The sequence below is a fragment of the Monodelphis domestica genome, chromosome 4 (assembly GCF_027887165.1).
Source record: "Monodelphis domestica isolate mMonDom1 chromosome 4, mMonDom1.pri, whole genome shotgun sequence".
Classification (NCBI taxonomy): Eukaryota; Metazoa; Chordata; class Mammalia; order Didelphimorphia; family Didelphidae; genus Monodelphis; species Monodelphis domestica.
This window is the reverse complement of record NC_077230.1, coordinates 128935550-129079728: the sequence shown is the minus strand read 5'-3', so window position 1 is coordinate 129079728 and position 144179 is coordinate 128935550. Positions and strand designations below refer to the sequence as shown.

The 144179-nt window shown below is 35.8% G+C and overlaps 1 protein-coding gene across 2 annotated transcripts; it reads left to right on the top strand.

Annotated features, from left to right (window-relative positions):
* The first annotated feature begins 53363 nt into the window (after positions 1-53363).
* Positions 53364-106651, top strand: ACTR3 (actin related protein 3). Of its 2 annotated transcripts, none has more exons than XM_007494073.3 (12): positions 53364-53951; positions 82620-82675; positions 86074-86198; positions 87325-87435; positions 88519-88614; positions 89975-90082; positions 94617-94760; positions 97289-97462; positions 99871-99963; positions 100152-100277; positions 102400-102483; positions 104010-106651. In XM_007494073.3, the coding sequence occupies exons 1-12, from the start codon at positions 53455-53457 to the stop codon at positions 104103-104105; spliced, it is 1710 nt and encodes a 569-aa protein (XP_007494135.3). In that variant the 5' UTR covers positions 53364-53454; the 3' UTR covers positions 104106-106651. The 2 variants fall into 2 exon arrangements, with proteins under 2 accessions (XP_007494135.3, XP_056649739.1); XM_056793761.1 differs by lacking the exon at positions 53364-53951 and adding an exon at positions 54071-54238.
* Positions 106652-144179: the final 37528 nt, after the last annotated feature.

Genomic DNA, 144179 nt, shown 5'->3' with positions numbered 1-144179 from the left:
CTAGAGCCAACCATTGGATTTGTGAGACACAGGAAGTGAGGTAGGGAACAGCCTCTGAGATTCGCGGAACTTCCTGTGGGGAGGGCTAGAGAGAGGTTGGTGTTAGGAGCTTGGAGAGGGAGGACGCCCGCAGACAGCTTTCCTTCAGATCGGTCACGTGAGTTAAGGACTGATTCTTTCCACCTGGGCCTTTGGGCCTAAAACTCCCCCTGCCTTGGTCAGAGGTTGAGTAGCCTCTTTCCCTTTTCTCTTCTCTCCTTCTCTCCCTAACCTTTTCCCTACTCCCAGTGTGATTAAACCTTCATAAACCTCATTCTGACTTGAGTGTTTCATTTTAGGAATTTCATAAGTAAATTCCTTGGCGGCCATTGTTAAATATTATATAAATCTTGTAGCCACATTTGTAACCATTACTATATTATAACCTTCTCCCAGAAGCCTTAAATTTCCCCATTACAGTTTTGGCTAACCACTACGGGAAAAAGGAACCTTATCAGTCTTCTGATCTCCTTACTATCACCTGGGAGAAATCCCACCCCGGCTACCCCCCCCTGGCTCTTGGCCCTGCCTTAGTGCTTGGAAGGTTTCTTTAACCTCAATAAATTTCCTGAATTTTCTTGCCTTTTCAACCCACTTATTGCTCACTCCCTCAGTCCTGTTACCAAATACCTTGGCTTAAAGACACAGCTGCCAGAACAGGTGAGTATAAAACACCTTTTCTCTTTTCCCTTTACCCCTTAAGTTAAATTGGGGTCAACAGGATTTTTTTTTCCTTCTCCTCTTTGTCTCTCATTTCCGTCTCCTTTTACTTTAAGGAGGTGGCTCAGTAGAGAGAGGCAGGCCAGGCTTACCTAATCAACTAAGCAAGGAGGAACCTCAGGAGAAGGAGCTCTTAGGAGCTCCTAGCCCGCAAAAAACAGCTGAATACAGCTAGGGAGCTAACTTAAAACCCATTTTTTTTTCTGTTTCCTGGCCTTTCTAGTCTTAAAAATTTAAGTGGGCTTTGCTCAAGGAAGATAGCACATGGTCATAGGGGCTTTAGCCTGAGGGCCAAAGAAGATTGCTGGGACCCACCCACATACACTTTGTAAAGAAGGAGAATTTACAATACAATAGGCCCTTAGCCTGTATAGGGTTGTAGACTCAGAGCCACCTACTGTAAAAAGAAAAAGCCTGTGGAAAGTTTGTTGCTTTGCCCTGCTCCCCACTTGCTTTGTGAAATTACAAAATATACATATAAAAATGAGTACTATATCCTTTGACAATTATAAGGCAGCTGAAGAAGTAGGGGCATTGAGGAATGAAGGATACCTCCAAATTTTTATATTAATAGGTACTGTCATTTTTGTACTCCTCAATACTATATTTAGAGATGAAAAAATAAAAAAAATTGAGGATAAAATAAAACAAAATGAGGAGAAAATAAAACAAAATGAGGAGGAAATAAAGCAAAATGAGGATAAAATAGAAAATATTGAGGATAAAATAGAAAATGTTGAGGATAAAATAGAAAAAATTGAGGATACAATAGAAAAAATTGAGGATAAAATAGGAAATATTGAGAATAAAATAGAAAAAATTGAGGATAAAATAGGAAATATTGAGAATAAAATAGGAAATATTGAGGATAAAATGGGAAATATGGAAGATAAAATAGGAAAAATTGAGGATAAAATGCAAGCCCAATTAGAAGATCTAAAAAGTTTCTTACAGGATCAATTGACAAACAACCACTCTACCAGAAATAGACCTGTTTCTGAACCTTTGAATGAGGAAATTTCCTTCCCTGAAATAGAGATGGAAAGCACCTTTCCTATAGCCAAGTTAACAGACTGCTTCTCTCGTGTAGTGCAAATCTTGTCTGAATTTAATCCCCAAAACCCTTCCCCGGCAATCCCAGATTCTCATGTTCCTTCTCCTACAGAAAACCAAATTCCAATGCAAGAGAGATCTTGTCCCCCTAGAAAAACCTGTCCTTGTCAAACTGACCCACAGGTGCAAAATCCAACTAGAGGCCTGTTTCCTCTAAGAGAAGTACCTGAAATAGGACGAAATGGGGATGTGGTGACTTTAAGACATAGGATACCGTTTACTCCCCAAGAAATAAATGAATTTACACGAAATATTCCCACATATGAACAAGATCCTTTTCTAGGAACAAAAAAGATGGGAGACATATTTTTTCAGTATAATCCGTCTTACAAGGACGTTGAGAGCTTACTCCAGGCTTTTTTAAGTGAACGTGAAAAAAATAAAATAATTGCTCATGTCAACAAAACCAGGGGGCGTAATGCAGCACATTGGCCATCTCAGGATCCCGAATGGGACTATAACAATCCTGAGGATTATCTACAACTATACCGTTGTAGAGAGGCCATCCTCACGTCCATGAAGGAATGTGCGGACAGTACAGATAAGTGGATGGAACTGGAAAAAATTAAGCAAAAGGAAAATGAAACACCCTCCAGATTTATGGACAGAATTATCGAGTTTGGGGACAGATACTTAGATTGGGACTTAACTAAAGAGAGTAGTATAAGACAAGTTAGAAGAATCTTTGTAAACAATTCTTGCAAAGCAATTAAAAATTATTTCAAAACACAATGCCCAAGATGGTCAGATATGGACCTTGAAGAATTGCGAAAAACAGCTATATATGTTTTAAAGGGAAACGAAGAAAAGGAGAAAGAAAATGATGATGACATGGAGGAAATGAAGAAAAAAATGAGATATTTAATAGATAGGATAACTAAATTAGAAAGTGGGCAGGGTAATGAACCAACGACAATTGCCCCTCTCCAGAAATCCAATTATCAATCCATTACTTGCCACTTCTGTGAGAAGAAGGGCCACAAAATGATGGAATGTAGAACCTTTCTTAAGATGTTTGGAAGGAATACACAGTTTAATAATAGTTTTAGAAATAATAACTATAATGAATATAGAAATAAGAACTTTAGAAACCAGAATTATAGAAATAGGAATTGGGAAATTAATGACAATGCTCAAATTGAAGAAAATTTTAATGATAATACTCAACAATATATGAGAAATGGCGCTCGTCCAAAAATTACTCGAGGTACTAATGACTCTCAGAGAGGTGCCCTTCAGGGGGGTGCCCAAGGAATATCCCAAACACAATGATGGTGCCCAAGGGGGGCTAGGGCACAGGAATCAGAGGATACAACCTTTGATTTCCCGGACCCTGATGTCCTACTACCCGTTGTCCCTATCCACTGCCCTCCCCATACTAATGAACCCCATGTTACCTTAAAGGTGGGTAACACCTATTATGATTGTCTATTAGACACCGGAGCTTCCTGGTCTGTATTGAAGAGAAAACCTGATTTACAATGTTATTCTATTGGCTCAGAGAATGTAATGGGAGTATCAGGAATAACCCAAAGAGTTAAAAGACTTCCTCCTAGAATGGTGTCTGTAGGACCCCTAGAGGTACAACACTCTTTCCTTTTGATGCCTGACTCCCCTTTAAATTTGCTGGGGAGGGACCTTCTATGCAAACTCAGAGCCACAATAACCTGCTCCCCAGATGGCTCATTATCATTAGAAGTACCAGAGGAATCTTTAAAATTACTCCCTGTACTTCTCTCGGAAAACCAGGACGCAAAAGAGCCTTCCATTTTCGAAATACCTAAAGATATACCTGAGTCTCTTTGGGCCACATCTTCTTCTGATGTAGGATTACTTAAATCTGCTGTTCCTGTGCAGATAAAAACTAAATCTAGCCCACCTCCTTCTATCCCTCAGTATCCCCTCTCAAAGGAGGCAATTGAGGGTATTACACCAGTTATTAACTCATTAATAGAACAGGGAATAATAATCCCTTGCAAATCTGAATACAACACGCCCATCCTACCAATTAAAAAACCAAAAAAAGGGCCCGATGGCAAGCACATCTATAGATTTATACAGGATCTAAGGGCAGTAAATAATCACGTTATAAAGAGACACTCCGTAGTTTCTAACATCCATACTATTATTTCATCTATTCCTAGCACAGCTACATACTTTACAGTAGTAGACTTGTGTTCAGCCTTTTTTTCCATACCAATACATGAAAACTCCAGACATATTTTTGCTTTCACCTGGAAGGGCTCACAATATACCTGGTGTCGGCTGCCACAGGGTTATGTCGAAAGTCCGAGCTTATTTGAGCAAATTTTGAGCCAAGACACAGACAATATAACATTTAAAAATAGCAAATTAATCAAATATGTAGATGATCTACTCTTGGCTTCAACAGATGCAAAAACATGTCAAGAAGATAGCAAACACCCTCTTTTGGAATTGCACAAAAGAGGTCATAAGATCTCGAAGGACAAAGTTCAGTGGTGTCTCCCCAAAGTAGAATATTTGGGGTTCATTCTGACAGCTGGTGCCCGCTCTATTTCTCCCAAGCGAATTGAGAATATTCAAAAATTGAGTGCTCCTACTACTAAAAAACAGTTAAGAGCAATTCTGGGAGCAACAGGGTTTTGCAGACAATGGATTCCTTGTTATGGGGAAATTACTAAACCTCTTATAGCACTAACAAGGGATGTAGTCCCTGAACCCCTCAAATTAGAGCCTGAACACCTGTCAGCTCTATCAGAGCTAAAAAAGGCTATCTTATCTGCCCCTGCTCTAGGCATCCCAAATTACAACAAGCCATTTACTTTATATGTACATGAGCGAAGAGGAGTAGCCTCAGGCGTTTTAACTCAGACTTTGGGACCTTCTCAGCGCCCAATTGCCTATTATTCTGCCCAACTAGACCCAGTAGCAGCAGGAGCACCACCATGCCTTAGAGGAGTAGCTGCTACAGCCTTACTAGTAACAAAAACCGTTGATTTAGTATTGGGATGTCCATTAACAATAATGTGCCCACATGAGATTGAAGCATTATTGGTAAAACATAGAACACAGGCATTCTCGGATCAGAGAATTACAAGGTATGAAATAACCTTATTAAATAGTGAAAATATTACCTTGAAACGCTGTTCAACTCTTAACCCTGCCACCTTGCTTCCAGATTTACCTACTTCAGGAGAACCACTACATAACTGTGAAACATTAGTGTCCATGGCAGAAAAGCCTCGAGATAATCTCTTGGACACTCCCTTAGACAATGCAGATCTGATTTTATTTACCGATGGTTCCTCTTTTATGAGGGATGGCATACGTTACACTGGAGCTGCCGTAGTCTCAGAATTTGCCACTGAATGGTCAGCTTCACTACCTTCTAACATTAGCGCTCAAGGAGCAGAGCTCATAGCTCTGAAACATGCCTGTATAATTGCCAAGGATAAAAAGGCAACAATTTATACGGATTCTAGATATGCTTTTGGCATTTGTCACTCAGTCGGGATGCTATGGCTCCAGAGAGGATTTTTAACCTCAGCTGGAAAATCCATAGCTAATGCAGAAATTATTAATGAAGTTCTTTCTGCTCTCAAACTGCCTAAAGCCCTAGCTGTAGTTCATTGCTCTGCCCATACAGGAGGCTCAGACCCTGTCTCTAGAGGAAATGACCGAGCAGATGCCGCTGCAAAACTAGCAGCCATAGAAGGACCTGGATTAATTTTAACATTAACAACCACTGATAATTTAAATTTATCACTCTCCTATAATGAAAAGGAAGTGGAAAAATGGAAACAAAAATTTAAAGCAAAACAAATTAATGGAGTATGGGTGTCATCTGAAGGAAAACCCCTGCTCCCTAGAAGTTTCTATAACCAAATTTGCCAATCTATTCATAAAAATGGTCATTTTGGTACCCAGGGCATCGTGGACTCTGTTAAGAGAGTATGGATAGCCCCTGGTATAACTACCATAGCCTCTAAAGTGTGTTCATCCTGCCCTACCTGCCAGGCATATAACCAACATGCCTTTCGTGGTAAAGCCTTTGGTGGACGTCCTCTGGCTTACACACCTTTTGAGCACCTGCAGATAGATTTTATAACGATGCCAAAGGCTGGACAATATAAATTTTGTTTGGTCATAGTAGACCAACTGACCAGATGGCCAGAAGCATTTCCTACAGCCCGAGCCACAGCAGCTTTTGTTGCTAAGGTGCTTTTAAAAGAAATTATTCCTCGCTTTGGCCTACCAGCACGTATTGACTCCGATAGAGGGAGTCATTTTACCGATTCTGTCTTAAACCAGATATATTCTTGCTTGGGGATAACTCCCAAATTCCATGTTCCATATCATCCCCAGAGTTCAGGCCAAGTTGAGAGGATGAACAAAGAACTTAAAACTATGATTGGAAAATTATGCACTGAGACCCATTTAAAATGGCCTGAAATTCTCCCTTTGGCCCTATTTTATCTTAGAAGCAGGCCTAGAGGAGACTTACATATTTCACCATTTGAGATGCTTTTTGGACATCCGCCTATACAGGCTAAGCCTTTCTCCCCGGCTTATACATCGCTATTAGGGGGAGATACTACTATTGCTTCCTATATACAGGAATTACAGCACAAACTGCGTGAGCTACATGAATCCGGAGCTGCAGTACAAGCTGGACCACTAGACTTCTCACTTCACGACCTGAACCCAGGAGACAACGTGTATATTAAGAATTTCAAGCGTACTGGAGCAACTGAACCTTCATGGGAAGGACCATTCCAAATATTGTTAACTACTCCAACATCTATAAAGGTTGGAGAAAAGGACTCTTGGATTCACTGTTCTCATGTAAAGAGAGCATCTTCTGTTGAGACTGATTGACTCTATCCTATACATGCATTGGAGATAACTATACATTGACAAGTGGAACTGTTTTTATTCTGCTTTTGACACATTGAATTCCTAAATTTAATTTTTTTCCTTTTTTCCTTTTTTTCTCTTTTCCTTATTTTATTATTATTATTATTTTTACATTATTTTATTTTTTTTCCCTTTTTCTCATTTCTATGTACTTAAGGTACATATGATCAATATTAATTTTTATTCTACAATATTAGTTTAAATATATATATACTTGTTGTTATTATTAATACGCACCCAAACAGCTTTAGACTATGGGAACCTGCCATTTATTGATAATTGTTGTGGGACTATGATTAATGTTTATGTCTGATTCTAGATATGAGATCAAACAAGGAGCACAGATATAACCTGGATAATGCCAAAAGAGCTCACAGGTCTAAAAATCAAAAGACCAATCCAGGTAGGATTAAAGCATTTCTAAGCCAATACTAAGGACTTGAACCTAGTGTGAGACTCGGGGTTGCGACACTTGACAGACGTTAAGATGTAGGCCTTCCCTGTATCCACACTCTTCGTGAAAATACCTACAGACAAGTACCTAAGGTTGGCTACCATCCTGGCTCCATCCATCCCTGAGAACGAAGGTAAAATCAGATGAGGGAATGACACTTCCCTAGATATAAAATAAGAATCTGGTCCTTTTTTTTCTCTCCTATAGTATGGCAACTTCCTGTAGCCTTGGCTGCAAATGGGGAAGTAAAATATGCTGCATTCTGTCCTACAGACTTGTGGGATTAGAAATTACTTAACTGGACCCTAATACAGGGGCCTGTGAAAAAAAAAATTTTTTTATTGCTTTCTCAAAATTTGTATACATAGATTTTTTTTTGAATTTTGATACTAATTTTGAATTCTTCTTTAATATAGATATGCATATATAAAGGGTTTATATTTTTTCCCTTAATTTTTTCCCTTTTTTTCTTCTTCTGATTTTGAATTTTTATTTTATTTTCATTTTGTTTTGTTTTTCTTTTGAATTAACTCACACACCCCCACAACTAAAACTTGAATCCTCAGCTGGACTCAGTGTTTTTTCAACACTTTCTTCAGGGGGGATTGTATTTCATCAATTCCAAGATTTAAATTTTGTTCGAGAGAGAAATCTCCAGAGAAGAAGCTTGCTAACTAACTGAATCCAGAGAATGAACTGTTTGCAGAAAGATATCTAAACCTTTTCACTACAGGAAGATCCAGAATGAACCTTGGGGTGTGGTTGATTGAACATTCTTTGAATGTACACTCTTATGCCAAAGGGGACTGCCCCCTAATTGGCTTTTGTCAATGCGCCCAGCAAAACATTGGTTTGCTGTCTTTCTCTCTCCTCTATTTCCCCATATTTACAACTATTATAATTTTCCTCTTAGTGGGTAAAAAAATTTTTGTATACACATATAGTTAGAAATTTTTGGGGTGCAGTATGCTTATGTTTAGTGATCAATTGGGGAGACTAGTCTCCCAATCATCATCAGGGGGGATTGTGAATTTTAAAAGTCTCCATTTTGGTCTAGCACCCAAAAATTGTGCACACCCACACTACACGGGCATGCGCTAGTCAATGACAAATCAGAAATAACTAACTGCCCACCTGGGCTGTCCTAAGCCAAGCTAGAGCCAACCATTGGATTTGTGAGACACAGGAAGTGAGGTAGGGAACAGCCTCTGAGATTCGCGGAACTTCCTGTGGGGAGGGCTAGAGAGAGGTTGGTGTTAGGAGCTTGGAGAGGGAGGACGCCCGCAGACAGCTTTCCTTCAGATCGGTCACGTGAGTTAAGGACTGATTCTTTCCACCTGGGCCTTTGGGCCTAAAACTCCCCCTGCCTTGGTCAGAGGTTGAGTAGCCTCTTTCCCTTTTCTCTTCTCTCCTTCTCTCCCTAACCTTTTCCCTACTCCCAGTGTGATTAAACCTTCATAAACCTCATTCTGACTTGAGTGTTTCATTTTAGGAATTTCATAAGTAAATTCCTTGGCGGCCATTGTTAAATATTATATAAATCTTGTAGCCACATTTGTAACCATTACTATATTATAACCTTCTCCCAGAAGCCTTAAATTTCCCCATTACATAAGGAAGTATCAGAGGTCAAATTTGAACTCAGAATCTCCCAACTCCAGGCCTGGCTCTCTATCCATTGAGTCACCTAGCTGGCCCTCTCATTATTCTTAAGATAATGTTCCCTTCCTTGGCAATCTTTTCTTCCAACATTGCTTGTCTTTAATCCAGAAATACAGAGTATCTTCTATGGGCAAAAACTATTGTTATGTGTTGGGGATAGAACAACAACAAAAAACAATAATAACCAAGTCCATGCCTCAAAGAACTTATAAAAGGAAGGAAGGAAGGAAGGAAGGAGGAAAAGGAGGGAAGGAAAGATAGAGAGAGGGAGGAAGGAAGGGAGAGAGGAAAGAAGCCAATATGTTAAATGCTTCACAAATATAATTTCATTTGAGATAAGGGGTTAGGAGGTAGGACTGAGAGTGAGCAGGGGAGACATTTCTAGTAATATGATGTGATTAGGGCAATTAAAAGATCTAGAAGAAGTGCTATAAGAAATCTGAGGAGGTCAATAACATTTTCACTTGGGAGGATTTTGAAAAGCTTCATGGATGAGGTTGTACTTGAGCTAGGTCTTGAAGGAAAAAAAAAGGCAAAGATATGAAGGAAGTTTATCCCAAACATAGGAATTGGCCTATGCAAATGTATGGAGGTGGGAGAAGGCCAATTTGGTTGGATCTTAGAATGAAAAGGCTAGAAAATTAGATCAGAGTCAATCTCGGATTTCAGCACATGGAGCTTATGGAATGCTTACTGATTGATTGACTAAGGAATTTATATCTTATCCCATAGGCCAGTGGGAAGCTGCTGAATTATTTGATAAAAGACATGACATAGTTGGGTCTGTTGGTGATGAAGAGTTTTTTGGCAAGGTGAATAAAGGATGGGTTGGAGATTGGGAGATAAATTGGGAGCTTTTTTAAATAGTTCAAATAAGAGGTAAAAAAGATTTGAACTCATGAGTGTTACTATAGTGGTTATATAGGAATATATAATCAAGTGATGGTGTGGGAAAAGAATTGAGCACTTACTTTAAGTCTTGGTATATAGAGATAAAAATAAAATAACCTTTGCCCTCAAGTAGCTTAAATTCTCATAGATGGATTGGGAGGAGAGAAAAGGAAGGAAAATAGGATGTAGACACATATAAATGTACAGCTGCTTTAGGAATATTTGAAGAAAGAGGAATCTGCTGGGAGTATCAGGGAGGAAGCAGTGAATGAAGTTGTACTTTAAAAGAAAAGGAGAATTCTGAATCAGAGATGAAACAGGAGGGCATTCTGGGGATGGTGGAACATAATAGTAGGGAACATCGAACACTTCATTTCCACTGAAGGATTGAATTCCTGAAGGGGAATCATATAAAATAATTCAGGAAATTTAAGATGAATCAAATTATATTGGGCTATGTGTTTTCCTTAAGCCATTGAAGACTGACAACTAATTGGAATTTGGGTGACAAATTAGAGGGAATATTCAAAGATAGCTTCAAGGTTTTGAGGTTAGATAACTAGAATGATGGTGGCACCATCAATTGAAAGGACAGTTAGAAAGAGGAGAAGGCTTGGGGAAGATAATAAATTTAGTTTTGAATACAATGCCTTTCAAATGTTTTTGGAGCTATCCAAAAATCAATTGAATAGGTGGGCTGGAAGCTTCTTCACTCCTGTAGGAAACTAACTTTTTCCTACATAACTGTAAGAAAACATAACTGTAGGAAAGATGCATCTACTCTGCCCAATATCCCAATAATAAATCTGTAACTTTTCCTTACCAGTAAGTTTTCAGTACTTGTTTGGGGATCCTAAACTTCCTACCATAAATGTAGGATTGTATGATATTCTCCAAATTATGGGAGAAACTAAGACTTTTGGGCTTCCCATCATCTAGTTAAGTTTTACTTTTCCATGAAAGAAAAGTGGAGTGAAAAGCTAAGCTCTAAATTTTAAAAAATGAAGTCCAAGTCCAAATAGTCCAATTATACTGAAAAGAGATCACAGGAACAGATATAGGGAATGCCAGATTCCTGGTTACAGTTAGCTGAAACTTTCCAAGATTTTACATAACTAGGACTATGCTAGCTCCTCCACTAAGTTCAGAATTCTTATCTCTACCATTTTTATTATAGGACTCTTACCACTATTTGAATATTCCTCTACCTGGCACAGTCCATCTTTTAATACAACTTCTACCTTCCTGAAATCAAATCTCTTAGTAATGTTCTATGGACCCTTTTGACAATATGGACTATTTGTTTTCTTTGTGAATAAGGATAGCATCGGTACAAAAAAAAAATCATCTCTCACTTCTTTTTCTGTTTTTGTCGGACAATAAAAAGAAAAACAATGTCTCAATTCTCCATAAACATCAAGCATCCAGTTGCTAAGCTTCTTATATCTAGGATCCCAATTAGAAGTACAAGGTTTCTTGCTTCTGGGACTTTGTCTAGGAACAGGAACTCAGACATCAGTCCTAACAAGGAGCCAAACATAGATGCTATGTGCTGGACAGCTTCTAATTGCACATCATCTCTACCATCTTGTTATGGGGCAAAGGAACTGGTGCTGAACATGAGTTCCATTAGTATTCTGGAAACCTAATTATCATATATTTACTGATCCAGGTACCCCTCCCCTTGTTGGCTTAGTTCTCAAAAGAAAAAAAAAATCTGAAGCCATTGCCATCCTCCATCACTACAAGAGGAGGGAACTGATCCAATCAAATGATACTTCCTCTCCCTATTATTAGCAAACTCCCACTTCTCCTAGTTTCTATGATTCACAATTGCTGACTGTTTAAGCAAAAAAACCCTTCCTCTGCTATCCATATCAACCCTACTCTTCCCAAATTCCTTTTCTGTTCTGTCCCTTTCTACTTTTCCTTCCACTTTCTACTGTCTTCCCTTTCTACTTTACCTTCAGGAATAACCCATTCTATCATCAATGATCTATATTTCTTCCTCTCACTTTAATTCTGTCTTCTTGTAGTTTTTGAAAACCGGCTTCTCTCAGAAGACAATGCATCCCTAGCTGCCATCTCTAGTTCAGGATGGATCAGTTTTCATTCTTCCTAACATAGTGGATCAGGAAGAAAAGAAAGCATGCCTCCTACATCTCGTGGCCATTTCGAGACAACCTTCCCTCTACTCTGCAACTTTTCTCCCTTTAAGTGTATTTCATTCATTTATATCTCCCAATCTAGATCCTTATTGTAGTCATTTACCCATCCCCCCCCCACCAGTTACTGAAGGAATTAGCAGCCTTTCTCTCCTCCCAACTCCTGACTATATTTGGGAAGTTCAATATACATGATAACACCCCCTCAAACATTCTATATCCCAGTTTAAAGCTTCCTCATCTTCCATGATTTGCAACTTCACATCACTTCAGTCAGGGATTGCCATATTCTTGATCTCACCACCATCATCCATTACTTTTTTACCTCTATGATCCAGAATTGATTTTCCTCTATCAGACTATAATCTCCTAACTTCTTCCAAACTTCTCTGTTTTTATCAAGGGCATCATTACCTTTCAAGTCATCTATCTTTCCAACCTTAGATTCATCCTTGACTCTTCCCTTTCCCTTAGATTCCAATTTGTTACTGGGGCTTATCAAACTACTTCCATAACATAAATCACATCTGTCACTTTCTCTCCACTCACACAACCACTATCCTAGCTCTGACCCATAGCCATCACTCTTCTGAGCTATTGCAATAGTCTCATAATTGGTCTTCCTATCTCTAGTCTCCCTCCTCCACTATATTGTCACCACAGCTATCAAATTACAGAATGACAAACTTTTAGAGTTGGAAGGGACCTTAGAGTCCATCTAATCCAAATCATATCCAAACAAGAAAATGGTGTAACCAACAAGTAGTCCTCCAACTTCTACTTAAAGAACTACAGTGAGAAGGCCTGTATTTCTTCTACTTTTAGACTATACTAAATTGGAAAGAAGTTGGTCCTTACATTAAACTAAAGTCCCTAAACGATGTTCCTGGAGCTCATAGAGATTCATTGGCTACTTATTTCTTCTAGATAAAATATGAACTCCTCTGACATTTGAAGTCTTTCATAATCTTACTCCAGTTTACTTTTCTAGACATTTCATATCATTCTCCTTCTCTCCATGTTTCAATAAAACTGATCTAACTGCTGGTCCCCTCTCCTCTTTCTGTGACTTTGCCCAGATTTTATCTTATGCTTGGATGGCATTCTGTAAGAATTAAAATTAGGACCCTGGTCCTTAGGATTTTAATACAGTTTATTAAATTTACTTGAATAGGTAAAGATCAGAATTAAGTAAAAGGATAAAAGTAAAATGGCATAACCTAAACACATGGGTGGTCTCAGCCTGGCCACCGCACCAGATATTCTAGAATGCTCACCATTGATAGAGAGACCTACTTCCTTGTCTTGAACCTTTTAAGTCTTGAACCTTTTAACCTCCCTCACCCTTCCAGGTCAAATTCAACTATCTTTGAATCAAGAGAATAGGCCACAGTCCCATGACTCATGCTAGGTGACACAAACTTATACAGGCTCATGTAGACTCATGCAACTGCTCGCTAGCTGTGTTACCAAGAAGGGGGAAGAAAGGGAGAACTTTCCTCACAATTCCTTTTGCAGCTTCATCTTTTGAAATACCAAGGTTTAAATTGGGAATTATGCTCCAAAAAGAACCTAAATTGTGCATATCCATGGATATAGACCTGTACCCCAAAAACATCAAAGAAAGATGAAAAAAAACCCATATATTGACATTTTAGTAGATCTTTCTATAGTAGCAAAGAATTAGAAACTGAAAGGAAACCCATCAATTAGGGAAGGAGTGAACAAATTATGGCATATGCATCTAATGGAATATTATTATGCAATAAAAAATGATGAAGAGGACATTTTCAAAGTAACTTGGAAAGAGTTATATTAACTGATACATAGTGGTGAGCAGAACCAGGAAAATAATTCGTACAATAACAACAAAATTATCAAAACAAACCACTTTAAAATTCTGATCAATGTAATGACCAACTATAATTCCAATGGACTCAGGATGAATGAAAAAGGGGTGATAGATGAATTCAGTTTGACAGAATGTGTGTGTGTGTGTGTGTGTGTGTGTGTGTGTGTGTGTATGCATGTGTATATAAATCATGGCCAATGCAAGAATTTGCTTTGTTTAATAGTTCATATTTGGTAAAAGGTTTGTGTTTTTCTTTATTTAAAGTAATGTGTAAGGAGGTAAAAATTGATTTTTATTCAAGGAAACAATTGAATTAAAAAAAAAAAAGCCAAGGCTTAGTTCAAAAGCCAGAGCATATATGAAGCAAATTCTGGTTCTCATTGTTAATGCTCCCCCAAATTTCTTTTATTTTGTATATGTTTTGTATTTGCATATATATATATATACATATATGCATATGTATATATGTTGTCCTCCCTCTTCCTCCCTTCTTGGAGAATTTAAGCATACTTTTTTATTTATTTTCTCTTAACCAAGAGCACACAAAGAGTACCTTCAGCTGTCTTCTCAAAATTTCTTTGCAAACCTAATAACTTCAATAAAAGGAAAAGAAAGGGTAGAGCAAAGTTGACTCAAAACTTTTTTTATCCTACTCCCAATTTCTTTTGCAGTCTACCCTAGTTCTTAGGGGAAGGACTGCCTTTAGGGCAAATTATGAAGTGATCAAAATGTTTCATTTTGTTTTTTTTCTTTATGGCACTTCTTTTCTCTTTTTATCGTTAGATGTTTGGATCTGTTTTCATTTTTGCCATTTTATCTTAAGAATATAAGTGAGAAGCAGCATGTAGTAGAAAGGTAGCCTGAAACCCCAAAGATCTGAGTTCAGGTCCTGATTCTGACATGCACTGGCTCTATGTATGACCCTTGGCAGGTCAGAATCTCTCAGAGCTCTAGGCAATCCTTTAAGATTATGGATTGAAGAGATAGGAAACAAGATATAAAGACAAAAGGGTAATTCTAATAATCACAGTGAATTAGAAAGGGACCTTCCTATGATAGTGAGCTCACATCCCTTTGTAATGATACAGTACATATGTATATGTGCATATATAGGATGTATACATATGCATGCACTCAGGCTAGAAAGCTAAGTCTACAGCCTTTTTGAGCCTCATCTTCCTTATCTGTAAGGTAAATCAGGTTAAATTACATGATTTCTAAGATCTCTTCTAGCTCTATTAGTCTATAACACTGTTCTTTCTCCGGCAAAGGCATGGCCCTTTTAATACCTTATTGCATCATTAAACAGAGTCAGTTTTAGGTGAGGTAATGGACCTTGTAGTATTGACCTTGTTTTGTTATTCGAGAGTCAACCTTTAGTCAAAAAATAGCTGTTTGTCTGACAGAACAGCTGATGATCATTGCCTGGGTTCAAATTACAAGGTGCTGGAAATTACCCCAGAGAGATTTAAAAGGCTAGAGTTGTTTACTGAAGGATACACAAAATCAAGTGGAAAACAATGATTCATACTCTGAAATGGCTGCACAGATGCCCTTAACCTTAGCTCCCTCTACTAGTGAAGTTGGTGCTTTCAACTTCACTAGACAAAGGTGTGTGACAATAAGAGCATACCCATGGCTCTATTCTGAAAGGAATTATTTATACCCCAAAAGAGAGGCTAGGGGGAAATTTTTACTAGTATCTTTATGATTCATCACATGGAAGATCTTGTACAAGATATTTGATAGGGGAATGGGGAGAAGAAGCAGAGGACAAAAATTAAAACTGTTTTTCTTGTCTCCCTTATCTCTATCCCATGTAAACTCCTTGAGGACAGAACTATTTCCATTTTTGTTTTTATATCTGGGCACTTAATACTAAGAATTCCATGTTGCAAAATTAAAATGCTTTTTGCTTGGTTAGGATGAAGGACCTGAAAGAAAGAAATTCATAGGAAATAGAAATGTTAGGAGAAGAGCAAAACTTAAGATGTGAAGGGCATGATTATTTTTATTTTTATCTCTAGGGTATGCAGGTCCCCAGAATAAATGTTAAAGACTATGTAGGGTTTCCGTTCTAAGGAATCATGGCTTATTTTCTCTAGCCTGTAAGTTTAACCCATCACTTTCCAGCTTCCAGCCTCCCTCCATAGATGATTCAAACCCACCTGAGAATTATATGCAGAGCTGGATCTCTATAGATGACCATACTGGTATTTATGAAGGTACTGCTATTCCTATGTAGTATAATAGTACTCCATACTCCAATAAATGGCTTATCTTTTCCCTTAATTTTCATTTTCTGTATGCCTCTGGATTTTAAGCTTTTTGAAATTTCCAAATTTCTGGACAATAGCATTCATTTGTCATTATGTCCACTGAGAGCCCTGCTTAATGTTAAAAACTAATGACCTAATTTGAGCTAAAATATTAAGTGTTTGATGATAACACTTACATGTGAGCAACAAGCAGTCTTTAGAGTCTTAAACCAAAGAAATGGCTGAAATAGGCACTGATAGTTTGGTTTCATGAATACCTAGGAAAGACTTATTAACTCAAAATATTCCCTGCCTCCCAAACTTCATTCATGATTGGAGTTCCATGAATGGAAAATCAATCCTTTATCCTGTTATGATTAAAATTCTCTGGAGACTGTATATTAATTTATAATTATTTACTAATAAAAGTTAGGAAGTGGAAGAGAAAACCACATAATCTTCTTGACTCACCTAATTAATTTGAGTTTGCCATGCTGTCTCAATTCACCAGTCAAAAGTGGCCAGGCCAGCAAGAACCTCCAGCCCAAGCACTCCAAGAGTCAAATGCCCAAAAAAGAAACTCACTTCCTTGGTACCCTTTCTTTTGTTCCAGACTTTCAGGAATTCCAATAATTCTCAGATTGTCTCTCCTTGATCTATTTTCCAGGTCACTTGTCTTTTCAATAAGATATGCTTCCTCCTCTCTTTTCATTCTTTCGATTTTGCTTTGTTATTTCTGTCTGTCTTGTGAAATCATAAGCTTCTACTTGTCCAATTCAAGCCTTTAAAGACTGATTTTCAGCTATGATCTTTTGATTTTCTTTTTTGGTTTAATCTATACTGCTTTTCAGGCTTCCAGCAGGTCAATTCTAGTCTCCAGTTTGCTTATTACTTCATTTGATTTTTGTGCCTTTTTTCCCATTTGGGCAATTTTGTCTTTTAAACTGTTTTTTTTTAATTACTTTAGTTTCTTTTTTCCCACTTTTCCTCTCATTTTTCTTCTAGCTTTCTTACTTATTTCTTGAACTCCTTTTTGAGTTCCTCTAGAACTTTTCATTTTTGACCAATTTTCATTTTTGTAGGGAAGGGGGGGTTAGATGTATTTGCTTGTTTCACAATCTCTCCTGTTGCTTCCGTATTTTGCTCTTTTTCTCCATAGAAATTTTCCAGGGTCAAGAGCTTTTTTTGTTGTTGTTTATTCCTTTTGCTGCTGAAGGATTGGGATTCCTGCATATTGATGGTCATTGCTTTCTTAGCTTTTGTCTAACAGGGCATTGCCTTGGTACTATGTTCCCTTCCCTATCAGAGGCCTGAGTGAGGGTGGGTGGATCTATAATGTTTTTTATATAGCATGCTTCAAAGTAGTTTGCCCTGAGGCTATCTTCCTCTCCTTCTGCAGCTTGGATTTTTAAAGGTGGGTCTGTGGTATAGAACAATGTGTGTTTTGCCCTGAGACTATCTTCCCTGCCCTCACTGCATTCACTGTGGCCACCTTATTGCTGCCCCACTGCCAAGGGCAAGCTCCATGTTATTTAATTTCAAGTCTCATTGCCAAGTCCTGGCAAAGCCCTCTGGGGTAAGTTTGTGGTGCTTTCAGTCAGCCCCTCAGAATTTGAAGATTTCCCTGGCCCTGGCTTTAACTTTAGCAGAGTAGGTGGTTGGGGGGAGGGGTGGTCAGTTTGTGCTTTGATTCATGAAGTTTCACCCCCTTATAGAGTAGGAATCACCATTCCTGCCTACCTTTCACACTGTGTCCAGTGGGAGAACCCCTTTACTCAGTTTGTTTTGATTTTTGTCCTTCTGAGATGCTTTGTAATGATTGGTTGGAAGAGATTGGCTCCAAGATTCTACTACTATGCTGCCATATTAGCTCTGCCTCAGTATCCTTTCTTATAAAGCTTTTACATCACTCCTTCTGGGTCTCTCTGACTAGACAGATTTAACCTCAGTCTTGGTTAGATCCCCATCTTCCAGCTGCCAGGAGTTGAGAAAGACTAAAGCCAGCCTCTTTTGAGAAGCCAGGGAACCATTAAGTGTCCAGCCAAAGCGGGAGACTGATGATACCAATCAAAATAATTTTTCAAATGGCATAAGGAATCCAATTTATATTAAATTTACATAGTCCTCTATCAAAATGTCAAAATTGCTAGGAGAAATAAGATATTAAGCCAAAGGAGTTATTTACAAATTATAGTAGAAGAAAGGGTAGAAAGAATATGGGTAGACTCGGCAGAAGGAAGAAAGGACAAAAAACCCATATATTTGAGATAAAAATAATAGAAAAAAAACCTAATACTTAAAGATACCATAAATTTCGCCTATATCACGATTTTGTCTATGACTGATTTTTAATAGAGACCTATTTTTACATGTAGGGACTTTGCATGCACTCTCAATTCACTCTATATGTGTTAATGGCAATGATCACTCTGCAGAAGGCCAAAGTCCACTTTGCCTATTGCTTCTAACTGAGATTTGCTTCAGTGAAGCAAAGATATTTGCATCAAAACTACATATAGAATGCCTGACACCTGACACTCATCATAAAACTTTAGCCATTACCTAAAGCAAAGAAGACTATTTTGTACATCTCTCTCAGTGGTGCAAACTCTGCCTGGTCAATTTAGATAGTTTACAGCTCCTCTGAATCTCACTGTAAAATGAACCATTACAGTTCTTACATGGTGGGAAAGGCTCAAGGTGTCCAACAAGAGAGTGGGTCCTTCACAAAATGACCAGGGTCAGCAGGCAGAAGCAACCTGAAATGCATTAGCTTCCAATCTGATACTTATCCTGAACAAATGATTAGATCTTTCATGTTCATTGGTAAATCCAGTCAGAACTATTTTGGGCACAGTGAGCGTGGGTATAATTTTCTGTTCCCTCTGTTCTACTCCCCGTTGCTCTCTTACCAATGGGGGAGGTACACAGAATATAGATAAATTGTTAAATAAGGCCTAAAATTTTTTTAAAAATTAAAATGGTTATAAGTGTCTCTGTTGTGTACTTTAAAGTAACACATAGATTAGGCAATTTTACATCCCCCTAGCACATCAGAGGGCCTGTGGCACACAATTTCTCCACAATTTCCTATAGAGTTGGAACACTGAGCTTTTTTTTGCTCTTTGTTTGATAATTTGCATAGGGTTTGTCAACAGCTCAGTTTTATGGAACTGAAGAGGGAGGGGCAGGTCCCACTGGGATGACCAGAGCCTCAGGGCACAAGTGAGTGTCATTTGTATTGCTAAGGGAGTACACCCATAAGCCAATTAGCTCTATACCTATATATAATACACTTTCTCCCTCAGGGAGGGTGGCATACTCCCCCTAACTCCCACCCCACCAAGGAGACGAGTCCTCTGAGTATGTTCCCTGAGACCCACAATAAATCCTGTTTTATTAGCTATTAGGAAGGTCTGAGTCTAAGTTCTTTCAAGAATGACACTGAGGAACTTTGTCAGCATCAGAACCAGGCAGACCATAAAAAGTCAAAATGTGGAATCTAGTTAAACGAGAAGTTTGCTGGATATTTCTGGTCTGTGCAGCAAGGGAACCAGAAGATCAGTTAAGATACTGAGTAGTCATAGCAGATTTAAAACTAGAATCCTTAAAGAAGGGCAGACATAGATATAAGGGTCCTAGACAGAGGATTTAGAGTTGAAAGACACCTTTAAAATTTTTTTTGGTCCAAGCTTCTCATAAAGATGAGAAAACAGGCTTCAGATGGCTATATGACTTGCTCAAGGACACACAGGCACCAGAACTAGGATTCAAAACATGATCTTTTGATTCCAAAAGCTGCGAATATTCTTACCACTATCTTTTTTTTCCTTTTCTTTAATTTAGAATATTTTTCCATGGTTACATGATTCATAATCCCCACCCTTTCCTCTCCCCTCTCGAAGCTGACAAGCAATTCTACTGGGTTTTATATGTATCATTGTTCAAAACCTATTTCCATGTTATTCATATTTACAATAGAATGATCTTTTAACATTAAAACCCTAATCATATCCTCATTGAACTATGTGATTGATCATATGTTTTTCTTCTGCATTTTTCCTCCCACAATTCTTTCTCTGGATGTGGATAGCATCCTTTCTCATAGAAGCCAGTTTTGTTCAATTGCATCACAGTGTATCCATCTCTGTGTACAATGTTCTCCTGGTTCTGCTCCTTTCACTCTGCATCACTTCCTGGAGGTCTTTCCAATCACATGAAATTCCTCCAGTTCTTTATTCCTTTCAGCACAATAGTATTCCATCACCATCAGATACCATAGTTTGTTCAGCCATTCCCCAATTGATGGACACCCCCTCATTTTCAAATTTTTTGCTACCAAAAAGAATGTGGCTATGAATATTCTTGAACAGATCTTTTTCCTTATTATCTCTTTGGGGTACAAACCCAGCAGTGGTATGGCTGGGTCAAAGGGCAGACAGTCTTTTAAAGCCCTTTGTACATAGTTCCAAATTGCCATCAAGAATGGCTAAACCAATTCACAGCTTTACCAGCAGTGTATTAGTGTCCCAATTTTGTCACATCTCCCCTGCCCCCAACATTTATCACTTTCCTTTGCTGCTATATTGGTCAACCTGCTAGGTCCTACCACTATCTTAAAATTCTTCAACAACATAAATGTTGTCAGCAACCTGAAGGGTTGAACACTATCCACATTCAGAGAAGTGAAGAACACTATCCACATTCAGAGGAAAAACTGTGGGAGTAGAAACACGAAAGAAAAACAACTGCTTGGTTACATGGGTCAAGGAGATATGGTTGGGGATGTAGACTCTAAATGAAGATCCTAGTGCAAACATCAACAACATGGAAAGAGGTTCTGATCAAGGACACGTAATACCCAGTGGAATTGCACATCAGCTAAGGGAAGGGGAGGAGGGAGGGGAGGGAAGGAAAGAATATGATTCTTGTAACCAAGGAATAATGTTCTAAATTGACTAAATAAAATTAAAAAATAAAAATAAACATTGTTAGCTATAGGACTATGTGCCCTCTGCCTAGTTCATAAGCACCTTGTGTGCACAGATATATGCACATATGCACAGTTATATATTGAGAGAAATATAATAAAAACTCTGAATATCACTTAACCTCAAATCCTCAATTTCCTTAGCTCTCAAATGGGGATAAGACCTTGAAGACGCCCACTGGAATCTTATTTGATCTTCCCAAACAATCCTTTGAGGAAGTAACTATTATTATCCCTATTTTATGAAAATTATTATCCTCATATGTGAAAAAGGCCTTACAAACCTTAAAGCACCACATAAATATTTACCAACATTATTGTCATTGTGGTTATTTTTTTATAGAATTGAATGCAAAGGCCTGGACCTTCCTGGGAGTGTACCATTATTATACTACATTAAGTATGTTCAGAATGTTCTACAAGGCATTGGTGAAGTCCCTATTCCACCTTATTTTCTCTTGAACAGGTATGAAATTCCTGGACAAGGAAAAATCTTGAAAAGAGGTATACTCAATGTGTACTATATATTTGTTGCCCCATTGACAACATATTAATAGTTCATAGCTAGTGTGAATTTTAAAATCTCCATCTTGCTTGGTCTAACACCCAAAATTGTGCACACCCTCACTACTCGGGCATGTGCTAGTCAATGACAAATCAGAAATAACTAACTGCCCACCTGGGCTGTCCTAAGCTAAGCTTGAGCCACCATTGGCACTTGTGAGGCACAGGAAGTGAGGTAGAGAACAGCCTCTGGAGTTCACTCACTTCCTGTGGACAGAGCTGGGTGCCAGTTCCTGCTAGGAGCTTGAGCAGGGAGGAGGCCCACAGACAGCTTTCCTTCAGATCAGTCACGTGAGTCAAGGACTGATTATCTTCTCTACCTTGGCCTTATGGCCTAATCTCCCTCTGGCTCTGCCAGAAGGTTGAGTTAACCTTTTTCCCTTTCCTCCTCTCTCCTCTCCCTCTCCTTTTTCTTACTCCCATTGTGATTAAAACACCATAAACTCCATTCTGACTGGAGTGTTTCATTTTAGGAATTTCATAGGTAAATTCCTTGGTGACCATAAATTAATATAACAGCTTTAAAGTGATTTTCACTATAACATTAGTTACATCTGAGCAACACTCTCATATGTTCCAGAGTCTGGAAAGAGGTCGGTTGAAGAGAAGAGAGACTCTAACTTGGTTCCCTGGAAAGACAACTGAGCAACCTTTCATTGCCTCCAGATGGGCCTTGGATTGCAGTGGGAGGATGAAGTAGCAATGTGGTAATGAGTTTCTAGGGGTTAGGTATTTGTACAAATCTCTTTAATTACTAGATTAATAGAAGACAGCTGGATTCTCTGCTATTGCTACATTCAAACTATGTTGTTTTGGTTAACATATGGAAAAAATCTGGCCTTACACAGATATTTAGTTGAAAAAGTAAGGAATATTTTAATATGCAAATAATATCTTAATTATTTGACCCTGTGGATCTCCTAAAATGCTCTCAGGGACATCCATAGGTCTGTGAACCACATTTTGAAAACTGCTGCTCTAAATCAGAGGTATCAACCATGTGGCCTGCAACATGACCAGATTCTGCCTAAACCAGATTAAAATGTAATTGGGAAATATTTAACAACATAAATGAAAATACAATAAAACACAGATAATATTACATTTTAAAACTAGGTCAATATGTGATCCAAGGGGATCCTTATGAAGAGTTTAATAGTCCCAATTTTTATGTGAATTTATCACTACTGGTGTCTAATCTATAATAAACCAAGGGCCTTGTTTAGAACTCAGTCATAGCCCATTCAATTTCACTTACTACATCTTGAGAGACGCATGTACTTAGAAGCGGAAGCAGAGAGAGAGAGAGCAAGTAGGCAGTACAATCAGTTTAAATACAAATTGTGATCTCACACTCAGATGAGGTTATAGGGAATTTTGGGAATTGCCAAGGACTTCTGGGGATTAAAGTCTGGGGTTCACATCTCCATTTTTACACTGTCTGGGACTAGGGGCTACAGGGGGATCGCAGGGGGTTCTCCTTTCCCACCACCTGGCCCAGACCCATCCCCTACAAGAGCTCTACTTTTGCTCCTTCCCAGCAAGCCACCAGTCTGGGAGTGACTCTCCCCTCCATAGGCTAACCACACTCCCTCTGCCTCCTATTCTGACCCACATGTGGGTCACAACCCAATAAGCAGCCCTGGGGAGGCTGGATGCAGGGTCAGGTCCCCTTGGCTATAGGAGGTGACTTACCCCCACCAAAGGTGGGCTGGGAGCTGGACCTGCCTGCCCCACCACCAGGGGGTGGGGGGAAAGGGTGCAGCACTAAATCTTTGAGCAATACCCCCAAGGCTTCCCCCAATTCCCACCTTCTCAGAAGATCCAAGCAGGGCATCTACCCCCTCCTTTGGCCTGCTTCAGGAGAGGCTGAGTGCAAGGGTAAGACCCTGTGGCTGCAGGAGGCCGCTTCCCCCTGGGTGGATTTGAGCCAGCTGGGACCTGGCCTACCCCGAAACTCAGGAGAGAGAGCACTTGGTCTCTGAGCCTTCTTCTCCCAGGCTTCTTCAACAGCAGCACCCTCACTCTGGTCTCTGTAACCCCCCCCCCAACATAGGGAGTGGGGTACTGCATGCAATAGGAGGGAACAGGGCACAGCACACAGTGGGAGAGCAGGGCACAGCACAGGATCCCTAAAAGGTTCTAAAAGGTTTGCCATCACTGGATTAGACCTTGCTTTCCTGGTCACATTGATGCAAAGATCTGAGAGGGAAAGTCAATTGTCTAGGGATCCTAAGTTCTTTCTTCATTTGACAGGGCCTCAACCCCATGGTAGCATTAAAAGTCTGGAACATTATAAAGGAGGCCTTGAAGGCAGGTGAGGCTCAAATTAAGGATATGTTGCCTAGCAAATTTGAGCTCTTTTCTTTCGTGGTGATTGCAAGGGGCTGGTGGTTGGAGTGGGTAGTGTGAAGATTGGATTTGGCTCTCTCCTGATTGTAACAATGAAAGTACTTAGCTCTTCCTTGATTGTGAAGATTAAATTGTAATCCCCTGTCTATTTTTAGATTTTAATCCCCAAAATGTAAAGCACAGTACTTAAAGTTCTACTCATTTTGGATTTTAACCACAAAAAGTATGAACACCTATTTCATACATTGAGTGGGAGGTCTGTGACCCATGTGTGAAAGACTGGGCAGTCCTGGAGTAGAGTGTCAGCTGTGATTGGTAGACATAAAAATTTAGGGGAAGTGACACAAGAAAAAAAGGTCTTTAAAAGTGGAAACTGAGACACACACAGAGAACAGACAGTGGGACTTGGAGTGACGACAGACTTGAAGGGAATCACTTGGAGTGAAGAGAGACACTTGGAGTGAAGAGGGACACTTGAAAGAGACTTACTTGGACTGGAGCCTACCGGAGATAAGATTGGTAAAAGAATCTGCTGATTGAACTAACAACATGGTGAATGTAAAGGCTGACTTCCTTCCTTGCCCTTTCCCATCTTCTTCACACTCCTTTCCCCTGGCTGGGGCCTTAAAATTTCTACCTGGCTCAGAGGAAGCTGGAGCTCTCTTTCTCTCTCTTTCTCCTTTTGTCTCTTCCTTAATATCTTGCCTCTATTGTAAAAATAAACTGCCATAAATTCCATTTTACTTTAGTAATTCATTTTTTGGATTTAGAAATTAAATCCCTGGTGACCAATTAAATATTCAGTCCAACCGTATAATTAACAGTGGATAAGCAGGCCAGTACTGGTAAGTCTGGAGTGCTGTATACATCTATCACAATCCAGGAAAGAGAAGTGGCTTGATTCATTGTAAGGTTTAGATTAAGTCCTTTATTTCTTTTCTTTCAGGTTCAGTAATTTATTAGTTTGATTACTTTCAAGGGAGCTGAGGATATTTCTTTTTCTGTGGAATTTTGTCCATTTCCTTGTCCTTGGTGTCCCTGGTTAGCACCTTGGAAGGAGGCAAGAGATATTAGAAGAATTTTTGAGACATCCTCCCCCAACTTCACTTAGTTCATGTGAGTTCAGAGCTTTTGTAATGAATTAACCACTGGTCAGAATAGTTTTAAGCCCTGTAAATTCTTTGAGAGCAGAGATTGTCACATCTTTCTTTGTGCAATGGTTGGCACAAAAGGCCATTTGCCTTAGTCTGTTCCCATTGGTGGAGATTATTATTCAAGCACTCCCAATACTGATACATAATAACATTTTTTTAAAAAAAGAAAATGTTTGAAGTATTGCTAACATTTAAATAACCTCTTTTAACTAGTTAAAACTTACTTTAAAAAATATTTAGACTATCTGAACAACTGGCATGGAACAGTAGAATTATATGGCATTATGTAAGTATGAGTCAATTTATAGTGAAGTACAAGACAGTTACCAAAATACAGGTGATATACAAGACTGTCACCTGGGGACAGCTGGGTAGCTCAGTGGATTGAGAGCCAGGCCTAGAGACGGGAGGTCCTGGGTTCAAATTTGGCCTCAGACACGTCTCAGCTGTGTGACCCTGGGCAAGTCACTTGACCCCCATTGCCTAGCCCTTACCACTCTTCTGCCTTGGAGTCAATACAAGATGGAAGGTAAGGGTTTAAAAAAAAAAAAGGCTGTCACCTAGTACAGTACTGATCTCAAACATTGATAATAGTGTAAGAATTAAAATTAGGTTTGACTCAATCTGAGAGTTATAAAAGTGAGATTGTGGTCATCATTTATAAAATATTAGCCCTTAAGTCAAAAATTACTTAGCAGCTTTTATTTACAAGGTAGAGATATTGAAAGTGGGAAATGTAGGAAGGAAACACAGCCTTGTCTAGCTTACCATCCTAAGTGCTGCTTCAGTGAAGTCTAGCTCAGCCCCCAGCATGGACTCCCTCAAGTTCTGATCTCCATGTGGAAGTCCCAGTGGCGTATTCGTCCAGGAGCCCATCAATGCAAGCCTCTTCCTTCAGCTCTAGTCACTGGCCCAGCAAGTCTTTCTAGCACAGCAATCTCCAACCCCACAGAATCCTCCTCCAGGAGATTCTCTTTGTGGAAGAGCCAAGGAAGCAAAGAGTGTATCTTGTCCATCAGTCTCACCTTTCATACACCTTTTTCCACATCACTTCCTGTCTCTATCTCTCTTCAGAGGAACTAATCCAAGACTCTCAATTTGCCTAGTACTGCCCAGGGGGCAGTGTCTATGGAATCCATCTCTTGTCCTCTGAGACTGTGAACCCTTATCAAAAGGATTCACAAGTTCCTGACTGATTAAGTTAAAAGGATGGAGCACTGATAAAAAAAACTCCCTTTCACAACAGAAAAATGACTATGTAATTCCTCCAATATGACTCTCTTATAGGTACTAAATTAAAATCAATCAAAAATTCATGAATACCAAAAAATACTTTGACTACTTCAGAAACTACTTCTAATAAATATAAAAAGCAGTGTTTCCAGAAAAGGAAGAAAGATGAGAATAACAATACTGAAATTGGTTATGAAACCTGAACATATTAAGAAGAATGCATAGACATTCAAATTGTTTTCTTTTCCTTTCCTTGTCACCTATCCTGTCATCTTTGTAGGCCCTGTCTCATCCTTTCTATACTAGTATCCTGAGCATAGGACTTCCAGGATTAATTTCGCCGGTCCATAGAAAAATTAATCTATTCCCTTTTGGAATTCACACACCAGGGTTTAGCCATCTCAATTAGTGGATAAGCAAATACAGATTTACCTATCCTTCACATCCTGTTTCATTTAATCATCCACCTAGATCTCTTCTCTTCTCTCCTATCATCCCTTCCCTCAATATTCTCAACCTCTTGTTCCAGGTATAGCAATCAAATAAAAACTATCATTTCTTTGGGAAAGTTATATGAATTGACTAAGCTAGGAGAGAACTTACCATCGTTGTGTTTTCTCCTTCCAAAACTCCTTTTACCTGGCTACCATTCCCTTATTTGTGTCTTCGTTGTTTTTTTTTGTTTGTTTGTTTGTTATATTTTGTTATACTTGTTTTCTTTGTAAGAATGTAAACTCTTTGAAGGCAGACCCTGTCTTACTTTTAGAATTTGCATCCCCAGTGCTTAGCAGGGTGCCTGACATATATAAGCACTTAAATGCTTTATCATTCATTCCTTGACTCAATCATTCAAAACAATTCAAATAGATATCTCATCCAGCCATATCACTACTGGGTTTGTACCTCAAAGAGATAATAGGGAAAAATACATGCACAAAAATATTTATAGCTATGCTTTTTGTAGTGGTAAAAATCTGGAAAATGATGCAGTGTCCATCGACTGGGGAATGACTAAACAAATTGTGGTATCTGATAGTGATGGAATGCTATTGTGCTGAAAGGAATAATGAACTGGAGGAATTCCATGGGGACTGGAAAGACCTCCAAGAATTGATGCAGAGTGAGAGGAGCAGAACCAGGAGAACATTATACACAGAGACTGACACTGTAGCACAATTTAATGTAATAGACTTTTCTACTAGCAACAATTCAGAGGAACTTATAAGAAAGAACACTATCCACATCCAGAGAAAAAACTGTGGAAGCAGAAATGCAGAAGAAAAAATATGATTGAACACATGTTTCAATGGGTATATGATTGGGGATGTTGTCTTTAAATGATCACTCTATTCCAAATATTAATAATATGGAAATAGGTTTTGAGCAATGATACATGTAAAACCCAGTGGAACTGCTTGTTGGCTCTGGGAGGGGATAGGGAGCAGAGGAGGGAAAGAACATGAACCATACTGTAACCATGGAAAAATACTCTCAATTAATTCATTAATTAAACAAATTTAAATTGTCAAAAAAAGAGATTTCATTAGAAGTTTCACCCTTTGATTAATTATTGATAGGAAATAGCAAGATTTTTCCAAAATTGCAATTATCTGAAAATGAGTGAAGAATTCCTAAATAAGAATAATATATTGTATAACCCTGGACAAGTCACTTAAATCCCCTTGCCTAGCCCTTTTCATCCTTCTATCTTGGAATCAATACACCTCTTAAAACAAAGAGGACAAAGAATATGATAATATACTAAGCATATAGAAATAAAAGTTTAGGATTTCAAGAATACACATATTTTTCTCTTTAAAATATCAGTTTAAAATATCTTTAAAATATTGAAGATAATATCCCAGTCAAAAAAGTAAATTCCACAATCTCATGTCCTTGAGGATATGGACTGCTTTGTTCAGGTTTTAATGGCATATAATAAATATATCATAGTTCTTTGTTGTATAGTGTATGAATGAGTGTAATTCAATGTTCTGCATCCCAGGCTGTATATGCTGTGCACAGTATAAAGTGGAAATTACATTTGACAATAATCCAGTCCATTTAATTCATGTAGATAACTAAGTAATTCATTTAGCCTGAAATTTCATTTTGTTTTCTGTCTACAAAAGGGATATTGACTAGGCAATTATCACATTATCTCTTGAAACAATGTAGATACTTCCCTAATAACAGGAAATAGTCTAATGTTTCACTGTTTATTTCCACTTGTGTTTTTTAAAAATAGACAATTTGTCAGTATATTTCTTTCAACACTTCACATTCAAGGAGACAGTAATTCAATCCAATAAATATTTATTTAGAGCTGATCTGTTAGGCACTTTGAGCTAACCATACAATCAAAAGAGGCTTACATAGCTGAGTGACCCTAGGAAAATCTCTTAATGTCCATTTACCTCAGTTTCCCCAATTGTAAAATAGAAATAATAAAAGTTTACCTCCTGAGACTGTTGTCAGGCTCAAATGAAATAATATCTGCAAAGCACTTAGCATGGTGCCTGATACATAGTAGATGCTATATAAATGCCCATTTCCTCCTTTTCCCCTCTTTTCTCTTTCAATGACACTAAGAAGAAACAAAGTGAATACAGATAAAATGAAATAAGTAATAAAGGGACCGAGAAATGTTTGGGCAAATAACTAGGAATATTTGAGATAGCTGAAAGAACCCATACGCAGAGTAGGTGTATTAAGAATGAGAAAAGGGAAAGTTTCCCAAAGGAAGCAGCACCAGAGCTGAGCCTCAAAGGAGGATAAAAACTGACAAATGGAGAGGAAAGGGAATTGCATTCTAAGGATAGATAAATGTCTTGTTTCTGCAAAGTCCTGGGAAGGACATGATACACTGAGTTGAGGAAATAGCACATAGTTCAGTTTGGCTGGAACTGCTTAAAGGGGAGTGATATAAAATAAAACTGAAGTATTAGTTGGAGCTAGATTGTAGAGGTATCTTAAATGCAAACCTAATGAAGCTGTGTTCAATGCTTGCTTTGTTGTTCAGCCATGTATGATTCTTTATGACCCCGTTTGGGGTTTTCTTCCTTTTGTTTTAAACCTTTACCTTCCATCTTAGAATTAATACTATGTATTGGTTCCAAGGCAGAAGAGTGGTAAGGGCTAGGCAATGGGGGTCAAGTGACTTGCCCAGGGTCACACAGCTGGGAAGTGTCTGAGGCCAGATTTGAACCTAGGACCTCCCATCTCTAGGCCTGACTCTCAAAACACTGAGCCACCCAGCTGCCCTGGGTTGGAGGTTTTCTTGATACTGGAGTGGTTTGCCATTCTGTGCAGTAGGGATATGCTAAAGTTTTGTTTTGTTTTGTTTTAAACCCTTACCTTCTTAGAATCAATAATGTATATAGGTTTGTCAACTGGGTTTTTTAGAGATCCTGGGTTTGTCCCTGTCTGCTAGGAACTCACCTCAGGCAAGTCCTGGATTGACCCTTTTCAGCTTGAACAATAGACCTTAAAGTACTTAATGACCCCATTTTAGGTGGGACTAGTGGACCTAGTCAAATGTTAAGTACCCTTTTTTGCCTTAGTAGTTTCTCCCATTGTATTAAAGTCCTCTTCCAGGTAGACTAGCCCTTGGCTGGACCCTTTCCTTTTGTATTCATTGTGGTAGACTACACTCCCTGATACCCCAGCTTCTGGCAACAGCCTTTTCCCCAAGCCTGTTTGTAACCTGTCAGTTTTTGTTTGCTGTACTTAGCTCCTCAAAAGGTATATAAGATTCCCAAATTCTATTATTCTTTGGAGAATCATCTGGCTGTTGATCCTCCCAGAGATACTGTCCCCAGAGCCCTAGGGTCCTGACTCTGTGTAGTATTTTGGCTCTTGGCTCTGTATAGTGGCCAATTATTATGGACCTATCTCTTTCCTGATTAAAGACTTGGTTTTGCTGACTACTTTAGTAGTAGTAGTATTTTTCCAAGTTGACAGGTTCTTAGACAAAAGAGCAGTAAGAGCTAGGCAATGGGGGTTAAGTGATTTGCCCAAGGTCACACAGTGAGGAAGTGTCTAAGGCTAACTTTGAATCCAGGGTCTCCATTGCTAGGCCTGGCTATCAGTCCACTGAGCCAGCCTGCTACCCCCTTCTAAAGGTTTTTGAACAGGATATTGATATGGTCAATCCTTTACCTCAGAAAGATAATTTTAAGATATATGAAGTATAAATCAGAGAGAGAAAAAGACTTAGCAATAAGAAGAACTAGGAGTATATTTGTGATAGAATTAACACCCTGGGAACCAGCTCTTTATGGGGAAAAAAGGGAGAAGGAAGATTTAGGATAATTTAGGTTCTGAACCTTGAAGCCTGGGAAGATGGTAGTACCATAAAAAGAAATAGGGAAACTTAGAGGGGCAGGTTTAGGAGAGAAGATGGGTTCTGTTTTGTTTTTATAAAGGGATCACTGACTTCAAAGATATAACCAAAACAGAAGTACACTCTTCTCTCACATGTGCATATGCACATATCCACACATTGGTGGGGGGGGCAATTCTCATTCTCTATGGAGAATGGTTACAGACAATTTAATTTCTACATTGTTTCTACCATTCACATTCAAATTTAACATTGTTGCTGAAATAGTCTTTGTTTCAACTACTGGTTGGTTGGTCTATAAGATGGTTCCTTATTCTTTGGGGCACAGAAGTGTAAGGGGAAATTTTAGGGTTGTGACTTAATCTAAATTTAATTGGTTGCCAGGGAATATCCCAAATAAAATACCCAAATCAACTGGGAAATTTTATGGTGGTTTAATTACTATAGAGGGAAGGAATTAAGAAGAAGAGAGAGGGAAAGGGTATAGGATTTCTCCGACCTAGCCTGTGCCAGGGGGAGTTCAAAGACCTCCACCATGAGGTTTCCTCAAAAGATTAGGGGCTTCCTAAGAGGATAGTGTTTTGGAAGGTATAGGAGAAAAGAATCAGCCTAAACTCTTAAGAGAGCTCTGAGAAGATGCCTCACCTGAACTAGGTTACTGAGCTTCCCCGAGTAGTGTATCAAGGAGTTCACTGCCAAACCTAGACAATAGCTGCCACCACGCCAAGATGCCAAGGCACTCAGCATGCTACCACCAGCCACCTCTCCATGCAAAGAGAGCCAGAGAGAGGAAGTGATGTGAAATATATAGACCATTTTTTCCCATCACTTCCTGCGTCTCACATGTACCAATTGTAGCTTACGCTTGACTTAGGGCAGCCCAGGGATCTGTCAGTTGTTTCTAATTTGTTATTTGCTAGCACATGTCTGTCATAGGACATCCTTCTCAGTACTTAATCCTTAAGTAGGGGTGTAGACATTCCTATTTTGTTAGACTAAGCAGGGTGGAGTAGATCTAAAATTCACAGAAGCCTGACAAGACTACAAAATCCTGACTCAGATTCCATCCTGGAATCTGCTTATGGCTTCCCTCAAGACTTTTCAAAGCTCATAAAGTCATAATTATCTCTTTCTCCTTTTTGTAAAACAAAAGAATATTTACCAAAACAAACAAAAAAAGCAAAAGCAAAGCAAAAAACAAGTCTGTATTCATGGGCCATAGGTTAGATTCATATGGGGAGGGTTAGAGATCTCAATTTTCTTCTCAGTAGATCCTGTCAGTCAGGAAGAAGTCACACAAAGAGAAAAGGCTGAGGATCTGATGTATTCTGAATGTAGCCCCAGTTCTGACTACACAAGTATAATCAAAGAAGTTCTTCTTTATTAAAGGTTAGCAGATCAGAATTATTTACAAAACATCATATTATGCCCCAAATCTTTCCATTACATATCATCACAACTCTCTAAGAATTAGCGTCCCTAGACTGTACCAGAGAATAATTACATTAGCAGGTCTCTCATACTCATATGAACTCTGTTACACACAGATTAAATTCTCTTTAACTGTTCTTCATAGACCTTCTTTTCTTTTTTAATGTGAAAATGTTTGTATTCTACTTTTTCCAAGTTACATGTTCAAACAATCATTAACATTTGTTTTTTTAAAAATTTAAGTTCCAAATTCTCTCCCTCTGCTCCCCACTCCATGAGAAGGCAGGCAATTTGATAGAGATCAAATAAATATACAGTCATATAAAACATTTCCATATTGGCCACATTGCCAAAGAAAATCATCCCCCAGAAAAAAAGAAAAAAAATTTTAATTATGCTTTGATCTGCATTCAGTTTCTTTCAATTCTTTTGCTGGAGGTGGGCAGCATTGTTCATAAGTACTTTGGAATTATCTTTGATCATTGTATTTTTGAGGGTAGCTAAGTCATTCACACTTGATCATGGTACAGTGTTGTTTCTTTAAGCAGTGATATTCTGGTTCTATTTCTTTCACTTTGTATCAGTTCATATAAGTCTTTCCAGGTTTTTCTGAAAGCATCCTGCTCACAAAGACCCTATTTTCAAATTGTTTAATCATTCTAATTGCTTGTTCTTCTATTCTTAAAATGTACACAGAATTTAAATAAAGGGAAATTTATGTGGAAAATTACGAAACTGATAAAAGAAGTAAATATTAGGATGAAGGCCTTTGAGTAGATGACCTTTAATGTTCCCTCTAGTTCTATCATTCCATCACTGTAAGGATGTATCACAAAAGATGTATTAAATGCAGACAATGACAGAGATTTATAGTTTTGTTTTGTTTTGAAACCCTTACCTTCCATCTTGGAATCAATACTGTGTATTGGTTCCAAGGCAGAAGAGTGGTTAGGGCTAGGCAATGGGGGTCAAGTGACTTGCCCAGGGTCACACAGCTGGGAAGTGTCTGAGGCCAGATTTGAACCCAGGACCTCCTGTCTCTAGGCCTGGCTCTCAATCCACTGAGCTACCCAGCTGCCCCCTATAATTTTGAATAAATGTGAATTGCTTTCTTAAAAATCAACATGTGGAAATTTAAACTTACAAAATATATAATTATATAAGGGATGGATGTTGAGAGTTACTCAACTTTAAAAAAAATACTCATTAGATAATCTTTCTAGGTCTTGCATATTCAGTGAATTAAAGGCAAGTTTTGATTTATACAAATTCTATGCAAATCACACATTGCTTCTGTAGAATACATCCATTGTATCAAGTAAGACACACCTATATTTGACCAAAGATAAGTGCACTTTCCCTACACTATGGTGAAGATTCGGCTCTGTAATGAGACCATTGTAATTAATGGTCTGAATAATTTTTAGCTTTCAATATAATTTCTCTGATAAAAGTAGCTGAAGCTCATAAGCAGTGCAGATGAAATGGATATAGAAATAATCAAAAAGCTACTGTAATAATATACTAACTGCTTCTTGTCAAGAGAAGTGCCTTTTCCAGTTCAGGGTGGATTGAATCATTAAGTACTTACTTTAATGCACTGTGTGGAAAAGGTCCAAGGGCTTAGTTTGCCTTTGTGCTAGTATGAGTCTATGGACTGCTAAGAAGGAAAAAAAAAAGAGTTCATCAATCATTTGTTGTAAATCCAGCAAAATTTTCCAGTGCATTTCTTTATATGAGCATATTATATTCTATTGCTAATAACTTATAGAATGTAATATTCTATTGCTAATTATAATAATATGAAAATTCCTCTGTGCAAGGAAATTATACTTTTAGTTTTATTTGTTTACAAGCTGAAATAAATAAATGCAAACAACTTGGATCTTGATGTTATCAATTTGCTTTTTTCACAAGTATTGTGTATCTACTCAAGATTTAACCTTTTGTGATAGAAACAAAAAATGTAAATAAAAACAGCACAAATTTAATTTTAAAATTCTTAATATTTAAAAAAAAAGCACTGATAAGACATTAGATTTGGATACCATGTAAGGACTAAAGTACCATAACTAGAAGCTCCAGTTTAGGGAGGGAATAAAATCATTTCCTCTAAGCTTAAAAAAGAAAACCAGTATTTATTATATTAGCATCATTAACTTCCCCCATAATTTGGCAACTTGTTCTAGAAATGGAAGAACAACTGTCGCAGGCTGTCATTTTGCAAGAGGATGAAAATAGAAGATGTGTCAGAAAAACTGCAACCACAATCCACAAAGGCAATTTCCCCTTCCCCCACCATTCTAAACTAGAACTGACTTCAAGTTTTTCTACTGATACAAATGATTTTCACATTTTTCAGACATGTATCCTGAGATGCGTAGAGAGGTCCAGGAACAAACTAGACAAGGTGCAAAACAGAATTTATTTTTAGTGAAACTCACAGAATGTTGGAGTTGAAATGACCTTTTATGAAAACTATTGTAGTTCCCTTTGTTTATGGATAAGGAATCTGAACCCCAGAGAAGAAAAGTGGTTTACCTAAGGTCATGTAGGTAATAAATTGGTAGAGTGTGGTCTGAAACCAGGTCTTGAATCTTTTGGCCCAAGTTCAGTATCTTTTCCATGAACAACAGACGTCTCCATTTCTCAAACTTGTGAGCAATATTTTAAATGTGAACCTGGAAAAACACTGGTGTAGAAAACACTGCAATTTTAATTCTTGTGTTGGAAGAGGGCAAAGGACACTAGCTCTACCAGTTTCACCTTGCCTTTCTTCACCTAGCTCTGAAGTTGATTTGCTTGGTATCCTGAGTCATTGCCAGGGTTGGAAAAAGAACCTCTTCACTCTGGTCCCATCACCCAGCTCCCTTTTTGCTCAGTGGCATGTTTGGTATGATTTAAAAGGGATCCAGACTTCTGACCAGGGACACTATGCTTAAAAGGAATTTTGGACTATGACTCAGTAAGGATTTAAAATTAAGAGTTTTTTTTTCTTTTTTCTTTTTTTTTTTGCACTGCAGCTAGAGAAAAGGAATTGAAAGGATAAACTTAAGATGCCTGAACTCTTCTCTAACTAGTTGGCTGGAAGAACTGAGAGAACAGAGAAGCAGAGAGAACAGGGAAGCTAAGGCCCTCCATTTTGTAGAGAAAGCAGCTGGGTCTGATAATATTACCAAAAGACATAAGGGTGTCTGTTTCATTGGAGTCCTGCTGGGAAGGAACACATTGCCTACGCATGCCCCTTCATGAATGTTCTCTGGCCATATGTGTTCCCTGTGTTTCTTCTCCCCCATTGGGAGCGTGATAACTTGTGAGATAGTGGTGTACCCAGTGTTTTTGAGGAGAAAAAAATCTTTTTCTTACCACTTATTTTGTTCCATTGATATCTATACAATATTTACCACTCTCAGTAATCTTGAGGATAGTTCCCTGCATGTTTTTAAAAAAATTTTCCATGGTTACATGATTCTTGTTGTCTCCTTCTCCTTTTCCTTTCCCCCTCCCAGAGTTGACAAGCAATTTCACTGAGTCATACATATATTATCACTCAAAACATATTTCCATATTATTCATTTTTGTAATATTTTAAAATCAAAACCCCAAATCATATACCCATATGAACAAGTGATAAATCATATGTTTTCTTCTGGATTTCTACTCCCACAGTTCTTTATCTAGATGTGGAAAACATTCTTTCTCATAAATTCCTCAGAGTTGTCCGGATCATTGCATTGTTTTTAGTAGCAAACTATATTACATTTGATCACCCCTCAATGTTTCAGTTACTATGTATAATCTTCTCCTGGCTGTGCTTATTTTACTCTGCATCAGTTCATGTAAGTCCTTCCAGTTCTTATAGAAATCCTCCAGATCATCATTCCTTATAGTACAATAGTATTTTATCACCATCATATACCACAATTTGTTCAGCCATTTCCCAATTGAGGGATGTCCCTTTATTTTACAATTTTTTGCCACCACAAAAAGTGCAACTATAAATATTTTTGTACAAACAGAATCTTACCCATTTTAAAAAATTTATTTGGGACACAAACTCAGTAGTGGTAGTGCTGGATCAAAGGGCAGACAGTATTTTAAAGCCCTTTGGACATAATTCCAGATTGCCTTCCAGAATGGTTGGATCAATTCACAACTCCACTGGCAATGTATTAGTGTCCCAATTTTGCCACATCCCCTCCAACATTTATTATTTTCCTTTACTGTCATACTGGCTACTCTTCTAGGTGTAAGGTGGTACCTTAGAGTTATTCTGATTTGCTTTTCTCTAATCAGGAGGGATTTAGAACATTTTTACATGTGTTGATGGATAGTTTTGATTTCTTCATCTGAAAACTTGACCATTTGTCAATTGGGGAATGATTTGATTTCTTATAAATTTGACTTAGTTTTTTGTATATTTGAGAAATTAGACCTTTGTCAGAAAATTTTGTTATAGATTTTTTCCCCCCAGGTTGTTGCTTCCCTTCTAATTTTGGTTGCATTGGTTTTGCTTGTACAAAAGCTCTCTGCATGTTTAAAGGAATCCCTGTGGAGAATCTATGGCAAATTAAAACTGACAAAATTCTCCATTATTTTAAGTAAATCAGCCACAGAATACATTAATTCAAAAAAATGTAATTGCACAGTACAACAATTGAGGAACTTTTTTGCATTGTTAGTTCATAATCCCTCTCTTAGAAGGTAGATCATGTTTCATCGTGGGTCCTTTAAAGCTGTAATTTGTCATTGATTCTAGATTTTTAAAAGTCTTTATTTTGTTTTTCATTTTACTTTATTTTCAATGAAAAAGTATTTTCTCTCCTTCCTCTAGTTATTTTTAAACATTATTTATTTATTTTTAACATTCTTTTCTTTTTAAATTTTAAATTCCAAATTTTCTCTCTTCCTCTCCCTCTCACTGAGAAGGAAATCAATGTTATGTCAATTATATTAGTGAAACCAGGTAAAACTTATTTCCACATTAACCATACTATTAAAAAGAAAGAAAAAAGAAAATGAGAAAATTATACTTCAATTTGTTCTCAGAGTTCATCATTTCTTTCTCTGGAAGTGGATAGCATTTTTTCATCATGAATCCTTTGGAATTGTCTTGCATCATTGATTAGAGTAACCAAGTCTTTCACAGTTGACCATCATTAAAACATTCATTTTACTGTGCACAATGATTTCCCAGTTCTTCTTCCTTTGTTTTGCATAAGTTTATATAGATCTTGCCATGTTTTTCTGAACGTCATGCCCCCTGGCAATTTTCTTATTGCATGATAGTACTTCCTCACAACCATATGCCACAATTTGTTCAGCCATTTCCCAATTAATGAGCATCCCCTCAATTTCTAATTCTTTGCCACCTCAAAAAAGGCTACTATAAATATTTTTGTACTTGTAATTCTTTTTCCTTTTCTTTTATTTCTTTAATGTATAGATCTAGTTGTGGCATTACTCAAAGGTCATGCACAATTTTATTGCCCTTTGTACATATTCCAAATTGTTCTCCAGAATGACTGAACCAGTTCACATTAATGCATTAATGTACCTATTCCCCACTCCCCAGCATTAATCATTTTTGATAGGTGTGAAGAGTATTCTCAGAATTTCTTTAATTTAATTTAATCTAATCAATAGTTACTTAGAGCAATTTTATATGACTATAGATAGCTTTGCTTTCTTCTTCTGAAAACTGCCTGTTTATATTTTTTGTTCATTTATCAACTGGGAATGGCTCTTATATTTATAATTTTGATTGAGTTTTCTATATTTTTGAGAAATGAAGCCTTTATTAGAGAAACTTAATGAATTTTTTGATGTTACTTCATTATCTATGGTACCTTTTAGCGAACTGTAATTTCTCTGATTATCTTTTTTACTTAATTCTATTTTTGTTTCTGCTACCCTTGCCTTTTTTTTTTAGTTCAGCTGAAGCATATTAGATTCTGCTTTAGCCTTCTATTTTAATTTTGTGTGTCTTTCTGTTTCAAGTATATCTTTTGTAAACAACAAAAGTGTGTGTATTATGGAAGAAATATTACCTCTTTGAATTAATGTGGTTAGTTTCTGATAGTGAATAAATTTACCATAATGCAAAAAATATAGAAGTAAAAGCCTAGGTTTTATTATGTTTGGTACAGGGTCAGGAGGCAGAAAAAAACCCTCAACTTAGATCAGAGATTCTGACCAATTTATAGAGAAAATTGCATCTGAGGGACAGAGAAATAATTGTTTTAAACATATAACCATCTTTGTTACTACTTAAGTCATAACAGTCACATAAGCCAATTAAACAAATTCATTTTCTCATGCTTCCTTCGAGTTAAGTTTGAATAAACTAAACTAAAACAAATTAGTAAACAATCTAAGTGAAATTTAGTTTTCAAAATCTTGCATTTATAAAACTAAATGGCTATACTTTAAAGAAGTCACAATGTGTTAATTAAGAGGAAGGGACTTATATCTTGCAAAGATAGCCAAAGCTTCAAAATCAAGGAAATTATTCCACAAATATTTAACTCAGAGAGTCTTCCCACAAATAAAATTTGAGTTAAGGAAGAGAAACTTCTAAGCTTTCAGTGTATAAGTCTCTGGGAATAAAGGGTAATTTCCATAATGCATATAGACCAGAAAATTCAGGACAGTTGGAAAGAATGAGTAAGGAGTTAAAAACCAAGATAGCTAAACTCTGTGCCCAAACTCATCTTAAATGGACAGAGGTTCTTCCACTTGCGCTGTTCTGAGGATGAAACCCAGAGGAGACTTACATATTTCCTTATATGAGATGTTGAATGGACAGCCAGTATGGATGGGAATGACCGCTAAACCATCTTATCTTTCAATGCTGGGAAGGGAATGCCAGTTACACACCTATCTGACACAGAAACAAAATAGGCTGGAGGAACTGAGAAGTCTGGGACTACTAGTGCAAAGGGTCCCACTAGATTTCTCATTACATACCATAAGACCAGGGGACAAAGTATATGTAAAAAAATTTTGCCAAAGACAAACCCACAGAGCCCAGATGGATTGGTCCATATGATGTAGCTTTCACCACTCCTATATCAATCAAAGTACTAGGAAAAGTTTTTTGGTTTCACGCATCTCACATTAAACATCACTATGCCCATGATAACACACCAAAATACAACTTAATGGGAACCCAAGAATTCATTCAAACACAGACACCCCAAGAACAACCCTTGATAAATAAACATAGAACCCATGAATCCAACAAAATCGCACAAGAAGAAATAGAGACACTGAATAGAGACAGTGAAACTGAAATAGAATAATGCCTGGGACAGATAGCATAAATTTGGGTTAGTTAGATCAGGGAGGATTAGTGTAGCCTGTGAAACACAGGAGAAGTGGTTCCTTGCGGAACCTGGGAGTTTATTTGGGTGAATTTAGAATCCCTTAGAATTATTAAACCTATATACAAATTTCAATCTCAAGTCTAGACTAAAATATCATTAATCTCTACAATCAACCACATAGGAATAAAATAATCACCTTACTATCACAGTTAAGATACCTATATTAAGAAAGATACCTACATTCATTACATGAAAAAAAAAATCTCACTTGCACACATGAGGATGGCACAAACATCCTATAGAAAGTTTCACTCACATGCATCAAAATATTCACTCTTACATGCACGCATCTTACACACACACATGATCCTGTAGTTCTGGATACCTGAGACCATCTTTCAAGGTGAGACGACAGGCAAGTATGTATCCTGTAAAGGAGAAGGCATCCTGGATCTGTGACAAACTTCAAGCAACACCAAAGGATGGAAGATATATGGACAACTGGAAAGATCTTTGAATCAAAGACATTATGGGGAATGAACTTCAGGAAAATGGGTCATGTAAGATTAATCGCTGATCACATTAACTTCATATATAGGGAAGTACATCCACATATACATTGGAATAAATATGCATCCACTGCAACATAGTTAGAACATGAACAAATTTCGCATTGACATTAAGGACTGTGCTGTAAATAATGATATATATATATATATATATATATATATATATATATATATATATAGCACAATAATGATCTAATTCACTAATATAAATAGAAAGGAGAGTTAAAATACTGACTGTTAATAGACAGGGACAGAGTAGTTTAGGGTGGAAAAGGGAATATTGTAATTAGAGAGGTAACATAGGGACAGAATAAATTAGATTTCATTAGATACAAGTTGATATGTATACGTATATACCTATAAATGTTATGAATTGTTACATTGGAATTAGCGCTATATAAGTTATAGTATAGTTCAATTTTACTTAAGATTTGAATTTTATATTGATTGCAATAGGAATGAATTTTGTATTAAGAAATCGTTATATTGTAAAAATTTTGTTGGCATGTAATTCTAATCCTCTTCCCACAACTCAGTCTTAGCATAAGATAGGAACTTAGATTAGCAAATACACAGATTAGGACAAGATTTATTATTTTGGGAGGGGGAAGGTTAGATGGGAACAATGAGTAGCATAGAGAGATTAGAATAGACACAGAAGATAAGTAACTAGTATGGGCCAGGGTGGCACCATGCAAACAACAGGAAATGGAGGATTTGTGATAGAGGCTGGCACTAGAGAAAAAGTGCCAGACTGAAGAGTATATGAAATTGATCACCTCGATGGGGGAGGGGTCCCAGGAGGGAAATCCTGAGGAGAGAAGACTCTGGCTGGGAGAGGAGTGAGGGTCTCTTCACCTTGAGACGAAGAGAGATGGTGGATAAAGACTTTCTCATGAGGGTTACCCATTTTTTCCTGCTGGTGACTGGAAATCTTTCCCCCCAAAACTTCCCAATTGAAGGGATTTTTTAAAAAGAAACCTAAGCGGACTTTACTTCAGTTCCTGTTGCCCAGGGGTGAGTCAGCCTGACTTTCTCTCAGGGGGCTCAGGCTGCCAAGGCCTGAGTTCCCCCCAAACTCGAGGAAGGAGGGAAAAGGGTTTAGATAGAGATAGCAACCCCCTTTCCCCACTTTCCTTTTCCCATTCTTCCCTGCCTGTTATTCCTTTTGTATTATCTGATTGAGTTAACATTAAAATTATCTGTTCCCCAAGCTGAATGTGAGTGAGCAGATCAAAGGGAGACCTTTTGGTCTCAAGTAGTGGAGGGGGGACAAGAAGGACAAGAAAAAATTGGGGAGAGCAGATTTAGCTAAGGAGGGAAGGCAGAAGGGGGAAAATCTTCAAACCCCCTCTTCTCTCTTTGAGCCAACCCGTTACAGCTGCTAATCTCCCTTGAACCCCACTTTGTGGAAAGGGGCTCCTCTCTCTCTCTCCATACCAAAAGCCCAGACCTCCCTCTTGGGGTACATCCCTTCCCTCTCTCTTATTTTTTTTTTAAGACAGTAACTTGAGAACATTGAAAGATAATTGTTACAGATCTTACTCTGGGAAATTGAGGCCAGACCCTACTTGATATACTAATAGTATTTTTTAATAATTTTACACAATATGTTTTAAAAAGTAAATTAATGAAACACATAGCTAATAACACATTGAAAGGTAAAGAACAAGTGGGAAGGTCATTGTAAAGTTACTGAGGTATGAGTATATAATTCATACATATGAACTTTTAGACTAATAAATTGTGACAAGGAAATCACTTTAAAAGACTGATATATATTAATTTAAGGTCGCCAAGGAATTCAGCTATGTAATTCCTTAATAAAAACTCAAGTCAGCAGTCAACCTTTTATGGAGTTTAATTACAAACAGGAGGAAGAAAAGTATTAGAGAGAGAGAGAGAGAGAGAGAAGGGAATAGGGCTTAAATACCCCCCTCTGTTTAGGCTGGGCCAAAAGGCCCAAGCCCTTAGATAGCTGAGGCAAAGGAAAGAGATCAGTCCCTATCACTCACGTGACCAAAATGGAGAAACAGTCTCAGGGGCCTCCACCTCCAGCTTCCTTCAGAGCAATCTTCTCAGAGCACAACCTCTCAGAGCAAAAACTCTCCCCCCCCCCCCCCCCTCCAGTCCTCAGACCCTGCTATCTTTAAGGAAAACATCCAAGTTCCCTCCCCTCAGTTCTCACATCTACCAATCACTGTCCATGTCTTCCCTGTGCCAATGGTGGCTCTAGCTTAACCCAGGACCGCCCAGAGGTCTGTCCCCTTTGCACATGTCTGTTGAAGGCCATATTCTCAAATAATTAAATCTTGATCTATGCTGCAGCCCTTCCTAAATCCTGTTAGGACTGAGTAGGGTGGAAATTGTATTTTCCAAGACCTGGTTCTGTCATTCCAAGTATCTCTATTGTATAAATTCTAAAATCAATCATGACTCAAAGAACTTCCTGTTCTATGCTTAAGCATAAGTCAAAGCCCTTTCCATTGTTTAGCAAAACGTTTCTGTCCTAAAGTAATCTTAAGAAGGGAGGAGAAGGAACCTCCCATGCCAATGGGGTTCACATTCCAATAGACTATCAGTAAGAAATTTTTCAAGTATGAAATTTCCCAATGGTGAAATTTCCAACATTTATAAGTCTAAGAAATTTTAAGGTTTACAAAATAAAGTACTCCCACCCCAAAATAGGAGAGGAACTATGGAGAAGTGGCCAGGTTGCTGAGTTAGGAGACTGATGGTTACTTAAGAGCACATCATCTAGTAGTTGGTGCTGTACATAATAACAGGTAGGGATGACTAGCCCAAGCATCAAAACTGATCCTTATTATCTGAATGGAATCTGGCATTGGCTGTTAAAATTAAAATTGTTTCTCTGATAAAAGTATTATATTTTATGAGGTTTATTAAAGATTAAGAAATAAAGAAAATATAAAATAAGAAGGCATGTGCCTAGGCACAACCACTTACTCTACATCTTGCCTGCTAGGTAGAGAGCCGCGTTTGCTTAGAAGCAGAAGGAGAGAGAGAGCAAGTAGGTGGTACAGTCAGTCTAAATATCCCTTTTGTTCTTGGCCCAGGTGAGGACCTCAGGTGAGATTTTAGGGCATTCTGGGAACTACCAAGGACTTCTGGAAATTGAAGTCTGGGGTTCAAATCTCCATTTTACATGGCCCAAATTGGACCATCCTTTTCTTTGATTCTATTCCGCTTGGAAAGACTTACAGATAAAGTTGTTTCTAGGCAGCTCTTTAGTATGCTTATTGGACACTGACAGTGAGTAAGTAAACCAGCATTTACTAAGGATTTACTATAAACCAGATAGTGTGGACCTGGTTGTGAAGTCACAGAACTTCAGAGTTTAAGGGATCCTTAGTAGTCACTCTACTATAAAAAGAATCCTTTCTTCAGTATACCCATTCAACTTATTAAATGTTTTGTTTAGTCATTTAATTTTTATCTAAAGACCTCCAGTGAGGGGGAGCTTACTACTTCTCATTCTAATTTTAGATATTTTTTAAAGGTATTATTCCTTTTATCTAGCCTAAATTTGCCTCTTTGCAATTTCAACTCATCTCATCTAGCTTTGCCCTTTCAGGGCAGATGGATTTTAAATTCTTTTACACAATGATCCTTCAAATATTTGAATCATATCTTTCTTCTATCTTGTCCACTGTGACTTTTATTCTAAAGCTAAATAGGACCAGTTCTTTCAACTGATCTTCATATGGCATCAACTCAATGAAAGTGAAATGAAAATTGCTATATATCTGAAGTAAACATTCTTTTGTAAAAATTGATTAATATTAAGTGGTTAAATAGAATAAGAGCACTAATCATTGGCAATAATGGGAATGGTGCCAATGGGAAAAACACAACTAATAGAGCTCAAGATGATGGCATTAGAGAAAAGATATCTCCAAACTTCTCAGAAAACTCCTAGAAACTGACTGGAATTGTGAACACAGAGTGTACTTGCATATTGATTGTGTTTATATCCCCAGTACTTAACAAAATGCTCTTCAAAGACTCCTGAAAATGCTTTCTGAGACATTGCAAGTGCCAGTACTGGTCATTCAAAGAAAGTAAAATGTAGCCTTTATTCCAAGGAGCTCACATTTCTAATGATGGAGACAACATGCAAACAACTAAATACATTTTTATGGATTTTACAAGATTTATGAGGAGTAGATGGGAGATAATCTCATAAGGTAGGAACTAGCATTGGAGTGGTGATGCAGGAAGACAAATTAGGAAATGCTTCCTGAAGAATTTGGGATTTGAGTGGAGACTTGAAGGAAGTCAAGAAGCAGAAGAGAGGAAGAAGAGAATTCCAGGAAAGGGGTATAGACAGCAAAAAGGCACAATTAAGAGATGGAGTGTTGTGTGTAAGGAGAAGCAAGAAGGCCTAAATTGCTCAATATAAAGTATATATAGGGCAGTGAAGAGTACTACAAATAAAAAAGAGCAAGGATTTGAAGTTCTTTTTTTTATTTTTTTTAAACCCTTACCTTCTGTCTTAGAATTGCTACTAAGTATTGGTTCCAAGGCAGAAGAGTGATAAGGGTTAGGCAATGGGAGTTAAGTGACTCTGAGGGTCACACACATAGGAAGTGCCTGAAGTCAAATCTGAACCCCAGACCTCGCATCTCCAAGCTTGTCTCTCTATCCACTGAACACTTCACTGCCCCAATGTGAAAGTCTTTAAAAACCAAAGGATTTTGTATTTATTGAGATACGGAGTGGGTAAAGGAGGGATGATATTATCAAGCTTGAGTTTTAGGAAAATTACTTTAAAAAATATTTTTATTATCATGCAAACACATTTCTATGTTGGTCACTGATGTAAGAGCACACTCATGTAAAACCAAACCCCCAAAATGAAACCATAAATATACTGTTGTGAAAGACAGTATGCTTTGGTCCACATCCATCCCACTCCTACAGTTTTTTCATTGGCGGTAGATAGCATTCCCCATCATAGGTCTTTTAGGATTCTCCCAGATCATTGCTTTGCTGAGAGTAGTCAAGTTTTCACAATTAATCCTCCTACAATATTTCTGTTACTGTGTATATGGTTCTCCTGGTTCTGCTTATTTCACTCTGCATCATTTTATGCAGATCTTTGCAGTTTTTTCTGAAATCATCATGCTTATATTCTTTGTAGCACAATAGAATTTCATTACTAACATGTACTCACAATTCATTCAGCCATTCCCCAGTTGATGATCATCCCCTTAATGTCCAATTCTTTGCCACCACAAAAAGAGCTTTTATTTATATTTTTCTACAAGTAGTCCTTTGTCCTTTTTTACTGTCATATTGGCCAATCTGATAGGGGTCAGGGGGTACCTCAGAGTTGTTTTAATTTGTATTTCTCTAATCAGGAGTGATTTAGAACTTTTTTTTTTTCATATGATTATTGAAGGCTTTGATTTCTTCATCTAAAAACTGCTTGTTCATATCCTTTGACCCTTTGTCAATTGGGGAATGGATGGCTTAAATTCTTGTGAATTTGACTTAGTTCTCTACAAATTTGAGAAATTAGGGCTTTATCAGAGAAATTTGTTACATAAAGAACTCTGCCCCCCCCCCCCAGTTTGTTGTTTCCTTTCTAATCTTGATTACATTAGTTTTGTCCAAAAGCTTTTAAATTTAATATAATCAAAATTATTTATTTTATATTTTATAAATACTCTTTGTCTCTTATTTGGTCACAAATTCTTCCCTTCTCCAAAGATCTGCTAGGTAAACTATTCTATATTCTCCTAATTTAGTTATGGTATTGGCAAGGTAATTGTACCCCCAGAAACTCAGGCAAGCTATTATCAGGGAAATTCCTCTGCTCCCTTAGGGCCTCAAGACTTCCAACCCAAAACACCAGACCCTCCTTTGATTGTCCCATTGAATTGAGATGGTCAAAGAGACACACCTCATTCATGCATCCTCCAAATGCCCTCGGGCTACCCCCCCCCCCCCCATCCCAACCCCTTGCTCCAGAGTCAGGCCCTCACTGCTGTAGAAGAATATAAAGCCCCCAGAACTGAAGGATTCTGGGAGCAACACCTCAGGTTGTTCCACTCTTGCTGTCTTGCTAGCCAAAAAATTTAACATTACTAATAAATCTCTCTCTTTACTTTTAAGCTAAGTTTCAGAGTCCTGCATTCTTGCAAAAAGTATCCTTCTCGAACCCCAGGGGTTTATACTCTGAACCCCACAACAATATCATTCTTTATCTAAATCATTAATACATTTTGACCTCATCTTGGTATAGGGTCTTGGATTTTTGGTCTATACCTAGTTTTCTTCCATACTGTTTTCCAGTTTTCTCAGCAGTTTTTGTCAAATAATGAGTTCTTATTCCAAAAACTGGGGTCTTTTGCTTTATCAAACACTAGGTTGCTAAGGTAATTTACCTATGAATATTGAGTATCTAATCAAAGGAAAATGATTGCAGTGGGGAGAAATTTGAGGCCCAAAAGCTATTGTTTATAGTTCAGGTGTGATGTGATAAGAGCCTTCACCAGAGTGGTAGCATTAAGTGAAGGGGACTCACAGGAGAGGTTCTATGAAAGAAGAAAAGACAAGACATGGCAATTATATAAATGATAATCAAATATCTGGGAGCTGATGACATCATCAAAAGAGATAGTGTAGAGGATAAGAGAGCTCAGAGACTTGGGGGATGTCTGAATTTAGTGAACATGATCTGGATAGAGAATCAGCCAAATTACCTAAGTATAGTCAGGTAGGGAGGAGAAGAAGTAAAAGACAACAATGTCACAAAAACCCAGAAAGAAGAGGGTGATCAATGGGGTCAAATGTCAGAGCTGGGTCAAGAAGGATGAGAATTGAGAAAAGACCATTATACATGGCAATTAAAAGATTGTTGCTTGAGTCTGAAGGTCAGTCTTCTTGACAGCAAAACTGGAAACAAGATAGCAGTTTATCTCCACTGTCATCAATTATCATTCTGTCATCCATCATCCATCTCAAGCAAGCAATAGTCTTCGATACTCCTTCCCCCAATATGGCTTAAAAATAAAATCAAAACCCATTTTTGTTCTGGATTCCTTAGTTTTCCTTACCTGTATCAGCTCATCTGAGCTCTGGTCTTTCTGGTACTCTTTTAGTAGCACTATGTTATACTTTTGTATTCATTCTTTGCCTCTTCTATTGGAATGAACCTTATGTGAGGTAGATTAAAGTGTCCAGGGCTATGCAACAGCCCTTGGTACTGTAGCCCAAGTTTCTACCAGTGTCTTGGACTGAGGAGGAGAGTCTGTATCTGGAGTGGGGAGCTGTAACAAGGGAGGATACTAAGTGCTACCGTTTGTGAATCTAGTAGGGCTGGAAAGTTGGGAAAAGATCTATTTCAAAGGTTTCCCTGACTTTCTCTTGTTATTGTCCATGATCAAGGCAGAGTCCTAGACATATATACTTATCTCTTCTCTTATCCTTTTACATGGGCTATTTGGTGAATGACTCATAAAAATAATCACCTTATGGACAACTCAGATGATATATTCTCTCATTGAATAATTGACCTAATCTTCCTTGTGAAGATTTTAAGAAAGACAGTACTTAAATACTTACATGAACTCATTTGGACTGTATAAAGTGCCACAAGTATCATAGATATCATACCTTAAAGACAGTGAGAATTTTGTGAGGAACATACATGTGCTTTTGGACAAAAAAAGGAAAGAATCTATTAAAGAAACAGTATTCTATTAGGAAGTGCCATGATATTAAGTAAGACTCATAGCATCCACTATTGAAGCAATACTTTCTGGAATGTAGTTTAATTCGACATTTATTCTTTAAGCAACTGCAGTGTATCAAGCACTTCATTAGAGTAGGTAAGTAAATACAAAAATCATACAGTTCTTGCTCTCTGGTAGCTTATATTCTATTAAGGAAAAATATGTTCATGGAAATTACAACTAAGAGTGTTCAATTTTGAATGAAGAAATTAGAATTTTTGTCCTGATTTTTGCCACTAATAAATTGGGTAACTGTTTTCTCATTTGAAAAATAGTCAGGATAGATGAACTCTAATGCCCCTTTTGCCTCCAAAAATTCCATTATTCTACAGAGTGTGAAAGAGGGATGAAAGCAGAATTACTACTTGAGGTCATACCCTAACAAGGTGGTAAGAATAGTTTCCTCTACAATCTGGAATATATCTAAAGTAATTTGGTACAGTTGAAGATTGTTGTACAATAACAGTAGCAGGCAAACCATTCAGGTTTGTAGTAATCCGGAAATGGGCTGGGGGGAGTTCCTCTTAAGTAAAATCGTTGAAAGGACTGGGGAAAGGAAGCAAATATGAAGCTAAGTTCTTAGAACAATAGTTGCAACTGCCAACCAAAGTATAATCATTACTGTATGATGGGTATTAACATAATGTTATTTCTCTACCACAGTCAGAGACAACACAATCATAACTACACCATAACACAATAACTGCACAATTGGAAGATCATTTTTGAAAATGAAGAGCAATAACAGAGACACTAGATAGCATAACCTTTTAATTTCCAGCCCAGGGCAAATATGTTGGCAGAGATATTGCTGGCGGACCAGCTTACCCAGGTAACCTATTCAAGCTTCACATGTCTGAATCCTTTCACTTCCATTTAATTAATGTTGGCTTTTGGAGATGAAAGCAAGGGATTCAATCTAGGTCTTTCTGACTGTATGTTCAGCTTTTTCATCAGGTCTTGATGTCTTACACCTGATATATTTCTCTAGAGAAATGATCCCTACTAACAGTGTAGTAGTATCCCAGATCCAATGCCACCTGAGGTTTTACTAGTTAGTGGAATTGCGTTCCAGACTTGTTAGGTGGCAACTTCTGCCAAATTATCATATTTTTTTCTTGATATATTCCCCAAACTAGCCTTAATTAAATGGAAGTTAAAACATTCAGCAAACAATTCTAAGCTCATTTTTTGGTACCATACCCTACCTACCTCATCCATTCTGGTCAACATAAAATCATTTAATAATATCAATAAATATCAAGTGAGGATCTTGATGAATTTAGGTGAATCTCTTCATGGAGGGTGAAAGGGAATAAGTATCCATATAGCATGGTGCTTTTTTTTTTTTTAACAAAAATTGTCTCATTCAATTACAGTTCAATCACAAAGAGTTGAATATGCCCAAATAAACAAAAAAACCTCATTTTTATCATGGGTGTTGGGGAAGGGAGGAGAGGGAGTTGTCTTGATCTATCAATTAAATAGCAGTGAATGAGTACCAAGTCTGCAGTTAGGAAGATTTGAGTTCAGTTTTGGCCTCAGAAATTTACTGTCTCTGTGACCCTGAGCAAGTAACTTAACCCTGTTTGCCTTAGCTTTTTCAAATGTAAAATGAGCTGGAGAGGATACTCTGGTATCTTTGCTAAGAAAACCTCAAATGGGGCCACAAAGAATTAGATATGCCTGAAATGATTCAAAAATTAAAATCAACAATGCAATCCAAGGCATCATGTGATTAACAATGTATCATGTGCTCAATTCAGTACCCATATCATACCTGTTAGGTTTTTTTTGTTCTATCTAGGAAATCAATATATTTTAAGAAGAAAACCACAGTTTACTTTGTGAGTCACCTTATAGAGTGATTATTCAATGGCTACACTTTATCCTGTAATATTTTAAATCACAGCTATATGCTTCTGCCTCCCCACTTCTCAGTTTTCTGAAGATTGGATTTAGCTATTTCCTGATTTTAACAATGAAGATACTTAGTCTAACAAAATCAGGGGGGGATTGTGAATGTTAAATTACTCCACCCTACTTAGACTGTACTTTAGGGGAAAATAAAGTTGTAATCTCCTGATTGAACAATGAAGATACTTAACTCTTACCTTATAGTAAAGCTAGAACTTTATGTTAAGTCTATTTTAAGATCTTAATACAAAAAGGTGTTAGGTAACTATAAAGGTTAAATTAATCGCAAAAAGGTTAAGTAACTCACAAAAGGTGAACTTAACAAAGAAGTGTTAAGTAACTCTAAAGATATAATCTAATCAAAGAAGATGAGAACTCTAAAAGAAATGGGCATTTAGAGGAGGAGACACAAGAGTGAAAGGTCTATGTATTTGGCTCACTTCCTCTCTTGGGAACCTTTCTGGTGGCGGAGAGTTGGCTGGTGACAGCATGCTTGGCCTTTTGGCATCTTAGCATGGCTACAAGCTATTGCCTGGTTTGTTGGTGAGTTTCTGGCTGGGTTTTCATCCTTTACTTTCCAATTTTATCCTCTTAGAAGCCTCTAATCTTCTTCAGAAACCTAGAGGTGGGGATTTTAAACTCCCCCTGGTACAGGCCAGGCAGGAGGAATCCTATATCCTCTTCCCTCCTTCTCCTCAAATTCCTTCCCTCTATATTAATTAAATTACCATAAATTTCCAGACTGACGGGTATTTTATTTGAGATATCACTTGGCGACCAATTAAATCTAGATTTTAAGTCACAACCCTAAAATTAGCTTCACAATCTCCCTCCACTGGTCTGTAACCTCCATGGTATGTGGATATATGCTGAAGGAATGGGTTTCTTATTTAAACTTTCCACTTATCCTAGCCAAATAATTGTTAAATTTATTTGTGGTTGGACTCTGATATATATATATATATATATATATATATATATATATATAATAGGTAGTCACCAGGGATTTAATTTCTAAATCCCAAAATGAATTACAAAAGTAAATGGAATTTATTTACAATAGAAGGAAGATATTAAGGGATGAGAGAGAGAGAGAAAACTCTGGCTTCTTCTGATATCAGTTAGAATTTCTAAGTCCCAGCCAGGGGAAGAGAGTCTCAAGAAGATGGGCCTCACCTGGAGGCTTCATACCTCCAGAAAGTCAGGGTCACTAAATCAGCCTTTCACTCACCTATAGTGACCATCTAAATGAAAGAAGTCTGGATGTCTGTCTTCCAGTTGCTCCTCCAAGTCAGAGAACTCCTTCAATCTCCTTGAATCGAACCGAATTGAAATAATTGATCTGCACAAAAAAGTTCTTTTAATAAATATTTGTGGCATTAATGTCTACCTGGAGATACTAGTAAAATTGGCTCCCTCTACATAAGGTTACCACTTTCCATTCTGGCCCTCATCATCTCACCCCAGAAATATTGCAATAGTACTTGATTGGTTTTCCTGACTCATCTTTCCACTCTAATCCTTCCCCTTCAGATTCTAAATCAATTTTCCATAAGTACAAGCCTGACTATATCACTCCTCTATTCAATAAACTCCAGTGGTTTGCTATTGCCTCTAGAATCAAAGCTACATTTGTTTGGCACGTAAAGTTGTTCACAACTTTGAAGTAACCAACTTTCTAGCCTTACTACACACTCCTCTTGACCAAGCAATGCTTGTCACTTCCTCCTACCCCCAACACTACATTATAATCAAACTGGCCTTCTTACTTTCTTTTCCTCTTAGGGGGCAAAACAATGTGTCTGCTGTCTCTCTGTCTTTGCACAGCCCCAGAATATATTCTCACTTCCTTTCTCAGAATCCGCAGTTTCCTCAAGTCTCAGTTTAACTTCTACCTTATTCATAAAGCCTTCCCAGCACACCACTTGCTAGTGCCTTTTCTTCTACATTATTTTGTATCCATTTTATATATCCTAAGCTCCTCCTGGACATAAAACTATTTCACTTTGTATCCAGCATGGCATGGCACATCAGTGTGTGACACCTAGTAGGCACTTAATAAAATGCTTGCTTAATAATTCTCTTTGCACTTTATAATCAGGAGGCGATGACTATTCACTTCCAGATTTATCAGTTGTCATCCTCATTATAATCAAAAAGCCTTGGTTAAGTGCCCAATTATGTATGAGAAAGTACTGTCCAACTTTGTGTACCAATCTGGACAGGCCTTGTCTACTTTGGTGAAATTAAAAACAAAAAACACACCTTTCCATGTGTCTTAAAATAGATTGGTTCCAAGGCAGAGGGGAAGGGGGTAAGCAAAGGGGCTAAGGAATTTGCCCAGGGTCACACAGATAGAAATTATCTGAGGCCACATTTGAACCTAGGACTTATCTCTAGGCTTGGCTCTCTACCCATTGAGCAGCCTCCCTGCCTCTCTAGGGCAAGCTTTTTTTTTTTTTTAATTTTTAAAAAAACCCTTACCTTCCATCTTAGAATCAATACTGTGTATTGGTTCCAAGGCAGAAGAGTGGTTAGGGCTAGGCAATGGGGGTCAAGTGACTTGCCCAGGGTCACACAGCTGGGAAGTGTCTGAGGTCAGATTTGAACCTAAGACTTCCCATCTCTAGGCCTGGCTCTCAATCCAGTGAACTACCCAGCTGCCCCCTAGGGCAAGCTTTTTACAGAAAAGCTCACAATAATTCAGATTAACATTTAGAAGAGGAGTTCTTAGAGAGGGGAGACTCTAGAAACTTAATTTTAAATAATTATTTTAGTAGAATTGATATTTCCAATCCTATTTATTTTTTGTATTTAAAACAATTTCTCTTGGATAAGCATACTTATAATTTATTAAATATTATAACAAATAATACTATATTATCAAGTTACATATTACATATGTATGTATATACATATATAACATTTTTAAAAATGGGTGACTCAAACAACATTAAAAAAAATGATTGTGACTTGTCCAAGACACCAGATCTAGGTAGTAGCAGGCCAACAAGAAGAACTTAGCTCTCCTGAAATGCGGTAGGATATTCATTTTCCTTTATCATTCTGCCTCTTAATGGAAAGAAAATGACATCACTGATTTATGGCTTTTGACAAATAATAACTCCTCAATGTCCTAGTTTTCTTATTTGTAAAATGAAAATAATACTCGCCCCTTTTTACCCCATAAGAGAATTCTGTGGCTCAAGTGAAAACAAAACAAAACAAAAAACCAAGCCAAAAACATTAGTCAAAGAAGGAATCCATGGGCTCCACTAGACCGCCAAAGAGACTCTATGATACAAAAATGGTTAAAAACCCAAGAATGGCAATACACTTGAAAACACACAAATAGTTGTCTTTTTTATTTTTCAGCCAGAACGCTTTATATTCTTTTTCCCATTCAGAAAAGTAACAACTTAAGTCATGTAAGACACATGCTGCTGGTTTTCTATTAAAATACTTTTTCCTTTCGATCCTGGGGAAAATCTAATCTTCTTCTAGCCTTTGAAAGACTGTGCCATCCCAGGATGCAGAGAAGTGCAGAGCTTCGCAATCAATAGCTCTTGCAATCTACAGAACTAATAGCAGAGGAGGAGTAAGAGGAGGCGGCTTCTCACGTTTGTAAGGACCTCTGCTGCTGACTTCCCAGCTCCGCCTCCCTTGGAAAACCCGGCGCTGAATTACCCAGAGCAAGCTCGGACTGGAGCCAGGAACCTGGGTGGGGAAGCTGCCACCACCTCCGCCGCATACGCATGCTCTCTGGCCTCCTCCGGCTGGGTGGGAGGAAGCTGTGGCAGCCTTGTCCACCAGGCTGGGCCGGGCTTGGGCGTCAGCACCGGCGGCCATCTTGGCTTCTCCGAGAAAGGCTGAGAGAGGGGAGAAGTTGTAGAGGGGGAGGGCCGAAGTGGGGCGGAGAGAAAGAGAGCGAGCGAGCGGGGAGGCGGCCGTGGCGGGGCTGGGCGGAGACTGCCGGCCTGACTGACTGGCTGGGTTGCGGAAGTGGAAGCCGCTGGCCCTGGCTATTGCCCTCCCTCCCTATTCGCCCGCCCGTCGCTGGTTCAGCTTCCTCTTTGACTCCCGGGAGCGCGAGGCGGCCCGGCTGTGGATGGTTAGATAGCCCCCGCCGCCAGCCCCCCCGCCCTCCCCGTATCCAGCACGGACCCGACGGCGGCGGCGGCTGCAGCAAGAGGAGGCGGAGGCAGAAGATGGCGGGACGGCTGCCGGCCTGTGTGGTGGACTGTGGCACCGGGTGAGTGGCGAGGACTGGCCCCCGTCGGGGACCGAGCAGCTGAAGGGGATGCGGGGGGAAACTCCGGCGGAGTGGGAAAATGGCGGGGCGCGGGTGGGTGAGACAGAAGGAGAGAGGGTGTGGGGAACAGATGAATGGCGTGGGGAGTTGCCCCCGCCGGTCGGAGTGTCAGTCACCGGCCCTGCTGGGTTCAGGAGGGGTGGGGCCCCGAAGAGAGGGTCCCTCCCTCGGCTCCCTTCGACCTCGCCCTTCGCGGCCCTGATCGGGAGAGGAGAGAGATGGTCGGGGTACGTGCACCCTTCTAGGGTTCAGGGTGGAATGGTACAGTGGAAAGGTTCTGTGAGAACCCCTTCACTCCCGCTCCCTCCTCTGGACCTTCCCCTCCCCCACCCTCCTGCTTCGGCAGACCTGGGGACCCCCTCGCTTCTCAAAGATTGGGGGCAGGGTCTTCTTGAGAATCAAAAGCCCACACCCATTTCTCTCCGGCTCTCTCGCCCTCCCTCCCGCCTCTTCTAGAAGAGGATGGGAGAAGAGGGGTGGGGACCGGAGGAAGAGGACTAGACAGAGGGGAGGGGAAAAAAAAAAGGCAAAGCCCACGTTGTGGGTTTTGCTAGGTTGCTTTGACAAGACTCATGCCCAGGGTGTGGGTTGGGGAAAGGGAGGAATGCGCTTCCTTCATGGGAATTAAGAAAGAGTTTTAAGGGGGGGGGGAAGTACCCCCACAAACCTCCAAACTCGCTCGCAAAAGCTCTAGACACCCCGACCCCATTCTGCTGTAGTGTCTTCATTCCTTTTACATATTTTGCAAGGGAACCTAGTCATTTTAATCTAGAGTGATAGATGTCATGTGTTACTTCTCTTGTCTGAAAGAAAAAAAAAACGTCCCTCAATGAGCAAGCGCGAAGCAACTTCCTTAGTTTTGTCAAAACCTCTTCCTGCTTTAAATCTTTTATATCCTTATAAGGTAGTTTTCGATTTCAACCTGAACAAATTACTAGATTAAAAAAAAAAAATTAAGCAAGTTTAGATACCTGTTAGGGTGAATTGCGGGTGTTAGACATTTTTATGAAGTAAAACAAAATGCTCTTGTGGCTCAGAAAAACTAACCGAGGAAACATTTTAAAAAGTAATTGTAGTCTCTGTTGCAATATTTTTAAAAAAGAAACTCTAGGTGATTGTACTATAAATGTGGCATATTTGGAAGTATTTCATTTTGCAATGTGTTAGTTTACTAAAATTTAGAATAAAGAAAAAACTAATGTTTGTGAGGGTTTTAAAAAGTAGATTACAGAACACCTAATACATTTATTAAACATGACTTCACTTAATAAGGTGTGGTATCTTGAAGAAAAATAAACTTTATGATATATTTGTTTATATGGTGCTTCACAGTTTTCAAAGCACCTTTTCCTCCCAGCAAGCCGGTGAGGGTATATGATTCAAAGCATTTTTGACTCCATTTTATCGAAGAGAAGACTGAGGCTCTGTGGTAAAGTGACTTCCCAAAGGTTACACAGTAAAGTAAGTTTTAATGCTTGTAGTAGGCTATTTTGCGGCAATATCTTCTTGGTGCAAGTCCATTTCTATTTCCCATTATACAGTCTTTTTCCTCTTTCTGATTTGATGACATCGAATTCCCAAAAAATCGCTTTCTTTTGGTTCTAAAGTTTTTTTCACTTCAGTTTATTTTTGTTGCAAAGTGTTTATCCCTTTTCTCTGTAACGTACTACTTCTTACACTGTTATATGATTCTTTTGCCCTAATGTCCAAAACCAGTGTCTGCTCTCATGACTATTTCAGATGTTATATTGTGTTCCAGAGAAACATCAGAATTCCTAATATGGGACTTCACTTTGAAGTAGTTCTATATCTGAATTTATCATTTTTTCTGTAAAATCTCTCAGAAAGAAAGTATAGTACTATCAAATTCTATAACATTTCATATCATCATTGAAATAACCTAAAGCATTTTCAAATAAGATACAGCCTCTACTTTTTTGTCTTTTTGTTATTTTTTGTGGAAAAAGTTTTTGGTTATTTAATACTGGTATAATGAGGCTGAAGTTCAGTGTCCTCACATAACCCCATTTTCCTAGGGACAGTCTTGAACTTAACCTGTGTGTCTAGGGTCAGTATTTGTTTTGAATTGCAAAAAGCATTTAATTTTAAAGAACTTTTTCCAGAGAAAACTCATTTATGAACCTAGAAATGGGCACTAATTCATATTTGTGAATTATGATATACAAAATCAAGACTTCTGTATTCACTGAATCATAAAATTTGAATCTTAGAAAGAACCTTACAGGCCATTTCCACTATAATGTAACCAACAAGTGGCCATTTCATTTCTGCTTGAAAACTTTCAAAAGGCAAGGGAAATTCAGAAGCAACTCATAACTTTTGGACCATCCTACTAACTTCAATCATAGTGCTATTTTGTTTTATTTTATTTTTTGAGGGGGAGGGAGTGTATTTTCATCATTATTGGCACACGCAATATAGAAACTGTCTCCAACACAAATCTTCAAGTCCTCTGAAATGTAGTTTTAGAAAGTTTCCCTGGAGGGTTGAGAAGTTGACACCCTGACTGTGGAAATGGAGTACTTGAGTTCAAATTCCACCAAAGAGCCATGACTCATGTATCCCACATTTGGTGCTTACTATGTTTGATTTCTGACAAGTTATTTAACCGCATAGAATTTGAGAGTTGGGACTTTGAACAACCATCTAGTATAAATCACATACACACAAAGAATCCCCACCCACTTAGTTGACAGTTAGGGACATCCCTAACTTCCTTCATAAAATGAGGGGGCTGGACAAAATGGCTTCTGTAACACTCAAGGTCACTTCCAGCTCTAGTTCTATGATCCTATGACCTGGCCATAGACTCATAGAATGTGTCAGATCCTGGCCTTGAATCCAGGTTTTTTTCTCAGTTCCAAAGCCAACTTTCTAACCCTCATACTAGATATTATTTATATAAATATACTGGTTAAATGACAATGTATCTATATATTAATACTCTTTATATTTGACAACAAGAGAGAGTCGATTTTGGCCTAGTAGAACAAAGTATGTTGTGAATGGATCAAAAATAGCTCTACAATTTTCCTCAGGTGTGTGATCTATCATTAGAGATTTCTTTCTCTGGGTTTTACCCTCTTGGGAAGTGGAAAACCTTATTTTTTTCTCACATTTTAGTTTTTAATCTGATGACAAGATCCTGATGTATGTAATACAAAACAGGTATTTAGAATTCTTTTTTAAAAGGAGTTAACAAGGGCAAATTTTGCATTTTTTGGTAATATTTTTGTTTTAGAGGCTTTTAAAAAAGTTAAATTTATCCATTTAGTTGAAATAAAACATTCTGACTCAAATCCATCTTTCTGAAAAACGTTGTTTTCTTAGGAGAGTCAGCAAAATTCAGAAAAGACTAGTTCCAATAAAGTACAGTCACCACCCCCAATCCCCACCCCCTGTCTAGTTTTTTTAGGATGGAAGTGCAAGGGTCACTTACTGCCTTACTCCACTATTGACTGGCTTGGAAGCTTTGACCTGCTTGATTTCTGACTTAAGTGGGCTCACCCCCCTTAGGCAATCCAGAGGCCTCCTACCTCTGGGAATTATAATATTGGCATTTATTAATAAGCAAAAATATGTCTTGGGCACTATGCCAAGCACAAAACCAGGTTACTCTTCTGATACTGGCCTAAATTAGCATCCAATCCCATCCCCCAAACCTACAATTTATTTCAAAATAAAGGCAAAAACAGTTCCTGTTCTCAAGGAGCTTATGTTCTCATGCGGAGACAACATGTAAATATATATATGTATATATATATATATATATATATATATATATATATATATATATATATATATATATATATATATATATATATAGGTACCACACTTAATTTGGACCCTCTCTACTTCAGGAGGGTTTTGGCCCTCCTGGGATTTAGAACTCCAGAACTCAAATTATCCACTAGCCTCAGGCTCCCTAAATAGCTGGGATTACAGATTTGTGCCAACAAGCCCAACCCCTTATTCTGAACAATTAAAAATAGGGAACTTTTAGCAAAAGTTAACTGTGACCTACATTAAGAAATAAGTAGCCAAGGCTCAAACCAGCCTAAAGTTTTGTCCATTACAATGATGATTAAACAACACAGAAAAAAGTTAGGAAGTCATCCTGCATAATAGTAAAATTAAATTTTTGTGCTTTTTCATTGTAGATTGAAATTAAAATGTAAAAGTGTTCTCTAGTTTAAGGCTTATTTTTTCAGTTACTCAAAGTTTAATAGATAAGAATTGAGTTCTTAGAACTTACAGAACATTGTAAAGTTTAAAATTATATGTATTCAAGATTCTCCAACATTTAAATAAAAGACTTCCTAATATCTTTGTTTTAGATATCATAATTTTAATTATGAAATTTTACTTCTTCATTTTGTCATATTGTTTAAAAAATTGTTATTGTCATTTTTTTCATTGGATATAATACCAGAATTCTGACTCCTTACTGTGGAACTCGTTTAATTATTGGAATAGACAAAGGTGGTGTTTTTTTTTGGGGGGGGGCAAAGAGTTAAACTTTTCAAATCTATTTATGAGCAAATACATGCTTGTCTCACCCTGTCATAACACTGTATACTAGAGTAATGCTAGTAAACATTTGTAAATGTTTATTGAACGGTTACAGGCTCTCCTATCCCAAAGGACCAAAGCATTTATAGTTACTATTGTCATCATTAAATGTATTTATTAGTACTTATCTGTGCCTGTGCTGTTTGTTGTAGCTTTTGCACCAGTAAGGATATAAATACATTTTTTGTCCTCTGCTTTTTAGGATCTTCCTTTCATGGATTCAAGCTCTTTGTATTCCATTATATTTTGGCTCTTTTCTCCACCCTAGGTGGAAAGATTTATTTTAGATTGTATATATGCTTAATAAATCATATTACTTTACTGAAGAACTCACATAAGGAATTTTTTTGCATAGTTTTATGTCCTACTTTTTTTGGTAATGATGACCATTATACTATAATTGCAGTTTTTTACACTTATATTTTATCAAGACCATAATTATTTTTAAGGATTTGATGCCTTCTTTCCATGACATACCTTTGTTGAAACTGTGTAGTGTTTTGACCTCAGAATACCTATTACTTGACCCAGTTATGTAAATAACTTGGTCTTTGCAAATCATTAAAAAATGATGTGCTTGTACATGTGGGGAAAATGACATTAATTGTAAAATTAAAATGAGTTCATACTCTAGGCTTAATACTGCTGATTGCTCTGAAGAGATAAAGTGCATCTTGTAATGTTTTTCCCATAAAATTACAGCTCTAGTGGGAATATAAGACATAATGAAATGTGAGAAACTGTCTTTTGCTGCAATGTATATACTATATAGGGATTAGGAGGGAAAAAGTAGGCTGGTATAGTTAGGGAAGCTTTCCTGATAGAGATAGTTTGAGTTGGACTTGAAGGATTTGTGTACTGATTAAGACCAACTGACATGAATAGTATGTGTTGTGGAAAAGTTGTAAGGGATAAATTTGATAGCTAGCTTATGGAAGGCCCTGGTTGCCAGGCTGAATGAAGACTTGGCCTTTATCATGTGGAGTTTTCATAAGTGCTTGAGAAAACAATTGAGATGATGGAAATGGGATTTAAGACAGATGAATATGGCAGAAGCATGTAGAATATATTGACTGGAGTTTGAGGGGAGGATTGATTGAGGGGAGAGTCTTAGATTTTCATAGTATTTTAGAGAGATACTAAGTAAGGAGGGTTTTGTTAATATGGTGGCAGAAGAAATGGAAAAAATAAATTTGGGAGAAATTTTAAAGCTGAAATTAACAGTGCTTGGCAATAGGTTGTATAATGGTGTAGAATTTTTTTTTTTTGGTACATCAGAAAATTGAAGTTTAATCAAAGAAAATCCCAAGTTTAAGACCCTGGATAGAATGGCTAGGTAGATTGGTAGGTAGAGTGAAGGAATTAAAGAAACAAATTATGAAGTTGGTGATTATATGTGAAAAGAGGCGCTGGATGAAGGTTTATTTTTGCAGACAGCTTAATGCTTTCTCCTCAATTCTGATTGGGCCTGAATTTCTAAACCACCTACCAAATGAGGTCTAGGAATTTGGAAAACAAAGGGAGTATGCCTTCCCCTTGGATTAAGAGTAATTAGAAGTTCAATATAGAGAAGCTAGACAATTTTTTTCAATATCTAACAGATTAGAAATACAATTTCCAACAATGAATTCATTTAATAGGAAAAATCCCATTATAATAACAACTTTGGGAGGTGTCTTATGGAACAATTATGAAAAAATTTTACCTTCAATTCCTTGAAAGTACAGAATTGGCATTATTGAAAAGGGACTATTTATAGTCAGAAGCATAAAGACAAGAATATGTTATTAATTAAATTTGAAGACCAGTGAGATTCTTAGATTATTTGTTTTATTTTAAATTTAATTCTTCCAAGTGACATAATTCAGTGAACCTTTTGATCTCATATATTTACTTCCTCCAGCAATACGAGTGCAACTTATTCTAAGTGAATTTTTTTCTCTCTCCTTTCTTAAAGAGGATCTACTCTAGGCCATTTAATAGTCCATAGGGGTAGGTGACATAATCAAACTGAACACATGGTATTCTTTTTAGCTGTTTGATTAACCCTCTTAAGCCTTTTAAAATGATCCCTTTCTACCTTTTGAGCCTTGTATTCTTCACATATGATAAATCCATCCCTTGTTCTTATGTTTTTTGCTTAGTTGTCCCCCTTGCCTGGAATCCTTCCTCCTCAATTATTACTCTTATGCTTCAAATCCCACTTTCTGCAGGGTCTTTCTGGGCCCTCTCAGCTGATGCTGCTACCTTCCCTTCTGAGATTTTCCACCATCTATTCTGTATATGTTTTGTATATACTTAGCTATTTACATGTTTCTCTCAGTAGAATGTGAGTTCCATAAGGGAAAGGACTGTTCCTGCCTTCATATGTTAGTACAGTGCCTGGCACATAGTAAGAGCTTTATAAATGCTTTTTTAAAAATTGATTTTCATATTGAAAGTACTGCTCAATTTCCCAAATACATTCCAACTTGCTTTCTTCTGTTTAATTATCCATTGGTCCATTCCATTTTTTTTTTGCATTGACTCCAAGACGGAAGCCTATTGATAGACTACTTTATTGGATTGACTTTGCAGTTGAACGACTGGGCAAAAAGCAACTGCTTCTTAGGCTCCTTGCTGGATCTTCATTCAGATTACTTTTTCACCATAGGTGTCTCACAGGATTCTTTTTTGGACTCTTTTCCTTTCTCCCTCTCTACTCTTTCATTTGGTGATCTTGTTAGATCTTGTGGATTTCATTTTCATTACTGCTAATAGTTTGAAAACCTGCTTGTCCTGGTCTAACCAGTCATATATTTTCAACCATATTGCAGACATTTCAAATTGGATAGCCAGTAGACATCTTAAATTCAACATGTCTAAAACAGAGCTTATTATTTCTCTCTCTAAACCCTCCTTCTCTCCAGGCTTCCTTATTACTGTGGAGGGCATTACCATCTTCTCAGTCCCCCATGCTCAAGCCCTGGGTAAACATCATCTCTAAAATATTCCCTCTAACAATGCCTTGATAATAATTTCACTCTGGTACAAGCCCTCATCACCACAACTATTGCAATAATTTACTGTTGAGTTTGCCTGCTAACTGATTTTACTAAAGAGCAGGTCTCACTATGTAACCCTCTTTCCCCGTTATCTCTGGTAGCTATCATCTCCGGGATCAAATACAAACTCATGCTTGTCAAAGCCTCTTAGCTGCCCCCTCCTACCTTTCTAGTCTTAAAACTACTCCCCACCATGTCCTACTCTTTGATCCAGAGACATTGACTTCCTTACTATTCCATGAGCTCCCATCTTTTGGCTCTGGGTATTTTCTGTGGTTGTTTCTCACAACTGGGATGCTTTCCCTTGTCCCTCCTGTACTGGCTTCCCTGGCTTTTTCCATGTCTCAATCAAAATCTGTTTTTCCCAGCCGCCTTATTCTTTTACTTTCTCTCTCCTAATTATTTCTTATTTATTCTGTATATAACTTGTTTGTACATATTTATTTGCTTAATGCCTCCCCCATTAGATTGTGAGCTCTTGAGGGCAGAAACTGTCTTTTGCTTCTTTTTGTATCCCTAACCCTCAGTACAGTGCTTGGAACATAGACGCAGTATTTATTGACTGACTGGCCATTTCATTTTTTAGTAGATTTTTTTCTTTAAAACTCTTACCTTCTGTCGTGAGAGTATTGATTGACTTAAGTATTGATTCTAAGGCAGAAGAGTGGCTAGGGTTAGACAGTTGGGGTTAAATGACTTGCCTAGGGTCATATAGCTAGGACGTGTCTGAGGCCAGATTTTAACCTCATTCTTCCCAATTTCAGGCTTGGTGCTCTATCCACTGTGCTACTTAGCTGATACTGAATGGATTGTTAAATTATGTCCTTTGAATGATAAGTTTAATAATGTGGTTATTCAGTGTGCATTTGACCCAACCAAACAACAGAGGAGAGAAAAAGTTCATAATGAAGTGTTTATATGAAACATTAAGAACTTAAATGTGCAAGGCATAGAAGCAGGAGATATATAATCCTGGATTCATGGAACAATAAGATAACCACTTTGTCTGGATTGTAGTGAATGAAGGGGAGTGATATGAAGTAAACCTTAAAAAGTAGTCTAGAACCAGATTATGAAGGGCTTTAAAATGTAAAATGGGATTTCATATTTTATTCTAAAGGCAGTGGGAACCACAGAAGCTTCTTCAGCAGAAGAATGGCAAGACCAGATGTATTTCAGGTAGAAAATTTTGTGAAGTTTATATTGGAGAGAGTTGAGAGGGGAACAAGCAGTTCATTTAAGGAGGCTATTGTGATGGCTAGGGCAGTTATAAAGACTTGAACTAAGGTGGTGGTATGAAGAAAGAGTAGCAGATGTATTCTCAAGATGGCATTTGACAACTCCTGTGAATATGCTGTGAGGAAAAGGGAAGACACTTCTTTCTTAAGGATTTTAGGGCTTATTCATCAATTTAATTCAATGATTATTTAAGTTTCAACTGCATAGACTGGTAGATAAATGAAAAACAATAGAGCTTTTATCTTCAGAAAGGTTGGGGGACTGTGGAGCACAGTAGGTATTTAACAAATATTTGTTAATTGGACAACAGAAAGGGCATGAAAATATTTGGGGAAGGAAAGGTAACCTTTAGTTGAAGGGAGGGGAATTAAAAGGAGTACTTTTCAACTTTGCTGCCCTATAATGAAACTAAATAACATGAAGTTAGTGTTTTAGTGAAGCTAATGCTGGAATACTTGTTTTCCTATCAATTTAGGTAATGCTTTATGAATATAATCACAAATAGTAGATATGGAAAAAATTTGTATTTTTCCGAACGAACTTTATAATGCATCTGGCAGAATAAAAAGTGTTAAAGTACCATTTACTATATATAAATTGTGAACCTTGCTTCAATAAATTGAAGATATAACTAATAGCTAATAGAATTATAAGCTTTGAGAGCTAGAAGCAACCTTAGTTATTATTTCTAGTTTTGTTTCACAGGTAAAACAAGACATAGAAGTAAGATGGTTTTTAATATAATTTCTTCAAGATATTTTTGGTTTATGTGTCTCATAAGTTGAAATTTTTGTCTAGTACTTGGTGATATTTTTATATTTAGAAAAAGGAAGCTTGTTTGAAATTCTGTATTATATTATCTGTTTTAATATAGAAACATTCTGTGTTACAAATTAAAAATGAATGTTATACTTCCAGGAGATTTGGTAGTAAGAAATACATTTTGTGATTCTAGGACAGACTACTTTTTATAAACATAATATTCAAAAAATATACTATTTATTTCAAGGATTTAAATTTTTTACTGAAGTGAATTTTTTTCACCCTATGTGTTTGTTAGTGAGTATACTAATTAATTTAAAATGAATGAGGAAATTGTAAATTGGCATAATTTTTCTTTGTAGTTACTTTTTAGGTAATGCTAACAACTATGTAGGCCAAGTATTAATGAGTGACTAGCCATCTTGAATAATTATTTTTAAAAATCTCATTATCTTTAGACCTAATTTTAGTACAAATATAGAACATATAGGGAGCCCATTCACCATTAAATTAATTTTTATTTTTTGATTCAAGTTAGGATAGTTTTGCCAGCTTGAACATTGAAAAGTTATTTTATAGCTAAATATTAGTTTAAATTGGCCATTGAGAGTTAATACTGCAGAAATAACTAATATAGTGTAAGGATATTTATAAAGGAGTAGTTTAAATGAAGAAAATTGATCCCTTTAACTTTGAAATTTTTTTTTGTCATTCATCTCTCAAGTGGGACATCCTCAATGGAGAAAAGGTCATAAAGTACTTCAGTTTGGGGGCAGCTGGGTAGCTCAGTGGATTGAGAGCCAGGCCTAGAGACCAGAGGTCTCAGCTTCAAATCTGGCCTCAAACACTTCCCAGCTGTGTGACCTTGGGCAAGTCACTTGACCCCCATTGCCTAGCCCTTACTACTCTTCTGCCTTGGAGCCAATATACAGTATTGACCCCAAGACGGAAGGTAAGGGTTTTAAAAAAAATAAAGTACTTCAGTTCTTCAAAGACTTGTAGTTTTGTCAGTGTGATTTTTTTTTTTCATTTTTAGCATTCATTGCAGTTCTTTTATTATGTAGCACTGTTTTGGACAAAAAAATCTGTTGAACAGAATTGATGTGTCTCCAAAATAGAGAACAATGGGATAATTTCTTGTTTGGGGTCCTGGAATACTGAGGAGAGTACCACATTGGTTTACAATGTGCCTTATCTCCCAATTAGATTATTTCCCACTCTTCATAATTTTCTCTGACTATTCCATAGGCTTTGACTTCATATTTTACTCTCGCAATTCCATAGACTCTTAAGAATACTGTAATAACTGTAGTATCAATGAATTATCAGAGATATGAGAAACTTAATCATGGAATTTTGGGTCACTAGTTTTAAGAAAATAATTTGTTGGGATTATTATTAGTTTTTCTGTGAGTATGCTATCCATTTTTCATTTGTATCATGACAGTATGCTTTTGTATTATAATAAATAATACAGAATTTCACATTTTTCATTCTGGGGTTCATCTAAAATTCTCAAATAATTTTAAAAAAATGTAAAGTTCTTATAATGGTTTTTGTAGGGTCAAGTTTTATTAATGCATAGATTCTCTTTTGGATACTTTTTGATTTTTAAGGTCTGTTAATGAAGGTACAAAGCCTAAAGTGAAGAGAAAGAGAAGAGCAATGTTTTCCTAGATTTAAGATTAGAGAGAAAGCATATAGTGGAAATTATGTTGAATTTGACATCAGAGGTCTTGGATTCAAATCCCAGATCCTCCACTTAGTGCTTATATGACTTTAAGCAAGTCACTCATTCTTCCTAGGACTGAGTCTCCTCATCTATTAAATGATGGTGCTTAAATCATTAGCTTTTAAGGTTCAATAATTCTGAATCTATGAATCTTTTATTAATTAGAAATGTTCAAACAACTTTTGTTATCTTTGAAAGGTATATGATCACTGATTCATAGGTTTTGTATTTAGGTAGTAGAATTGCAAAACTTTTCTTAGTCTGATTATATTGAAAATAGGATTTATGGGCAGTTATCAGGTATTTCTAGGTCAGGCGACTGATAAGATAGAGGGACCAGACAATTTCTTGGATCTCTAGGACCTCTCAGGCTAGGAATTACACACATAAACAATATTAATGATACAGGGATGTTATCACCTTAAAAATATTAACAAATACCTTCTATTGCCTATTGTCATGCCAGGGAGGGTTGTAGAGAAGAAGTTTTGGGCTTAGAAAAAGGGAGAAAGAAAATAGAGAAGATAGGAAAAGCTCAGAGGAGCTATGTGTTGAGGGTAGTATATTCCTAAATTTTCTTCTGTACACAATAAACATTTATTAAACACTTGTTGTGTACCAGACATTTTTCTAAGCACTGATGATGCAAAGACCACATTTAAACATTGTTTGACCCCTAAGGAAGAGACAATATAGATAGGTATATACACAAGATTCAGACTTGCTTGATGAAAGCATTCTTGTGAGGAAGCTAGATGAGTTAGTGGATAGAATACTGGATTTAGAATTAGGAAACCTAAAAATCCTGCTTCAGTCACTAATTGGCTCTTGGGCCTTGAAATCTTCCTAGGCCCCTAACTTAGTTTCCTTATTTGTAAAATGGGAATAATATATACCTTATAGGGTCAAATAAGATATTTAAAGTACTTTGCAAACCTTAAAGGACCATGTAAATGTTATTATTTCATTATTATTGTGTATCCTTAGTGAAGATGGCAAGGTGAAAGGGAGAAACAAGTCAGACTGCAGAAAGCATGGTTTTTGAGATGTGTGTTTTTTTTTTTAAATCCTTACCTTCTGTCTTAGAATTAATACTGGGTATTAGTTCCAAGGTAGAAGAGCAAGCAGTAAGGGCTAAGCAGTGGGGATTAAGTGACTTGCCCAGGGTCACACAGCTGGGAAGTATCTGAGCTTGGATTTGAACCCTCCCATCTCTAGTCCTGGTTTTCAATTCACTAATCCACCTCACTGCCCCCTAGACAAGTCTTAAGGAAACCAGGGATTATGAGTGGTTGAGGTGAAGAGGGATGGTACCATGCATGAAGAACACTCAGTGCAAAAAGCATATGACATCATGTGAAGTAGTTTATATGGCTGGTTTGTAGAATGTGTGGAGGGGAGTAATATATAAGAAGGCTGGACAGTTGGGGTCAGATTGTGAATAACTGAGTGCCAAACAAGAGTTTGTATTTGATCCTAAAGTTAATAGGGAACTACTGGTGTTTGAAGGACATTTCATTGTCAGGCTTATGCTTTGAGAAAATTGTATTGTTGACACCGTGGAAGATGGATTAACATGGGGAAAGAGACCTGTGGCAGGGAGACCAATTAGGAGTCTAATGTATTCTAGGAGCCAAACTTAAAGTGGCAGCTATGCCAGTGAATTGAAAAAGTATTTATTAATCTCTTAATCTGTGCAAATTATTGTAATAAGTTATTGGTACAAAGAGAAAAGTAAGGCAGTCTTTATTTTCAAGGAGCTCACATTATTCTAATAGGAGAGATACCATATATATGGGAGATTTCAGCTTTGAGTCAGATGGAAAGGTCCCATGCAAAATAGTTAACAGTACCTCTTAAATGTCATTTCTACTGATGAAATCAGTGCTTTCTAATGTTGAACCCTTTGACAGAGAAAAGTACTTTGCATGAACTTCTCTGAGTTTTTAGTAACTTGTCTCATCTGTATGATCCTTTTAGGCTCCATCCCCAAACACTTTGCTTCCCATGATGATGACTGAGGGCACTGGTCTGGAAGCATTGCTATTCTGTACAGAGACGGATCCATAGGAGGTGATGATGTCAATGAGAGGGAAAGAGAAGGCATATATAGAGAAAAGAGAATAGGTCCCAGTACAGAGCCTTGAGGTATACTCACAGATGCAGACATATAGGACATGACTTAGATCAAGATCCAATAAATGAGACTAAGAGCAAGCACTGTTATGAGGATACAAGGAGGAGAAAATTCAGGAATAAGGAGCATTCAACAGTGTTAGTATCTCAAGAAAGAAGAGAAATGAAGAAAGACAATTAGATTTGGCAATTTAGATCATTGGAAACTTTGGAGAGTTGGATACTGAGGTCTGAAGCCAGATTGTAGACAGTCTTAAAAATGAGAGGAGAGGAAAGGAGAAGAAATGGAGACACCAAATATAGACAGCTTTCTCAATGAATTTAGTCAGTCAACATTTATTAAGTGCCTGGTTTATGCCACACACTGTACTAAACACTGGGGCTATAAAGAAAGGTGAAAGGCAGGTACTTCCCTTGAGCTCATCAACTAGTGGGAGAGTTTAGCAGTGAAGGGGAAGAGAATTTATAGAATGAGAGCTATTGGGAATGGTAGGATCTGGTGAGGTGTGGTTTGTTTTTTTTAATAGAGAAGACTGGGACTTGTTTGTAGCCAACAGACAAGGAATAAATAAATAGAGATTCAAGATGAAGAGAGAGGGAGGGAATGCTAATGGAGGCAGTCTGCTGAAGAATCTGAGAAGTAAATGGTGTCAAAGGTAAAAAGCATTGGATGAAAGCAGAGTTCAGTACTCTAAAAGGTTCCTAGTCACTTGAGTAGAGGATTGAGTTGAACTGGCTCACTAACAGGTCAAGATTGGAAAGAGAATACTGTGGGGTGGAGTGATAGGAGTTCAGGATGATTACAGAAAGTAGATTGGAGAGCAATTAAAACAGAGTTGGAATGAGAAGATTATCGCTTGATAAAGGAAAAATTTCAGGTTTTTTGCACAAGAAAGTAGAACATTTGTGGGTGATAGCAACATCAAGGTATTACCATCCTTTTGCATTATAACTTGAGTGGAGTCATGAGAATTTAGTAGATTGAGTAAAATTTTCATTTTATTTTGATATCTTATTAAAATTCTACAGGAGGTTCCAAGCAATAAGTATGTGTATGTATGTGTTGTATATGTGTGCATGTATATGGACAAGTATATTCCTGGGAAAGTTATGAGACTAATAGCTGTTTGGGCATTATAATTAGTTCATTGAAATTGTTTTCCTTCTAACAGCTGAGACCAGCTGCATTGGTGAAGTGGGAGTTTTTATAGTAGGGAGGAGTATGTTTCATAATGTGTAACATAGGCTGGAGGAGGTACGGGTACATCATTGGAACTTTTTAGAGTCATTGAATAGGCAGTGGATCTGGGAATAGAGAAACTAGTCTTTAGGAAAAACTAAGATCAATTCTTACCTTTCAGACACCTATTGACATTGTGACAGGGCCAGTCACTTAACTTCTAAGTGCAGTTATCTTAATAGGTAATTATCTTAATACTGAAATTGCAGTTCTTTATGTTGTAGATGTAGTAGGTGAAATCACTGGTCTGGTTTTTAAAAAAAAAAAGACATGATAATTGGGGAAGAGTATTCTAAGAAGATAGGAGGTTGCTAAGGACAAACTGAGAATATCTTACTTTTTAAAGCCTAGGACATTTCGTGCCTTTATCCTAAGATCCAGAACTTAGGCAGGCATTATATCTATTTAAAATGTCCCTGACCAATGTAATTTTACGGTTACATGTTTAACATATTATAATTCTACTCTAAAATGAGCAAGAATCTCTGCTGTGAGAAAGGGCTGTCAACCATTCTTAAGAATTGAACTCATTTTAGTCTCTACACAGTTGGAGTCCTATTGTATTACCCTAGTTTTAAAATATCAGAGAAATGTTAAATACTTCACTAATTTAGTTTACTAATAAGGTAAGGGCCCTTATATGTAATTGTCCCTTGTTGGCATAATCAAATTAACTAGATGGTGAAGTAGATAAGAGTATTGAACTTGGAGTTAAGAAGTATGGAGTCAAAATCTGGCTTTAGACTCTTACTAGTTATGTCCCTAGGCAAATCAGTCTCTCTCAGCTTTAGTTTCCTCATCTATAAAATAGGGAGAATAATAACACCTACCTTCCAGAGTTGTAAGGATAAAATGATATATTTATGAAGTGCTTGGTAAGCCTTATCAATGCTAGCTATTACCAGCCATTAAAATTAATTGTTCTTAGCCTTTGAAAGTTTTTGGAATCTTGTTTGGAGATTCTTGCTCTGAGGTCCCTTTTGGCTCTGAAATTCTAGAGTGTAGGGGTAAGGGTGGGATGGAACCAAAGTATAAGATTTAAAAAAAATTTAGCCCACTGTTTCCAAGCTCAGCATTACTATTGCTGTCATTCTTTAGATTTTTTTTTGTTTTGAACCCCTGCCTTCTGTTTTAAAATAAAATATATTGCTTCCAAGGCAGAAGAGTAATAATAAGGACTATACAGTGGAAATTAAGTGACTCCCATATCCAGCTCTCTATCACTGAGCCATCTCATTGCCCCCTTTCTTTAGACTTTTGAAAGACAGTCAGCGGAAAGCATGCAAGGTCTGTGTGAAATATGGCTCTTGAACTAATTGAAGCTCGGACTTAAGATTTAGAACTGGAAAAAGAATCTTGGATATTGCGAGGTCAAAAGCTTCTTTTTATAGATGAGGAAAATCAGATGTAGAGAAGTTTGTCCAAGATCACTCATAATAATTAATATTCTATACTTGCTATTCTGTCTTTTAGATTTTCCTGTTTTTGTTCCCAGTCACCTAGGTTTGTAATCTTGGTCTTGTTGACAAGCAATTGCCACAAGTTCTCCCATTACAACATCTTTCATATATCTCTTTTTCCTCAATCACCTGTTAACTATTCTAGTTGAGGAGGTCCTCTTCACTACTAACTGGATTTTGTTTATAATAGCCTCCTAATTCATCTTCAAATCCCTTGACAATTGTCAAAATCTTACCAGTGTTAATCTACTCAAAATTTTTCTTTGGTTTTCTATTGCTTCAGGGAAAAAATATAAACTCTTTAGTGTGGCATTAAAAATAATAATAATCAATGTTACTTGATGCCTTTTCCCTCCTAGAGAGCCATCCCACTTAATAAAGAAAGAAAAAGAGAAGGAAAGCAGGTCAGTAGAGTTTAACTAACACATGAGAAATATCTGACATCTGTAGTGTTACCCATATTTTCCCTCTTATGCATTGAGCAGGGAGAAAAAAAAAAAAACCTTTCTTAAATCTGTTTGGGTTTATAATCCCTTACTTTCTAACTTAGAATTAATATCAGTTTCAAGGCAAAAGAGTGGTAAGGGCTAGACAACTGGAATAAAATCACTTGCCTAGGGTCACACAATTAGGAAATGTCAGAGACAAGATTTGAACCGAACACTTCCTGTCTCCAGGCTTGGCTCTCTATTCACTGAGCCACATAGTTGCCTTAGGTAACAGCATTTAATTTCACTTGCTTTGTTATTTTTCTTTCTACTTTTGTTTGCATTGAGATAGATGGTCTATTTCACCCATTTACAGATGAGGAAAGTGATACTGGAGAGAAGTTATGAATGACTTGACCAAAGACACAAAGCTAATTAAGGTGCAGGAGTTAAACTTAGGTTTTCCTGACTTCAATTAAGGACTCTAATACATATAATAAACAACAAATGGAGAAGATTAATAACTTTAATTTTGTGATATGTTAAAGTATTTAGAAGTTCAGAGAATAGGAATATAGGTGAAACTTGGAGTTGATAGAAAAGAGTTCATATAGTAGAACTAGATCAGTGTCATGAGATATTAATGTGTTGTGATAAAAATATTTCAGGCATATCATTACTATGAAGATTAAAGAAATAATATATGATATTTATAAGGGAAAATTTTTTTTGCAGTGCTCTTAAGATACATTCTTACCTTTGAGCTTCATGACCACTTTTTGACATATCAGTAGCATGTGGCCTATTGGGACACTGAGATTATTAATCTGAAGGGAGGAGAGACTGTTCAAAATAATGAGAAATTAAACTAGTGAGATTAAATTATGGAGAAGATGAAAGAAAACCAAGAAGAGAAGTTTAAATTTGATATTTTGAGTATATAAGACAGCATAATCGATATCTGACTTCTGACACATACTAGCTCTGTGACTCTGGTCTTATCACCTCAATATCCCAGGGATTCTCTAAGTTGCAAAGAAGGTGACATTTGCTTTGATAGAGTCCTTCACTTGGAGCTTCTTATAACACTAGAGAAATAATTTCAAAAGTAGTAGAGGGATGATAGGACAAAAGAAGCATTTGAAGATCATTTTGGCCAACAGTATGCATGGTGGATAACAGAGAGAGAGAGAGATTAAAAATCAAGGAGGTACGTTGTTTTAGTTTTTTAGGTGGGAAGTGATAAGCATGTAGGGATGGTGACCATGGAAATAGACTAGGATTTAGAATTGGAATAGACTTTAGAGATCATGCCGCACAACTTCATTTTACTGTACAGATAAGGAAAATAAGAGTTGTATTAAAAAAAGGGTTTGCCCAAAGATATCTAACTAGTAGATAGCAAATTGAAACAAGTATGATCATTATCTCCCTTATTATTTAATATAGTATTAGAACTGCTAGCAATAGCAATAAGAGAAGAAAAAAGAAGTTGAAGGAATCAGAATAGGCATAGAGGTAGTAAAATTATTTCTTTGCAGACAATATGATGGTATATGTGGAAAATATTAGAAATTCAATTATAAAAAGTTAGTTGAAACTATCAATAATTTTAGCAAGGTAGCAGGATATAAAATGAACCCATATAAGTCATTGTCATTTTTATATATTTCCAGTAAAGTCTTTCAAGAAGAGACAGAAGGAGATATACTCCCTTTAAAATAACTGTGAAGAATAACATCTCTGGGAATATACCTGGTCAAAACAAACCCAGGAGAGCTATAGGATTGTAAATGTAAAACTGATTTTAAAGAGATAAAATCAGATCAAAGTAATATTAATTGTTCATGAACGGGCAGAACCACTATAATTAAGATGATAATCCTATCTAATTTATTTAATGCCATCCCAATAAAATTACTAAAAAATTAGCTTTACCTAGAAAAAATAGTAACAGAATTTATTTGGAGGAACGAAAGATCAAGAATAGCAAAAGAATTAATTAAAAAAAGTGTAAAGGAAGGAGGTCTAGCTGTACCAGACTTTAAATGTTATTATAAAGCAGTTATTATCAAAGTTCTCTGGTACTGGCTAAGAGATAGAAAGGTAGATCAGTGGGAATAGAACATATAACAAAAAGTAGTAAAAGATTATAGTAACCTTGTATTTGATAAAAAAAAATAAAGATCCAGGTTTTTGGAATAAGAAATCTTTATTTGATAAAAATTGCTGGGAAAACTAGAAAGTAGTTTGGCAAAAACTTGGAATAGAACTAGGTCTATGCCATTCGCTAAGATAAGATTAAAATGATCTTGACATAAAATGAGATTTCATAGGCATATTGGAATAGAGAACATATTTCCTGTTGGAGTTATGGATAGGAGAGGAATTTGAGTCAAGTTGGGAGAGCATTGTGATGTGTAAAATGGATAATTTTGAGTACATTAAATTGAAAAGCTTTTGTTCAAGTAAAACAAATGTTGCCAGGATTGTAAGTAAAGCAGAAAATTGGGAAAAACATTTTCCTAGATAGTCTTTTAGCTAGAGGTCTCATATCCAAAAAAAATATATCTAAATATATGGAGAACTTTGTCAAGTTAATAAGAATGAGTCATTCCTCAATTGGTAAGTGGACAAAAGATATGTACTGAAAGTTTGCAGATGAAGAAATCAAAGTCATATATACATGCATTAAAAAATGCTCTAAATCACCACTGATTAAAGAAATGTAAACCAAAACAATTCTGAGGCATAATTTTACATACCCATAAGATAGGCTAAAATGCCAAAAGAGCAATGACAAATATTAGAGAGGATGTAGAAAAATGGGGACACTAATACACTGTTGATGGAGTGGTGAACTGATATAACCATTTTGGAGAGCAATTCTTATAAAGAGCCCATAAAACTGTGTATATGCTTACCTAGCAGTATCTCTGCTGAGTCTGTTTCCCAAGGAGATAAGGGAAAGAGGAAAGGAACCTATGTGTTCTAAAGTATTTATAGCAGCTCTTTTTGTGATGGCAAAGAACTGGAAATCGAGGTGATGTCCATCAGTTGGTGTATAGCTAAACAAATTGTGGTACATAATTGTGATGAAATATTACTGTGCTGTAAGAAACAATGAGCAGATTAATTAGGAAAAAAAAAACTTGGAAAGAACTACATGAGATAGAGTGAAAGGAGTAGAACCAAGAGAACATGATATACAGCTGTAGATTTAATGTTTGAAGAATTACTTGTGAATGTTCATCGCCAGAGAATGGAAACTGAAAAAACAAATAGGTCTATTTTGCTGGATAATGATTTCTATATATAGTGTGGGAAGAGAAGAAGGAACTAAATTAAAAAAGAAAAAAAAACATAATTTAGGTCATTTGACACTACTGCCAGGGGAATCATATATTTACAACATTTTTCTGTTTTACCAATCTTGTAATCTGGACACAAAAAGGATTTTGAAGTTAGTTTGCCATGATTGATAATGAAACCATATGGTTCTTTTTGACTTGTTTTTCTTTTCCAGATGTTTTAAAATGATCTCTATAGTAATGTGGTATAGAATTTTGCTAGGAATTAAAGTTAAATTTATTAGTTTATAGTTTTTAGACTCCATTTATTCTTTGCTCATTTTTGAAGATCAAGATTTTGTCCTTTTTTCATTTCTATGATACTTCTCCCATTCTCTACAGTCTTTCAGATATCACTCTCAAGTCAGCTCTCAGATTTGCTGGTTCTTTTAGATCCTAGGATATTTTTCATTTGGGCTAGGTGACTTGAATTAGTCGAGTGGTTAGGTGTTCTCTTATTATCTCTTTGCTGATCTTGGATATCAACTACTTATTAGCTATTTCTTGGTCTGATTTTTCCAGGACAAAAGTCATTCTTGGCAGGGAAAGCAGAAGCAAAATAAAAGTGGACCTGTATTCTCTCAGATGGTATTGTTATTGTCCAGTTTCACACCAAAAATTGTCCCTCTTTGATCTTTCTCTTTTTCCCAATTCAATTAAAAACAAAAATGAAGAGCCATACTTTTGTTACTCTGAAGATTTCTTTGCCAAAGTGAGTTCACTACCTTGAGCTATACTTCTAAATTGCAGACTGTTTGCCTTTTGACTGGACCAGAATTAATTTTATATGGTTTCTTTAATAATTTTTTTATTAAGGAAACAATTGATTCTCATTTAATATGACATAGCAAGTTTTTTCATCAGTTTTAAGGATCTGAATATAGTTTGCATTGTGTATTATACTGCATTTAGTTTTTTATATCCTATACAGCTTTTAAAATGTGATAAACTAGGTTTTTCCCACTCATATAAATTCATAAAAACTTTTTTAATTGTATCTTAAGTACTTTCAGCGTACAGACCTATATTCTTGGTGACATGGTACAAAGAGAGCAGTAGGCTTTGAAGTTATACAGAACCAAGTTTTTTGTTCTTCCTCTAGCACATCAGAATGTGAATGTGCAAGTCACATCTTTGATTTTGTTTGCTATAAAAGTTTTTTTCATAGTACTTTTAGGAGAATCAAATGACAGATCTTCTCTAAAGTACTTTGGAAACCTTAAAATGCTATAAAATGTTTATTTTTACTGGCCTGTTATAATTATTGTTATTTTGCTGGGGTATATATAGTGGACTGGTACCAGAAATACTGTAATATTTGTATTTGGCATTGAATAGCAGTGCTTATCAATATAGTTGAAGAATGTTTGACTTTCAGAGGAAATTTAGAAAAGTTTATTTGCTGCCACATTAAAAGTAGTTTGAAGCTGAGATTAACAAAGAAAGCAAACATCCCAGAATGAAGAAAGATATTCAGGTTTGAAAAGATTATATTACCATGGACAAGAATTTCAGTAATAATAATAGATCACATTTATATAATGCTTTCTTTACAATCATTTTGTGTGCAAATAAATACTACCCCATTTTATCCTCAGTGTTCTGCTTTGTTCATAGATAGTAACATGGATAGGAGGCCTTGCCTTGAACTCACTTCTGGGTCCATGGATACTGCTTTGTCCACTGTTACACATTGGAAATAAAATATGAGTGAGTTTCTGATAGAAGCAGAAGTAACAAGAATTTACAACTATTCTTTTTCTACCTTGTGCATTCTCATGCATGATTTCCCATCAGTTATCTAAATAGTATCTACCCAGTATATTGGAGACCTTTACCGAAGTTTTTTAATATAGTACATGAACTAATATAGCATTTGGTGATGTTATCCCTTTCTGTCCTTAAATGATCAGTCCCACATACTTTTTAAGTTATATATATCGGGGGACATCTTTTACTCCACTTCTTTTGTATAAATTATCAGTAATATAGCAGCTTACTTATAACAATAATAGCAGCTTACTTAAACATAATGTTTTCTTCATTCTACTTTGATGTATCTAAAATTTTGATTCTTTGGAGAAAGACATTTCTTGATATGCAGCATATTGCATAACTAGAATGCTGATATCTAGCTCTAGCTATTTTGCTCTAGGGTGTAATTTGGGTCATTGAAAGTGCTATAGTTTTTGAAATGCATTCTAGCTTGTTTTCTTCCTTTTCAATTCTGGCTTCATACTTGTAACAGATTAATTGATACTGCTTTAAATGGATTTAAATCTTTTGATAATCTGCCACTGAATATGTACATACATTCAATCACCAACTCCCCTTACATAGTGTTGATACAAATGAACTTATTAGGGTTTGATACTATTAGTAGCCAAGATTATTCCTTTATTTGCCATTAAAGGTGAATATGGTATACCATATGCATACTTATTGGTAAAAAGGGAGAATGGGTGAAGAGTCAGTGTTATCATTTCTTCTTTTCCTTCCTTCTCTCCCCTTTTCTTACTCTTCCCGTGTCCTCTTCCCGTGTCCTCTTCCCCCCATCTTCCCCATATCCTCTCCTCCTTAGAATCAATACTGTATATTGGTTCCAAAGCAGAAGAATGGTAAGGGCTAGGCAGTGGGGGTAAAGTGACTTGCCCAGATTGACACAGGTAGGAATCTCTCTGAGGCCACATTTGAACTCAGGACCTCCTAGCTCTATATTCACTGAGCCATCTAGTTGCACCCCCTACACCCCCATCATATCTTTTCAATGAACCCATTTCTAGTTATACTGGTCTGGGAATTCTCTGAACTCATAGTCTACTTAACTTTGTAACTCATTTTGTCACTTAAATTATATGCTACCTTTTAATTTAAGATTTTTTAAATGACATTGTATATTCTGGATAGCGTCCTATATCACAAGAATATTTTTTCTTTATATTTTTTCCTCTTAGCATTTAAATGGGAAATGTGGCTTACATATTTACAAACTAGATCAGTGATGATGAACCTTTTTGTTGGAGATAGAGTGGCAGATCTTGTCCCCCCGTCTTGTCCCCCATCAAGTACTGTGCCCCTTTCCTCAAACTGAGTGCCGGGTGCCCCTCTCCCCTCCCATATAGGGGAGGGAGAAAGTGCTCTCATTGGACTGCTGGGCTGAGGAGGAGTGGGTGAAATGAGGAATGTCCTCAATGAGTGTACAGAGGAGGAGGGGAGTTTGCTCCCCTTCAGCTCTGCCATCTGTGAGCTCCCATTGGCTTGTGGGAAGAGGAGCAGGGGATGTGAAAAATGTCTCCAGGCATGGTGGAGAGGGGGAGGGGGAGCAGCTCTGCCAAAGTCCCTCTGCCTTTCTAGTAACCAACTGGGGGGGGGGCGTGGCTGAGTGTCCACAGAGAACTCTCTGTATACCATCTTTGGCACCTGTGCCATAGGTTTGCCATCATTGAAATAGATTATAAGCATTTGGGAAATCAAAAACTATATCTCTGTTTTCTTTGATATTCCTCCAATATTTAGCACACTGTTTTTAAATATTTGTTCAGTTAGTGAACAAAAGAAGATTCATTTTCATTCATGGATTAAAAAAAGTATAAGGAAGGCCATTAACAGTCATCTTTGACTGTTCTTTTTACTTTCATTACCCATGTCTGTTTTGTTGCTAAGTCTTGTTAATTCTAGCCCTTTGTTATTTCTCTGATAGTATTCTACTTTATGTTCCTACTCTGATATTTTAGTTCAACAGGCCTTTACTATTTTTCACTTGGACTATTTTAATACTTTTCTAACTAGTCTCCTTGACCTCAGAGCCTTTGCTTTTTTAGGTTATAGAGTTATTTTTATATAAATTTAGAAGCACTGTAAATTCAAACTTATTGTTTTCTTCTTTTATATTTAAGTTATACCTTTACTTATGCTTGGTTTCCCAACAGCAATTTAATGAACATGTCTGAGTCATTTTTCTACCTGTGCTTTTGCTGTCTTGCTTTGTACATAGATTAAAAAAAAGTTTCCTATAGCTATAATTAAAAAAAAAAGTACACTGGCAATGGCTTTTGTCCAATTTTTTTTTTTTGTGGAGAGTAAGGGATGGAGAAGGAGGGTCATGACCCTTTCATAACATGCCAATAAGTGGTCATCTAGCCTTTGCTTGAAGACTTAAAGTGAAAGAGAACCTGCTACATCCTGAGGCAGTCCTTTTTGGATTTTTGGAACACACTATTTGTATGAAGTTTTTCTTCACATTAAGCTCAGATTTTTTCTTGGCATCTTATACATGTTACTTCTAATCCTGCCTCTGGATCCAAACAGAGCAAAACTAAACCACCTTTTTCATTTTTGCCCTTCAGGTATTTGTAGACATTCTACCCAAGTCCTCTCTTCCTCAAGCATATTATCTCTGTTTGATTCAGTGGGTTCTTATGTGCTATGAACTTTCAAGGTTGCTGTCCTCTGGATAATCTTGTGTTGGTTATTGTCTTTCTTAAAGTGTGACTTCCAGAACTGAACTTAACATTCTAATCATGTTCTGACCAGGGCAAAGCATAATAGGATTATCATTCCTTAGTACTGGGCATTACTTTAATGTAGCCTGAATGAATTCTTTTTCTTGCCTGCTTTCATTGAGCTTATGATATACTTAAAAAAACCTTTAGATCTTTTTCAGACAAAATTGCTCTCTAGCCAAATCTTCCTCATCTTATGTTTGTGAAATGTCTTGAACTTGAGTGTAAGACTTTATATGTATTTCTATTAAATTTAATCTTAATTGATTTGGCCTGCTATTCTAGCCTACCATGATACTTTATAAGCTATTACCCAGTATGCTAAGTCTCCTTTCAGCTTAATGTCATCCACAGATTTCCTAAGCATGACATCTATGTCTGTTTAAGACAGTACCCTGGAGACTTCTTTCCAGTTTATAATCCTGCTATTCAAACTTTTTTGAATTTACTTGTATGTATTATTATAATATGTCCATCTTTTCCACAAGAATCGTAAGAGATTTTGCTGAATACTTTCCTAAGATCTGGGTAAACCCTAGAGCTTTTGCCTCATGTGCCAGTTAATAACCTTGTCATGAAATGAAATTAATCAGTGTGAGCCTATCCTTGAATAAAGCATTTGTCTCTGTCATTACTCCTTTCTTTTCTCTAGTTTCACTGTCACTTTAACAACTCATTCTAGAATTGTGCCAGGAATCAATCAAATTCATTTACAGAGTTAATTATCTTTGCTTTTTATGTAAATTGGGACATTGTACCTTTCTGCTCCTTGTTGACATAAAATTGAGATTCTAACATAGGTGAGGAATAGAATAGGTCCTGTTTATAGGGAAATCCCAGATGAGGGGAACTCCTTTAATCTATGAAGACCAGCATATATATCTCATTGGGGAATTGTTGACCTTATTTTTAAGTGTACTTCTACTGTTTTAGTATAGAGTTATATTTCTGGCCAACTAAGTTATAGAATTTACAAATCTACCTTAACATGAGATTGATATCATTTGAATCTTTAACCAGAGAATTTTTCTAGTTGAAATTATAGCTCAGAACAGCTTCCAGGTTTGAACATTTCTTTTATAAACATATTTGTGGACATGAAACTAAATTTCATATTTCTGTCTTTGTCTTGCATTATCATCATCATCATCATCATCATCATCATCATCATCATCATCATCATCATCATCATCTCTTGTTAAATTTATTTTCCTAAACTAAAATCTAGTCTTAGAATACTTTTTTCATTCAAATGAAACATTTAACTATAGTTTATGCTACTATGTTTTCTAAATAATTTTCTAACGGTTTTCTATTGGGAATAAAAAAAAAATTAAAATAACTTATTTGTAATTTTATTTTTTGAAAGAGGAAGTAGAATGATGGATCAAAGTACTTGATTTAGAGGACTGCTTAGGTTCATTCAAGATATAATTTTCATAAATATATATATATGTACATATATATATTAAAAATGCTACCATGCTAATACCCTACTCTTTTACTAACAGAATTTTAAAGGTAGAATATTTGTTGTTTGCTAGTGGGCAGTGAGGTGATAGGCCCTGAAGTCAGGAAGATTTGTCTAAGTAAGTTAAAATCTTGCCTCAGACACTTTTTAGCTGTGTGACCCTGGGCCAGTCATGTTTTTGGAAAGTGAACACAGAATTTTTTTAGTTGGAGCACATGAGTAGTATAGTATAGGGAAGTAGTAAGAAATAATGTTGGAAAGATTATAGATTTCTTTCAAAGGTAAACACATGGCTTTTGCCTTATAGGGAGCTATTGTTGAATTTTGAATGGGTAGAAGAAGTGACATTACAGTGTTTTAAGAATATTTAAAATTCCCTCAACAAGCATTTACCATGTACTTATCCTGTACAGAACTCTGTGATAGTTGTTAGTGTATACTTTGAAGTATTTGTTTTTTATTTTTGTTTTTTTTACTTTGAAGTATTTTGATCTGTGATCCATGAGAACAATTGCCTTTCCTATGATACTATGTCTCATTGGAATCTTGCCTAGGTTTTTTTCTCATAAATCATCATTGAGTATCTATTCAATATTTTGTCCATTTCTAGATTTGTTCATTTCTGGCCATTTGTGACACCTCCATGCACTTCTCCATTGCTATTAGGTGACCTAAAACTTTAATTTGTAAGTTTTGGCATTTCATAGTTTAACATATAATGTCCCAGGAGAATATTGATGTAAAAATGTAAAACAATGACATATAAATCAAGCCTAGTGTAGTCAAGGAGCTTACAGGGATTGATACTTGGAAAAAAAGAGACTTTTATAGTAATTTTACAATGAATTACAGTAATTTTGATTAGGATTTATGATGTCAGCTAATGGATTGAAGGTGAAGGTTGGATGTGAGGAAGTTAAGGAGGAAGATTACAGAGAATTCTGACTGTGAGGGGAAAGAAAGGAATGAATATAAAATGACTTGTTTAGAAATTGCTAGTTAGTATGATTGAAAAAAATAAGAATGGTGAGAAAAAGGGTAATTACTTAGCTTTCCAGCAAGTTGTTTTAGTTTTTATTTTTAAGAGGGTTGATTCCTGAGGGTGTTTGAAGGCAGAATTGGAAGGAATCACTGGAGAGGCAGAGTTTGAAAATACTACCCTTATGGCTTTCTGACTTGTCTTTAATTCAGTTTTCAATTTTTTCCCTTTCGATCCTTCATTCAGCTGCCAGAAATACTTCCTAATGCTTAGGTCTGACCTTGTGTTTCTGCTGCTCAATAACCTCCAGATAGTCCCTATTTATTATAGGATAAGATACTAATTCTTTAGCCTGTAATAGCCCTTTCTTTTGTTCTAACTAACCTTCCTATCCCTATTTTCCTTCACTTACTCTACTTACTACCCTATTCATCCAAACAACTACTTGTATTAGTTATTTATATTCTGCTCCTAAGAGTTTGTACAGGTCTTCTCCTATCCCTCCAGTGTGTTCTTCCCTCATGTCTGTCTTTCACAATCTCTCTTGTTTCAAGGCTAGACTCAGGTATGCCACCTCTTTCAGCAAAAGGTTCCAGAGAACTCTGCCCTCCCTCAAAATAATCTTATCCTTTTAAACTTTTCCTAGAATATTTTGTCTTGCTCTCTCTTTTCCATCACCATCTTTCTTTGTATTATTTATCTTGGGTACATGTTATATCTTATACCCTTCCCTAAGAATATAAACTTATTGAGGGCAGGAATTTTTTTTTATTATTATTGTATCTCCACTGCCTTTTGTGCCTTCAATGCACAAAAAAATACTTAATTGATGTTTTAATTCAGTTAGATTTCTAACCCAGAACTTTTTAAAAATACTAAGACCACCTATTTTAGCTCAGAATCAGATGAAAATCTTTCTTTTATTCATGGATGAATGAAAAAACACTTATCAAATACTTATACAATGTCAGTCATGGTATTTTAAGTGCTTGGAATACAAATAGGAAAAACAAGGTAAACCCTGCTTTTCAGGAGCTCACAATTCTATTCTGGGGAGGTGATATATAAACAAAGTTCACCTTCTTGTTGTGTGCATTGAAAGGCTCCAAAGATTTAGGTTATATGAGAAGTTAAAATGTAGTTGTTAGATGCAGCAGTTAAAAAATCATAGTGCTAGGCGACTGCCAGATAGGGACAAGGCAGATGATGAGATTTAGAATGATTTAAGTAGTAGTTAGATAGTAATACCAGGTTGTTCCCATTTTTAAAGGAAAAATTTGAGTTTCTAGGAGGTAGGCCAATGCTGTTTGCTACTTTGCATTTCCAACCTGTTCTGGATAGTAAGGGGAAGGGTTAGAAAGAATGACAAAAGAGAGTTGCTTCCCCTTCTCCCAACTCCTACCATCTTGAATGGATTCATGGACATTAACCTTAAAAAATTTGTTTCCAGCTTTAGGCATGCAGTTCAAAATGTGCTGCTTGTTAAACTTCAGCTGTTAGCTTTAGGAAGATAATGAATTCCACTATAGCTAGGTTTTATTTTAAAAAGGATACTTTTCTTATACTTTACAATATTTTATCATTACATAGATTTTTTTCTGGGAGGAATAAATCATTTTGAATTAGGTTTACATTCTAATGAATGGTTTTTATAACATGCTATCTTTTTCAGGTATACAAAACTTGGATATGCTGGAAATACAGAACCACAATTTATCATCCCTTCATGTAAGTACTACCTCAAATACAAACAAATAAATTTAATATTTTCCCTGATTGTTTTATTAGTAAATAATGCTGCTAAAACAATAGGAAGGGAGTTTTGCCATATTTGAAGCATGCCATCTATTTATTTCCAAGACCCTGAGTTCACTACGAATAGCCTCTTGGAGCAGTGCTACAAAAAAACACTACTTGAGTTTTATAGTTTGTGTATTAGGGCCATTATGATGATGAAATATTATTTAATATTGAACAATATATTGCCATGTAATCTTAATAATGTCTATTGACTGAATGATAATAAAACTGCTTATTCAACTGGGTTTGTTTGGGTTTTATGATGTTAATATTGTGTTGTTTTTTGTTTATTTTTTTAACTCCTCTATTTTAGAATCAGTACTAAATACTTGTTCATATAGGCAGAAGAGCTGTTTAGGGCTAGACTGTTAGTAGGGTTAAGTAACTTGTCCAGACTTACACAGAAAGAATGTGGATGCTAATAGAGCAATCCCTCACCTGTCACAGGAATTATGATCCAGAGACCCCCAGGATAGGTGAAAATCTGAAAAGTAGCAGCATTATATTTTATTATTTATATATATTTAAAGGCTTTATAAATCCCACTCTCCTATAAACCTTTTCCACACTCTTATTAACTTGTAGTCACTGAGCCAATCAGTGCCCAGGATACAAAACACAACACTGTGGTTGGTTGCCTTTCATTCCATCAGTCAATAGTGTGCTGTAATCAGTGTAACTGCAATACTGAATTAGATACATTAAAAAAACAAAACAAAACAAACAGTGAACCCATGATAACTGAACTGTGATATTGCAAGGACAACTATACTGTTTTTTCAGTACTTTTATCTGTACTTCCTTAGTGTCAAGGCTTTTGAAGTTTTAACTAAGGATGCCCTGGTTTTCTTTGTTTTTACTTTTATATGTCCTCATTGTCTTTAAAATCTTGTAATAGATTTTATTTTTGTTGCTGAGTATCTTGAGCTATATATAATAACTCAGGAAGCTTTTCATTAGTCCAATTTTATTAGTTTTTATTTCTAATTGTGCTTTGCTATATTCCACTAAGTAGGTTATAATACCATGAATGCAATCTCATGATTTTTGTAATATTTGATGTAGTATTAATAGTATGGGAATTGAAATAGGAAAACTAGACTTAAATTTCTTCTCTGACTTATTATCTATGTGACGTTGGGACTAAACAGTAAACTTCTGGGTGCTTCGCTTTTCTTTAGTTGTAAAAGGAGGGTATTGAATTAGATGGCCATTAAAGGTTCTTCCAAGTTTTATTCTATGATCTAGTGAGTTTAATGTAATGATTATAAGTGCATTACAGGAAATCATTAGAGTGTAGACTCTTTTACGTAGGTACCTGTTGACAAATCATTTAACTTCTCTGGACCTTGGTTTCCACAGTTGTTAATAGGATAAGACTAGATCATCTGAGATTTTTGAACTATAAATCCTGTAATCCTAAAATCTCCATGGAATCCCTGTTTTTGTTCTTAAGTGATGCCAAGGGAATTGAATAGGTTTCTAACCTTCAGGATTCAAAGGGTTTAATTTGTTAGAAAGCAGCATAGATGTGATCTTGTAGACGCTTGTATTTCATATCTCCATTTCATTCGAAAGTCCATACTGCTTTTCATTTAATTTTTTTATGACAACCTGAAATATTTAGAATTCATTTATTTACTTAGAGTAATTATTGTATTTTCAAGTGTTTCAAGAACCAAATTAGTTCTGAGGCTGCTGACTATGTATTTGTAATCATTGTATGTTATTTATAATTATTTTCATAATTTATTGAGGGTACTTAAATCAGAAAATCTATGAGGAAAACCTATGAGGAATACTTTGAGTAGTTTTAATTTATTTTGAGCCACATAGATGCCACTATGAATAAGAAATATATTGCTTATAAGAATTTAGAGCTTCTAGCTGATGTTATTAATCTTTTTCCTTCCAGAATTGTGAAGGAATAGAGGGAATTCTAGAGATAACTCTGTTGTAAAAAACTTTTGCATTTTTATTTAAAAAAATTTTTTTAGTTGGGATTAAAATGAAAAAAAAAAATCATACAAAGCTGAAAGACTTAGACTTAAATAACTTAAAAAGTTATAAGGTTTGACACTATCCTGTTTATTCCCCTTCTTTACTCCTGCAAATTAGGCCTTGAAGAAATTGATTAAGTTTTTTTATTACACAATTTTATTTATAATGCCAATCTCTTGCAGCACCATTTTTCATGTATGAGGTATGAAAGTATTAAGACCTAGATGATGAATTTTTTGAGTTTTAAACACTGTTGTTATTTTTTTGATTTTTAAAGTTATTTTTGTTACTCAGTTTTTAGTTTTTCTTAATGTCTAGCTAATGCTTCTGTTCTGTAGTAAACCTTTGATTCAGTAAGGATGAACTTAAAAATATATTGTAATGTTCCTTTTTTCACATATGTTAGCAAACAGCATAGAATTATACTGAAAGACATTCGAGAAAATTGCTTTCAAAATGGTTTTCTCAATATTTGGGCATATTTTTGGAGTAGTTTGTAAGGGACTTTGGACATTTAATAAACTGAAACCCCTTCTGACTTACAAGATTTCCTTCTTTTAATAGTCAAATGTTTGTTTCAGAGTTAGAAGGGGCTGACTGTGGATTTAGAATTTTTCTCTTTCAGTATTCTCTGCCCAACTTAATAAGGATATAACTATTAAAAAATGATGGTACCACAGTTGAATGCCAGATCACCCTAAGTACATTCAGATAAGGACAATTCTAAATGAAGAACTGTTTAACTTGAAGGATTCAGAAATTTCATAATTTAAGTAAGTTTTAGTTGTGATATGATGTGTTAAATTTACTAAATAGTTTGAGAATTATTGTTGGTTTGGCTTGATTTAAAAAAAAGTATATTTAAACCAATCCTATTAGTATTTTATTTTTAGTTTAAATAATTGATTCATAATCTGGCATAAAGTTATAGGACAGAAAAATTTGAAGGGGAAAATATTTTTGCATTTCTTCTGCAGATCTTTTTTTCCAATATATTTCACCTTTTCCTTTCTGGGCTATCAGATGACTTTTTAGTTGGTAATTATGTCTGTTGTTTAAAACCGAAATGAATCCTATGGTTATTGGAATACTCACAAATGTACTTTCTTCATACTACATTTTTATGTTTTCATTACATTTGAAGTTTTTTTATGACTGGTTATCTTTTTAAAGTTTCATATATACTCTCAGATATGTGTTTGTGATAAAATGAAAGATTATATTTGGTATATATCCAAGATGGGAAAGAGAAAAGTTACTGTATATGTGTTTTTTGAGGCATGTTAATCTTTTACTTTTCTAAGTACTTGTGTTCCTTGTTAAAGGTATTGCTATCAAGGAGTCTGCAAAAGTGGGAGATCAAGCACAAAGGAGGGTGATGAAAGGTGTTGATGATCTAGACTTCTTTATTGGGGATGAAGCAATAGAAAAACCAACTTATGCAACAAAGGTATGATTCAATGGCTAGTCCAGATAAATTAGAAATTTTTAAAAATTTCATGGTGTTTCTAAGAATATTTGTTTTCTGCCCTCATGATTCTGGCAGTTACTTTCTGCTTGTCAAGTCTTAACTGCCTTGGTTAAGACTTAACTTTTCTGATTCTTAGTTTCCTCTTTTGTGGGATGAAGGGTTTTATACTAGGTGATGTCTAATGTGCCTTCTACTTAAGAATCTATGATCCTACAATCTCCATTGTTCTAAATCCTTTGTTTTAAAAGGCTCAACTGAGGTGCCACCTCTTGTGTATTGGCTACTCCAGTCCTGCTTAGGTAGTAATGCTTTCTGTTTTTCCTTAGTTTATCTTATATTTATCTATAAAAGACTATGTCACGTTTCCAAATAGAATGAAAACTTTAATTTTAATATTTTAATCTACTTTAATCCATAGTATATGGAACTTGTAAAAATTTTAGTAATTATTTTTTTGAGTTGAATATTAATATGACTTAAAAATGTGATTTAAAGAAAGATTAAAAATATAGAAAACCTTTTTTGATGATGTATGATTATCAAACATGTTAAATCTATGTATTAAACAAAGTAGGAGAGGTAATCTAAAAAAGTTCTTAGGGAAAAATGAACTAGGAAGCATTAATTCCAGGAAATGGATCTTAGGAGTGAAGGATTGGAGACCATGGAGGGTAGATGAAATGGAATGGTTAGGAGTGTATGAATATGAATGAACAATGACTTGTGACCATAGCTTACTAGTCATATATTTGTTTCAGAAAAGGCATATTGATTTCTCACTATAAATATTATGTCATGGTTATTTTAAAAAATATAAAAGCGGGCCTTTGTTTTCTTAAAGCTCATACTTCAAGATATCACAGAAATATTTTTGGTTTATGACTTTTCAGGTTACTTAACATTGTACCTAGTAGTTTTTTAGAAATAATTTAATAAATGCATGAGGGATCTAAACAAAATACTTAAAATACAGTTTTCTAGCCATGAGAATTATTGAAGACCATTATGTCTCAGAGACATAATTTCAATTGGGTGTGAATCTTTTATTCTTTTAAAGTTATTTTAAAAATTAGTTCAAGATTTTATTTGTTTGTTTATTTAACAGTGGCCAATCCGTCATGGTATAGTTGAAGATTGGGACTTGATGGAGAGATTTATGGAACAAGTGATCTTTAAATACCTAAGAGCAGAACCTGAAGATCATTATTTTCTTTTGGTGAGTTCAAATAAAAATTTAGTTGAGATTTCATGTAAGTTTTTATGAGTTACATTATTTTTTTTATTATTGTTTCTTTTAGAGGGAGCAGAATTCAGTTTGGATTGAACTGTTAAAGATACCTACAAGGCATTAAAGTGGTCTTACTTACAAAAAGATTTATTTTGGATCATAATAGTATTATAATGAAGTTATAGTTCATGGACTTAAAGGTTATTTTTATCATGAGATGATGCCTAAGTCTTTCACAGTGTCTGAGTATCAGTCATTCTTGACTTTTTTTTCTTTTAAGTCTCATCCATTTAATAAAAAATCTGTCATTTTTATCTCTGCAAAATATCCTACATTTATCCCCATCTTACTATTTCTGCTGCCTCCTTTCTAGTTGCTCTCCCATAACTTCTTTCTTTCTTCTTCCATATTTAAGTGTTGAAAATCTGTTCATTGTTTAAGGCCCAATTGAAAAGCCATATCCTCCATTATTAAGCCTTCTATTATTTCCTCACTTTCTCACCCACAAATTGTCTTTAACTTTCTATGAATGTTCATAGTATCTCTTTTACATCTACTTCCTATTTTAGTCATATATGTTCAAGGCTTACCTCCTATACTAGATTATAAGCTTTTTGCAAGCAGAGAGTTGTCTTATTTATCTTCATCTCACTACTGAGCACAGTGGCTTGAACCTGAATCACTTAATGTTTGCTGAATGAATAATAACTCACATTTTAAAGATTTTTAAGGTTGAAAGTACATTTTCTTTATAGCTTATGTCCACCAAAGTTATATGTTAGGATTTTGGTTATTATTTGTAGTAAGCTTGCTTAACTGAATTCCAGGTATGCATAAAGTTTTAATGCATGTATATTATACATGGTAACTTTCTGTTCATCAGCATATCTGAATTAGAATACTCCATTCCATAATTGATAGCTGAAGTTCTTGAATCGGCCAATGTTGTTTTCTGCAAAGTAATAAATTCTTTCTCTTTGTATTTATTTACTTGTGAAGAGATTTCTTCATTAACAGGATTGTTAAAAGTGCTTGAATTTGACTAATTTTAAAAAATTATTTTTCTAATAGACGGAACCTCCACTAAATACACCAGAAAACAGGGAATATACTGCTGAAATAATGTTTGAATCCTTTAATGTGCCAGGCCTATACATAGCTGTACAGGTAAGTAGATAATTTATATTTCTTGAAACCTGATCCTCACAATTAAAATTTTGAACTTTAAAGTTAATTTTTTGAATATCATTTGCTTCATATTTTTGACAACAAAAAATAAATTCAAAATAGATGTTAACTAATTATGAATACAGTGTACTTTGTGAATTTTTTATAGCTAATAGTCTATAATAGATATAATATACTTATTACTGTTTTATAAGTCTTTTGTTTTGCTTATTGGTTGAAAATATCCTTTATACATAAAATTGCTTATAATCACAATCTATTTAGAAAACTTATGTATTAGCTATTTCAAACTATTTATTTGAAAGTGTTCCACTGGTACAGATCCCAAACAATCTATGATAAAACAGATGAATATGAGAACATAGGAAGTCTTTAATTTGAGATTTTTAAAACTAGGATTAGGTATCTAACCATCCATAATGAGATTTTGTGTTCATGTGATCCTACCTAAAAGTAGTGATTTTGGAATAGAAGATACCTACTATTAGAGGTATCTCTTTTTGCTAACATTTTGCAAGTGAATAAAACAAAGTAAATGATAATTGTTTTAGTAGTATTCCATATTTGATATAAGCTCATTTAAGTGCCTTCTTTGTATTTACTCCAAAGCTATTGTGAATAACTTTTAAAATATTAGTTGTTATTGTCAGTCCTGTTCCTAAAGTCACTAACAAATAGTGTCTACATATATTTCCTAGGATGAATATTATGGATTTCATTTTAATATTAGCTTCCCCAAATCAATCCTTAGGGGAAATAAAGGGCAATTTGGCCATTGATTAAGCCATAGTGATTATTTTGAGACATATGGGGGGAGTTTTCCCCTTAAGTCAGTGCTATGTTTTTTTTTTAATTGTTACTTTTTTTTGGACATAATCACTTTATCAAGAAGTAGTTCTTTGGAACTTCCCTCAAAGAGTCTTGTAATGGAACTTTTAAAAATTTGTAAATCTTGTTAAGTTGGTCTTTCTACAAGGAAATGGTTAATTTATTAGAATAATAATTATAACTTGAATAGTTCATGTGGTTGCCCTAGTTCACCATATTTTTGTAAATGCAACCCATGTATATATTTTGAAAAATAAATTCTAGCCTCTTTTGCGCTGTACTATTTCATGGTAAATCTATACATTTTAAAGTAATTTTTTCTTCATGTTTTAAAATAGAAATAAGTAAGAGTGCGTAAATTAAAACTTATTGAAATGAAAACAACAGGTTAATTTTGATTTTTTTTTTCATTTTGGAAGACTGCTTTTGAGATTATTACATAAATAAAAGCAATATACCTTTTGATATCTCACTTGTTTCTCTCTCTCTCTCTTTCTCTCTTTTTTTTAAGGCTGTCCTTGCTTTAGCTGCATCTTGGACATCAAGACAGGTAGGAGAGCGGACACTGACTGGTACAGTTATAGACAGTGGAGATGGCGTCACTCATGTCATTCCTGTGGTAAGAATGTTTTAAAAATATTGAATAAGACTATTAGTGTAAAGGAAGAAAGGGCAGATATAAGTAAAAACCTATCTGGTATATGTATAAGATGAAAATGACTTTCTTAAAACTTCCAAGTACCATCTCTAGTTACTATAATTTTTTGCATTTTTTTAAAGTTACTACAAAAATGTCAAAATATCTTTAAAATGCTTTGCTCTTGCTTGTAAGGATACATTACCTTTTGGATAACATATATTGTGAGGGCTATAATTATAATATGTAATTTCTTAATCAGAAAGAAAACTTGTTTTCTTAAAATGCTGATAGAATATATTTTTATTACCATTTGATGACTTCATTCATAATATAACAATTTAAAGAACCAAAGGCTAAAATTTACAATTAATGGTAAGCACATCAATATAAGTGAATTTTCATGGTGATTCATTTTATTGATGAAACATTTTAGTTTTGATTGTACTTAACTATTTCTTCTTAGTAAAACATTTTAACAAAAATTTTCTGATCTCACTGATTTTGGGAAAGTGCCTTTTTTTCTGCCAGGTTTATTAGACCATTAGACCATTAGACCAGTTTCTAGTGCTTAATGGTAAACTACATTGTTTTTTATTCAGCCTAATGGATTTAGTATAGCTGCTGGAAAGGACAACTTTTAGGAAGGACTTTAAATTTTTAATATTTTAATGGAGTTGACTGTTATTTTTTAAAGAACCAAATTGTCTTTTTCATAGATTATTACTTCATTAAAAGTACAGTTGTGGGGGCATTAAGAGAGACTGATATACAAGGTGTCTGAATATGGGGAAGATTCTAAAAGTGTGGAAAAAAATCTGGGACATTATTGATGCTGAAAAAGGTGAACAAAAGCACATCAATAAGTACTGAGACATATGCCTGCTCTCTTATCTATACAAAATCTCTGTAAGGGTCATCTATTCACGAATTGAGGGAATCTTCAATGAGTTTATTAGTTAAGGATGGAACAGGCTTTTCCAACAATGGACCACATCTTTACCATGCCACAATTAACTGAAAAGATGTAGAGAATATAAAATCTCATTGGGCTACTGTTGATTGCAAAAAGTCAAGCATTTGATTTGATAGAGGCTCTTTTGTAGCAAAATATCTTCCATTCATACTTCAAGATCGTTCAGGATTCCTCAGGAGATTTTATGCAGAAATAATCCTGTTGAGTGACTTAATTGATTATAAGCATCAGGTAAGGTGAAACAGATGTGGGCTCATCAAAGGTGTTTGCCATTGTGATGGAGGAGAATCTAGTGCAGAGTCCTGGTTGAGGGATTCCTTGGATGCTGAGTTTCTCCAGGTGCTCTTGTTTGTGGATAACATCGTGTTGATTGCATCAACCCCCAAGACATTGCAGAACCTTTTGAAAGAGATCATCACTCAAAGAAGTTTGACCTGTGCTCCCATCTAGGAAAGACCAATTAGAAGAAAGACTATCTCTTGCCCAGATATCAGCATTCATTTAGATGGACACTGTATAGTTTGGACATTGAGCTATGCCCACAGTTGAAAAGAAGTAAGAAAGTGACCTGGATTGCTTTCTGGAAATTGCAAAGCTTTTATGCTGCCTCCCCCACGCTTCTCATGAAAGCAAAGGTCTGGTCCACCTTTTCAATACTAACATTTTACTGGTGTTGCTTTATGGCAGTGAAGATGAATAATATACAGAGGGCAACAGACAGGCTTATGGTAAGTGTGAACAGGCTGCATTGTATAACCAATGAGAAATTCCAAAGAAGAACAGGATAACGGATTTCATCAAGGGATTAGATGGTAGGAAGGAAAGTTAGACTAGTTTTGTAGTAAGGAGAGGGGATGACAAACAAATGATTAAGTCAGAATGCTTCATTGACAGCTTTGCAATATTACAAGAAAGTGAGGAGAGCCTTTAGCATATTGGGTGGATCTATGTAGCCAGTATTTAAGGTAACAGAAAGAGGAGTTATTAAGAATGGGGAGGAATGAAGGAATTGTGATCTTTATCATTGGTAGGAACTCAAAAATCAGGAGATCAGGCGTCTGTTTTAGTATTGAGAGATTATTGCTTCATTTTCCCATTTACATTTTGATGTGTTATACTCCTTTATAATTTTAATGCTGCTACTTTAATAAATATTCTTAAGACAATGCCTTTTATATTCCAAAAGGAGACAGTGGATCCTAGCGAATAGACATAGAATCAGGGAAATTTGTATTCAAATTCTGCCTTCAACAATTTCTAGCTATCTGTGACGTTAGGCACTTAACTTCTCTGAGCTTCAGTTTCCTTATTTTGTAAAATAAAGGTAACAATAATTGCACTAGATTATTATAAGGATAAAATGAAATATATGTAAAATATTTAGCATATTTTAGAGTTCTGTATAAATATAACCTCCTATGACTTCAGACTCATCCAAATAGTTTTTATGATTACATTAGAATTTAAAATAGTTCTTTTAAGAGATTAATTAGGGCTAATGATTGCTATCTTTAGAATGTGCAGTAAGTTTACTTGTGACTTATAAATGGATAGAAAATATAATTACTAAATTAGAACATATGATTAACTTGGAGTCCATGAACTTAAAAAAAACAAACCCTTACCTTACATTTTAGAATCAATACTTAGTATTGGCTCAAAGGCAAAAGAGTAGTGTAAGGACTAGGCAATTGGGGTTAACTGATATGTTTAGGGTCATACAACTAGGGAGTATCTCTAGTAAACTTTTAAACCAGGTTCTCCTGATTCCAGGTCTGGTGCTCTATCCACTCAGCCACCTAGCTGGTTTATGAATGTAAAAAAACAAAAAAAAATTATATCAGTATAATTGGCATCTTTTGCAAACTCTGTATTTTATGAATTTAAAAACATTCTGAGGTTTCCAAACTTCCTGAAAGTGTCTGTATTACAGAAGGGGTTAAGAACTCAGGCCATTGAAGATAGAATCATAATAATAATTTGCTGATTTAAGGAAGAACAGCAATAAGTGGAATTATTTTCTGACAGGGTAGTTCTAGAGAAAATACAACTGGGAGGAAAAATAAAACCAAGTGGATAGAAGGTAAAATTGAAATTAAAAGCACACTATTTAAAATTCGGGATGGAAATGATAATGATATTTATGATTTGTTTAATAAAGAATTTTCTGATTTTAATCTACATTTTGCTACCTTCAAAGCCATCAGAAGCTAGTTCCAACTCCCTAAGTCATTGTAAGCATGATAACCTTTTCAGGCAAATATATGGCACTAATAAGTTTTATGAGATGAAAAAAGACTTAGTGAAATCACGTTAATGTCTAACTTAAAACAAACATGATTTTAGGACTATATTACCTTTTATGGATATTTCAAAGTATGATTTTTTCATGCAAATTATAGATAATTCTTTTCTTTTTCTTTATTCCTTTAAATATGTTTTGCTACTGATTTAATAAACTGGGAAAATTTTAATGAGTCCTAGCAATTAAGAGTTTAAATTAATGGACATGGCTCTTTTTGCATGACCTTATAGACTTATGGATACAGTGCAGCTGCTCGTTTTTTTTTTTTAAACCCTTACCTTCCATCTTGGAGTCAATACTGTATATTTGCTCCAAGGCAGAAGAGTGGTAAGGGCTAGGCAATGAGGGTCCATTGACTTGCCCAGGGTCACACAGCAAGGAAGTGTCTGAGGTCAGATTCGAACCTAGGACCTCCCATCTCTAGGCCTGGCTCTCAATCCACTGAGCCACCCAGCTGCCCCCCCCAGCTGCTTGTTTTTTTGTAGAAAGTTGGGACTACTCTGGACCAGTGGTTAGCTACTTTTTAAAAAGTTGAATTATTTTGCTTTTGGTTGAATCAAAAAAGCAACAACAAACTATTAGTGGTTCCTACTGAAGCCTATGCATTTCAAGAGTTTTTAGAAGTGTACTATTTGATAGTAAGTGGACTATACTTAAGCTTGGTCATGCTTTAACATGCTTTTTCAAACCTATACTTGCTTTCTTGAATAATTGAGTTGTAGTTTTAAATTCAGACCATATTAATGGAAGAATAAGCTTACAGGAAGCTAATTACCTAGTTGCAATTTTTCTGCCTTAGTTTACAGTATTAATATTACTGTTAGAAGTAGTGAATGAGGAATGAAGAAAAAGCAGTTTTTTCAGATTGAAAGAGTGCATAGATAGAATTCCAGTAATTGTGTATTAAGTTTTATTAACTTTGTTTTTAAATTCTTAATAGAATATATGTACCTATCCTTTAAAGCTATATTCTGGTGCCCACCTTCCTGATCTTTTCTGTTAACAAAAACCTTTCCCCTCATGTAATAATCTGTGTTTGCATCCCTGCAGCCTTGTGTTATAACAATTATGTATTTTAGCTATCTTTGTGTCTTACCTCCCAATTTGACTATAGGCTCCAAGAAGTATGATTTTTCCCCCCCAGTGCATATCATCAGGTTCTGCGCCTAAAAGATGTGCCTAATATTTATTTAAACTTAAATTTACTTTAAAAAATTGTTTATTTTTATTCCTAGGCTGAAGGGTATGTGATTGGCAGCTGTATCAAGCACATTCCAATTGCTGGGAGAGACATAACGTATTTTATTCAGCAGTTATTAAGAGAAAGAGAAGTAGGAATTCCTCCTGAACAATCCCTGGAAACAGCTAAGGCAGTGAAGGTACAGTAGAAATTTATTGATTGGGGTGGAATAGGATTTACCTAAGAACTGAAAATTAAGTTGTTATAGTAAAAATACTCTAAATGAATAATAACACTTTGTTCTTAAAAGTTATATACCCATTAAAGTTATTGTTGATTACTTATATTTCCTACAAGTAAGTCCTTGAAAATTATCTTTCTGTATTCTCAATACTAAAATAGTTGCTTTTTAAGACAGAGCACATTCTTTTAATGAAGCTTTTCACAATGGACAAAACTTGGAAACAAAAACATTTATATAACGATATTTATTGATCATCTGTCTTTCTGTCTCTCTCCTCTCTTTGTCTCTCACTCTCTTACTTCCCCCCTCCCTTTCCTTTATTTCTCTCCTTTTTTTCCTCTCTCTCATACCTTACTTACTATCCTACTAAAAACTGTAGAAATAGAAAGGCAAGGGCTGTACAAATGGGTTAAATGAGTTGCCCAAGGTCACACAGCTAGGAAGTGTCTGAGGTCAAATTTGAATCCAGGTCCTCTGGACTCTAAGCCTGGCTCTCTATCCACTGAATCACCTAGCTGCCCCAGATTCTTCCTAATATTGTTATACAAATTGCCTGATTCATATTATGTTGTATACTTCAATAGATTGCTAGGTGTATTTTGGCAGATACCAGAGAAATATGAATTCCATTTGAAATATTTTCATCTACTAAAAACCTCCCTGATGTAGTACATGCTTTAATTTTTCAGAACCTTTGTAGTATGTTTACAAATTAATCATCTCTGAAAATGACACTTATTTGCTTATTTAAGATATGTTCATATAACTCAGCAGTGCTAAAGAATATAATTCTCTTACCTAAGCAGAATCTTTCCCTTCTTTTTTTTTCTCTTCTTCATTTATTCATTCATTCCTCATAAACTGAAGATGATCTAAGCTGTATAAATACCATTCTGTTTTTTCCTTCTTTTAGGTTCTTCTGAGATAATTGAAAATTTTAATAAATTATCCATGAAATTGCCAGAAGTATATTGTATGAGTAGGCAACTTTAGTTTTGTTTGTTTGCTGTTACTTATGGTGACTGACTGGCTTATGTCATTCCTGTTTACAAATTCCCTGTAGGGAAACAAAAAAAAAAATTACATATATCAGGTTCACTTTAGAGCAGACAAAACACAGGGGCAAAACTGAACTAAGCTTTAAAATGGGTCTCCATCTCCTTGTGAGACTTTAGTTTCCATAGAGCCTAAGCATCATCTTTGTCTGGACTCATATCCTTATGTCATAAGATAATTGATTGTTCATTAACCAGCCAACTTCATCTTTTATTTATACTAAATAAAGACAGTTATAAGTTATTTGGATAGGAACCTGAAATAATAAGTAAATATTGTTTTCTGCATTCTTTAAAATAAATTCTTCATTGGGATATGTTAGAGGTTTTACATGAATACCATGATTTTATATCTTTTCCTAAATTGAATTTTCCTTTTTTTTTCTTGGAAGAAAAAAAGACTTCTGGCATACCTTCTTTGTTAGTATTTACAATAAAACCAAGAAAAAAGGAGGCTGTCACTGAATATATATCAATTCATTCTTTTCATGAATAGCCTAAAGATATTGGTACATCTTTTCCTACTTTTTATTTTATAACAATTAATCTTATTTAATTAGTGTTATTTTTAAATTTGTTAACTAAAAACATTCAGACAGATTAGTATTATAGAGGAGAGTTGTAATGTGAACCTTAGAATCTCTTATTTACAACTTTCTTTGGTTTTTAAATATAATAAATCCAACATTTTACTTTCAGAGTTATCCTGCTTGATTTCTTTTGGCCTCAGCATTTCATAACTTCTAAGATTTCAAAAATAATTTTTTTCTTTTATCTTTTTTTTGAGGGGGCCAGCTTTATCTATAATACTTAAATCCCAGTTCCCTTTTCCCTCAACCAATTGGGAAAAACAGAAAAAGAAAACCTTTAGGAGAAATCTGTTTGTCTAATATGCGATGTTTTCAGTTTTATTCACACTAGGACTCAAAGGTTTGTACTGATTTTTGTTGCTCTATCTCCTGTTGTAGGAGACTTGTGAATTTTGAAGATTGCTTTTTCTTAAATTCAAAACATATACTTAATCCTTCCTGTGTTATAAACATTTTTTATTATTGCTAATGTTTAATCCAAAAGGAAGATTTTTCTATTTTGACTGCTTTCATAATAGGTTGATTTAGTTTAGTATTAGTTGGATGACATTTCCTAAAGAAAAATGGAAATTAGAACTTTTTCTTATATGTTCCATTTATACTATGAGGTATGAAAAACATATCAGACAAATAAAATATTTAAATATGCAAACTGGAATGATGAAATTATCTATCACCGTTGTTAATTTTCCTATATCCTAAATTATTCTCCAAAGTGTTTTTTCCCCCCCTGTCTCATTTAACCTTTGGCTCTAGTTAACTGAAAATGCCTGTCTTTATTCCTTTCCATTATGCTTCTTATTTAGGGGATGAAATCTCTCTCTTTTTTTAAATTTAGGAACGTTATAGTTATGTCTGCCCAGATTTAGTCAAAGAATTTAACAAATATGATACAGATGGATCAAAGTGGATTAAACAGTATACTGGAATCAATGCAATTTCAAAGAAAGAATTTTCCATTGACGTTGGTTACGAACGGTTCCTGGGGCCAGAAATCTTCTTTCACCCAGAGGTGAGTTTACCTGGATAGAGTTAGGCTTCTAAATGTAATAAGAAAATGTGAAATTTAGTTTTAGATATTCACAGTTATTTTGGTGAGTATTTCTTTATTGGAAAAGGTGTAATCCTAAATGGGAGGAAAATTAATTAAAGTTTTTCTTGCAAATGCACAAAAAATACTTTTTCTGATTGAATGATAATGTTGGAAGTTATTGGAAGTTGGACTGTATTAGAATTAAGAGAGAGGAAAGGAAGTAGAGGCACTCAACTTTAAAATTCAGTTAATTCAATAAAGGTATAATAAAACTATGCCTAAATGTAAAATATTTACTCTAGAAAATAGTTTTTTTTTTTTTTAACTGAAGTAAGGGGCAGCTAGGTGGCTCACTTTCTAGCTGTGTGACTCTGGACAAGTCACTTAACCTCCTGTGGTCTAGCTCTTACTACCCATCTCCCTTAGAAGCAATACAAAGTATTGGTCCTAAGAAAGAAAATAGGGGCTTAAAAAAACTGACATTAGAAATCACAACATGTATTGAAAGCCAGTTATTTAAGTGTCTATGTAATTATAATAATATTGCTGGAGTTTGTTTATTTTAAGTTGAACTCTTAAACTTCTATCTTTTTTAAATTTTTAATGATTTAAGAACATTATTAGACTTTTATAAACATTTAACTTTCTTTTCATTTTTTTCTTCACTTTTCATTTAGAGTAAGTTTTCCAGGTTTTATATTCATCTTTTGTAAGACACTCTTTAAAGATTGCTGTATGCTGGAAATATGCTTTGCATTGATTGCACATGCTGGCCTTTTTAGGGAGAGAGAAAGGAAGATGGGAAGGAGAGAATTTGGAGCTTGGTTTTGAGAAACAAATGATAAAAGTTGTTTTTATATGTAGTTAGAAAAAAATAAAATATACATATATATGAAATGCTTTCAATACTAAATATTGCTTTTAAGACAGATGAGTGGTGATGGATAGGCAATTGGGGTTAAGTGATTTGCCCAAGGTCACAAATCTAGGAAGTGTGTAAGGCTAGATTTGAACCCAGATCTTCCTGACTATTATGCTACATATCTGTCCCAAATGTTTAAAAAAAGTGTCCTATGCTTCTTACCTTGTTTTTTAATTATAGGCCAGTTTTTTTCCTTTGAAATTTGTTGAATTTTTTTTCCTATTGTGAAGTCTATTACTCCCCTAGTCTGAAAGAGAACATTTTCAAATAATTCAGTTTTATATATTTTTCCATGTCACAGCTCCACTGTCATGTGGAGCTTCAGTTTCTGAGAAGAATGTAAGAAATTGAACTTTCAGCATATAGACATTGAAATAATAGCTTTTTTAAAGAGTAGTTATCAAGTTAAATATGAGAAGAAAGAGAACTGCCAATTCAAGAGATGGGTTTGGGAGTTTCATTTTTGTTCATAAAAACAGTTTTGTTTATTTAAAATTACCTTTGCATGTGTTAACTTCTGGATACATTTCGTAGGAATGATTTAAATAAAAGAAAGGACTACTTCTTCCTGAGGAGGTTTATAGTTGGAATCAGTAATTACATCGAAGAGATCAGGAATTCCATTGACATTAAAATAATTTCTCCCTTTAATGTGCTCTCCTCACCTTACATTGCTTTCTGTCTCTCTAATCATTATCTCTCCACCCACCCTTTGTTAGTCTCTTCTCATTGTTTGCAACATTAACAGACTTTAAAGGTTAGTCATAGCAATTGAAGAGGCTTGAAGGACCACCTTTAAGGTCTTCAGAATCTTCAAAGATATTGATTCAGTATAAGATATAAGCCTCTTGAAGGCAGACACCTTTACTTATCCCATGTCTGGAACCTAAATTTTAATAATTTTTTTTTTAACTTTTAATAAGCCTTCAGAAATTTCTTCCATTGTCTGAGGTTGAATTTGGTATTATCAAAGAATTGCATGGGTTAATCATTATCTGGAGCCAGGATTTGAACTCAAGATATTGATTTAGATTTGAAGTGAAATGCATTTGAATGACAGCTAGATTAAGGGTCTGATCATCTCTTAAGTGTGGCTAAGGTGGAGTGGAATAGTAAGTAGGTCACAGGATTGATTTACAGGATGCTGAGGAATCGAGAGGTTAGAGTGTTTGAGGAAACATTATCATGAGTGTTGAAGTCCCATAGTTTAAGGAAAGAATAGGGGAAAAGAGGAAGAGCATGAACCACATTAGCTACATCATAGCATTTGGATTTGTTGATACATTTTGATGGAGTGGTGGTGAGGTTCAGTCATTTTCAGTTGTCTCTTACTCTTTGTGTGACCCCATTTAGGGTTTTCTTTGCAAAGATACTAGACTGGTTTGCCATTCAGTTTTTCACCATTAATGAGTTAGTAACTTCATATTGGACTAGCTTAATTTGTTAAATTTGTCTTATTTTTCAGTTTGCTAATCCAGACTTCACACAACCTATCTCAGAAGTAGTAGATGAGGTAATTCAGAATTGCCCTATCGATGTCAGACGTCCTCTCTACAAGGTCAGTTTTCAGTGAAACTGCTATCTGGGGTGATCTTGTAGTATTGATATCAATTAAATATTGAAAAATCTTTTTAACATCAATAAAAATGCAAACATTTTTGGGAAATATGCAATGTGGATTCAATATCAAAATGGTCTCATTATGTTAATAAAAGTATAAAAGTAGTTTTTATTTTTCCAATATAGAATATTGTCCTCTCTGGAGGTTCAACCATGTTCAGGGATTTTGGACGTCGACTACAGCGAGATTTGAAAAGAACTGTTGATGCAAGACTGAAACTAAGTGAAGAATTAAGTGGTGGTAGACTGAAGGTTGGTTTTCTTGATTATATTTGGAGTAGGAAATATGTATATGCTTTTAATAAATAGGTTAGTCATATAACTCAACTGTTTACATCCTGGGCAAACTTCATAATCATTAAGATTATTAGAAGAATTATCACTTGTGATTTTAGCTTTCACTAGTTATTTTTATTAACTGAGCAATGTAATGAGTCCTTACTCTTCAAAAATACATTGTTTACTTATTTATATGTGGAAAATAGGGATAGCAAATGAAATTTTGTATGTAATTTGTAAGTTATTTGTAACAGTGACTTGTCATAAAATATGCACTGTTGAACAAATATATATGAAAATATAAATGCATGTATATTTATTGGGTTATATAATTTTATGTTCATCTGGAAAATGAGGAATCTTGAGACAAGTAATAGTTGTCTATTTAAAGGTAGACTAAAACAATCTGGGGTAAAATGTTTGGTAAGAGCTTTGTTGTTGATGTAACTAATGAGATGTAGCTGATAACCTCTACTGTCTGGAGTTTTGTTATTTCATGTATCTAAACATATTCCCTTTAGCACAGTGGGATGGAAAAGTGTGTGGTGGAATCAAGGCAAAGATTAAATATTAAACTGTGAAACTGTGGGGGCATAATCTGAAACTTCAAGCAATTTTATTGTTCTGTATAATAGGCAACTTTCATCTCTGTCTCTTTGACGGGATGCTAATAATATTTCAGATCAGAATTTGTCTTTTCCTCCAAACCTTACCATTTCCCCAGGTTCATACATAACCTCCGAATTAAATGATTATTGATTTATTCTCTCCTCTCAACCCACCTATCCAATCACATGCCAGATAATTACTTTTTCTACTTTTCACCCATCATCTTCTATTAAGATAGCTAGCACTTTTTTTCATCTCTTGAAGAAATTTTTTTGTGATAACTTAATGAGTTCTGTCTCAAATCTTTCACCACTCCATTCTCTCCTGCACACTGCTGCCAAAGTAATTATTCTTCAGCAGAAATTTGACTCTTTTACTTTCTTAATCAACTACAGTAACTTCCTATTTCCTCTAGGTTAAGAATATAAACTCCTCTGATTAGCTTTTAAAACCCTTAACAACTTAGTTCCATCTTATTAGATTGTTCCTTAAGCATAATACTCTACCTCTTGGCTCTGTGCCTTTGCCCTGGCTATCTTACATAGTCTTAACTCTACCTCAGAGACCCACTTTTCCTTTAATTTGTACTATCTTCTGAATGAAACATTTATTGATCCCCATAACTGCTAATACCCTTCCTTTTGAACTACCTTATATTTAACTACTTTATATGAACTTTTATATCCACTTTATATTTATTTAATTATGTATATACTTAATGCCTTCTTTATTCTAATTTTAGCTCATTGTGGGAAGCCATTGTTTCATTCTTTGTACTTGTATTCCTAGCATCCAGTATAATACTTGGCAAAGATGAGGTGCTAAATCAGTGACTGGTGATTGATTGATATCTGTTAAGCCAGATATCTGGCATCTATAATTTCTACAATCCTACCACTTTTTAATACGAAATAACAGTTAAGGATCTTAGTTTCCGAATTTTGATTTTCACTAGCTCATTTTTTCTGGAGGTCTAACGATTAAAAATTAATCTTTCCCAAAGCTACATTTATATTTTCCAGCTACAAAGAAAAATCAAGAATATTTTTGACATGTTTTTAAAAGCTTTCTTTCATTTTTGTTTGAAACTGCTTAAATAAGATTTTTAAAGTTTAGAATAAAAAACAAGGTGCTATTTTCCTCCAGTGATGTAACTTAAGTAAATGGTTGTGGAAGGAACCCTATCATACTCGATTCATTGCCCTTTTTCATTTTGCTTTATTTTCATATCTTAATGATGATTTATAAAACTTTAACTTTTGTGTTTAATCAGATTCTCACCATCTTGTGCATTTAGATCCATTTTCTACAATAGCAGTCTATTAAATGGACATATTATTTTCCCTTTTTCCTCATGAACTGTAGGCAACTTTTGATTGCATCTGTTTCATAATGTTACATTGACTGGCATTGTATATAATGTTGAAATTTAAATGGCTATATTCTTATTTGACTTTAATACCTAAAATACTTCTTTTGGTTTTAGCCAAAGCCTATTGATGTGCAAGTCATCACACACCACATGCAGCGATATGCAGTATGGTTTGGGGGATCAATGCTGGCTTCCACGGTAAGTTTGCAACAAACATTATCTTTGTTTTTCTCTTTTTTTTGAAAATTTTATTTAGTCAATTTAGAACATTATTCCTTAGTTACAAGAATCATATTCTTTCCCTCCTTCCCCTCCCCCCTTCTCATAGCCAACACACAATTCCACTGGGTTTTACATGTGTCCTTGATCAGAACCTATTTCCATACATATTTGCAATAGGATGTTCATTTTGAGTCTACATCCCCAACCATATCCCCTCGACCCATGTAATCAAGCAGTTGTTTTCTTCCGTGTTTCTGCTCCCACAGTTTTTCCTCTGAATGTGGATAAAGTGTTTATTCTCTCTGAGTTGTTCAGGATCACTGCATTTGAAGTCCATTACATTCGATTGTGCCATAGTGTATCAGTCTCTGTACAATGTTCTCCTGGTTCTGCTCCTTTCACTCTGCATCAATTTCTGGAGGTTGTTCCAGTCTCCATGGGTTTCCTCCAGTTCATTATTCCTTTGAGCACAATAGTATTCCATCACCAACATACACCACAATTTGTTCAGCCATTCTCCAACTGAAGGGCATCCCCTCATTTGCCAATTTTTTGCCACCACAAAGAGCGCAGCTATGAATATTCTTGTATAAGTCTTTTTTCTTATCATCTCTTTGGGGTACAGACCCAGCAGTGCTATGGCTGCATCAAAGGGCAGACAGTCTTTTAGCACTCTTTGGCCATATTTCCAAATTGCCCTCCAGAATGGTTGGATCAATTCATAAATCTACCAGCAGTGCATTAATGTCCCAACTTTGCCACATCCCCTCCAGCATTCATTACTTTCATTTGCTGTCATATTTTGTTTTTATTCTTGATGTAAAATTATAGTACAAGTTAATATATTATCAATATTATGCTGGCAGTTTTTACTATTTAAGTAAATTCCTTTTAATTTCATTAAATATTTGTTGTATTTGTGTATATTCTTTTAAAATTCACATGGTTTTGTATTTCTTTATTACTTTTTTTTAAAGAGAGTGATGCATTTTCTATTTTTTTTTGTTTATTTTGTTTTTAAAAACCCTTACATTCCATCTTGGAATCAATACTGTGTATTGGTTTTAAGGCAGAAGAGTGGTAAGGACTAGGCAATACGGGTCAAGTGACTTGCCCAAGGTTACGCAGTTAGGAAATGTCTGAGGCTAGAGTTGAACCTAGGACCTCCTGTCTTTAGGCCTGCCTCAATCCACTGAGCCACCCAGCTGCCCCCTATTTATTGTTTCTGTAACTAATAACTAGTTGAACTAAAACTCTGGAAACATTTATTTATTGAATTTATTACATAGTATTGATTCTAAGATGGAAGCTAAGGTTTTTTTTAAAAAGAAATAAATGTTTTCATAGTAGTACTTACTGCTAATGATTTGATTCAGAGGTTTTTTCCTCCCAAACAGTCCTAGTAGTCAGACATGAGATCATGTAGATAAAAATACACCTATTTATAGATAATACTGCATACTAACAGATATTGATAACAGTTTTTGTATTTTCTTTTCCAGCCTGAGTTCTACCAAGTATGCCACACCAAAAAGGATTATGAAGAAATTGGACCTAGTATTTGCCGCCACAATCCAGTGTTTGGGGTCATGTCTTAAAATTGACTTCATAGTTATAACAGTTAGGGAAGTGGGGAAGAGCTCATCTTTCTGATTACTTGTTTTGCCTGGATGGCTGGTATTGAGATAGCAAACTGACTTGACAAGAAAAAGACCAAACATAATTCAACAGGAATATTTTAATAAATGTATCAACATACGAATGTAGAAGAAAGCCAAAATAATTAAAAGTGTTTTTCTTTAGGCAATATTTGCATCTGTGTGTAACAAAAAAAAGTGGGTTTTAGTTCTCTGTGACCGGATATTTTGTATATTAATGGATTATCCAAGATTTGATGGAATTTAAAGGTATGTAGATAGCTCTATTAATGCTTGAATTGTACACTTCCAAGTGTACAGTGCAAGAGCTTGTTTATATTTCATACTTTTTTATACTTTGAGGAAAAAAATGTCAAAGAAAAATTGTCATATTTGAGGAAAAAAGAGACCAACTATAAGGTAAATTAAAAAATAATCCTCGTGACACTGGCTTACACACTCATGTTACTCTAGTTATTAAAATTTTCAACCATCCAAAAAAAATCTGGTTTTCTTTGCAAGTGCTTTTTGGAACTAAAGCTAGTATCTTGGATTAACTGATGCCTGCTAGTGCTTTCTGAATACTCTCATTCTGTTTCTTGCTTTAAAAGAAAAGTAAAGACAAGATTGTTGGACCAGTATTGCAGTTATGTAGTGTCTTTTTTGATAAAAAACATTCTGATTATCAAAATTGGTGTATTTAAAGCCCTAACACCATTCCAATAAAGACACAAAATTTCTTTTGATGTTTGTTTGAAGCTCTTCAATCTCCTTACAAACTAAATGATAAATCTTTTCTGAAGACCTCACAATCAATGTTTGAGTTAGCAAGATGAATTTTTTTATGTGCTTTGTACAAACAAGTGTGTAATTTTAGAACTAAAATATTGACTGCTTTCATTTTGATAACTGTACCGTTTGATATTTTCATTTGCATAATGAATTTTCACAGTTTTAAATTTTTTCCCCTCAGTCACCAACAATATCATGCAAGTTACGTTTTCATTGCATTTTTAAATCTCTGGATCATGAAAAAAAATCAAAATAAATTGAAACTGAACTACCTTTTCTAATGTTTTTTAAAAAGCAATATAATTTCCTTTTATGTATATTAGATGTGGTTTCTTCTACATTCTATTGAAATTGTGGAAATAGAAATCTTTATAATGTGTGTGTGGTGGAAAAATTATCATGAACTCAGTTAATACCCTGTGATGTGCAAAAGTTCACAAGAGGGAAATCTTTTAGACATTTGTTCTACAGTATGATTGCATCAGTAATGTCAATATTTGAACTGTAAAATGTGTTATCCTTGAAAATAATATATAGTTAGAACATTAAAGTAAATCTACCCAAAAAACAAAGACCAATTTTTTTTTAAGTTTCAATTTGTTTTAGTCTAGGCATAGAATTGGGGAGCAAAAAGTAGTTTTCATTTGGAATGATTCTGAAATGTGAGATTTTATTAAACATGTGAAACTTGAATCTCTGAAAATGAGAGTAAATGCTAATAGAATGTATGTCATGTATCCTACTTTGTGGCAATCATTTTTCAAAGATCATGTGGTTTAGAAATAAATTTGGATAAACAATGAGTAAGGAAATCTCCCCAGCCCTTCCATTTGAGGGTTGTTTAAATACTTAAATCCATAAATTTGTTTCATTCAGGATGAGTTTTGTAATTTGGACAAATGAAATGGAACTACATGCTTACAAGGCTATTGATTATATAAGTGAATGTTTTTATGAAAAAATAATTTCTTTCACTAGAATGTACAAAAAAATCCAAAATTTAACTTTGTAAGATAGCTGTTTCCAATAGAGAAGGGAGATAAATGAATCCATTTCATAGCACATGATATTTACAGTGGCCTTTTGAAGAGAACACTGGAGTCAACCCCTTCCCTCCCCACCCCTTTCCCCCTCTTTCTCCCATATTTCCAAATTCTCAGTTGGCAATAATGCAATCTTTTCTCTTTCTCAATAGACGGGAGTTTGAGAAAAGGGGAAAACTTATGAGTCCATTTAGAGAGCAAAACTTTCTATGTATAAGATAGCCCTTTTACTTAAATTTTTTTTTACATGTTGATAGAATTTTAATGGTGATTTTCTTACATTTGTTGGTTCATTTTCTCTTCCCTTCCTTCCATCCCTTTCCAAGACAGCAGGCAATAGGATATATATGTTGTACATTTCTCAGCCCATTTGCTTTTTGTTTCTTTCCTCAGCACTTTCTGATAAAGGATTATAATGGGCATACATTGACATGCCAGGAGTCTTTTAGTTGTAAAGCCTGCTTCAATAGAATTTGAAATTGCAAAAATCTAGGAGCTGTTCTTCCAAATATTTGTAGAAAATTAAACACTTATGTCATCTTTAAAAACATGTTAAGGATGTTATATATCATTTACATTTGAACTTATAAACCTTTCAGTATGTTTTTGTTTTAATAGTAAATTAACTTAGAAAAATAGATCTTGCTCTTTTAAATAAACTTCAAAATGATATCAGTGTGTTTGTAAAATTTTCAGAGAATAACCTGTATAGTTAGTATTCCTTATGCTGTTGTATGAAGCCGTATCCCCTCAATATTCACTGAATCAAATGAGGCAATATTAACTAAATCAAATCTGTGTCAAAAGTTATAAACTGTAAAATGCTATACTTATGCATACTCATACATATCCAGGAAATTTGACATGTGATTTTTATTCTTTCTTATACAACTTTGATTATAGTGGCTTGTAGTCCTAGATAATATTTGACTTAGGTCAAATGAGTGACGTCCTAGTAGTCTTGTGAGATTTTCTGCCTAAGCTTGGCACAGAAATTTCAAGTCTGATCATATTGGCTGGGATACTTCAAAATATATGTATAAATGATTAGCTTTGCTTTTTTTCATATTATTTGGATTGAAATCCTTTGAAATATTCCTGAACAACATTGAAAATCCTTTGATTTGGAGGACAGTCCATGCATAATGTTCATTATGATACTCATGTTGGATGAAATTGCCTTCAAGTCTTGGTCTAAGTTGACCCTATACCTAATATTTTTGGATCTGTGTAGGGCAGCTTTGATCTGGTATATACACTTTAGCTCCAGGAGCTTTTTATGCATCTGAGCTCAATTTTGCTTATAGTTGTCTTTCAGTATAGCTTCTAATTAGCTTTAGACCTTTTATTTTAAGAAAAAGATCTAATGTATTTAGTGGTTGATTTTTATCCACAGTCATCAATTAAATTCTTACCTCAAGGGTAGTTAAGGCAGCTCAGATAAAGCCCTAGGCCTGGAGTTGGGAAGACCTGGGTTCAAATGCATCCTCTGATACTGCCTAGCTTTGGGACCCTGGTCAAGTCACTTAACCTCATTTGCCTAGCCCTTGCCTTTTTGTCTTAGAGTTGCTACTAGGACGAAAAGTAAGTGTTTAAAAAACATTTTTACCTCATATAAGTGGGGCCAAAAGCATGTTTATAGTTTATGTAGAATGTTTCGCAAATGTGAGAATTAGCTTACATTGATACAGGATATAGTCAGCGTGAATATAAATGCATCTTAACAGAACACATCATGAACTCTTCCATATCTTCACTTCTCTCTGATGCATAATGTACTTTTCACCATTTAAACTCTAAACAAAGATAGTAATAAATTCCAGTATACCACTGAGGTGGAGGAACAGCAGAATCTGACTTGAAAAATGGAAGTTATTTCACTTCTTAAAATGAATGAATAATGATCATGCCTATTTTCAGACATCCTAGGATTTTGTGTGTTTTTTTTTACGCTTTGACATTTTGTTATTTTTAAAAAATTATTTTAAAATATTTTTCCATAGTTACATGATTCATGTTCTCTCCCTTCCTTCTCTCCCCCTCCCTCCACAGCTGACAGGCAATTCTATGGGTTATACATATATTATCACTTGATACCTATTTCCATATTATTCATTTTTATAATAAAATAATCTTTTAAAAACTCAAACTTCACATCGAAACAAGTGATAAATGGTATAGTTTTTCTTCTGTATTTTTGCTCCCCCAGTTCTTTCTCTGGATGTGGATAGTGTTCTTTCTTATAAGTCCTTCAGAATTGTCTTGGGTCAATGCATTTATGTTAGTAGTCAAGTCAGTTACATTTGAACATCCCATAATGTTTCAGTGTCTGTGTATAATGTTCTTTTAGTTCTGCTCATTTCACATCAGTATAACACAATAGTATTTCATCACCATCATATATCACAATTTGTTCAGCTGTTCTCCAATCAGTGGACACCCCCTTCATTTTCCAGTTTTTTTCCCACTATAAAATGCAGCTATGAATATTTTTGTGTGGCTGGATCAAAGGGCAGGCGTTCTTTTAAAGCCCTTTGCATATAATTCCAAACTGCCTTTCAGAATGGTTCGATCAATTCACAACTCCACTAGCAAAGCATTAATGTCTCAAAAGCTGGGATGTTTGAGTTTATCGACTACTAGCTTGCTGAGGTCATTTACCCCTAGTCTATTCCATTGATCTTCCCTTCTGTCTCTTAGCCAGTACCAGATTGTTTTGATGACCACTGCTTTATAGTACTGTTTAAAATCTGGTACTGCAAGGCCACCTTCCTTCCTTTTCCAGTAATTCTCTTGTTCTTTCAGATGAACTTTGTTATTTTGTTGATTTAAACTATTAAATCCTAGGGGCTGGTTGGGTGAAGGATCACTGGATTTGGAGTCGGAACCTAAATTTAAATATCTTTCATATCTATTTAGGTCAGTCAAAATGCATTTTTTAAAAAAAAGTGTATAGTGTGTACTTGGCATTATGCTAGTTGCCAGCCTTACAAATATAAAAGTTTGTGGCCTTATAGAGCATGTATTCTAATCACAAGACAGCACTTTGGGAGTAGGGAAAGAAGTTTTGATCAGGCAGATACAGGACCAAATACAACTTTAGGAAGCTATATTACTATGCCATTTTCAGTAGCATTACTTATTCTTAAGAGTAAGATGTAGAAAGAGGAATAATAAGGCAGATAGCAAATGCCTGTAATATATAAGCCGTAGTCTGTAAGGTGGATGGATTGTGAAACATTGCCCAGGGCTTGGCTAAATATAATGGGTGAGTTTTCACTTTGCAGGTTAGTACATTATGTGAGAAGCTGCGTGGTTTGGCTAGATGCCGAGAAGACCTGAGTTCAAATTCCACCTCTGATATTAACTGATTAGACAATTCACTAAACTGAACCTCATTCTCACCTATAAAATGGAGATGATGATTAGCAAACATTGTTGACCAAATAAGTTAATATGTATATAATGTGCTTTGAAACTCAAGGTATTCTAGAGATGTCAGTTATGGTTCTAAAGATATGTGTGTGTGTGTGTGTGTGTGTGTGACCAATACAATTTTAGTCATATAGCTACTAAGTGTTGGGAGTGATAGATTTGAACCTAGGTCTCTCCTGACTCCAAGCCTATGCATTTTTCATTATGCTTTATCTGGAAAATGAGTGAAGAAATACACTAGATGACAAGGTTTATTCCAGAACTAAATGTTTTATTTGATCTATATCATGCATTTTAATTTTATTGGAACATGAAGAACTTGCCCTTCTACAAATAGTAACTATGCTAGTATAGTGTAGGATTTATTTTTATCTTTAGTGATACAAGCATAGAATTTTACCGTTATAAAGTATTTAAGCTCTTAGGAAGGGAAATAAGCTTTGGAAACTATCCTATCAATTTCATAGATTTGTAAGGTAAATGTCAATCCAGTGGGTTTCTTTAACTTCATTGATTTGGTTATTCTTTACAATGATGCAGTTTGCAACCCATCCAAGCTTGCTCATCTCATAGTTTTAGTTATAGTTATCTTATCTCTGAGTCATGGCCTCGGAAATTTCCTGTAGGAGTTTGTCCAACATTCTGGGGGCATTCCTTATAATGTTCTCCACATTGGGAGGATACCAATCTAGCATTATGGATTGTACATTGTTTATCCCTTGCTCTCACTGTGTCTGGTCCCCCTCCCCCTTTTTTAATAAAAAAGCTGGCTTTGATGAATTATTACACTACTTGGTAATTACTTGTTATAATAACTTATTACTCATACCAACTGTTTCTGTTGGTATACCCAACCTTAGAGTTCACGACCTTCATGATACACAACCACACATCACCATGGAAGGAATCAAAATATTAAAAATGTGGACCTTTGTTTCCAGGGGAAGCTTGGGATCATTTAAAGAGACATGATCTATTGGGGTCATCTAAAGAACTAGTATATTTCTCAATGGAAATTAGGTTCTTTTCAATTTATCATAGTATAGCTTGATTGGCTAAGGAATGCTTTTTTTTTAAAAAAAAAACACCTGTCTTAGAATTAATACTGTATATTGGTTGCAAGGCAGAAGAGAAGTAAGGGTTAGGCAGTGGGGTTTAAGTGACTTGTCCAGGGTTACACAGCTAGAAGTGTATGAGGCCAGATTTGAACCCAGGACCTCCCATCTCTAGGCCTGGCTCTCACTCTACTAAGCCACCCAGCTGCTGCCTAAGCAATACTTTTTAAAAATAAAATATTTTTTGTTTTTCTGAACTTCAAATAGTATGTGACATACATGTATACATACACATAAAACAACAGGAAAATAGGAAATTCTAGATCAATTTTATGTGCAGTTTTTAGGTAAGATCAGTCTCTGGCTTTCAAAGTTGTCTTGTCTTTTTGGCCTTCTGTTTTTTATCCATTAAAAAAAGATAGCTTTTAAACAATTATTTTTATTTGCTTTCTTCGAACTTCCTCACCCCCATAGCTGGGGAATTGGGGGTGGATGGGAGCGGGAGAAGGACCTTGCAACAGATATAACCCAGAAAGGAAAGAAGCAAACTTTTATTAAGCAGCTACTATGTGCCAGGCAGTATGCTAAGTGTTTTTACAAATATTTGATCCTCACAACAATCAGGTGACGTAGGCCAAGGTTGCACAGTTTTTGAGGCTGGATATGAATTCGACTCATTCCAGACCAACTGCTCTATCCACTGTGCCACCTGGGTAGTCAAGCAATTTGTCCATGTCTGAAAATAAACCTCATTCTATGTCTTGAAACTGTCCCCTTTAACCTCTAGAATTGTAGTTGGACGTCGCATTAATAAAAGTTAAGCTTTTCAAAACTATTTTTCTTTATACTGTAGCTAGTGTATAAATTGTTCTGCTTATGTTGCTTTCACTGAATCAATACATATACATCTTCCCAAGTTTCTCCCAAACTGCCCATTTCGTTATTTCTGATTTTTATGCCACAATTGAAGTGGTCCCTAATAAATAGACAACTATTGTTTTATAAAAATAAAACAAAACAAAAAACGCAAAACCCAGCTATAAATAATGGGTACTTTTGTACTTTATTTGATCTTGAGGCACAGATAATGATATCATTGGGTGAAAGGCCATCCACAGTTTAGTGACTTTTAAGGCATTATTCCAATTTGCTTTATGGAATGACTATATCAGTTCACAGCTCTGCCAACAATTTACCATCCATTATCATTTCCCCATTTTATCACCTGCCAATTTGTTGTGAAACCTCAAGAACTGATTTTATTTTTCATTTCCTTATTAGTGATCTGGAACATTTTTCATGTGTTGATAGCTTGGATTCTTTGGAAAATACCTCTTCACAATATTTGACCATTTATTAATTAAGGAATAACTAGCTCTTATAGATTTGAATCAGGTCCTTATACGAAATACTGTCAAATGAGCTCAGTAAGTTGCCCATCTAGGTTAGGCAATGGGTGTTACTTAGCTTATTTTCTGTATATGGATAAGTTAAATTTCTTAATTAGAAAGCTCTGTGATGTTCAGTGGCATTCAGGCATCACAATGTCATCTGCAAAAAATAGTATCTAGAGAAATTCTTTTCCTGAGGACAACAGTTCAGTCTGCACTATATTGCCCCCAAGGCTGTGGCAAACACCTTTGGCAAATAGTTGTCTTCTTGTGATTCTTTCTCCTGAATTATATTAGTACAGTGCAATTGAACAAAGTTATTTCATATTTTAAGATATATTGACATGCGTTGGAGACAGGAAAGCCTTTAAGGTGAAATTTTCGCTACTGAATCAAATATTTCATACTCCACAGTAAAATCTTGTTTCTACATCTCTGCAGTAAATTGTGTGATGGAAAATGTTTTACTCTGAGAAATACTGTTTATGAAACCCTTGCCTTTCTAGTTCCCTCACCAAGGATGGCCTGGATATATGTATTGAGTATTCTCAAAAATATTTTGGAGTTAGGAAAATAGGTTGATCAACATTTATTAATTGCCCCTTATGTGCTAAGTATGCTAGTATTTGTAGATACAGACAATAGTCTGCTCTCAGTTCATAATCTTGAGAAAATAATATGCACACAAGTGTGTTTATATATGGACACACATATATAAAAATTCAGAAGAGAGGAGGAAATATTCTATATAGCTTAGAGGAGGAAATATTCTGTAGCTGGGGAGGGAGAGATTAGGAAAGTTCTCATTTAGGAAATGGTATCTGAAGCTTTGAAGGCAGGGATCAAGGTGTGTATACAAAGGCTCAGTTGATGGAGTATTATGTAAGGAGCAGATAGAATGAGAGTCTTGCAGGATAAATTATGTGACAGGAAGTAATAGGAGTATGATGTAGGAATCTAATGGTAAACTAGTGGTATTTCTGAAGGGAGTTTAAAAACCAAATGGAGAAATTTATGTCTTAGAGTCATTAGAGAGCTTTTTTGAATAGGCAAGTGATGGACTTGTGCTTCATGATCACTGTGCTATGGGATGAGATCACTAAGAGCAATTACAATTAGACTTACTGGTCAACAAGATTTACTAAGGATTTTCGATGTGCCCATATAGTGAGAGGTAGCCTCCTGAATCAGATTGGGTGCTGTGTAAATGGAGAGATGGGAATGGATGCAAGAGAAGTTGAGACAAAAGCAACAGGATTTATCAACTGATTAGATATGGGAGATGAGACACACACACACACACACAGAGGGAGAGAGAGAACAAAGTTGTGAACTTGAGTGACTTGAGGATGAGGGTGCTTTTGAGAACAATGAAATTCAGAATGGGATGAGTTTAGGAGAAGACAATATTTTGGATATGAGCTTGAGTTCAGATGTTTACAGGACATCTATTTGTAAATGTCTAGTAGATGGTTGGTGATAAAGGTAGGTTAAGCCATCTTCATAAAGATGATAGCTGAACCCAAGCATGATGAGATCACCGAGGGCAGACATAAGCACTGGGTTTCTTAACTGTTTTGTGTGTGTTTTATGGACTTTATTTGCAGTTTGATGAAACCTTCTGATGATCCCTCTTCAGAATAATGTTTTAAAATGAATAAAATAAAACACATACGATTATAGATAAAACTACTACTGGGAAAAGTTTTCAAAATATTTTTTAAAAAAGTTCATGGACCCCAAATTAAGAACTACCTCATATAGAAAAAGAAAAGATGAGGGCCTCACACAAGAACCTTAGGATACATTCACAGCTGGGATGTTGGACTTGAATGAGATTGAGTAAAGGGATACTATTTAGGTTTGAAAACTCTTATTGTAGTTTCAGGAAAACCCAGGGTGGTGAATGTATAAAGAGGAGGATAATCAACAGCCAAGTGTGGTAGTGAAGACAGATGAAGATGAAGAAAAGGTCATTTTTTTCCCATTACCAGCCTTTCCCCCATTCCTTTGGTATTATCCCTGTATTCATTATTAAATGCCTTTAATGACTTAGTGCCTTTTGAAGTGAAATTGTGATATGGAATGTGGTATTTGTGCATATTCGAACTGTTTTTTTAAAAAGATGTTTTTATTGCTGTATAGAGTCCATAATCAGTTTTTTTAAAAAAGTTGCTTTCTCTTTGTCATGTTAAAATTTTGAATCACTTGAAATGTAATATTTTGATTTGTGACTTTTTATCTTTTGAAAATATCCGTGTTTATCAAAAGAAGTAGCAGTTATTTTTCTTGCAAGTTTGAGGAATATCCTCTGTCCTGCTTTCCAGCATCATTTATCAAGGATCTTCTGGTTGGAATAAATTTGATAGATATTTAACTGTAGCATCTCAGATAGGCTTACTCCCCCACCTTAATGGACATTAGCACTTTCATGTTGGGGGGCTACTATTTCAGATTAAATTCTTTGGGTGTGGCTACACTGCTAACATTCTAGCTCTTGAGTTCTTTCTTATATACTTCCCATTAGTAATTACTCTTGCTCATCTATATTTAAATGCTCACTAAAATGACTATATAAATTATTAATAAAGAATGGTAACAATATGTATAGTTCAAATTATTTACATTTTGACTAATATGAAAATATTAAATCAATATGATTCCTTAAAATCTTGAAATATCAATAATTGACTACATTTATCTCAAAACAGTATAAGGTTTCAAGACATTGGCTCTTAATTCCTTTTCCTAAGATAAAGATGAAAATGGCTTTCTCAGAAAAGAATTTTTTTCTCTTTTCTATGTCTTTATTTAATTTTCCAGTAAAAAGCAATATCTCTTAATCTCTCAAATTAACACATTATCATATCTTTCCATAGTTTATTGAGGAGCCTTCACAGAAAAAAAAAGTCAAAGCACACCATCCCTGATTCCATAGGGAAACACAAGACATAATGCACTGGTTATTGTGTCTTCTCCTTCTGTATTACAGTAAACACACACCTTTGACTCTAGGTGAAATGCTGTTTCTAAACTGACACATTCAATTACTCATGCCAACTGTTTTCCCCAACACTGGAATTTCCTTTAAAGTTACAATAGTAATATCTTTATTATAAAGATTTATAAAACAAGGATTATATTTTCTATAGTAAAAAAAAAATTTAGCCCTCTGGAATTAATTTAGGGACACATCAAAGTCACAGTAATACTACATAAATACATGTTAAATACACATTAATGAAAAGTATTTGGCACTAATCATATTAAGTAGCATAGAGTACATGTTAAGTAGCATATGGGTATATTTTTCTTTTAAATCCTTATTTTCTGTTTTATAATCAATATTAAATATTGTTTCCAAGACAGAAGAGTGGTAATTGGACTTAAGTGGAAGACAAAGGGAGTATGCTTTCCCCCTTGGATTCAGAGTAATTAATTGGTGGTTCGATATAGAGAAGCTAGACACATTTTTTTTTTCAATATTTAGTGGATTAGAAATACAATTTCCAACAATTGTTGGGTAATTTGAACATTCTTTGGCATTGCCCTTCTTTAGGATTGGGACAAAAATTGATCTTTTCCAACACAGTGGCCACTGTTGAATTTTCCAAATCTGCTGGCATATTAAGACATCACTTTAATAGCATCACTTTTTAAGTTTTAATTCAACTAGAATTCTGTCACCTCCACTAGCCTTTATTGGTGCTTCTTAAGGGCCACTTGACTTCATTCTCAAGGATGTCTTTAGATCAGTAATCACACTTTTGTGTTTATCAGTGATAAAATTTTTCTTGTATAGTTCTATATATTCTTGCCACTTCTTAATCTCTTCTACTTATTTTAAGTCCCTACCATTTTTTTTATCATGCCAATGCTTTAAAATTTTTTTTATTTAAAATATTTTTCTGTGGTTACATGATTCCTGATCCACCTTACCCCCGCTTCCCCCACCTCCCAAAGCTAACAAGCAATTCCACTGGGTTATACATGTATAGGTTCAAAACCATTCATATTTTCAGTAGAGAGATCTTTTAACATCAAAACCCTAATCATATCCTTGCACTACATGATTGGTCATGTTTTTCTAATGCATTTCTGCTCCCACAGTTCTTTCTCTGGATGTGGATAGCATTCTTTCTCATAAATTACTCTGGATTTGACCTGGGTCATTGCATTGTTGTTAGTAGAGAAGTCCATAACATTTGATTGTACCACAGTGTATCAGTCTCTGTATACAATGTTCTGGTTCTTCTCCTTTCACTCTGCATCACTTCCTGGAGGTCGTTCCAATCCCCATGGAATTCCTCCACTTTATTATTCCTTTTAGCACAATAGTATTCCATCACCAACATATACCACAATTTGTTCAGCCATTCCCAAATTGAAGGGCATCCCCATATTTTCCAATTTTTGACCACCACAAAGAGCGTAGCTATGAATATTCTTGTACAAGTCTTTTTCCTTATTATCTCTTTGGGGTATAAACCCAGCAGTGCTATGGCTGGATCAAAGGGCAGACCCTTTGGGCATAGTTCCAAATTGCCCTCCAGAATGGTTGGACCAATTCACAACTCCACCAGCAATGAATTAATGTCCCTACTTTGCCACATGCCCTCCAGCATTCATTACTTTCCTTTGCTGTCATATGTGACAATCTGCTAGGTGTGAGGTGGTACCTCAGAGTTGTTTTAATTTTCATTTCTGTAACCAAGAGGGATTTATTACACTTTTTCATGTGCTTATTGATAGTTTTGATTTTATCCTGTAAAAACTGCCTATTGACCATTTGTCAGTTGGGAAATGTATCATGCCAATTCTTGCATGAAACATTCCCTTCCTATGTCTAATTTTCTTGATATCTTTTGACTTTCCAATATTATTGTTTTTCTCCATCTCTGCGTTGTTCATTTAAGGAAACTGTATCTCTCCTTGCCATTCATTAGACTTCTGTATATCTTTGTTTCTCCTTTATCTTTCGCCATCCTTCTTTCCCTGCTATTTGTAAAGCTGCATCAGACATTTCACTTTCTTGTTCTTTTTCTTTAGAATTTGTTGTTGTTGTTGCTGCTTTTTGTACAATATGTGTCCATGATTCTTCAAGTTCTTCATTCCATCACTTCCATTTCATGTTCTTAAAGAATGTTCTTTAGGTCATACTTATATAATGATTGATGGTTTTCTCTATGTTCTTGAATTTGTCTGAATTTTACAATAAATAATCTGTGCCAGTCAAATCCAACTCTTATTTTAACTGTCTTTATAGAGCTTCTTCACTTTTGACTGAAAAGTACCTAAGCAATCTGATTTTGATATTGGACCATGTGTAGAGTTGTCTTTTGGGCTGTTGAAAAAGAGTATTTGCCATGACTGGCCAGTTATCCTGACCAAACAGTCTCTGCCCTGCTTCATTTTGTACTCCAAGACCAAACTTGCCTCTTACTCCAGTTATCTTAAAACAACCAAACCAAACCCTTACCTTCTGTCAGTCTTTATTCCAAGACAAGAGTGGGCAGGGCTAGGCAATTGGGGTTAAGTTACTTGCCCAGAGTCATACAGCTAGGAAGTATCTGAGGGCAGATTTAAATCCAAATCCTCCTGATTCCAGACCTAATACTCCATCCACTGTGCTACCTCACTGCCCCTCCAATTTCTTTTTGGGTTCCTAATTTGGAATTCCATTCCCTATACTTACTGTGACATATTTTTGGAGCAGCCTTTCTAAAAGACGTAGGTCTTCATGAACTAATTAACTTAATGGTCTCTTCAGCATCAATGGTTGGAGCATAGACTTGTAGTGTGATGTTGAATGATTTGATTTAGATTCAAACATTCTATTTTTCTGAGATTATATACCCAGTATTTGACACTTATTTGCTATGAGGGTTATTCCATTTCTTCTGAGGGATTCTGTCCACTATGCTCTGCTCATCTTAGGTAGCTCTACACAGTACAGTACAGTTGATAGTTTCATTGAACTTTCCAAAGTCCCTTTGCCATGACAAAGCAGTGATCAGGAAGGGGAGAGAACCCTACAGATCATTAATATCAACAATTATTTAATAAGTGTTTACCTAAGTTAAATACTTTGATAGATTAAAGCAATATCATGAGACTTGGATATTGACATCAGATCTCTTATGTTGACCCACCAGTCCCAGACTGTGAGCTGATAAAAGTCTTGAAACAACCTGGAATCCAGGCAGATTCTAATTATGCTTATAGTACTGCCTGTGAGAAGTTGGGCAGGTCACTTACCCTCTACCTCTATTTCCTCATAAAATGAGGATGCTGGATTAGATAGATATCTTAGGTCCCTTCCAAACCTAGATCTATGATTCTAAGTTCTTCATTTTGCAATGGAGAAAAAAGATACAAGTGAATTGCATATAAATCTGTAGCAAAAGTGATAGAGAAAGGAATGGGACCCTAGTCTGTTGGATTTCTAGTCCCTAGGTCCAACCACTAGGTGTCTCCCTGACCCTTCCTTCTTAAACTCAATCATTTCACCCAGGCTTGTAGCTTCCAAAAAAAAAATACTGGAACTGATAAAAATGTCCAAATTTTGTTTTCCCACTTCAAGATGCAATATTTTTAGAGACTTTATGTGGAAGAAACAAGCTTAATTCTTTGTTTTTTAAAAATATTCTTCAAACCTCAAAAACAATTCATAATGGAAAATATTTTAAATAATTTTTCATTGAAGTAAATAGACAAGCTTTTTTCACAGTTTTGTTGCAGATATTTAAAAAAATTATTAAGCCATTTCCACTAAAGATATTAAAAAGAAAGGATTGCACCAAGTTTTTAGCATTTGATATCCTTAAATTTCAAGTTCAGTTTTTAATATAATATTGTGATCTAAAAGCTTCTTTAAGGTCAAGCTGTTTTTTCTGAGTTGGCATAAGTGATTGAAGCTATAGCAAGGTTAATTGCAAAGCCAATTGAAAAATGGAAATTTAAATAAAATGATTTTTTTCTGAAAATTGGATCATTTGGCACTACATAATGATTTTAATTTTTCATGTATTTCTAAAATGTCAAAATAATTGTATCTCAGATAGTTCACCGACCAGGGAGGGAGGAGGGTGTTGGAAAGACTATTTTATTTGTAATTAAGGCTTATCTTTTTTTTCTCAGATGTAAAAAATGGAAACTTTTGTTCTCTCAAGATTTGTAATATATCTAGAAAGCTTTTTGTCTCTGAATATTGGGTCTGGTGTTAGAAAGAGGAATAGGATAGATTTTGTGCTTTTTAAAAAATCTTATCTTCTGTCTTGGAATCAATACTATGTATTGAAGAGTGGTAAGGGCTAGGCAATTGGGGTTAAGTGGCTTGCTCAGGACCATATAACTAGGAAATGTCCCAGGTAAAATTTAAACCCAGGATCTCCCATCTCTAGTTCTGACTCTTAATCCCCTGAGCCACCTAACTGCCTCCCTGTACTCTACTCTAATAAAATCTATCAAAATACACAAAGGTTACTTCTAAATTTATATGCCTGGGATATTGTGAAATAAGAGTGACTGAAAGTATGATTTGTCATGATTCCTTTTTCATAAGAAGTGTAGCACTAGTTTTGAGGTCTGCTTTGGACCGAAATATTATCTATAGAAAAAATGGAAAGCCTACTGGCATTAAGTGTGCCAACAAAGCTCAGAATTACAATATTTATCAGAAAACTTTAAACCAAGATTTAAACCCAATTCAGATTTAGCTAAATGACTTTATTATTTAGTAATATAGCTGACAACGCTTTAAGCTTGAAAAACACTATTCTTCCATGGGCTTTGGCCTACAAGAGAAATATGTTGCAGTGGAAAGAACATTATATTATATAAATTACAGAAAATGTGGAAATTTTTTTGTATGACTCTGCACATTTGTAATGGTTTTATCTTTTTCTTGCCTTCTCAATGGACAAGAGGAAAGGAGGGGAAAGAACATAAAATTGAAAATCATTTTTAAAAAAGTGCATTGGATTATCTGATCTGGAATCCCAGCTCTACCATGCATGACTTGGATAAATCTCTTTTTTATCTTTTCCCCATATTTCATGTAGATACAATTTTAATAACCATTTTCTGATATTTTGTGATTCATGCTCTCTCCCTCACTTGTACCCCGTCCTCATCCACAAGATGGCAGGTAATATGATATAAGTGGTGCATGTGCTTTCATGCAATACATAATTCCATGTTTGCCATGTTGTGAAAGAAGATACCTATCACTTATGCTAGAGAAAAATTAATGGAGGAAATAAAATGAAGAATAATATGCTTCAATCTGCATTCAGACTCAATCAGTTCCTTCTATGCTAGTGGAGAACCACAATTTGTTCAGCCATTCTCCAACTGAAGGGCATCCCCTCATTTTCCAATTTTTTGCCGCCACAAAGAGCGCTGCTATGAATATTCTTGTACAAGTCTTTTTCCCTATTATCTCTTTGGGGTACAAACCCAGCAGTGTTATGGCTGGATCAAAGGGCAGACAGTCTTTTAGTGCCCTTTCACATAGTTCCAAATTGCCCTTCAGAATGGTTGGATCAATTCACAACTCCACCAGCAATGAATTAATGTCCCTACTTTGCCACATCCCCTCCAGCATTCATTACTTTCCTTTGCTGTCATGTTGGCCAATCTGCTAGGTGTGAGATGATACCTCAGAGTTGTTTTGATTTGCATCTCTCTGATTATAAGAGATTTAGAACACTTTTTCATGTGCTTACTAATAGTTTTGATTTCTTTAACTGAAAACTGCCTATCATGTCTCTTGCCCATTTTTCAATTGGAGAATGGCTTGATTTTTTGTGCAACCGATTTAATTCTTTATAAATTTGAGGAATTAGACCTTTGTCAGAGGTTTTTGTAATGAAGATTGTTTTCCAATTTGTTGCTTCCCTTCTAATTTCAGTTTCATTGGTGGAGTTTTCTTGACAAAAATTCTGAAATGGTTTGCCATTTCTTTCTCCAGTTCATTTTCTAGACAAAGAATTGGAGGCAAATCGGGTTAAGTGACTTGCCCAGAGACACACAGCTAGTAAGTATCTGAGGCCAGATTTGAACTCAAGAAGACAAGTCTTCCTGACTCCAGGCCTAGCACTTTGTCTACTGTGCCATTTAGTTTTTTTTTTTCCTGATTTCAATTTTCATGAGCAGCCAGGAGACATCTCTAAGGTAAATGAAGTTAGGAGTTCAAACTATGTCATTTTTTACTGATCTAAGTGTACAAGTAAGTATATATATAAATTTCTATAATATAATATGATATGATGTGATGTGATGTGATATGATGTGATATAATATAATATAATATTATCAACTAATTCAGAATCCACAAGGTTAAATACCATGCAAATTTTTATATACTCTAGACTTCTTAAAATCCTGATCTACATAATTTTCTGTCTATAAGTTATCCTCCAAGTCAGTTTTATTTCATCCTCAGATGTAACAGTATCAGAGGAGAGTGGTTAAAGTCTCTTAGGCAAGCAGAAGTGTTTAAATAAGTCATCTTAGCCCTAACCTGTGAATTGAGAATCAAAAACTAAGTTGATATTGAAGTGAATGCATCAGGAAAATGAGATTTTTCACTCCTTAAGAAGCGCTTGCCTGGCAATTGTATTTCCCCACAGTGTCTCTGGGAAGCATTCCAAAAATAATCTAAAAACAAAGGAAAAACTTAAGACTAACCAGGTCAAAGAATACTTCTCACATCCCCAGATGTCTGAGAGTTTTCTGTGTTCTAATATAAATGTGGGGTCTTAAGTGTTTCAAAAGTGTAATAGAAATCTGTGGGAGCTATCTGAAGCTACAGAGATCTTTTGTGTTTATAAAGGAGAGGGAGATGTAATTGTAATGGAATTATATCCTGAATGCTTGAATAAATATAGGAGATTGATATTGCTAACTCAGAAGTATTTGATGCAGATGGGGCAAAATGGTAAGACATTACAGGGATTTTATGAAGGAGCCTAAGAACAGAGGGGAAAGGATGAAGTTCGAAACCTTCAAAAAAAGAATAGAAGAGGAGGGAAGAGAACTATGTGGGGGATTTGTGAATGTAAACTGACCAATTGGAGTGTGAGAATGGCTTGAGAGGTGGGTCTTTGTTGCAGATGGGAAAAAATACAGAACAAAAGATAAATGAAAGAATAATACCAGCTAATTTTATATATAACTAGCCAGTATATTACTTTATAATTAAACAGTACTTTATAGTAAATTATGACCTTTGAGTGTCTCAATAACTCTGTGAGGGAGGCAGTGCTGGTATTAATATACCAATCTTTTATCTGTAAGAAACCAAGCTGAGAGAGATGATGATTTGCCCACAGTCACCTAGCTAATAAGAGATGAGGCTAGGCATCAAATCTAAATCTTTTGACTTAAAGTCTAAAGTTCTTTCTAATGTACATATATTAGCTCTTTTAAACTCAGACTATAGCAATTGCTAGGGTAAGCAAGTAAGTTGAAAATATGAGCTAAATTAGTCAAGCAGTATTTTGCTAATTTCCTTCCTTCCTTCCTTCCTTCCTTCCTTCCTTCCTTCCTTCCTTCCTTCCTTCCTTCCTTCCTTCCTTCCTTCCTTCCTTCCTTCCTTCCTTCCTTCCTTCCTTCCTTCCTTCCTTCCTTCCTTCCTTCCTTCCTTCCTTCCTTCCTTCCTTCCTTTCTTCCTTCCTTCCTTCCTTTCTTCCTTTCTTCCTTCCTTTCTTACCTTCCATCTTAAAATCAATACTGGGTATTGGTTCCAAGGCAGAAGAACAGGAAGTGTTAGGCAATGGGGGTTAAATGACTTGCCCAAGGTCATTCACATAGGAAGTGCCTGAGGTCACATTTGAACCCAGGACCTCCTATCTCCACTCCAGGCTTTGCCCTCTATTCACTGAACCACCTTGTTGCCACTCCTTCAATTTATTATTAAAATGGCTTGGATGCTAGGTCCTTCTCTTCCTGATAGACCTCCTCTGGGTGTTCTTCAGCTTATCAGTGTTATTCCTAAATGGAGTACCTAGAAGTGACCCAGAATAATACTCTAGATGTGGTTTGAATAGGGTAAAGGGCAGTGTGACTATCACCTTATTTCAGAAAAATATGCTTCTCTTAATGTAGCCCAAGATTACAGGCTTTTAAAAAAAATTGTTGTTGACATAGTTCACTGACTCCTATGGAGCTCTCAGTGAAACTAAAACTGTCCCCACCTTCAGGCAAACTCTTGTCTAAACATACCTCTCTTATCTTGTTCTCGGTAAGTCAGTTTCTTAAACCTACTTGCCAGACTGCTTAGTTATATATTAAATTTCACCTAGTTAGTTTTATTTCTCTGCTCTATCCTGTCAAGTTCACTTAGGATCTAGATTCTCATATTTAGAATATTTGCTAATTCATCTTTCTTTGTGTTATCTATATTTTTAAAAAATGATATATTTTATTTTTGCATTTCCTTAATTTATTAAAACATCTCTTTCTCCCTGTCCCAGACACTCATTAATTATAATGAAGAATAAAAGAGAAAAAAAGTTCAGGAAAATAAATGAAAAATCCACCAAGCCTGACTTCCATACTCATAGACCCCCAATTCTGCAAAGTGGTGAGGGAAGTATATTTTTATATTTTCTTTGGGATTAACCTTGGTCATTATAATTTCACAGCATTCAATTCTAATTGTTTTCTTGTTTTTAAAATTTATATTGTTATTATCTATCTTTCTACTTCTCTATCAGTCTGTCAATCTCTCTCTCTCTCTCTCTCTCTCTTTAATTTTGCTGGTTATGTTACCTTCACTTTGCACCAATTCAGAGAAATCTTACAGTGGGTCTCTATTATCATATTCATTTTTCTATATAGCCCCAGATTATTACATGACATTTCATGCACTATGAGTGTCTTTTTTGTTGTTCATTTGTTTAGTCATGCCTGACTCTTCATGACCCTATAAACTGTACGGTCTGTGGTTTTCTTGTCATTTGGGTTGCCATTTCCTTCTCCAGTTGACTTGCTCAGGGTCATATCTCTAAGTAAGTGTCTGAGGCTGGATTTGAACTCAGATCTTCCTGACTCGGGTCAGTGCTCTGAGCTGCCTGGCTGCTCCATAGGCAAAAAGAAGTTAAGTGATTTGCCCACAGGTAATAAGTGTCTGAAGCCTTATTTGAACTCGGGTTTCTTGCCTTCAGGTCCACTGTTCTATCCACTGAGCCATTTTTTGGCCCCATATGCATTTGCTTAGTTTCTAATTCTTTGCTACGACTAGAAGTGCTTTTATAAATATGTTGGTGTATATGGACCCTTTTATCTATCTTTACCTCCTCATAGTATATGCCGAGCAGTAGGATCCCAGAGTCAAAAGATATAGACATTTTTGCCTCTTCACCTAATGACTAATTGTTTTCTTGAATAGTTGGTCCAATTCACTCCCCACCAAGAAGATACAAGTGTACCTATTTCTCTGCAGCCTTTTCTCCCCATCATTATTTCCACATTTTCTCATCTTTGCCAATTTACTGCGTGTGAAGCGTAGCCTTAGGAGCTGTTTTGACTAATGGTTCTTTTACTCTTAGACGTTTGGATCATTCTTTCCTTTGATTATTCACTGTTTAAAATTCTTATTTTGAGAAATTTCTGTTCCTGTTCTTTGACCACTTGCCCACTGGGGAATGGCTCTTGGTGTTATATATTTGTGTGAGTTCTTTATATATCTTGGATGTGAAGCCCTTATCAAAGACAAACGATGCAATTTTTTTTCTCATTGATTCCTGAGACTCGAGATTGGGTTGATTGATCACTTGCTATTGGCAATTTGTTATAGAACTGCTGCTCAGTCATCAGTTTTGTGTCATGTTATTTACCAAAAATCCAATTAATTTATTCTAGCATTATCAGGTGCATCAGGAAACCTCTGGGCAACTGATCTTTTCATCCCGTCCTTGCGAATGGCATTTATTGTAGTTCTCTAGTTTACTCCCACACAGGCCAATTTATAAACAGTCCTACGTCGCGTGTTAGAATTTTATGGTGAGACGCAGCCCTTCTGTGCCAAGCGGTTTGGGGAACACCAAAGAGCCTCACTTAGGGGCTAGTGAGGGGTTAAGATGAGTTTACCACCCATCTAAGTGGTGTGATTGTTAAATGACTGCGGGTTTGAGCAGAGATGATGGAACATATATTATCCGAGCAATAAAACCCGACAGACTAGGCCTTTCTAGGCAATTAATGTATGCCTGGGGCGGGATAAGAAAAGAAGAAAAGGCTAAATGACTTTAACCACCCGAGAAGAGCAACAGTCTGAGAGCCATGCCGGGCACAAAGCAGCTTTTTGCTCCTTTGAAGCAGGATTTACACATGGGAGTCACCCTGTGCCCTATGCAGTCCTTGGCTATTTCCTCAGAAAACTCTTTCCATCTGCAACTTTGTTGAGTGGATTTCCGTTGAAATCCTATTAAAACAATGGTCCGCCAGCCAGCGCCCCAAGAAACCCGTGGCCTCCTTTCATTCCTACGGAGCAAGGGCTTTCTGAGTTGTGATCCTGGGCTCTCGCTGGCCAGTCCCATCCGGTGCTTTGCCTCCCTCTCTCTGGTGAAACTGGAATTTTCCTACTTGTTAGACAGGATTTAAAGACGAGCTCATTATTCACAATCCCATGACCACTGGTTGATCCAGTTCTTATAGTCAGTCAAACCCAGCAAAAATGGCACAAAATGTCCCCCCAGAACCTTAGAGAGAGGGGGAGGGGAGAGTGATCTTGGTCGCATAGTCAGAAGCTGCAGACTATTGGAGAGGCTGCTCGCCAGCTTAGTGCCATTTCCCCCATTTTACACATGAGGATACTGAGGCAAACAGGGCTCACGTGACTTGTGCATGGTCAGGTAGCTCGTAGATGTCTTAAGGACAGGCAGGCTTTCCTGACTTTAAGCAGGATACTCTATCCATTGCACCATCTGGCAGCTCATACTTTTAACCCTTTTTGCTAAATAGTTCCCAAGCCCAGTTTTTATTCTTCCATTTAGTTTTTAAAGCCCCACATAATCGCTGCCTAATGTGGTTTTCCAGCCTGAATGGACTTGACTCCCACTGCCATACTGTGCAGTCTAGCTGAAGTGGCATTCTCTCTTCCTCACACACCGTGCTGTGTCTTTCATCTCTCATCAGTTTACCTTTGGTCTGGGGCGTCCTCCATACCTGGACCGCCTGCCCATCTTCCCCCTGTGCTAGTCCCTCTCTTTCTTTCAGTCTTATCCCACAGCCGGTACCCATGAATTACCTAGAAAGGCAGGCACTTGTCGTGCTTTATTGTGCAGATGACACATCTATCACCTCTGCTCAAATCTGTCATTAACAGTCACATCACCTTTTGCATGAAACCTTTCCTGATCCCCCAACTTCTGCTGTCTTTCTTCCTAAATGACTTTGTAATGAACCATTTTTTATATGTCAATAATGGTTTATTTATATTATGTTAATATTATATTACATTATATCATATCATATCATATCATATCATATCATATCATATCATATCATATCATATCATATCATATCATACCATACCATACCATACCATACCATATCATATCACATCACATCACATCACGTCACGTCATGTTATGTTATGTTATATTATATTATATTATGTCATATCACGTCATATCATATCACATCACATCACATCATAATCATATCACATCACATCACATCACATCATATCATATCACATCACATCACATCACATCACATCATATCACATCACATCACATCACATCACATCACATCACATCATATCATATCACATCACATCACATCACGTCATGTTATGTTATGTTATATTATATTATATTATGTCATATCACGTCATATCACATCACATCACATCACATCATAATCATATCACATCACATCACATCACATCATATCATATCACATCACATCACATCACATCACGTCATGTTATGTTATGTTATATTATATTATATTATGTCATATCACGTCATATCACATCACATCACATCACATCATAATCATATCACATCACATCACATCACATCACGTCATGTTATGTTATGTTATATTATATTATATTATGTCATATCACGTCATATCATATCACATCACATCACATCATAATCATATCACATCACATCACATCACATCATATCATATCACATCACATCACATCACATCACATCACATCACATCACATCACATCATATCATATCACATCACATCACATCACATCACGTCATGTTATGTTATGTTATATTATATTATATTATGTCATATCACGTCATATCACATCACATCACATCACATCACATCACATCATATCATATCACATCACATCACATCACGTCATGTTATGTTATGTTATATTATATTATATTATGTCATATCACGTCATATCACATCACATCACATCACATCACATCACATCACATCACATCATATCACATCACATCACATCACATCACATCACATCACATCACATCACATCACATCATATCATATCACATCACATCACATCACATCACGTCATGTTATGTTATGTTATATTATATTATATTATGTCATATCACGTCATATCACATCACATCACATCACATCACATCACATCATATCATATCACATCACATCACATCACGTCATGTTATGTTATGTTATATTATATTATATTATGTCATATCACGTCATATCACATCACATCACATCACATCACATCACATCACATCACATCACATCACATCACATCACATCACATCACATCACATCATATCATATCACATCACATCACATCACATCACGTCATGTTATGTTATGTTATATTATATTATATTATGTCATATCACGTCATATCACATCACATCACATCACATCACATCACATCATATCATATCACATCACATCACATCACGTCATGTTATGTTATGTTATATTATATTATATTATGTCATATCACGTCATATCACATCACATCACATCACATCACATCACATCACATCACATCACATCACATCACATCACATCACATCACATCACATCACATCATATCACATCACATCATATCTTATCATATCATATCATATCACATCACATCACATCACGTCACGTCACGTCATGTTATGTTATATTATATTATATTATGTCATATCACGTCATATCATATCACATCACATCACATCACATCACATCACATCACATCACGTCACGTCACGTCACGTCACGTCACGTCACGTTATGTTATATTATATTATATTATGTCATATCACGTCATATCACATCACATCACATCACATCACATCATATCATATCACATCACATCACATCACATCACATCACATCATATCACATCACATCACATCACATCACATCACATCATATCATATCACATCACATCACATCACATCACGTCATGTTATGTTATGTTATATTATATTATATTATGTCATATCACGTCATATCACATCACATCACATCACATCACATCACATCACATCACATCACATCACATCACATCACATCACATCACATCACATCACGTCATGTTATGTTATGTTATATTATATTATATTATGTCATATCACGTCATATCATATCACATCACATCACATCACATCACATCACATCACGTCATATATTATATTATATTATATGATACAACTATATCTAATATATAGTCTATTTATGCTATATGTGTATTGCTATGTACTTATTGTCATCTCCCTAAGAGGGTAAGTTCTTTGTCAGAAGGAATTATTTTTAATTTTTTTTTTTAGTCTTTCTATCCCTGGAACCTAGAACATTGCTTGGCAAATAGAAGATGATTAATAAATATTTGATTGATTATAAATCTGAAAGGTTTCAAACTGTTACCTTTTGAATATCTGCCAATGCTGTCAATACCCTCTAAACTTCAGTGCCCTCAAGGCAAATCTCTGGTTGTTTTAGTCTAGTTTATATAAACATATAAAATATATATATATGCATATAGTTTCTTATAAAGGAGTCATATTTTATGTAGACCAATGGTGTCAAACTCAAAAAGGAATGGAGGCCATTAAACCATGCATAAGGATCTCTTTGGGTTATTTATTGATTTGGAAAACTATATATTAACATAATCTAGGTTATATCTATTTTTATTTATTTTATTAAAAATTTTCTAATTATATTTTAATCTGGTTCAGGAATGTTCAAGGAGTTTGGCATGTAGACTAGCATCCTTCTTTACTATTTGAATATGACCAAACTCTGAGCCACCCTTCTCCCTTCTCGTCTGAACTTTACGCCTTGGCACTTGGTTTCTCTCCAGTTATCAGTTACTCTTAAACTTTTATGACCGATCTCTCTTTCACCTTTGATTTATGTACATGTAAGCTTTGTCCCTATACCTAGATTTCGTCGCAGGAGGCAGGGCTCTAATTGTTTCCATCTCCCACAGTGTTTTGTCTCATGCTACTAACAGTAAATTCAGAAATTTCTTGCTAAATTGACTTGAAGAAACTACCAATTTCTGTCACTTTCTTGAGACTTTTCCAAAGTTTGAATCCCAACAGATCATCTGCAATGTCCTCCGGAATCAAAGGGTCAGCTCTCCCTAACAGCAGAAATGAGGCTTATGGCAATGAGACGATGGCGAATGAAACTTTTAATGCTTCTATTTCCTACAGTCGCCTAAATGTCTGTGCACACATGTTTGTCATAATGTATAGTGAGAGTAAACAGTCCCAGAGGGTTCAGTATCACTAGAATAGAAATGGAAACCCAGTAACTAAGGGAGGTGCCAGATCGTCAAAATCCTCTCTGGGTATCATTTTCTTTTCAAGAGTATAAAACGAATAAATGTATCAACATCAACTTGAACCCAATCATTTGTGAGGGTGACACCATTGTGAGGGATATGTTCACATTTATTTTTTTCTTCCTTATTAATTTTTCACAGTCAAGGCATAGGAAAATAGATTATTAATTAAAATAGACCATGGAACTCACAGGGTTATTAATAATATATTTGGATGTATACAGCTACATGGACGTAGTCCTTAGTTTACTTGCACCTTCCACTATGGGCCAGTTTTGGTTGATGTCCCCTATGGAATTTTTTTAGTATTGATAGAAGACAAGAAGTAAAAGAGGTGAAATCTTAATTATTTGTGCTAATGGAGGGGACTTGTCTGACTCATTGTATATAGACAATAACACTTCATCTAATTATTTGGCAGCCACAGTAGGATGAAATATAAATAGGAACCTGAAAATAAGCAAGAAAGGCTAGGCCATGAACTTCATGCAAGGAAATAAAATAGTTCCTTACATGTAAAAAGTTTGTTAATTGGTAGAAAAGGCATTCACTCAAAGTTTCTCATATTTTTGACACTAGACTGTAGTCCACAAAAGGTTGATTAGAAGAGCAAGCTGGATGGGGAGTGAGAGAAATTTCTCTAGGCAGTCACACTGAGAACTGGAAGCTCAATACCCTGCAAGCAAGAAGGGAGGAAATGTGAAAAAATATTCTAGCAAAAACAACTAAAAAACAATAAATATAAGAACTGAAAAAGCATGGTCTTTTGGGGTCACTTAGTAGAAAGGCAAATAGTCCTACCATATACTTCAGTCAAGTTAAGCATATTCATAGTTGTTATAGAAAAATCTGCAATGGGAAAAATAATGAAATAAAACAACAACAACAACAAATTCTTCAGGGTCTAGGAAACCTGGGCTCTAGACCCAACTTTGACCCCAATTTGATTTAAAAAATAATTTCACCTTTCTCCATTTTTGTCATTTTTAATATGAGAAAGTTAGATGAAATGATCTCTAGGTCTATCCACATTCATAATAATGAACTATGGTAACCCACAAAGAATTCTGTTAAAAAACAGGGGAATCTACAATAGATAAATTGCCCCAAAATATGAACAAGTGGTTTTCTTTCTTTCTTTTTTAAACCTTTACCTCCTGTCTTAATACCAATTCTTTTTTTTTTTTAAGCATCATTTCTAAGATAGAGGAGTAGTAAGGGATAGGCAATGAGGGTTAAGGGTCTTGCCCAAGATCACACAGTTAGGAAGTGTCTGAGGGAAGATTTGAATCCAGGTCCTCTTGTTTCTAGACCTGATGCTGTAACCACTGTGATACCTAACTGCCCCCAACAAGTGGCAATGCAAGTTATAAAAGAAGTAATGCAAGTTATAAAAAGTCATCTGGAAGAATGTTCTAAATCACTATTAGTTACAGAAATGAAAATTAAGCATCTTTGAAGTTTTGCCTCACATTTATCAGTCTGAGAAAGATGAAAAAAAAATGAAAATAGTGACTGTTGGGAGGACTATGAGAAGATGAGCCCAGAAATGCATTGGGAGTAGAGCTATGAATTGGCACATCTATTTAGAAAATTTGACATTATACTTTTTAAAAGTTATTAAACTGTATCTTCCATTTTATATCATTAATAACATTTATTAATTTTTGTATCATTAATTTATCATTTACAAGTTTCTTTTTAAATGGCCTTCTGTGAGGCACCGTAGAGCAGCTAGCTGGCACAATGGATAGAATGCCAAGCCTGAAGTCAAGAAGCCTCATCTTCCTGAGTTCATATCTAGCCCCAGACATTAGTTGTGTGGCTCTAGGTAAATCACTTAACCCTGTTTGCCTCAGTTTCCTCATCTGTAAAGGGAATGGGAGAATGAAATGGCAAACCACTCGACTACCTTTGCCAAGAAAATCTCAAATGGGATCACTAAGAGTCAGACAGATCTAAAACAATTGAACAACAACAATAACAATAAGACACTGTGTTACTGCCGAGGATATGAAGAAAAAAAGAAAAAAAATGGTACTTGATCCCAATGCCAAGTTGACATTTTAATGGGGGGAGAATGACAAGATATATAAATCAGAACATACAAGAAAAATACGAAGAAGATAGAACATTAGAAGAAATAGGTAAGAATTGGGGCAGAGGTTTCATGGGATATGGGTGAAAAATAAATGTTTGGAATAGCTGCTTTGGAAAGTTAGCTCGGATTTTCTTGCTATGGGGTGAGACTTGCTAAAGTCTGTGGTGGATCCAGATAGCACAGTTTTATGATTTTTCTCTAGTCTTGTTCAGCAATCTCCGTTGGAGTTTGGCAAGACCTCATTGATGTTAGGAATACAGAATCAGGGATGCAAGAGTAAAAAGATAAGGGGGGCAGCTAGGTGGCTCAGTGGGTAGAGAGCCACGCCTGGAGTCTGGAGGACCTGGGTTTAAATCTGGCCTGAGACACTTTTTGGTTGTGTGGGCTTGGACAAGCCACTTAACTCCAGTTGCCCAATTCTTATTGGTCTTCTGCCTTAGAAACAATACTGACTATCAATTCTAAGACAGGAGGCAAGGGCTTAAAAAAAGAGTAAAAACCTCCTGTTGAACTGATTCATCAATCAACAATCAACAAGCATTTATTAAATATTTACTATGTACCAGACACTGAGGATGCAAGTATAAAAAATGAAACTATTTCTACTTACCATGAACTTACATTCTAATGCGGGAAACAACAAGATTGAAAGGGGTAACCAGATCAATTTGTATGGCTTATGAAGTGCTGAAGGATGGAGGAATTGGAGGTCATGAAAGGACAAAGAGTAAGTCTGTGGGGATTGAGGGACTGAGAGAGATGTTAAAAAAAATTATAAGGGAAAAGAAATTCAGAATTCTTGAACATGGAAGAAGAATAGTTGGGGATGATAAGAAGTATGAATATTTTTATGTATAGTTGAGGTGTGAATAGGGGAGTAGTTCATGGGAACTGAATAGACTGAAGAACAAGAAAGAGTATTTGAGGAAATATCAACATGTATATAGAAGTCCTTAGGAATGAGGGAATGAGCTGGGGTATAGAGGCAGTCTGTGAGCCAGGCACTGAACTAACTTTGAAATAAGGGAGAATGCTTTCAGAGTTGGTAGATAATAGATACCAGGATCTGCAATGGGTGGTAAATTTCAATTTAAGGACAATAGAACAGGTTGCTGCGAGTCTAGAATTTGCTGAAGCATGAATAGGAAGTGAGAAGTATTCCTAACTCCCCTACTATAACCAGTGAATTTGGTGTATGAGTGGCAGTGTGTCTGGTGCTGGAAAAGGATGGCCAGATATTTAGTATCATCAGGAAGGAGCCAGGCCTTAGTGAGTTTCAGAAGATGGAAAGAATAGACTTAAGATGAAAAGAAGTTTGCTAATTATGAAGGATATATTCTGGGGAAGTTAAAGACATTTGTTATTGTTGTTTGGTTGTTTTTTAATTGCATCTAACTCTTTGTGATCCAATTTAGAGTTTTCTTGGCAAAGATACTGGAGAGGTTCACCATTTCTTTCTTCAGCTCATTTTACAGATAAGGAAACGGAGACAAACAGGATTAAGTGACTTGCCCTTAGTCCCTCAGCTAGTCAGTTTCTGAGACCAGATTTTAACTTAGAAAGATGAGTCTTCCTGACTCCAGGCCTAGTACTTTATCTACTGTGCTATCTAGATGCCCTGTCAGATACAGGAAAAGGTCTATCAAATTATCTATCTATCTATCTATCTATCTATCTATCTATCTATCTATCTATCCATCCATCTTTCTAGTCTATTATCTGTCTATCTATCTATCTATACATTGATCCATCCATCTATCCATCTTTCTATCATCTATCCATCCATGCATACATCTTTCTATCTTTCTATCTGTCTATCATCTATCCATCCATCCATTTTTCTATCATCTATCTATCTATCTATCTATCTATCTATCTATCTATCTATCTATCTATCTATCTGTCTGTCTGTCTGTCTGTCTGTCTGTCTGTCTGTCTGTCTATCTATCTGTCTGTCTGTCTGTCTCTCTCTCTCTCTCTCTTTCTCTCTCTCTCTCTCTCTCTCTCTCTGTCTAGTAGTACTTTTTGTAGTAGTATAAAATTGGAAAAAAAATACATGTCTATTGCCTGGATATTTACTGAACTTTAAAAGACTTCTATGAATTAGTGAAGAGTAAAGTATGTAGAAATAGGGAAATAATGTATTTGATGGCTACAGTAATGCAAAGGAAGTCAATGCTGGAAGCCTTTGAAACTTTGATCTTGTGTTCAATTTTACTTCAGGGCACTGATAATGAAACATGAGTAAGGCTTACATTTTCAGATATGGACAAATGCTGATTTGTTTTTGTTTTATTGTACTTTTTAAAAACAAGATACTTGAAGATTCAGTGATCTCAAAAAAAGCATAAAAATGTTTTAAAAAGAAGGCAGAATAGTGTGTAATAAATTTTAGAAAGAAGTGCTTTTTAAATGGTTTAAAAGTTTTAATGCTTAAAGGGACAAATTCTCAGCTGCCTATAAAATTCAGCTGAGTCTGAATGGTAGTATAATGCAATATATGGAGAACTGGTCTTGGAACCAGTAAGACCTTGATTGAAGTCCATCCTCAAACACTTACTAGCTGTATGTCCCTGGGAAAATCATTCAACTTCCCTTGTATTTCACTATCCTCAATTATAAAATGAAGGGGTTGAATCTGATGGCTTCCAATATTTCTTTTTTTTTTTTAACTTTTCTAGTTTTATTTATTTATTTATTGACTTTTTAAACATTATTTTATTTGGTTATTTACAAACATTATTCATTGGAAACAATGATCATTATCTTTTCCTCCCCCCACCCCCCTCCCACCACCTCTCCCATAGCCGACACATGATTCCACTGGGTTTCACATGTGTTCTTGGTTCGAACCCATTTCCAAGTTGTTGGTATTTGCACTAAAGTGTTCATTTAGAGTCTCTCCTCAGTCATTTCCTCTCAGCCCCTGTAGTCAAGCAGTTGCTTTTCATTGGTATTTTTACTCCCACAGTTTATCCTCTGCTTGTGGATAGTGTTTTTTAGATCCCTGCAGATTGTTCAGAGACATTGCATTGTCCCTAGTGGAGCAGTCCATCACCTTCGATTGTACCACAATGTATCAGTCTCTGTGAACAATGTTTTCCTGGTTCTGCTCCTTTCACTCTGCATCACTTCCTGGAGGTTGTTCCAGTCTCCATGGAATTCCTCCACTTTATTATTCCTTTTAGCACAATAGTATTCCATCACCAACATATACCACAATTTGTTCAGCCATTCCCCAGTTGAAGGGCATCCCCTCATTTTCCAATTTTTGGCCACCACAAAGGGTGCAGCTATGAATATTCTTGTACAAGTCTTTTTCCTTATTATCTCTTTGGGGTACAAACCCAGCAGTGCTATGGCTGGATCAGTCTTTTATCGCCCTTTGGGCATAGTTCCGAATTGCCCTCCAGAATGGTTGGATCAGTTCACAACTCCACCAGCAATGAATTAATGTCCCTACTTTGCCGCATCCCTTCCAGCATTCATTGCTTTCCGTAGCTGTCATGTTAGCCAATCTGCTAGGTGTGAGGTGATACCTCAGAGTTGTTTTGATTTGCATCTCTCTGATTATAAGAGATGTAGAGCACTTTTTCATGTGCTTATTAATAGTTTTGATTTCTTTGGCTGAGAACTGCCTGTTCATGTCCCTTGCCCATTTATCAATTGGAGAATGGCTTGATTTTTTGTACAATTGATTTAGCTCTTTGTAAATTTGAGTAATTAAACCTTTGTCAGAGGTTTTTATGAAGATTGCTTCCCAATTTGTTGCTTTCCTTCTGATTTTAGTTATATTGGTTTTGTTTGTACCAAAGCTTTTTAATTTGATGTAGTCGAAATTATTTATTTTACATTTTGTGGCTCTTTCTATGTCTTGCTTGGTTTCAAAGTCTTTCCCTTCCCAAAGGTCTGACATGTATACTATTCTGTGTTTACCTAATTTACTTATAGTTTCCTTCTTTATGTTCATGTCAGTCACCCATTTTGAATTTATCTTGGTGTAGGGTGTGAGGTGTTGATCTAATCCTAATCTCTCCCACACTGTCTTCCAGTTTTCCCAGCAGTTTTTATAGAATAGTGGGTTTTTGTCCCAAAAGCTGGGATCTTTGGGTTTATCATATATTGTCTTGCTGAGGTCACTTGCCCCAAGTCTATTCCACTGATCCTCCTTTCTGTCTCTTAGCGAGTACCAAATTGTTTTGATGACAACTGCTTTATAGTATAGTTTGAGATCTGGGACTGCAAGGCCCCCTTCCTTTGTATTTTTTTTCATTATTTCCCTGGATATCCTTGATCCTTTGTTATTCCAAATGAACTTTGTTATGTTTTTTTCTAAATCAGTAAAGAAATTTTTTGGAAGTTCTATGGGTATGGCACTAAATAGATAGATAAGTTTGGGTAGGATGGTCATTTTTACTATATTGGCTCGTCCTACCTATGAGCAGTTAATGTTTTTCCAATTGCTCAAGTCTAGTTTTAGTTGTGTTTTGTAGTTGTGTTCATATAGTTCCTGTGTCTGTCTCGGGAGATAGATTCCTAGGTATTTTATTTTGTCTAAGGTGATTTTGAATGGGATTTCTCTTTCTAGTTTTTGCTGCTGAACTATGTTGGAGATGTATAGAAATGCTGATGACTTATGTGGGTTTATTTTGTATCCTGCAACTTTGCTAAAGTTGTTGATTATTTCAATTAGCTTTTTGGTTGAATCTCTAGGATTCTTTAAGTAGACCATCATGTCATCTGCAAAGAGCAATAGCTTAGTCTCCTCCTTGCCTATTTTGATGCCTTCAATTTCTTTTTCTTCTCTAATTGCTACTGCTAGTGTTTCTAGTACAATGTCAAATACTAGAGGTGATAATGGGCATCCTTGTTTCACTCCTGATCTTATTGGGAATGCATTTAGTTTATCCCCATTGCAGATGATATTGGCTGATGGTTTTAGATATATACTGTTTATTATTTTTAGGAATGGCCCTCCTATTCCTATGCTTTCTAGTGTTTTCAATAGGAATGAATGTTATATTTTATCACAGGCTATTTCTGCATCTATTGAAATAATCATGGGATTTTTGTTGGTTTGCTTGTTGATATGGTAGATTATGTGGATGGTTTTACTAATATTGAACCAGCCCTGCATCCCTGGTATAAATCCTACTTGATCATGGTGGATGACCCTTCTGATCACTTGCTGGAGTCTTTTTGCTAGTATCCTATTTAAGATTTTTGCATCGATATTCATTAGGGAGATTGGTCTATAATTTTCTTTCTCTGTTTTTGATCTGCCTGGTTTTGGAATCAGTACCATGTTTGTGTCATAAAAGGAGTTTGGTAGAATTCCCTCTTTGCTTATTATGTCAAATAGTTTGTATAGTATTGGGATTAACTGTTCTCTGAATGTTTGATAGGATTCACTTGTGAATCCGTCGGGCCCTGGGGATTTTTTCTTAGGGAGTTCTTTGATGGCTTGTTCAATTTCTTTTTCTGATATGGGATTATTTAAGAATTCTATTTCTTCTTCTGTTAGTCTAGGCAGTTTGTATTTTTGTATATATTCATCCATATCACCTAGATTGCTGTATTTATTGCCATATAATTGGGCAAAGTAATTTTTAATGATTGCCTTGATTTCCTCTTCATTGGAGTTGATGTCCCCCTTTTCATCTTTAATGCTGTTAATTTGCTTTTCTTCTTTCCTTTTTTTAATTAGATTGACCAGTACTTTGTCTATTTTTCTTTTCCCCCTATTTACACATTTTCCATATATTAATATATATAGATTGATATAAATGTAGTCCTTATAGAAGAGAGTTTGAATAAATGAAAAGATGACAATTTTCTCCTTTTCCCTTTCCATCATATTTACCTTTTCAGGTATTCCATGCTCTTTCTTTTTCAATATCGAACTTTCCACAGAGCTCTGGTCTTTTCCTTGCAAAAACCTGGAAATCTTCTATTTTGTTGAATGCCCATACTTTCCCTTGGAAGTATATAGTCAGTTTTGCTGGATAGCTGATTCTTGGTTGAAGACCCAGCTCTCTTGCCTTTCTGAAAATCATGTTCCATGTCTTCTTGGCAGAAGTTGGAGACCAGTATACTGTAAGAAAATAAGATCAGAGCATATATATAACTTAGATCAAATTGCATACCATCATGGGGAGAGGTAGAGAGTGAGAGGAAAGGAAGGCGAGAATTTGGGACTCAACATTTTAGAAAATTAATGTTAAAAAATTGTTATCACATGTAACTGAAACATATTTTATTAAAAAAGGAAAGCAAGGTCAGGCTGTCTGCCATCATTAGCAAAGAGGATGGTGTGGTATAAAGAGGTACTTGAAGGTGTCAACAAGCTAAGACGTCTACTAAATGAATCCGCAATGTTTCCCATTGGAGATGGTCTGGACTAGAAGATAGATGTTGGCAATGTGACAAATAGAGAAATGCACTTGGAACCCTGGTACCTGGATCTCAACCCCCCATTTTGCCATTTATTATCTCTGTGACCTTAGGCAAGTTCTGTCACCTCTCATTTTTCTTTTCTGTGAAATTAGTGAATTGGATGATCTTGCAAGTCTCTTCCATTTCTTTTTTTTTTTTAAACCTTTACCCTTCATCTTAGAATCAATACTGTGTATTGGTTCTAAGACAGAAGAGTGGTAAGGGCTAGGCAATGGGGGTCAAGTGACTTGCCCAGGGTCACACAGCTAGGAAGTGTCTGAGGCCAAATTTGAATCTAAGACCCCCTGTCTCTGAGCCTGGCTCTTAGACCACTGAGATACCCAGCTGCTCCCTCTTCTATTTCTTAGTTTTCCATATAGTAGGTTGCTTAGTTGTGAGAAAGAAAAGCCATAATAATATTTTGAGAATTTAATAAACAACCAATATAGTGAAAATCAACAAAGAGTGGTAGATAGAGTCAGGAAGCTTTAAGTTCAAATCTTGCCTATGATACATATTGTCTCGGTGATCTTGGGCAAGCCACTAAAATTATTAATGTTCTAGGCAAATTCTTTGGATTATAACATTTCATAACAGTTTCTGATCTGCATTGGTAGAGGGAATATCCTTGTTGAGAGTTACCCTACTGTAAACCTTAAAATTTCTTAGACTTATAAATGTTGGAAATTTCACCATTGGGAAATTTCATACTTGGAAAATTTCTTACTGATAGTGTATTGGAATGTGAACCCCATTGGCATGGGAGGTTCCTTCTCCTCCCTTCTTAAGATTACTTTAGGACAGAAACCTTTTGCTGAACAATGGAAAGGGCTTTGACCTATGCTTAAGCACAGAACAGGAATTTCTTTGAGTCATGATTGATTTTAGAATTGATACAATAGAGATACTTGGAATGACAGAATCAGGTCTTGGAAAATACAATTTCCACCCCACTCAGTCCTAACAGGATTTAGGAAGGGCTGCAGCATAGATCAAAATTTAATTATTTGAGAATATGACCTCCAACAGACATGTGCAAAGCCACAGACCTCTGGGCGGTCCTGGGTTAAGCTAGAGCCACCATTGGCACAGGGAAAATAATGGACAGTGATTGGTAGATGTGAGAACTGAGGGGAGGGAACTTGGATGGTTTCCTTAAAGAGAGAGGGGTCTGAGGACTGGGGGGGGGGTAGAGTTTTGGCTCTGAGTGGTTGGAGAAGTGCTCTGAGAAGCTTGCTCTGAAGGAAGCTGAAGGTGGGGGCCTCTAAGACTGTTTCTCCATTTTGGTCACGTGAGTAATAGGGACTGATCTCTTTTCTTTGCCCCAGCTATCTAAGGGCTTGGGCCTTTTGGCCCAGCCTAAACAGAAGGGGTATTTCAGCCCTATTCCCTTCTCTCCCCTTTCTCTCTCCCTCTCTCTCTCTATCTCTAATTCCTTTCTTCCTCCTATCTGTAATTAAACTCCATAAAAGGTTGACTGCTGACTTGAGTTTTCATTTAGGAATTACTAAGCTGAATTCCTTGGCGACCTTAAATTAATATATATCAGTCTTTTAAAAGCGATTTTCTTGTCACACTACCCTAGAACTGTACTACTGGAAAGCAGATTAAAATGTAATTGGAAAATATTTAACACAATAAATAAAAATACAATAAAACATAGATAATGTTAATGTGTGCTTTTCTAAGTTAATATATGTAGCCCAGGGCTCCTTATGTATGATTTATTGCCCTTTTTTATTTGAGTTTGACACTATTACCCTCCCCCAATGAAATAAATCACAGGTCTAGATAAAGGAGACATACACACACACACACACACACACACACACACACACACACAAACACACAGAGAGACACAGACAAAGACAGAGAGATGATGAAGGGAAGAAATGAAGAAAAAAGAAAAGAAAAAAGTGGAAAAAAGAGAGAAAGGAAGGGAATAAAGACAGTGAAAGAATGAATGCATTTTAAATGTAAATTGAACAAAAAAGGAAAATAGGAGATTATGCCGGAATTTTATAAGCATAATCACTCATTGTGATTAAGGGAACTGATGCTAATTTATGTGTTGTCCCATCATTTGGACCTTGAGAAATATTTCCATTGAAATTCTGAGACACTAGCTAGTTTCACATTGTCTTTTTTTTCAAATGTAGTACGTGAGTAGTTTCAAGATTAGCCACCAGATGGTACTTTTCTACCAGAAATAGATTTAAGATCAAGTGAAGCCTGGTCAAAGTGATTCTCACTGTATAAATAGCCTGCAAGAAAAGGGTCCCAGTCTCTGATTTCTCAAAGGGAAAACCTTTATATGTTCAAGGTTATTGAAAAAGGCTATTGGTGCTTTTTTAAAAAACGTATTCATCAAATTCTGCATTGAGATGGTTAGTCACTAGAGGCCTTTCAGTGGATCTTTAGAATTAGATGTGTGCAGGGGGTGGGGGCAAAGATGGAAAAATCAGCTCCCAAGCAGTCATGCATGGTCAGCTCAGGCTTTTTCCAACAAGGTCCTGATTCCATTACAATTAGATTCTACAAGATAGATTCTAGTGAAATCCTGCTTGATGAGAAAACACTCTATAAGTATAAATCAAGTAGATTTCCTTATTTGTGAAACAAAAACAAAAATGTGGGCTTTAACTATTTGGGTCTAATTTCTCCTGTGCCGTTGACCCTCCTTGATATACATCCATACCTTCAAGAAGCAGGTTAACTTATTGAGGCTAACCAGGCATACTTTCTGAAAATTTCAAATCTTTATGGCAAGAATTTCAACCTTTTTTTGGTACCAATGCTCCCTTGATTTTAATAAGTCTTCCATTCTTCCATTCAACATAAAATAAGGAAATAAGGAAAGGAAATAAATTTTAGAGGTTGTCATTTGTATATGAAATAAAAGAGATTAATTAGTTACAATCAGGTAATATTGTTACTTTACCAATATATGGAGACACTAAGTTATCATACTCTGTATCACCTCGACAAGTTTCTCTTGCCCCTTGACAACCCCTTATCCATGGTGTAATAAGCATGGTGATGATGGCCCAAGATGGAGTTCTATTTCATGTGGCCTGTTCTTGTCATTTGAATGGTAAGGTTATGTCAGGATGCCCACTGTCAACTCTGGCTCTGTTTCTGGTTTGGTTTGAGGTTGATTAAGTGTCTTCTGAGGTCCCTTCCAACTCTGTTCAAGGCCACCCAGCTACCAAGTGGCAGACCTGAGAACAGAACAGAACATAAGTTTCCTGCTTCCAAGTTCAGTGCTCTTTCCTTTATATCACAGTACAATAAATAGAAGCCATCTCAATCATAAGACAAACTTTCTGTTAGACTGTGTGCTTCAGTGTTGCTAATCATTCAGCAAGAGGCCACCGCCATCCTTTCAAATCTGAGAGTTCATCTCAAACAACTGTTACTCACCAGTAAGAAAGTGAGCCTTTCTGTGACACTCATTTTTCTCTGTCTTTTTAAAGAAAAAAGTCTCTCTTGCCAGGCTGAGAGTTCTATCTTTCCCAACAACTGGCAATGAAGATTCCAAGGAGAGTCAGCTTTTGTAGCTGAGGCTGTGTTTTTGGAGGACCTTTTGATGGGGTAATGAAAGCCAGCTGGGCTGGTAGATAGCCTAAACAAAAGGTCATCTCTACACCATGGAAGATTTTGTCACGGTGACAATGGGCTTTGATACAGGGATCGAGTGGTGAAGACTGGATGCAGAATGTTGCCCTGATGACAGAAGGCAGGCTCAAATTCCATATTAGCTATTTTCTACCTTTGTGATCTTGGTCAAGTCAAATGAAAATAATAACAGTAGTAGAAGTAATAGTATTGACTAGCATCTATACAGCAAGTTTTGCAAAGTGATTTACAGGTATTGTCTCATTTTACAAACACAGCAACTCCGAGATGTAAGTATTATTATGATTCTAAAAGTATCTCCATTTTACAGATAAAAAATTGAGGCAAGTAGAAGTTAGATGACTTGTCTAAGGTGATATAACTAATAAATGACTGCAGTCAGATTTGTACTCGGGTTATGTGCTCTATCAATTGCAATGACTACTTGCCCCACTTAATCTTTTGGGGCTCAGTTTTCTCATTTACAAAATTAAGGGGTTGGATTAGATAGGCTAAAGGGTTCCTTAAACTGTGATCCTACACAGCAGATGCCTTCTGAAACTCCTATACATAGATTTAGTATCTTGGAACCAGCTGTCTAGTTTACTTCCCTCCTTCCACCCCCAAACACACACACATACCTCTTTATATACATGCAAGCACACATACAAACACACATATACATGTGTGTATATATATACATATACCCCCCCCCATAAATATATACATATATACTCCAATCACATTATTCCTTTTGCATGATATGGTTTTCTTTTGCTCCTCCCAATTACCTTTCATGTTCATTTTTAATCAGATTTCAGCTGTATAAAAATATTGAGGGGTGTTGGTACCCATTCCATGAGATTTTCTCCCATGTCCTACAGATACCTCTAGATGGTTCTGACAAAATCCTTTGATCAGCTTTGACTTAGGTTACAAATAGGCTTTAATTATTTCCTGTACAGACTCATCACTCACTCAATCATCAATATTTATTGAATGCCTACTTTATATGCAAAGTACTATTTCAGACCTCTTTTTCCCAGGAACACTGAGTAATGATGATACTTTTGCCACCTGTTAATAATATTTACCTCAATTCAATTAAGATATATTAAGCATCTAGCCATTCTAGGGATAGAGCTACAAATATATAATTAATGATATCCCCTAGTCTCTTCTACTTGAAGCCTTTCCGGATTCTTCTCCAATTTCCAGTGTCTTCCCTCACAAGAGCTTCTTTGCACTATTTATTCTCTGAATTTTTAAAAATATACATTTGTCTATTCCATCAAATATAAATTATTTGAGAGTAGGATTATTTCATTATTTGTCTTTGCATGCCAAAGTGCTTAGCAGTATAGATAGCAAATAAATGGTGTCTATTAATGATTGTTGTTGATTGATTACCCTCAAAGATTTTACATTCTGAGATGGGAGGAAATGGAGAGATGTAATATTAATACTAGTACTAATACTTTCTTACTTGGAAGCCAGTTGGCACATTCCAAAACACCTCTCCATATTATTTCATTTTATTTCTGTAACAATCTCTAAGGTAGCTAGGGCAGGTCACATTTTCTTCACTGGACAAACAAGAAAATAAAAGTTTAGACTAGAAGTTAAGTAATTTGAGGAACAGTGTGTGGTGCTCATCCCACAGTTGTACATAGATACAAAAATAGACAAAATAAATACCAGGTTATTTTGTTTGCTTTTGTTGAGGATACACTATCAGTTGGGGCAATCAGGAGAGGCCTCCACTGGATCTGAGATTTAGGCTTTATCTTAATTTTTCAAGAGCCTTCTATGTTTATGTTTGATAACAGTGATACATTTTCTTTTTTTTAAACTTTAAAAAATGTAACATGTAACAACAATATTTGACGATTGTTTTTTGATATTTTAAAATTCAGATTTTCTCTCTCCCTAGTAGCTTCCCTCCATCCCTGAGGTATGTTATGGTAGGATTTGGGGTAAGGAAAGAACAAAAGGAAAACATATAGATAAATTCTGATTTATTGTTTGGAAAGGGTAGGAAGGAATAAGGGTTTAGGAATAAACTTATTCTTATACTTAATTTAAAAGATTTTAACTAACTAAACTATATTACTAAGCTAAAACATTAACTTCCCAAATATACCAATCTCACATCAGGAGTCCAAATCAAATAGGGCCAGGATCTTAAGTTGGCAGATGTCCTAGTAAGTCCAGAGATCTTCTCACTGATGCTGCCAGCAGCCAGATCCAGAAAAACTCCATCTTCCATTGATCACAGGCAAAATCCTCTTCAAGGTCCTTTCAGGAGAGCAGACTCTGAGAAGAAGCAACCTGTTGGGCATAGAATTTTACCAGATCCCAAGGCTCAGGAGGCTCC

Excerpts from the sequence above, each read along its gene's own strand:
- ACTR3 (XM_007494073.3), top strand. The coding sequence starts at position 53,455 with ATGCTCTCTGGCCTCCTCCGGCTGGGTGGGAGGAAGCTGTGGCAGCCT. Across the intron at positions 94,761-97,288 it reads AAACAGCTAAGGCAGTGAAG|GAACGTTATAGTTATGTCTG; the intron begins GTACAGTAGAAA and ends TTTTAAATTTAG. Across the intron at positions 100,278-102,399 it reads TAAGTGGTGGTAGACTGAAG|CCAAAGCCTATTGATGTGCA; the intron begins GTTGGTTTTCTT and ends TTTTGGTTTTAG.